Source organism: Podarcis vaucheri (assembly GCF_965113315.1).
Source record: "Podarcis vaucheri genome assembly, chromosome: 4".
NCBI classification, from domain to species: Eukaryota; Metazoa; Chordata; class Lepidosauria; order Squamata; family Lacertidae; genus Podarcis; species Podarcis vaucheri.
The window spans coordinates 23,626,383-23,770,000 of record NC_138762.1 but is presented as its reverse complement, the minus strand read 5'-3'; the positions used below and the strand labels follow the sequence as shown (position 1 = coordinate 23,770,000).

At 45.3% G+C, this 143,618-nt stretch overlaps 3 protein-coding genes across 3 annotated transcripts; 2 read left to right on the top strand and 1 right to left on the bottom strand.

Moving 5' to 3' along the window:
• The first annotated feature begins 23,006 nt into the window (after positions 1-23,006).
• Positions 23,007-125,082, top strand: LOC309531575 (uncharacterized protein). The gene is made up of 7 exons (XM_082221166.1): positions 23,007-23,312; positions 109,717-109,921; positions 112,787-112,884; positions 114,583-114,855; positions 121,619-121,799; positions 123,892-123,989; positions 124,650-125,082. Exons 1-7 carry the CDS (start codon positions 23,161-23,163, stop codon positions 124,939-124,941), a joined length of 1,299 nt encoding a protein of 432 aa, XP_082077292.1. The 5' UTR covers positions 23,007-23,160; the 3' UTR covers positions 124,942-125,082.
• Positions 24,306-37,223, top strand: LOC309530581 (vitelline membrane outer layer protein 1-like). The gene is made up of 3 exons (XM_082219650.1): positions 24,306-24,646; positions 36,085-36,185; positions 36,563-37,223. Exons 1-3 carry the CDS (start codon positions 24,476-24,478, stop codon positions 36,849-36,851), a joined length of 561 nt encoding a protein of 186 aa, XP_082075776.1. The 5' UTR covers positions 24,306-24,475; the 3' UTR covers positions 36,852-37,223.
• On the bottom strand, positions 79,630-84,871 carry LOC309530578 (vitelline membrane outer layer protein 1-like). Its single transcript, XM_082219647.1, has 4 exons — positions 84,646-84,871; positions 82,617-82,717; positions 81,452-82,238; positions 79,630-79,669 (listed from the first exon to the last, which is right to left on the bottom strand). The coding sequence occupies exons 1-3, from the start codon at positions 84,814-84,816 to the stop codon at positions 81,947-81,949; spliced, it is 564 nt and encodes a 187-aa protein (XP_082075773.1). The 5' UTR covers positions 84,817-84,871; the 3' UTR covers positions 79,630-79,669; positions 81,452-81,946.
• Positions 125,083-143,618: the final 18,536 nt, after the last annotated feature.

The following is a 143,618-nucleotide window of genomic DNA, read 5'->3' as shown; positions in this document are numbered from 1 at the left end:
GTCTAGAGATCATCATCATCATTCATATCTCTCCATTTTCGGCTATTTTTCAAATTTGAAACTAATATTGTCCATCCTTATTGTCAATCTCATCAGTTGTTGTTTCTGTGGCTCACGTCTTCTGTCGCAAAGGTTTTGTATTGTTAACCCACAGGAGGTACTTTTTTATTCATTTTGTTCTCTGTCCATTTATTTTGGTGTTCAGTCCTCTTACCTCTCCTTTGTTTGTCAAGTTCTCATTAAAGGCACTGGGCTTTGTTCCAAAAGTAAAGTTTATAAACGGCAAGTCAACAAGTTCTCTCGGATGTCTCTTAATGACCAGATGTCCGTATATGTCTGTATATAATGCTGTATTGTGGGGCAGACTTCCCAGCTGTGTATTATGTGGAAATTATTTAAATTCCTCCAAGAACAAAAGGACCCTCCCCAGATGTATTCAAGTCTCCAAGGCCAGATGAACTGCATCCAAGAGTATTAAAAGAACTGGCAGATGTGATCTCAGAACCACTGGCAGTCATCTTTGAGAATTCCTGGAGAACAGGCGAAGTCTCGGCAGACTGGAGGAGGGCAAATGTTGTCCCTGTTTTCGAAAAGGGGAAAAGAGAGGACCCAAATAATTACCGCCCAGTCAGTCTGACATCAATACCAGGGAAGATTCTGGAGCAGATCATTAAGCAAACAGTCTGTGAGCACCTAGAAAGGAATGCTGTGATAACCAATAGTCAGCATGGATTTCTGAAAAATAAGTCATGTCAGACTAACCTGATCTCGTTTTTTGACAGAATTACAAGCCTGGTAGATGAAGGGAATGCAGTGGATGTAGCCTACCTTGATTTCAGCAAGGCATTTGACAAGGTGCCCCATGATATTCTTGTAAAGAAGCTGGTAAAATGTGGTCTTGACTATGCTACCACTCAGTGGATTTGTAACTGGCTGACTGACCGAACCCAAAGGGTGGTTCCTCTTCATCCTGGAGAAGAGTGACTAGTGGGGTGCCACAGGGTTCTGTCTTGGGCCCGGTCTTATTCAACATCTTTATCAACGACTTGGATGATGGACTCAAGGGCATCCTGATCAAATTTGCAGATGACACCAAATTGGGAGGGGTGGCTAACACCCCAGAGGACAGGATCACACTTCAAAACGACCTTGACAGATTAGAGAACTGGGCAAAAACAAACAAGATGAATTTTAACAGGGAGAAATGTAAAGTATTGCACTTGGACAAAAAAAAATGAGAGGCACAAATACAAGATGGGTGACACTTGGCTTGAGTGCAGTACATGTGAAAAGGATCTAGGAGTCTTGGTTGACCACAAACTTGACATGAGCCAACAGTGTGACGTCGCAGCTAAAAAAGCCAATGCAATTCTGGGCTGCATCAATAGGAGTATAGCATCTAGATCAAGGGAAGTAATAGTGCCACTGTATTCTGCTCTGGTCAGACCTCACCTGGAGTACTGTGTCCAGTTCTGGGCAAGGGATGCAACATGGCCAGAATTACAGAGGCCTGATCGGTAGCCAGTAACCAGTGGCTAGATAACTAAGCTAGATAACCAATAGCCTGACTTAGAATAAGGCAATTTCCTGTGTTCCTGATGTCGGAGGCACTTAGTCCGAGATGAATACTTTTTTTTTTTGTAGGCAAAAATGGCTATTATAAAGAGTTCTGCAGAAGAAATATATCTACTCCCTCTGTGTTGTCTATCCCTCTCCCACCAACACCTGCCTTTAGTAAGACCAGCAGAATACTGGTGCCTGCAGAAGCTCACTGGTTTTCCTCACTGTGCCCTGCAAAGCTGTGGGAAAGAGGGCCGGTTCATCTCTTAGGAACAGTTTCCAACTGTTTTTCAAACTGGTGCTTTGGTGTGGAATTAATAATGCTGTGAGTTTCCTACCCTAAGTTCCAAGATGCTTAAGGATGGGTTGACTACAGGGTACCTTTTCCCTGTAGAGTTGGTGGGAAGGTGATTGGCTCTGCTAAGAGCCTAAGGCATTAGTCAGAGACAGAAGTAAGGAAAACTCACCCACCTTCAGTTAAGCACAAGTCTTAGGCTTCTGCACACATTACACTGGGCAGAGGTGTATCCTTTCTCTACACTTATACTAGTACTTATGTCAAAGAGTGTACACTGATTGATTTGTGCACCTCAGCTACAGTGCACACAGGTACACAGAATTAATTGTAAATAATGTGGTTATGGAAGAATTTAAAATAGAAAAAGGGACACGACAGGGGTGCCCAATCTCCCCATTGCTTTTTATATCGGTCCTGGAGGTTTTGCTGAACATGATCAGAAGGGACCAGCTGGTTAAAGGGGTACAGGTCGGAGTTAAACAGTACAAATTGAGGGCATTTGCAGATGACTTGGTACTTACTTTTTTATATAAATATTTTATTAAGTTTTCACAATAAAAAAGCATACATAGACACGGAAATTACAAAATCACAAAAAACAATACAATACAAAAATACAAACATTAAATACATCAAAAGAAAAAGAAAAAAGAGCTAAAAACACATATAGTAACAAAAAACAAAAATTCCCTCTTTCTTAATTTCTCATCTTCAATTAACTTATTTTCCCGACTTCCTCACGTCTCCCGTTCTTGTATCCCTTTTTTAAAAATTAATTCAGCAAATTCATATCCTATTAATTTATCTGTTGTTAATCCAATCTTACATTTTACTTTGTTGCTAAAGCCCCTGCGATTCATTTCAATGTCCTTAACATTCATAAATTTTACAGTATTTCTGCAAATAAAATTTAAATTTCTTCCAATCTTCCTCCACCGTCTCCTCTCCCTGGTCTCGGATTCTGCCAGTCATTTCCGCCATCTCCATATAGTCCATTAGCTGCATCTGCCAATCTTCCAAGGTGGGTAGATCTTGTGTCTTCCAATGCTTTGCGATGAGAATTCTTGCTGCTGCTGTAGCATACATAAAAAAAGTTCTATCCTTCTTTAACACCGATTGGTCCACTATGCCCAGGAGGAAGGCCTCTGGTTTCTTCGGGAAAGTATATTTAAATACCTTTTTCAGTTCATTATATATCATTTCCCAGAAGGCCTTGATCCTTGGGCACGTCCACCAAAGGTGAAAGAATGTACCTTCAGTCTCTTTGCATTTCCAACATTTGTTATTGGGCGAATGATATATTTTTGCAAGCTTGACTGGGGTCATGTACCACCTATACATCATTTTCATAATATTCTCTCTTAAGGCATTACATGCCGTAAATTTAATCCCGGTGGTCCACAACTTCTCCCAGTCAGCAAACATAATGTTATGGCCTATGTCTTGTGCCCATTTTATCATTGCCGATTTTACTGTTTCTTCCTCAGTATTCCATTTCAACAGCAGATTATACATTCTCGAAAGTGTCTTTACATTGGGTTCTAACAGTTCTGTTTCCAACTTTGATTTTTCCACCTGGAAACCATTTTTTTTGTCCAAATTATAAACCTCTCTTATTTGAAAATAGTGTAACTAGTCTCGCACCTTCTCTTTGAGTTTGTCATAACTCTGCAATTTCAATTTATCACCTTCCTGTTCTAAAATTTCCCAGTATGACTTGGTACTTACTTTACACTGGTACTAAAAGAGTTTTAGAACTAATTCAAGAGTTTGGTCAAGTTGCAGGATTCAAACTGAATAAACTAAAAACTAAGGTATTAGAGAAAAATTTAACAGCTACTGAAAGAGAGAGGTTCCAGAATGAAACAGGTTTAACTGTGGCCAAGAAAGTGAAATACTTGGGGATTAACATGACAGCTAAAAATGTGAATTTATTTAAAGATAATTATGAGAAATGCTGGGCAGAAGTAAAAAAAAAAAAGATTTAGAAATATGGTCAAATTTGAAGCTTTCGTTGCTAGGCCGCATTGCTGTGATTAAAATGAATGTATTGCCTAGAATGTTGTTTCTATTTCAAACATTGCAAATTGTGGACAAGATGGACTGTTTCAAGAAGTGGCAGAGAGACATTTCCAGATTTGTCTGGCAGAGCAAGAAACCTAGAATAAAATTTAAGATATTAACTGATGCAAAGGAAAGAGGTGGATTTGCCCTGCCAGACCTAAAACTTTACTACAAATCAGCAGCTTTCAGTGGCTACTTCTTGAGAATACAGACATTTTGGATTTAGAAGGTTTTAACAATGTATTTGGATGGCATGCATACTTATGGTATGATAAGGTCAAAGCACATAAAGCATTTAAAAATCATATTGCAAGGAAAGCATTGTTTAATGTTTGGATAAGATATAAGGATTTATTGGAAAATAAAACCCCAAGGTGGTTATCACCGATGGAAGCGAAAGCTTTGAAAAAGCTTAATATGGAGGCCAAATGGCCGAAATATTGGGAAATTCTGGAACAAGAAGGAGACAAATTGAAATTGCAGAGTTTTGAAAAATTGAAAGATAAAGTGAGAGATTGGCTCCAATACTATCAGATAATGGAGGTTTTTAAATTGGACAGGAAAATTGGCTTCCAGGTGGAAAAGTCAAAATTAGAAACAGAGTTGTTGGAATCCAAAACTAAGAATCTGTCAAAAATGTATAACTTGCTGTTGAAATGGAATACACAAGATGAAACAGTGAAAACAGCTATGATAAAGTGGGCACAAGATATTGGTCATAACATTATGTTTGCTGACTGGGAACAGTTGTGGACCACCGGTATGAAATTTACGGCATGTAATGCCTTAAAGGAAAATATTATGAAAATGATTTATAGGTGGTACATGACTCCAGTCAAGCTTGCAAAAATTTACCACTTGTCTGATAATAAATGTTGGAAATGTAAAGAAACTGAAGGTACTTTTTTTTCACCTTTGGTGGACATGCCCAAAGATTAAGGCTTTCTGGGAAATGATATATAATGAAATGAAAAAGGTATTTAAATATACCTTCCTTAAGAAACCAGAGGCCTTTCTCTTGGGCATTGTCGGCCAATTGGTGCCAAAGAAAGACAGAACATTCTTTATGTATGCTACAACAGCAGCAAGAATACTCATCGCAAAGTATTGGAAGACACAAGATCTACCCACCTTGGAAGAATGGCAGATGAAGGTGATAGACTATATGGGTTTGGCAGAAATGACTGGCAGAATCCGAGACCAGGGGAAAAAGACGGCGGAAGAAGATTGGAAGAAATTTAAGAACTATCTTAAGAAACATTGTATGCATGACCATGCATTAAAAAGGGACTCAAAAATAACTTAAACAAGGTTTTAATAAGGAAAACAAATACTCCATTTACACTAGATACATCAACAAACCAGACCCAACCACCAACCCATCCCCCAGGGAAATGGGAGAGCTAGATGCTGCTCCTTTACTATACAGCGGAAAGGAACAGCCAAGCATACTAGGACTCAATTTCTTGACTTTAAGAAAGCCGACTTCATAAAACTTAGGGAAGTGCTGGGTGAGATCTCATGGACAGCAATACTAAAAGGAAAGGGAGTTCATGATGGCTGGGAGTTTGTTAAGAGGGAGATAGTAAAAGCACAACGTCAGGCAATACCAATGAGACGGAAACATGGAAGTGCCTAAAGAAGCCAGGGTGGCTATCTAAAGAACTTTTAACTGAATTAAGATTAAAAAAGGATGTGTACAAAAAATGGAAAAGGGGGGAAACCACCAAAGAGGAATTCAAACAACTAGCCAGCACGTGTAGACACAAAGTCAGAAAAGCTAAAGTGCAGAATGAACTCAGGCTTGCTAGAGAGGTTAAAAGCAACAAAAAAGGCTTTTATGGGTATGTTCGTAGCAAAAGGAAGAACAAAGAAACAGTGGGGTCACTCAGAGGAGAAGATGGTGAAATGCAAACAGGGGACACAGAAAGGGCTGAACTCCTCAATGCCTTCTTTGCCTCAGTCTTCTCCGATAAAGAAAACAATGCCCGACCTGAAGAATTTGGAGCAAATGATTCAGCAAAGCAAACACAGCCCAGAATAACTAAGGAGATAGTACAAGAATATTTGGCTAGTTTAGATGTATTCAAGTCTCCAGGGCCAGAGGAACTGCATCCAAGAGTATTAAAAGAACTGGCAGATGCGAAGTCCCGGCAGACTGGAGGAGGGCAAATGTTGTCCCTATTTTCAAAAAGGGGAAAAGAGAGGACCCAAATAATTACCGCCCAGTCAGTCTGACATCAATACCAGGGAAGATTCTGGAGCAGATCATTAAGCAAACAGTCTGTGAGCACCTAGAAAGGAATGCTGTGATCACCAATAGTCAGCATGGATTTCTGAAAAATAAGTCATGTCAGACTAACCTGATCTCGTTTTTTGACAGAATTACAAGCCTGGTAGATGAAGGGAACGCAGTGGATGTAGCCTACCTTGATTTCAGCAAGGCATTTGACAAGGTGCCCCATGATATTCTTGTAAAGAAGCTGGTAAAATGCGGTCTTGACTATGCTACCACTCAGTGGATTTGTAACTGGCTGACTGACCGAACCCAAAGGGTGCTCATCAATGGTTCCTCTTCATCCTGGAGAAGAGTGACTAGTGGGGTGCCACAGGGTTCTGCCTTGGGCCCGGTCTTATTCAACATCTTTATCAACGACTTGGATGATGGACTCAAGGGCATCCTGATCAAATTTGCAGATGACACCAAACTGGGAGGGGTGGCTAACACCCCAGAGGACAGGATCACACTTCAAAACGACCTTGACAGATTAGAGAACTGGGCAAAAAAAACAAGATGAATTTTAACAGGGAGAAATGTAAAGTATTGCACTTGGGCAAAAAAAAAAAAAAAAATGAGAGGCAGAAATACAAGATGGGAGACACCTGGCTTGAGAGCAGTACATGTGAAAAGGATCTAGGAGTCTTGGTTGACCACAAACTTGACATGAGCCAACAGTGTGACGCGGCAGCTAAAAAAGCCAATGCAATTCTGGGCTGCATCAATAGGAGTATAGCATCTAGATCAAGGGAAGTAATAGTGCCACTGTATTCTGCTCTGGTCAGACCACACCTGGAGTACTGTGTCCAGTTCTGGGCACCACAATTCAAGAAGGACACTGACAAACTGGAACGTGTCCAGAGGAGGGCAACCAAAATGGTCAAAGGCCTGGAAACGATGCCTTATGAGGAACGGTTAAGGGAGCTGGGCATGTTTAGCCTGGAGAAGAGGAGGTTAAGGGGTGATATGATAGCCATGTTCAAATATATAAAAGGATGTCACATGGAGGAGGGAGAAAGGTTGTTTTCTGCTGCTCCGGAGAAGCGGACACGGAGCAATGGATCCAAACTACAAGAAAGAAGATTCCACCTAAACATTAGGAAGAACTTCCTGACAGTAAGAGCTGTTCGACAGTGGAATTTGCTGCCAAGGAGTGTGGTGGAGTCTCCTACTTTGGAGGTCTTTAAGCAGAGGCTTGACAACCATATGTCAGGAGTGCTCTGATGGTGTTTCCTGCTTGGCAGGGGGTTGGACTCGATGGCCCTTGTGGTCTCTTCCAACTCTATGATTCTATGATTCTATGATTCCTTATATACTACACCCAATTGCTGACACAGATTAATCAATACAACTCAGCAGCACCTGCTATGTTTCACAGCTGTAAAGCTGGGTCTCGTTAGTTTGCTCTGGCCCTTTAAAGACATACACATCAGGTGGAAAAATGATGAACCTTTACATTTAAAGAAACCATTCAACATATGTCTTGTTTCTTTTTTTTTTGGGCCTGGTCTTACTTGTAATTTTGTACTTTTATTTTTCAAGAAAGAATATAAAACAGAGTCCTAGCTTGCAAAAACAGCTTTATTGCAGTCTCTTTCTCTCATTTGCACCAGACACAGAGATACCAAGGATTGAGTGGTGATGATACTTCCCTCAATGGCATCCGTCTCCATTGCAGCAGTGGTGCAGTTGTACAATATTCCGAAGGACCGTAAGCATCTTCTTGATTTTTCTCTTTGTTGCTTGGAAAGTGATGCTGTGGGGGGCTGGCTGAAATCTATTATGTTTCAGCACCAGGACAGGATAATGTCAGGGTCTGTCATCCTCATTCTTAGCTCTCAGACTCTAAGGATACCAACTCTAGGTTGCCTTCCAAATTTCAGAGGAACCCAAGCCCCACATAACAAAGAGAAAAGAGGCTGCAACAACAGAGTACAAAGGAAAGGAAAAGCAGAGTTTCTTCCTGAGGACCACACATGCCAAGGAAAGAGAGAGCAAGAGGAAAGCACCATCTATCCTGAGAGTGGGGAACCTCAAGCCCAGGGGTCAAATGTGGTCCCCCAGGCTTCTCTGTCTGGTCCTCATGAATATCTGTGATTGTCAGGGGTCAGGACCTCAGGCAGGAAGGAGAGGCAGGCTGAGTATGAAAAGGCCAAGACCTTCCTAACCAGTGGCTGTGCCTTCCTGAGAGAAAGTAGGCACAATACTGCAGCTCTCCTTCCTGGCGGATGCACTGGCCTAAAAAGATCAATGCCTCTACTCAACAGCTTTTTAGCAGAGACCTTGATCCTGTGAGGTGCAGGTGCTGCTTTGCCCGTGGCTTTCTTGCAGGAAAGTCGTTACCACTTAAGTGAGTGAACCGCATCCTGCATGGTGCTGGTCACTGGACTGCATGAAGAAGCAGCAGCACCACACAGAATCAGGTCGTTCTGCTTAATATCTGATAGGCAAGAGCAACAAATACTACATGGCATCAAGGCACCCTGACCTTGTGGTGTGGGTGGCCCCTGGGTGGCACAGGGCAAATCCACCTACTCCAGGGGTCACAACACACAGCCCTACTTAGAAGTTGAGGTTTGGTAGACATGCTATACCTGATGAGGTCTACAAAAGACACATTTTAAAAATCTAAAGAGGCAACTACCCTCTTGACTTTCATGTTGGAAAGCAAATTATTCCAATTTGGCTTGTATTTCCAGAGAGGCAGACATTACCATATTGTCTCTTTTTTTTTGCAGGTTTGGAGTGTGGACAGAGGTTAAGAAATGCCTCACTCTGAAGGTGGAAGCCCCACAAGGGCTAGCTGATGATACAGCAGCCAACAACATCCAGTTCAAATGTGGAGATGGGACTGTACTGGAGGGCGACTCCACCAACTTCGGTACTTATGGCCACTGGAGCAAGTGCTGCCCCACTGGTGCCATCTGCGGGATCCAAACAAAGGTGAAGGATCAAGGTCTAGAGGATAACACAGCACTTAATGATGTCAAATTCTTTTGCTGTGACTGAATCACCTGGGCTTCATCCTGCTACAACACAGCTGCCTGTGTTCTAATGGTTTGTTGGCATGAAACTTAACCAACAATAAATCTTAACCAAAGAGTTATGTGTATCGTTTGTAGCTTTGTCCCTTCCTGATCTCAATTCTTTAACCCTGACTGACTTGGTTTTGGATGGGAGGACAATGCAATATGAAAGAGGGTACCATCCTAGACCCATAGTGTGCTATCTTTAGCCCATTGATCTTGCCAGGCCCACCAGCCTCTCAGTTTGTGCCATGAGGTTGCTTTGAACAAATTGCACCCACTTGCCAATCACCAGCCATCTTAGGCACACAGATCTCTTATGTCTGATCTAAGCACCATGCGGTAATATTTGAGGATTTGAAGGAATCTGGGCACCAAGCATAGCAGCCAACTCCTGGGGGCCGAGGTCTGTTATAGGATGTGTCCAAGGAAACGGAGGCAATTGGCCAGCCCCCAGCTGGCTTCAGCCCACCAGCTGTCAGCTGGGCGAGCTCCAGTACTTGGATCAGCATGTAATTAGAACTCAAGCCTCAGAAACCTTCAGAACGTTGAGCACGCTAGCCAGCGGAGAATAAAACTCTTCACAACAGAAGGGCAGAGAGAGGCTGTGTAAAGCATATTTAGAGTAGTTTATTTAGCCTACATCAGGACAAAGAAAACATGTCTGCTCTCCTTCATGTCCAAAGCAAGAAGCATAAGCAAAACTATACACAAAACGGAAGTTCCCAGCAAGCTGTGCTGGAATGTAAACAGGCATGTGACACACAACAGCCTGTTCCTCTTAAGGTGGAACAGAATATATCAGCACACTCCCCCCCACAAGTTGATGGGCATTGCCATTCAAAAGATGTGCATCATGTGATCAATTATGTGGGGCGGAGCTTACCTGCCTCTCCCCATATTGTATTCAAGTCGGCACCCTTGGCACCAAGCATCACCAAGAGCTCAAAGTGCTAAGCTCAGAGATAAGCCTCGGGCTGTTATTTGAGAGTAAAGGTAAAGGGACCCCTGACAATTAGGTCCAGCCGTGACCAACTCTGGGGTTGTGGCGCTCATCTCGCTTTATTGGCGGAGGGAGCTGGCGTACAGCTTCTGGGTCATGTGGCCAGCATGACTAAGCCGCTTCTGGAGAACCAGAGCAGCGCACGGAAACACCGTTTATCTTGCTGCCAGAGCGGTACCTATTTACAGTATCTACTTGCACTTTAACGTGCTTTCGAACTGCTAGGTTGGCAGGAACAGGGACAGAGCAATGGGAACTCACCCCGTCGCAGGGATTCGAACCGTCAACCTTCTGATCGGCAAGTCCTAGCCTCTGCGGTTTAACCCACAGCGCCAAAGGCCACATTTGCACATTTTCCTACTCCAGGAGTGTGGTGGAGGAGGTTGCAAATGCCTTTACTCTTAAAGTGCAGGCAGCATTTCACCTTCAATCTTTGCATAATGCTGAAACCAGAGAAAAGACTCTGCTTGGTCTTGGAGAGTAAAAAGCTGTTTTTTATTCTTAAAGGTTAGGGAAAAGGATCTCTGGCTTTCTGAATGTGTGTATGTATACTTGTCTGCCTGCCTCTTTCTCTCTCTATGTGTGTGCCTGTGGATTTTATTTATTTTCTATTTATTTATTTGGATTTTTATTCTGCTTTTGGCCCCATCCATCCATGGAAGATTGGCCACATTCCAATTTACCCCTTGGGGCGGAATCGCTTCCCTGCTCCTGCCATATAGGGATTGATGAATGGATATGTTATTTTCTTCTGACTCCTGAAGGACAGCAATCAAAACTATGGTTAGAGAGCAGTGGAGTAGTGGATCCATGATCACATCAGTGGTCCCAAATGCTCAGGTGGCTAGAATAGAAGTTTTCCCCTCTTCCGTTTGCTGCACTGGTAAACGGCTGTTGTAGCTGAGTGACCTAGACTGCCACCCTCTTGGCAGAGTGTGTCCCTTCTTATCAGCTGTGAGAGGAGCAGGAAGAGGAGATACAGGCAGCATGTGTGTCAGAGTGTGTGTGAGCATACTAGGGGTGACAAGGTGAGACATTCACTCTTGTGGTCGTGGCAGACAGAAGTGGGTTAGGAGGAGCTGCTTCCCATAGTGCTCAGCCCTAGGAAGATGCAGAGGTCACCTGGCTAAGAGGAGGAAAAGGCCTCAGAATGCAGAAAGCCGGAAGTGTGCACAACAGCTTACTAAAGTGAAATGAAGAGGTGGGGGAAGAGATGTTGCCAAAAGAGAACCAGGACATGGTGAATTCCCCACTTCATAGGCCCCTGGGATGCCCTCTAAGAAACATAGGATTGCTCCCTAAATTACACTAATGGCTGATTGTAAGTCACTTTGTATTGCTCTGGGCAAACACATTTAATCAATAAAATATATCTCAATAGAAGCAGCCCCCACATTCCAGCATTAAAAAGCAACAGTTTCAATAGCAAAGCATAAGACAATATGAAGATGAATATACAACATCACTAAAAAATATACAGCACACATCTAAAACCCTATGAATACAAAGGTTCAGTTTTAAAACTTCGGACAATAAAGACCACAAAGATGGCACCAGGTGGGCCTTTCCGGGAAGGCATTTCATAACTAGGCTGTCACCACCTATAAGACCCTGTATCCAGGAGCACTGGAAGAGAGCCTCTGATGATGATATTGGGGTCCAGGTAAGTAGACCTGGGAGGAGGTGATCCTTGAATTAAGCTGCTCCCAGGCCATTTAAGGAGTAGACAATAAATCACTAGTGCAATATAGTGAAATTGTCCACAAGCCCTTTAATAGCCTTGATACCTCATGTAGAACTTTCTATACTGTTTTCAAAGTCACCCCACGTATAACTCACTTCAGTTAATCTAACAGGAAGATCATGGATAATGGACACAAGACTACCTCCAGCCCTGTAAGGTTATAGTGTATCAGATTAAGCTGATAAAAATTCATTTCAATGAATGATTCATTTCAGCAAAAAATAAATAAATGGTGAAATGGACAGTTCAGCAATTTGTTTCAGTGCTTGCCTTCAAGCAGCAGTTAGTTTCAGCAGTTAGCTTTGGTATTTGGATTAGCCAGTTTTCTAGAGTCAATAATCTGTTTTAGAAATTAAAGGTCATGGATGTACTCGAGTGGAGAGTAGCTTCGAGAACACTATCCAACCATCTCATTCTCTGTCGTCCCCTTCTCCTTGTGCCCTTGAGCAATGGGACTTCCTTTCCTCCCTTTGCATCCCCTGCAGAACCTCAAAAGGTGCTCCAAAGTGTTGGGGAACCCTCCAGAGCAGATTTTTAGGGGTGGATGAGGAGCTGGCAGAGGAAGAAAAGAAACGAAAAGTCCCATTGCACAAACAGATTTCTGATGTCCATGTGAATGGATCATTGTTTCATTATTTTCCACCTTTGTTTTTAAATCCCAAACTTTGGTTCCAGAATGTCCATCCATATATTCATATGCTTCTGTTTAGACATCAATTGCAGAGACATTTCTTCCTTCAAAGCATTCACTAAAGCTGTTGCAGCCAGTGTGGTGTAGTGGTTAAGAGCGGTAGTCTCATAATCTGGTGAACCAGGTTCGCGTCTCCGCTCCTCCACATGCAGCTGCTGGGTGACCTTGGGCCAGTCACGCTTCTTTGAAGTCTCTCCGCCCCACTCACCTCACAGAGTATTTGTTGTGAGGGAGGAAGGGAAAGGAGAGTTAGCCGCTTTGAGACTCCTTAAAAGGGAGTGAAAGGCGGGATATCAAATCCAAACTCCTCCTCCTCCTCCTCCTCCTATTCTTATTCTTATTCTTATTCTTATTCTTATTCTTATTCTTATTCTTATTCTTATTCTTCTCTTGCTGTTGTTCTGTTGGAGTGCTTTTCATCCTGAGTAGGAACCATGTTTTTCAGGTCTGCTTCCTTGTCTGGATGTGTCCGTAACTGCCTTCCATTCAAACAAAAGTGCTGCTGCTGTTGTTTAGTCGTGTCCGACTTTTCGTGACCCCATGGACCAGAGCTCACCAGGCCCTCCTGTCTTCCACTGCCTGCTGCAGTTTGGTCAGCTCATGTTAGTAGCTTCGAGAACACTATCCAACCATCTCATTCTCTGTCGTCCCCTTCTCCTTGTGCCCTCCATCTTTGCCAACATCAGGGTCTTTTCCAGGGAGTCTTCTCTTCTCATGAGGTGGCCAAAGTATTGGAGCCTCAGCTTCAGGATCTGTCCTTCCAGTGAGCACTCAGGGCTGATTTCCTTCAGAATGGAGAGGTTTGATCTTCTTGCAGTCCATGGGACTCTCAAGAGTCTCCTCCAGCACCATAATTCAAAAGCATCAATTCTTCGGCAATCAGCCTTGTTTGTGGTCCAGCTCTCACTTCCATACATCACTACTAGGAAAACCATAGCTTTAACTATACGGACCTTTGTTGATGTCTCTAAGTGTCCCTAAGTGCCTTCCATTCAAACAAAAGTAGTGGGCAATATTGCTTTCATTCGCTGAAGTGGTGCTTGCTGATCTTCAAAACCTAAAGGCACCAAGTGTGGTATATCTTGGCCCATTTTTATGGCTCGTAGGGATAGTCATTGCTGTATGCGGATAGGAAGCACTTGCCTCATGCCACCATCTCCCCACTCCTCATAAACAAAGACTTTACAGCTCTGCATTGGCCTTTCTTTTTCATGATTGTTTGTATCCTCCAACAGGTCTTTGCAGGTCTCTAACAGACCTCACAGTTTGGCTTCCTGTAAAATTCTGAAGGGTACTATGAAGCTGAGGGTGAACTTCGGCAGTTCTGGTATTCTGTGGATATATTTACACTACAAAGTTATATTAGATTTCTACCAAGTGAACTGTCATGGCTTCACCCTGAATGCTTTTGTGAACAGCAGATTCATGGGAGAACTGTAACTCTCCCTTTGAGAAAACTAATCCACACATACAGTGGAGCTACAGTTATCAAGATACAAGACACCTTCTTTTCCCTCTCTCTGACACCCTCTTCTGTATGTGTCGCCCTCCCTCCCCATTTCCTCCATGCCTAGTGGTTTCCCATGAGAAGGAAACATCACTTTTGGTGGAAGTCTGAACTCCCTGCTTGAGGACTTGTGGCAATTAGGCGGAGGACCCGCATGTGGCTCAAGAGTGACAGTTTGCCAAACCCTGTTCTAAAGCAAATTGTACGGTCCTGGTCTTTGGTCTTGAAATGATGTCCTCACCCTTCTGATAGCTCTCTCCACTCCTCCTGGCAAATCGCTTCTGCTTGTGCAGGAACTTCCTAAAAGCCACTGGTAATAGAGGTGAGGAAAGCACAGGACCAGGAAGACTTCATAGTCCTCTCCGCCTTCTCTGCTCCATGATGGATCAGTGGAGCATGGGAGGTGTTGCTCAGGACAGAGAGTTCCTGCACTTCATTGTCCTGAACCCTTTAAATTCCCTGCTTTAAATTCCCCGCATTACTCAGTTTATGGACTCTCTCCTTCTGCACGTAGAGTAATTGGCAACTGAGAGACGGTAAGCAGAACTCCAAGTGAGGGCAAAGAAAGGTAAGAGTTGCAATGTAGCCAGAATGATGTAGGCCTGTTCAACTGTCAGACTTGAGTGAAGTAGAGCTGGGTGGCATTAGGCCCTATTGTGAAAAGTGTACCCCACTTTCCACACAAGTTTTCAGGGTATTTAAATATGCATTTCTTTTGAAGGGTTGCAAGTCTATAAAACAGAAATGGAGGGAGTTTGCATAGGAGAGACATTTTAGCAAGGGCAAAGGGTGGGTAAGAAATGCACATCTTAGTTAGTTTTTTAAAGTAATATTTTTATTACTTTTCAATTACAATCCAATAATAACTTCTGCTTCTTAATGGCGGCATTGGAGGGTTTTCAGCAGGCAAAGTGCTTTTGCACTCAGAACCTGGGTAAAGAGACGAACTGTGAGTGAAGCCTATTTCTCCCTGTCCCTGGGGGGAATTTGCAAGGATAATTACCCTCAATTATCTTTGTTTTTCCTTTGCCAACAATTTTCTGCTATCGTGGGGTCTGCTTCCATTAAGGCAGAACAGAACCGGAAGCTGCACATTTTAATTAGTTAGCTTACATCAGCGGTTACCAATGTGGCACAATTCTTGCCATCTTGCCTTGCCTTTCTGTTTGAGGAATTGATCTAGCCCCAATGTCCAGCAACTCTGAGTTGTCTATTGAAATCAGAAGTGTAGTCAGAAAAGCCATTAATTGGTTTTACTCATCAACCAGAAGTAATCACACTTCCCTCCAGGGGGAAACACAAGATTCAGGAACCTTTTGAACAGAGGAGAGAGAACCACACTTTCTGGGGAATAAATTCTCAAGGCTGTTATTCTTCCACTCAGTTTTTGCAGTTTGATCTGGTGCAGTCCACCTGCCATGGATCTCTCTACCAGTGTTGTGGTCTTCTTGTTCCTCACCTACCACCTCTGTGAGGCAGGAGATTGAAGCTGAAATATACTCAGAGTCGCAACTTGTGCAGGTGCTGGGTCAGGGCCTGTTTCCGGTAGTGGTAGCCTGCTGCAGTTTGGATCCTATTGAACTCAGTACATAACACCCCTCCCCTCTAAGTTCCAGTCCTGCCCGGGAGGTCGCATTCATAATCCTCGAGGTACGCCGGCGGCCTACGTGTTCGTTGCGGCCTGGGGTGTTCCCTGGTCCGGGCTCCAGGTTCTGGCTCGTGTTCCAAGGATGCTGGCTGTGATGGGGCTGTTTGGTCTGGTGCAACTGGCTCGCTCAGTCGTGGTTCTGGTTCCGGTGTCCTTTTGGCCTCACGGGTCCTCTCTGTATTTACTGATTCTGCCTCTCCTGCTGGCCCCTCCTGCTCTATGGGCCTCACTGCCCCGCTGTTCCCTTGGAACTCCTCTGACCTGTCCTCCTCCTGGTTTTCTCCCAGAAATCGTCGCCGTATCTGGTCGCAGTGGCGGCGCCAGCATTGCCCCCCATCCGTTAGCACCTCGTACGACACTGGGCCAGTGACCCTGGTGACTGTGGCGGGTACCCATGCTGGGCCTGCCCCAAAATTCTTTGCGTACACTGGGTCCTGGGCCTCGAAGGTCCGGGGGTTCCTGCCTTCCCCCACCACTACCTCATCCTGAGCTCTATCGGGGTGAAGGCGGTCCAATCTGATTGCAAGGCGCCGACCCATTAGTAGTTCAGCGGGGCTCCGGCCAGTCGTTGAGCTGGGGGTGCTGTGCTGTGCTAGAAGGAATGTGGCAAGGCGGTACTCCCAGTCCCCTTGCGTCATGCGGCGAAGGGTGTCCTTGGTGGTCCGCACCATGCGTTCTGCTTGGCCATTGGTGGCAGGGTGGAACGGCGCCGAACGGATGTGGCGGATGGCGTTCGGCGCTGTGAAGGTTTGGAATTCTCCTGACGTAAATGCAGTCCCGTTGTCTGAGACAAGAGTGTCAGGGAGCCCGTGGGTTGCAAACAGCCTGCGTAGTACCCGGATGGCTGCGGACGTGGAAGTGGACGGTACCAGTGCGACTTCCAGCCATTTGGTGTAGGAGTCCACCACTATGAAGAATGTTTTCCCCTGGAAGGGGCCAGCGAAATCCACATGCAGGCGTGACCATGGTGCTCGGGCGGACTCCCAGGACTGGACTGGGGCCCTTGGGGGATCTGGGCGGGATTCTTGGCAGGCCTGGCAGTGTTTGACCCAGGCCTCTATGTCTCCATCGATCCCCGGCCACCACACATAACTCCTGGCCAGGGCCTTCATTCTTACTACCCCTGGATGTGTCTCGTGTAGGGCTGTGAGGACCCTTTTGCGGAGGGGCTGGGGAACAACGACTCTGCTTCCCCATAACAGGCACCCCTTGTGGGCCGACAGTTCATGTTTGTGGGTTGTGTAGCCGGCGAATTCTGGCCCGGGGCTGCTGCTGGGCCATCCCCTCCACACCCAGTCCAGGACCCGGGAGATGACCCTATCTTTCTTGGAATAGTGTGCAACTTCTTGTGCCTGAATGGGGCGGTCGGGAAGCAGCTCCAGGCTCATAACCTCTTGTGCAGGTGCTGGGTCAGGGCCTGTTTCCGGTAGTGGTAGCCTGCTGAGGGCGTCCGCATGGCCCATCGCCTTCCCAGGTCGGTGAATCAGTGCGTATGCTGGCAAGGAAAATTGACCACCTGAGGACGCGAGGAGACAGCACTTGGGGGGTCTGCTTTTCGGGGGCGAACAAGCCAAGCAACGGCTTGTGGTCAGTCACCACGGTGAAGGGCCGCCCGTACAAGAAATCATGGAATTTTTTTACTCCCTTCACGATTGCCAGACCCTCCTTGTCGATTTGCGAGTAGTTCCGCTCGGTTGCGTTGAGTGTCTGGGAAAAGTACGCCACCGGTACCTCTCTTCCATCTGGGAGTTGGTGCCCCAGGACAGCGCCAATGCCATAGGGTGAGGCGTCGCATGCTAGCACCACCGGCAGCCTCTTGTCAAAGTGTGCCAAGACTGAGTTTGAGACAAGCAAGTCCTTGACTGCCTGGAATGCGGCCTCCTGGCGCTGGCCCCACACCCAAGGGGCCCGCTTGTCCAGGAGTCTGTGTAGGGGCTCTGCTACTGCCGCCTTGTGGGGAAGGAAGGAATGGTAAAAGTTCAATAGTCCCAAGAAGGCCTGAAGTTCAGTCTTGCTCTTGGGCGCTGGGGCATCACAAATGGCCCGTACCTTGTCCCCGGTCGGGTGGACCCCTTCTGCGTCCACCATAAATCCCAGAAAGTCCACCTGAGGCACTCCTAGTAGACATTTTTCCCACTTTACCTTGAGACCCGCCGTCTGGAAACGGTGCAGAACGGTGCGGAGGCGGTCCTCAAACTCCTCTGGTGTGGGCCCGGCAATCAACACATCATCGAAGAAGGGGGTGACGCCAGGAATCCCTTTAAGGAGTGAGTCCATTAGATTCTGGAATATGCCTGGTGCCACACTGACACCGAATTGCAGCCGCTTTACCCTGAACGCTCCTCTGTGCGTCACAATCGTCTGTGCCTCTGCTGTGGCCTCATCTACTGGCAGCTGTTGATATGCTTGGGCCAAGTCCAGCTTGCCAAAAATTTTCAACCCAGCCAGGGTGGCAAGGACATGGCTGACCACTGGCACTGGGTATGCGTGGGCCGTGAGGGCCTTGTTTATGGTACATTTGTAGTCTGCGCAGATGCGGACCGAACCATTAGGCTTGACGGGTGTGACGATTGGGGTTTCCCAGGGGGCATTAGGCACCGGCTCCAGCACTCCTTGCTCCACAAGTCAATGGTTCCTCAATGGTTCCTCTTCATCCTGGAGAAGAGTGACTAGTGGGGTGCCACAGGGTTCTGTCTTGGGCCCGGTCTTATTCAACATCTTTATCAACGACTTGGATGATGGACTCAAGGGCATCCTGATCAAATTTGCAGATGACACCAAACTGGGAGGGGTGGCTAACACCCCAGAGGACAGGATCACACTTCAAAACGACCTTGACAGATTAGAAAACTGGGCAAAAACAAACAAGATGAATTTTAACAGGGAGAAATGTAAAGTATTGCACTTGGGCAAAAAAAATGAGAGGTACAAATACAAGATGGGTGACACCTGGCTTGAGTGCAGTACATGTGAAAAGGATCTAGGAGTCTTGGTTAACCACAAACTTGACATGAGCCAACAGTGTGACGCGGCAGCTAAAAAAGCCAATGCAATTCTGGGCCTCATCAATAGGAGTATAGCATCTAGATCAAGGGAAGTAATAGTGCCACTGTATTCTGCTCTGGTCAGACCACACCTGGAGTACTGTGTCCAGTTCTGGGCACCACAGTTCAAGAAGGACACTGACAAACTGGAACATGTCCAGAGGAGGGCAACCAAAATGGTCAAAGGCCTGGAAACGATGCCTTATGAGGAACGGCTAAGGGAGCTGGGCATGTTTAGCCTGGAGAAGAGGAGGTTAAGGGGTGATATGATAGCCATGTTCAAATATATAAAAGGATGTCACATAGAGGAGGGAGAAAGGTTGTTTTCTGCTGCTCCAGAGAAGCGGGCACAGAGCAATGGATCCAAACTACAAGAAAGAAGATTCCACCTAAACATTAGGAAGAACTTCCTGACAGTAAGAGCTGTTCGACAGTGGAATTTGCTGCCAAGGAGTGTGGTGGAGTCTCCTACTTTGGAGGTCTTTAAGCAGAGGCTTGACAACCATATGTCAGGAGTGCTCTGATGGTGTTTCCTGCTTGGCAGGGGGTTGGACTCGATGGCCCTTGTGGTCTCTTCCAACTCTATGATTCTATGATTCTATGATTCTAAGTCGGTCCAATTCCTCGTCTATACGGGGTTTCAAGGCGAATGGGACCCGGCGGGCCTTGAGCCTCACCGGTCGTACTGCGGGGTCAAGCTGTAGCGCAATGGGGGCCCCCGTATACTGTCCCAATTTCCCATCGAAAACCCCTGGAAATTCCTTGCAGATGGCGTCCACGTCCACTTGTAAGGTAATGTGGTTCACCCCGGTGACAGCTAGCCCCAGTGGTCCAAACCATGCCAATCCCAGTAAACTAATGTAGGAGCCCTTGACCACAAGCAAGTCCAGTTGCCGCGTCCGCCCTCGGTATTGCACCCTGAAGGTCCCCACCCCCATTGTGGGGACCTTACGTTTCTGGAAGTCCCGTAGGGTGAATGGGGCCGGCCTGAGTTTGGGACCCCCAGTAGGACACAGTTTCCTTAAGGTCCTTGCCGAGATTATGGATAGAGTTGAACCCGTGTCAAGCTCCATGCGGCAAGGGGCCCCCTCTATCTGTACCTCTACATAAATTTTCTCTACGTTGGGGTGGGGCAACTGGTATACCTGGAAGTCCGTGAGCTCCGTCGAGTTGCCTTGGTGCGTTGGGCCCCGGTACCTGGGGCTCTTGGATTGGTCATCTGCTGCCTGGCGTCGGGTGGGCCAAGCCCGACACACCCGGGCGATGTGTCCCAATTTTCTGCACTGCCTGCACTCTGCGTTGCGGAAACGGCAGGTCCTCCTCTCGTGACTCTCCCCGCAGCTTGCGCAGTTCCCTCCTTCTCGTTGAGGCAGCTGTGGTCTGTGCGCTGCTTGAGTGCGCTGCTGTACTCGGTGCACCTCCTCCCTGTCGGATCCTGAGTTGTCGGTGAGGTCTTCATGGTGGACCCTCGGTTGGGATGGCAGGCTCGGCCGTGCCTCTTGTGTCGACCTCTCAGCAGCTTCCGTTGCCAGGGCCTCCTCCAGAGTGACCTGGAACGTTAGGTCCTTCTTAGCGTAGAGGCGTCGTTGCAGCTTCTCATCCTTCAGGCCACCGACGAGGCGGTCACGAAGCATGTTCTCCAGCTCTGAGAAGTTGCAGAACCGGGCGGCTTGGCGGAGAGAGGTCACAAACCCAGTCATGGTTTCCCCAGGGGCTTGCCGCTTTGCGTAGAAGGCATTTCGACGAGCCACCACTGAGGGCTGCGGCGAAAAGTGCCCCTTCAGCTGTTCCATTATTGTTTTGTATGGAACAGTAGCGACGTCTTCAGGCGCAAGGAGAGCCCGGGCGATTTCAAATGACTCCTCTCCACAGACGCTGAAGAATATCGCCCTCTTCTTGGCGTCTTCTTCGTTGGTGACCCCCTTGGCTTCTAGGAGGAAGGTGAAACGGGAGGTGTATGCTTCCCAGTCTCCAGATGCTGGGTTGAATGGCGAGAAGCTGCTGTTGGCTACCATTCTGAGTTCTTTGTGTCCCGGAGCTGAAGCCTGGATACACGGTGCGAGGCAGCGGTGCGGCAGGTGGCGGTGCTGCGGTGCTGTGTGTGGCAGTCAGCTCAGCGGGATCCCATCCTCGTCGCCAGTGAAATATACTCAGAGTCGCAAAGTGATTTCATGCTCTTTATTCAGCTCATAGTGGTGAGGAGGAATGAATGAATGTCCCCTCACAGTATCTGCTTTATATACATTATTTACACAATAGGCTGCCCATGATTGGCTAATTCCGGAATTCTACTGTAAGCCAATCAGGTTGTGGATTCACTTCTATCTGGAGCAGGATTGGGTGGTTCCTGCCAACCAATCATACTGCTGCATTGTTCTAGGACCAATCAGACTGCTGCATTCTGAATCCTATTGTTCTAGGACCAATCAGACTGCTGCCTTTTGGATCCTATTGTTCTAGGACCAATCAGCCTGCTGCAGTTTGGATCCTATTGAACTCAGTACATAACAGAAGCTATAATTCAGTCCTCATGGTGGCCCATGGCGGGGAGTGGGGAGAATGGGGAAAAATTGAATCCTGTCCCAAAGGACATGCATACGGATTCTCATTGAAGGTAAAGGCTTATCTATATCTTCTTTTTGATACCCCGATCCCAAGGAATAATCACAATAATGTAATATATATATATATATATTTTAAGTTGCTTCCCATCTTTCTTTCTGAACCCATTACCTGTATATTGCTGCCTGCAAGGTGCTTTGAAGTGTTGACTGCAATTCTTAAAGATTTAATAGCTCCCAAAAATCTCCATGCCACTTTGTCAATCCACACTGGAGAGGCTTAGAGTGAATTGCATTTTACATAAAAGAAAACTGGATGGACTGGAGGAAAAAAGGGACAAGGATACAGAAACGTTTGGAGTGCAATGAGCTGGCAATATTGTGGTCAGTTTTATCTTCCTGAAAAGTGAGCCCCCAACTGGAAAATACAGACTAAACTGTTAGTGTGGAAGCAACCCAGGTAAGTTCTGGTGTTTTCTAGGAGGGTTGCCATACGTCCAGATTTTCCCTGAAACGTCCAGGATTTCAACAACTCCCCCCCCCCCCGAAAGCTTAACAACTTTTTGTGTTTGGATTCTTACTTCTTGAAATAATATGGCAACCCTAACTTCACAAACTGGAGGAAACCTGCTGTAGGAGACGTAAGAGAGCGATTGAGGATGCCTTAGGCAGCCATTAGCAAGATCATTTTTTCCCTATCAAGTTTGCTTACTTGGGGCCCATTGGACTGGTTGCACCAAAAAGCTACTGTCTTTTGATGCAGCTGGGAATGTAAATCTCAATCTAGAACCAGTAATACTTGTACACAATTAGGGACATGTAATTATGAACAGATAACTGCTTATTCATGTTGCAAGCTACTACTTTGGAAAATTCAGACTAGTGCAAGAACATCAGTGCAAGTAGATAAACAGGTACCACTGTGGGAGGAAGGTAAAACTTTGTGCACATACGTTATTTAGGAATAATGAGAATAATAATAGAATAAGGATGTAGGGCTCAAGCCCATGACCCTGAGATTAAGAGTCTCATGCTACCCTCTAAGCCAGGCATCAGGATCCAAATCAGCTGCGTGGCTCCTGTTGACAAGGCGGAAGAGAGATCGCACGCTGTTTTGGGGGTGTGGGTATGTTATGTACTAAGCTTAGATGCAAGAACAATAGGCAGGTAGGATCCTAGAATGCAACAACAGATTGGCCTGCAGGAGGAGACACATCAGGCTCCAGGAGGGAAGCAGAATCAGCCAATCAGACGGGACTCATTGTGTAAATAATGTATATAAAGGCCAGAGGCAGGACTCCAAGTATATTTCAGGGTAGGATAAGTTTTGCACAGGACAGCTCCGCAGCCCAACTGGTTTGGGGGGGGGAGAGAGAGAGCTGCTGGGGGAGGGAGGGAGAGAGAGAAAGGGCTGGCTGTGGGGGGGGGGGGGAAGACACCCTGCACCCACCCCTGCCACCCACCCTGCACCCACCCACCCCTGCCTGCCCACCCTGCACCCATCCCTGGGTGGTAGATCACTCCCTATTTTTGATAATGGATCATAGAGCAGTGAGTTGCCGAAACCTGTTCTAAAGCACAGTGCACAGTACTGGTCTTTGGCACTGACATGATGTCCTCACCCTTCTGACAGCCCTCCCCACTCTCACAGGCAAATGGGTTCTGGTTGTGGAGGCATTTCCTAAAGGCACTGGTAATGGGGGGGGGAGGACAAAGAAGATTTCACAGCCTTCCCAATGCTCTGCTTTGTGATGGCTCAGAGGAGGTGTTGCTCAGGACAGAGAGTTCCTACACTTCATTGTCCCGCCCCCTATAAATCCCCTCCTCACATTCATATTTCCTCACTTGGCTTAAGGACGCTTTCATTCTGCCTGGCAGCTGAGAGAAAGTAAGAAGAATTACATTGCTCTGCTCTAAGAAGTTTGGTAAGGGAAGACAAGGGTTGCAACATGGCCAGAATTACAGAGGCCTGATCGGTGCCTGCAGAAGCTCACTGGTTTACCCCACTGTGCCCTGCAAAGCTGTGGGAAAGAGGACCGGTTCATCTCTTAGGAACAGTTTCCAACTGTTTTTCAAACTGGTGCTCTGGTGTGGAATTAATAATGCTGTGAGTTTGCTACAATAAGTTCCAAGATGCTTAAGGATGGGTTGACTACAGGGTACCTTTTCCCTGTAGAGTTGGTGGGAAGGTGATTGGCTCTGCTAAGAGCCTAAGGCATTAATCAGAGACAGAAGTAAGGAAAGCTCACCCAGTTTTCATTTTACTTTATTGAGCTATTTGGGGCTGATAGGAAGTATGTGTTTATTTCAAGTTATTTCAAGTTAAATGACAAGTTATTTCAAGTTATTTCAAGTTTAATGACAATTTGTATTTCCATCCCTAGGTGTGAAAATTTCTCCCTTCTATCTTACACCTGAGACTGGTTTGTGTGTGTGTGTGTGTGTGAGAGAGAGAGAGAGAGAGAGAGAGAGAGCGCGAAATCCCTTAAGAAAAAGAGAAACAAAAATTGGAGGGGGAGTTTTAATAGGAAGGCCAAATTGCCAAGACATAGGAAATACAACAACTTGGTTGTTGAATGCCTTGCGACCCGAACGTTTTGGCTCCTGAACGCTGCAAACCTGGAAGTGAGTGTTCTGGTTTGCAAATGTTCTTTGGAACCCAAACATCCGACGGGGTTTCCGTGGCCTCCTATTGAGTGCAAGAAGCTCCTACAGCCAATCAGAAGCCATGTCTTGGTTTTTAACGTTTTTGGAAGTTGAACGGGCTTCTGGAACAGATTCTGTTCAAGAACCAAGGTACGGCTGTACATTTTGGCAAGGGCGAAGGGTGGGTAAGAAATTCACGTTTTAGTTAGTTAGAAATCAAAAGGTGTAGTCAGAAAAGCCATCAACTGATTTTACTATATCAAACAAAAGTAACCACACTTCCCTCCAGAGGAAAATGCAAATTTGGGACCAGAGGAAAGAGCCAATATTCCTAAGGAATAAATTCTCAAGGCTGTTATTCATCCAATTCATTTTTGCAGCTAGGTGTGGTGCAGATCACTTTCCATGGAGCTCCCTCTCAGCGCTGTGGTCTTCCTCTTCTTCTCCTACCATCTCTGTGATGCAGAAGACCGAAAACATAATGCAGTCCTCACTGTGTCCAATGGAGGGAACGATGGCATATGGGGAAAACCTGAATTCTGTCCCACGGGATATGCAAATGGATTCCAAATGAAGGTAAATGCCTATCTATAGTCTGAATTTTGACACCCTGATGCTAAGGCGTGGTCACAATATTATACAGACGTATAATTCCACTGTCGAACAGCTCTTACTGTCAGGAAGTTCTTCCTAATGTTTAGGTGGAATCTTCTTTCTTGTAGTTTGGATCCATTGCTCCGTGCCCGCTTCTCTGGAGCAGCAGAAAACAACCTTTCTCCCTCCTCCATGTGACATCCTTTTATATATTTGAACATGGCTATCATATCACCCCTTAACCTCCTCTTCTCCAGGCTAAACATGCCCAGCTCCCTTAGCCGTTCCTCATAAGGCATCGTTTCCAGGCCTTTGACCATTTTGGTTGCCCTCCTCTGGACACGTTCCAGTTTGTCAGTGTCCTTCTTGAACTGTGGTGCCCAGAACTGGACACAGTACTCCAGGTGAGGTCTGACCAGAGCAGAATACAGTGGGACTATTACTTCCCTTGATCTAGATCCTATACTCCTATTGATGCAGCCCAGAATTGCATTGGCTTTTTTAGCTGCCACGTCACACTGTTGGCTCATGTCAAGTTTGTGGTCAACCAAGACTCCTAGATCCTTTTCACATGTACTGCTCTCAAGCCAGGTGTCCCCCATCTTGTATTTGTGCCTCTCATTTTTTTTTGCCCAAGTGCAATACTTTACATTTCTCCCTGTTAGAATTCATCTTGTTTGTTTTTGCCCAGTTCTCTAATCTGTCAAGGTCGTTTTGAAGTGTGATCCTGTCCTCTGGGGTGTTAGCCACCCCTCCCAATTTGGTGTCATCTGCAAATTTGATCAAGATGCCCTTGAGTCCATCATCCAAGTCGTTGATAAAGATGTTGAATAAGACCGGGCCCAAGACAGAACCCTGTGGCACCCCGTAAGTCACTCTACTCCAGGATGAAGAGGAACCATTGATGAGCACCCTTTGGGTTCGGTCAGCCAGCCAGTTACAAATCCACTGAGTGGTAGCATAGTCAAGACCGCATTTTACCAGCTTCTTTACAAGAATATCATGGGGCACCTTGTCAAATGCCTTGCTGAAATCAAGGTAGGCTACATCCACTGCGTTCCCTTCATCTACCAGGCTTGTAATTCTATCAAAAAACGAGATCAGGTTAGTCTGACATGACTTATTTTTCAGAAATCCATGCTGACTATTGGTGATCACAGCATTCCTTTCTAGGTGCTCACAGACTGTTTGCTTAATGATCTGCTCCAGAATCTTCCCTGGTATTGATGTCAGACTGACTGGGCGGTAATTATTTGGGTCCTCTCTTTTCCCCTTTTTGAAAATAGGGACAACATTTGCCCTCCTCCAGTCTGCCGGGACTTCGCCTGTTCTCCAGGAATTCTCAAAGATGACTGCCAGTGGTTCTGAGATCACACCTGCCAGTTCCTTTAATACTCTTGGATGCAGTTCATCTGGCCCTGGAGACTTGAATACATCTAAACTAGCCAAGTATTCTTGTACTATCTCCTTAGTTATTCTGGGCTGTGTTTCCTCTGCTGAATCATTTGCTCCAAATTCTTCAGGTCGGGCATTGTTTTCTTTATCGGAGAAGACTGAGGCAAAGAAGGCATTGAGGAGTTCAGCCGTTTCTGTGTCCCCTGTTTGCATTTCACCATCTTCTCCTCTGAGTGACCCCACTGTTTCTTTGTTCTTCCTTTTGCTACGAACATACCCATAGAAGCCTTTTTTGTTGCTTTTAACCTCTCTAGCAAGCCTGAGTTCATTCTGTGCTTTAGCTTTTCTGACTTTGTATCTACACGTGCTGGGTATTTGTTTGAATTCCTCTTTGGTGGTTTCCCCCATTTTCCATTTTTTGTACACATCCTTTTTTAATCTTAACTCAGTTAAAAGTTCTTTAGATAGCCACCCTGGCTTCTTTTTTTTTATAATAATTTTTATTGCATTTTTTCCAAATTACAGAAAGAACAAAAGAATAGACAAAATAGAAAGAAAAAAAGAAAAAAAGAACAGAAAATCACAACCATTTCAACAACTTATTTCAAATTTCCATTGGACTTCCCCACATCTCCCACATAATGCATTCTTGATAATAAAATTATCAGCAAATTATACCCTTATTTCGTGTGTTTCTTTATATTTTCAGTTGCAATTTAAGTTTAAATCTCTTATTCTCCATTTGCTCTAAAAATGTAACATAATATCGTTTTTACCCATTTAAACTTTGATTCTTTCATGAATGTTATCAATTTCATAGATAATAAATTTCGTTGCTGGGGCTAACGTTCCAAATCATACGGCGTCTTATGTTTCATACAACTTATAATACTTTTGCAGATAGTCTTTAAATTTTTTCCAGTCCTCCTCCATTGCCTCTTCTCCCAAGTCTCGGATCCTTGCAGTCATCTCGGCTAATTCCATGTAGTTCATCAATTGCGTCTGCCAATCCTCCAGTGTGGGCAAATCTTGGGTCTTCCAGTGCTTAGCGATAAGGATTCTTGCTGCTGTTGTAGCATACATAAAGAAAGTTCTATCCTTTTTTAACACCTTCTGGCCGACAATGCCCAGAAGGAAGGCCTCTGGTTTCTTGGGGAAGGTGTACTTGAACACCTTTTTTAACTCGTTATAGATCATTTCCCAAAAGGCCTTCAATCTTGGACAAGTCCACCAGAGGTGAAAGAATGTCCCTTCAGCCTCCTTGCATTTCCAACATTTATTATCAGACAAATGGTATATCTTAGCGAGCTTGACTGGGGTCATGTACCACCTGTATACCATTTTCATAATGTTTTCTTTCAAGGCATTGCATGCCGTAAACTTCATACCGGTGGTCCATAACCTTTCCCAGTCCTCAGACATAATATTGTAACCAATGTCTTGAGCCCATTTTATCATGGCTGATTTAACTGTCTCATCCTGAGTATTCCATTTAAGCAGCAAGTTGTACATTCTCGATAATACCTTGGTCTTTGGTTCTAACAACTCTGTCTCAAGTTTCGATTTTTCCACCTGGAATCCTGTTTTTTTTATCTAGCTTAAAAACCTCATTAATTTGGGCATAGTGTAGCCAATTTTGCACCTTATCCTTTAATTTTTCAAAGCTCTGCAACCTCCAATTACCTCCAATGTTTTCTATTATTTCCCAATATTTCGGCCAGTATGCCTCCATATTGGGTGTTTTCCGAGCTTTGGCCTCTATTGGTGAAATCCACCTCGGAGTTTTACTTTCCAATAAGTCTTTGTATTTTTTCCAGACCGTATATATTGCTTTTCTGACAATATGGTTTTTAAACATTCCATGTGTTTTCCCCTTGTCATACCACAAATACGCATGCCAACCTAACGAATTATTGAAGCCTTCCAGATCTAGGACATCAGTGTTTTCCAATAAAATCCAATCTTTCATCCAGCAGAAGGCCGCAGCTTCATAATATAACCTTAAGTCTGGCAGGGCAAACCCCCCTCTCTCCTTTGCATCGGTTAGTATTTTAAACTTTATTCGGGGCTTTTTGCCCTGCCAGACAAACCTAGAAATATCCCTCTGCCACTTTCCAAAACATTCCACTCTGTCCACGATCTGCAAGGCTTGAAACAAAAACAACATCTTTGGCAAAACGTTCATTTTTATAGCTGCAATTCGGCCTAACAAGGATAGTTTCAATCTTGACCAAATTTCTAGATCTTTTTTGACTTCTGACCAACATTTTTCATAGTTATCTTTAAATAGATTCAAATTCTTAGAAGACAGATTGACCCCCAGGTATTTCACTTTTTTAACAATGTTTAGTTCTGTTTCCTTCTGAAACCCCTCTGTTTCAGTAACTGTCAAGTTTTTCCCTAACACCTTAGTTTTTTGTTTGTTCAGCTTAAAACCCGCCACCCGACCAAATTTCTGAATCAATTCCAAAACTCTTTTTGTACTAGGTTCTGGCTCCTGTAATGTTAAAACCAAGTCATCTGCAAATGCTTTCAGTTTATATTGTTTCGCTCCGACCCGTATTCCTTGTACCTGCCGATCCTCCCTTATCATATTCAGCAAAACCTCCAGGACTGAAATAAACAATAAAGGGGATAGGGGGCACCCCTGGCGTGTTCCTTTTTCAATATGAAGTTCTTCTGTCACCACATTGTTCACTATCAACTTAGCTTTTTGTTCTGAATAGATTGCCTCTATTCCATTCTCAAACCCCCTTCCCACTCCCATCCCTTCCAAGTTTTTCTTCATAAATTTCCAAGAAATGTTGTCAAAGGCCTTCTCCACATCAATAAAAATTAACACTGCTTTGGTGTTAATATTTGTTTGTAAAAGTTCCAGAATATCAATAATATTCCTGGTGTTATCAAACAAATGTCTACCTGGGAGAAAGCCTGCTTGGTCCTTATGGATTACTTCATTTAATACTTTTTTAAATCTGTTAGCCAAAACATCCGCAAATATTTTGTAATCCACGTTTAGGAGTGAGATGGGGCGGTAGTTCTTAAGTTGAGTCTTTTCAGTTTCCACTTTAGGTATCAGTGTGATGAATGCTTCTTTCCACGTATCTGGTGCCCTCCCTCCCCCCATAATCTGGTTGCAAACCTCCATTAATGGTTGTATCAAATAGTCTTTTAACATCCTGTAGTACTTGGAGGTGAGTCCATCAGGGCCTGGAGATTTGCCTAGTTGCATATTCTGAATGGCATCCTCGATTTCCTGTTGTGTTATTTTACAATTCAAGATTGATCTCTTCTCTTGAGATAGTTTTGGTAGGCCGTTGTCTTTCAAAAATTGTTCTATCTCAGTTGCTTCCTCGGATTCTTGTGTATACAGTTTTTTAAAATATTTCTGGAAACACTTTCTAATTTCTCCCGGTTTCTGAATGTTTTTCCCTTCAACTTCTAAGTTGGTGACATAATTTAATTTTTGTCTCTTTTTCAACTGCCAAGCTAGCAGTTTCCCACATTTATTCGCAGATTCAAAAGATATTTGTTTCATTTGTTTGATTTTCCATTCCACTTCTTGGTTAATCAATTTCGCATATTGTGACTGGTGAAATTTGATTTCTCTTAAAGTCTCTTTTGATTTTGGATTCAATCTTAATTTTTTCTCTCCATCTCTTATCTTCTCCAATATCTTGTCCTTTTTACCATTCCAAAGTTTTTTCTTGATCGTATTCTGTTGTATCAGGAACCCTCTCATGACAGCTTTGCTTGCGTCCCAGATTATTCTCTTTTCCACCGAGGTATTCAAGTTGATTTCAAAATAGTCCTTTAAGGCTTTTTGGGCCTTCTTTACAATCTCTTGATCTCTTAACAGGTTGTCATTCATTTTCCATCTAAAGGAGTCGGCAGTAGTAAATCTCATTTCCATTTTCAAAGCGTTGTGGTCGGAGCAAGTCTTTGGGCAGATTTCTATTTTAGTAGTCTTAGGTGCCAGCCCTCTAGTTGCCCAGATTTGGTCGATTCTTGTCCATGACAGGTGGGCCTCAGAAAAGAAAGTTCCTTCTTTACCTAGGGGGTTTCTCGTCCTCCATAAATCAATTAAATCCATATTGTCAGTTAGTTCAAAGAAAGTTTTTGGTAGTCTTCCATCTTTGGTCAAATTCTGATTCTGTGACTTATCCATAAAAGTGGAGACAACCCCATTCATATCTCCCATCATAATGATGTTGGAATAGTCCAGGTAGTCCAGTAGTGTCTCATGCAGCTTCTTATAAAATTCTGATTTCCCCTCATTTGGTGCATAAATTCCTAATATCAAAACTTTCTCTCCTTGAGTCGATATTTCAATAGCCAGGATTCTTCCTTGTTCGTCTTTGAACAAAAATTTTGGTGATAAATTCTCCTTGGCGTAGATCACCACGCCTCTCTTCTTAACTCTATCTGATGAGATGAATTCTTGGCCTAATCTTTTATTTATTAACACCTTCCTGTGTATCCTGGTCACATGGGTTTCTTGCAAACAAATTATGTCCAAATTTTCTTTCTTTAGAATATGGAAAATCCTTTTGCGTTTTTCCGGGGAATTCGCGCCATTAATGTTCCAACTATACAGCTGCAGAGACATCCTGTATCAACCTGTTGTTACTCTTATTGGGCGTCTTCTTTTTTGTCCAAGTCCGAGGATGGTAGCTCTTTTCCAGACTCTGGTGGTGGCCAAATAGCTGCCGCTCCTTTCTGCAAGTCTTCTCCGTTGTCGTGTAGGTACTTCTGGCTGTCCTCTTTCGTTTTGATTTTTATCTTCTTTCCTTTGTATTTGAATGAAAGGCCTTGTGGAAACTCCCACCTGTATGGTATTCCGTTACCTCTCAAAAGTCCAACTAGGTCAGTGTAGTTAGATCTGAGATCCAGTAATTGTTTAGGAATATCCTTGTAGATTTGTACTCTTCTGTCCTGGATCTCAAGTGCTTTGTTAAAATGTAGGTCAAGTAGCTTGTCTCTCTCCTGCTTAGTCCTTAAGATAATCAGACAGTCTCTAGGCCTGTCCTTCCCAGCAATCCGTCCCAATCTGAATGCAGTTGTTATTTTGAAATCTGTATCTTCGTTTATACCCCAGAATTTAGAGAATTCTGCTGTTAAAAAGCCAATCAAGTCCTCTTTCTCAATCTCTGGGATAGAGCGTAATCTCAAATTATTTTCCCTGTTTCGCAATTCCACCAAAGACAGGTAGGCCTGCTGGTCAGTAATATGTTTATGGAGCGGCCTTACCTCTCCTTTCAGTTCCTCCACTTCTTTAGTTGCTGCTTCTGCTTTTTCATTCGCAGCCTCGGCCAATTTTCGATTTTCAGATACAGCGTCCTTTAGATTTCCAATATCTTGTGAATGCTTAGCCACCTGTTCGGAAAGTTTGGTGATTGAAGATGTGGCTAAGTCAATTTTTGCAGTTTGATCGTCCACTTTTTTATTCAAAATTGCAAATTGTTGTAACATTTCCTCTAAAAGAGTGTTAGATCCCCCAGCTGCCATATCTTCACTTGTTAACTGTTCAGCTTCTTCAGCTGGGGTTGTTGGTGATGGTACAGCCTGTAGAACAGCAGGGACTGAAGATCTACGAGCCTGGGAAGCCAAAGTTGTTTGTACCAATTTGCCTTTCCCTGCTTTCGACGCAGCTCTTGTTTTTACTTGGTCGCTCATTCCACACCTGTCTTTGGATTCAAGGTCAAATTATCAAAAGTTCCATGGGAAGGGCTGGCCTCAGAGCAAATAACCAAACCACAGAGAGACAAAACAAAGTTGGTTCTCAGGAAATTGTAAATCCCAAACTCCACTAGAGGGAGTATTGTTCAGTTCAGGAAAGAAGAAACAAAGTTTCAGTCGCCATTAAAGTTCCTGCAGTTAAGTAAATTAACCATAGTCTTTAGAGAAGACCTTTTCCCTCTGGCAGAGCCCTCTCTATGTTGCCACAATAGTTTCTTAAAAGGTGCAAAATGCAGTTGCTTAATTGTATCCACCAGTAATGCCACTAAGTATCCGTTTCAACTTTGTAAGTGTATCCGCAAAACAGCCTTTTGCCCCGCTGCAAGTCCGGGACTGGGGGTTTTCAAGTCTTTAAAGATTTTAAAGGTCCAGCAGAGGAGAAGATCCCCAAACAAAATAAACACAATAGCAAGAAAATAAAGGTAACTTGCCTTTCCCTTCAGTTTCCGACTTCTCCAGACGTATGCTGTCTCTCATTTAAAAGCCCTTTTGTACTGCTTCCAGCTTGTCAGTTCCTTTGCCTTTGATCACTAAGCACCACCGGGAGACGGACTTCCTTTTTCTCGTCTCCCGCTTTCAGCCAAATTCATAAATTTGTAATCCAATCTCAAGTGAATCTTACTCACGAGTAGTTGATTTGTAATCCAATGTAAAGGAAGAAAGGTCGGCGCTCATCCGTAACAGCCGCGCGGCTTCACTCCCGCAGAAAGAGCGATGAATCCACAGCACCGCTTCCCCTCCGCGCTTCCGGAGCCCCTTACGGGGTCCCTTCTTCGTTTTGGGGGTCGCTCTGGGTGCCCGCCGGATCCCACGGCCACGAGCTCACTCTGCTCGTGGTTTAACTTAATGGGTCGTCGCTTTGCCGTAGCGAACGACCCTTTTCTGCGGAGCCCCTCTTCGCTGCGCAAAGAGGACCGCCATTACTCGTTTCGCGCCGCCTCCGGAAGTTCAGCCACCCTGGCTTCTTTAGGCACCTTCCATGTTTCCGTCTCACTGGTATTGCCTGACGTTGTGCTTTTAGTATCTCCCTCTTAACAAACTCCCAGCCATCATGAACTCCCTTTCCTTTTAGTATTACTGTCCATGGGATCTCACCCAGCACTTCCCTAAGTTTTATGAAGTCGGCTTTCTTAAAGTCAAGAAATTGAGTCCTAGTATGCTTGGCTGCTCCTTTCCGCTGTATAGTAAACTTCAGAAGAGCATGATCACTCGTGCCTAATGATCCTTCCACTTCTACCCCACTAACCAGGTCATCAACATTGGTTAGGACCAGATCTAAAATGGCTGTTCCTCTTGTTGCTTCTCCCACTTTCTGGACAATGAAGTTGTCTGCAAGGCCAGTGAGGAATCTGTTTGACCTTATGCTCTTGGCTGAGTTTGACATCCAACAAATATCCGGGTAATTGAAGTCCCCCATTACTACTATCTCCCTTCCTTTTGCATGCTTGGCCATCTGTTCCAGGAAGGCATCATCTATGTCCTCCGTTTGGCTTGGGGATCTATAGTAAACTCCCACAATGAGGTCCCTGTTATTCTTCTCTCCCTTAATTTTGACCCAAATGCTCTCACTTTGGCTTTGAGGTTCTAAATCTTGGATCTCTTCACAGGTATACACATCCCTGACATATAACGCCACTCCTCCTCCTTTCGTGTCTGGTCTGTTTCTCTGAAATAGATTGTATCCCCCCATTATTACATTCCAATCGTGGGACTTATCCCACCAGGTTTCAGTGATGCCTATTATGTCATATTTAGTTTGCTGTACCAAGAGCTCAAGCTCATCTTGTTTATTTCCCATGCTTTGCGCATTAGTGTACAGACATTGAAGTCCATTAATCATTCCCCCGTGTCTCTTATTTAAGGATTTTTTCCTCCCACCACTAGGTCTGCGTGCTGTTTGTTCCATTTGGTCTATGACATTTGGATGATCATCTTCATCAATCGATAGGCTCCTACCTTCAGGAGCACTGTCTCCCTCCCCCACATTAGTCGGTTTAAAGCCCTCCTGATGAGGTTTCTGAGATTTTTGGCAAAAACATTTCTCCCAACCGTTGTGAGGTGCAGCCCATCGCTTGCCAGAAGTCCATCTTCAAGAAACTGCAGTCTGTGATCTAAGAATCCAAACCGTTCCTGTTTACACCATCTACGAAGCCAGCTGTTCACTTCCACTATTTTTTCCTCTCTCCCTGGGCCACGTCGTTCAACTGGGAGGACTGATGAGATGACAATTTGTGCATTTAGTTGCTTCAATTTCCTGCCGAGAGTGTGGTGGAGTCTCCTTCTTTGGAGGTCTTTAAGCAGAGGCTTGACAACCATATGTCAGGAGTGCTCTGATGGTGTTTCCTGCTTGGCAGGGGGTTGGACTCGATGGCCCTTGTGGTCTCTTCCAACTCTATGATTCTATGATTCTATGTTAGGTTTCTGTGTGTTGCCACTGTGCAGTGCTTGGAGTCACAAGACTCTGTTTTGCATTCCAGAGATTCCAGGCTGTTGGAAGTCTCACAGAAGATGGGAGATGGATGTAATGTTACTGGTTTCCTGTTCCTTTGTTTTCCAGTTGCTCTCTGCTTTCACAGAGAGAGGATGTATGCTTTTCTGTCTGTGTAACTAGAAATCAAACTCTTTGCAATGTAGCTCATATTTCTCGTCCTTCCCTGCTGCTGGATACTCTTCGTAATGAGGGAACATGCCTGGAGCCTTATCAGAGGCTCAGGTCATTAATCATCGTCGGAGGCGATTCCAAAGGACTCGACTGGAGGATGAGCTTTTCCAGCTCGGTCGTAGCAGAGGCTCCGACACCTCTGAGAATAGCTTTTCATTAAATTTGCATATGCTTTTTGTAGTATGCAAATATTGTCCTCTTTTGAGGGTGGAGTAGAGTGTCCCAAAATAAAACAGTGACCACAAATATAATAAAAAGTCTCACAGACAGAATACAAACAGGTAAAGCTTTTTCCCATCATTGTATTTCCATACTAGAGAAGGAATAACCTGCTGAATTTCTGTCTCTGACACAGCTGGGAAAAGCACAAAAACCCTACTTTCCCTCAAGGCCAACCCTAAATCAAAGCAAGAACTGCAATATTGTATCCATGTATTTGGGAGTAAGCCCCATTAAACAAAGAAAGACTTCTGAATAGACATATTAAGTTAATTATACAGGGAATTCTTCAGACATGCCTAAGCCTCCTTGCAAAGTACAGTTGCTGTGTCTGTGGAGGGGATGATTTCACACCCGCTTGCAATTATCCTGCAGTAGGAACTGCAGAAAATAACTTCCAGGTAGTACCCGATTTCAGATGAGCCAAGCACAAGAAAGACGCATCCTGGTCATTGGGAAGAGAGGAAGGGCAAATTGTGGAGATTCCAAGAACCAGAAAAAGAGGCAGAAGCAGGAGAGGAAAAGAACAGCTCTAGACCTCCAGAGAATCTTCTCACCTGGCACCTAAACAGCTCATGCAACAATGACAACTTTGAGTTGTGAAAGGAGGGGAGTGGGTAGGTAGAAGGGACCACATCTCAGTGGCAGAATATATGCTTTTCATATGGAAGGTCTCCGGTTAAAACCCTGGGAAAGGGTTTGCTTTGGGATCCTGTTGAGCTATTCCTGGTCAGAGTAGACAGAAATGGTCTAGAAGACCAAATGGTCTGACATACTATAACTAGGGGACGGATTTTCTCCTTTCTCTTAAATAATAAAGAGACGTAAGAACATGCTTGTGTGGGTTTCATTCTGAGAGCTGTTACATTTCTCATAATGTTTGTTCATCTGGATTGCACAGAACTGGATGCAGGTTTTCTATGTCAGCAATTAGCAGGGACAGATTTAGGGGAGCGTGGCTGGTTTGGGTGCACTGCGTGAAGAGTTCTGGGGGTGCCTCAGAGTGTGCCACAACTATTATTTAGACTGGAAGTCAGGAAGTGGAGGGGTGCCAAATTTTGGCATTGTACAGGGCGCTACTGAAATTTGGGACCCCAAGGTCTGCCACTGCTGAATAGAAAGTCTGATTCCCCACCCCACATTTGTTCATCTCCATCCTACTGATGGAAATGTTTTCGTTCTTTGAGGTGAATGTAAATCCTCATCTATGTCCAGTACCTGCGGGCAATTGTGTGCACATGACATGAGCTAGTACTGCTCATTGCTGATCTAGCTAGGTCATTGCAAGCCCTTGCAGATAGAAATTTGCACTGAAAAAATGTTGTTTTGCTCACAAATAAATGTTGCCAGTACTGCAGATGCAGATTGAAGCACCAGTCTCCCCCCCCCCCCCGTTCTCCACCAGTATCGCAGAGATGTAAACGAAGCCTATAGAACAGATTTCACTCTGAAGGGCATCCGTCTCCACTGCACTGATGGAAAAACAGTAGAGTCTAAAAGTGGAAAGTGAGTAGCTTTTTGAATTTCTCTTCCTTTATTAACTTGTTGCTTGGAGGTTTGGGGTAGGAGCGGGAGGGGTAGATTGAAATATTTCATGCTAGATTAAAGGCAAATGGTAATCTGGACACACTCTGAGTTTAACAGCCCCAAAATATACATGCTTGCACAAAGTCCTGTGGAACTTACTTCTAGGGATGGAGGCAAAATTCAAATTGGTTCACATTGAAGGCAAATCTGTTCTATACATCCTTTCTGAAATAAAGCTTTTTGCTCTAATTTGGAATTATATCTCTGGAGAGACTTTAAAAATAAAAGTTCATTGACAAAGTTGTGGTATATAAATATCTATTTAGACATTGCCATCCTTGTCCTTTTCTTTACAGGCTCGGGGAATGGATTGCAGTTCAGAAATGCCCCCAAGGCAACATGGTGTCCTTTTCTTTGACTATTGAATTACCACAAGGACTTCCTCATGCAGTCAGTAACCTTGAGGTCCTCTGCAGTGGTGGGGCTAAATTGAAGAAAGATATCTTTGAACCGATGGAAGAGGGCAAAATGAGCAAGCGCTGCCCTAGTGGCTTCATATGTGGCATCCAAACAAGGGTGGCGAATGAGCATGAAGTGCTTGCTAAAGTAGAACTTCGTGATGTGAAGATGTTCTGTTGTGACTGATCCACCACCCTGCTGCACAGCCCTCTTCCACTGGCAACAGAGGATGACAGGGTGGAGTGGTGGTGCTTATCTGGCCTCCTGACAGCTGAACTGCTGCTGCTTGCTGGAAGGGAGAGAGGCAAGTCATTGGGGAGCTTGGTGTGGTGCAAACACACTGGCAGAGCCAATCCAGTACTCCTGCTGGTGTGTTTGCACTGTGCCGACTGCTTCTCTTTCTGTCCTTCCTTGTAAGCAGCAGTGACTCATCTGTTGGAGGGGTCACCAATTCCCCACCCCCTGAATGAGATAAAGGGATTGTATTTAGACAGAATATAGCATGATTATGGAAATCTCTGGGGTCTCTTTCAACTTTCAAGTATATTTAGGCTGCTTTTTTAAAAAAAATCAAGCTTGCTTATAATGTAGTAGTCATGCACCAGATCATAAAAACCAGCTAAGTGATTCTCTTGTTTCAATTAAGTCTTAAAATATTACACACGCTAACCCTCATGTTATGTTTGGGGGAAATGTTTGGTTCATTCTCTGTATCATTTGAGATACATTTCGTTATATTTCACTCTTTTGCTGTTACAGTAAAACTATTGAAAATATTAATAAAAAAGACATTCACCAGACAAATATATTGAACGCCGGAATGACGTTCATTTATGAATCACCGGAATACTAAATTTTCTGACAGCATAGACTATATATGTTATTTTCTCTTACTGAATTACTTTTAATTATTTCTCTCATACGCAAGTACAGGAGAGACATCTTTCTATAATATCATTGATTGCCTGTTCTGTTCTTTCACCAATAAAAATGAAATGAAATGAAGAGTAAGCGTGTCCCTTCTTATCAGCTGTGAGAGGAGCAGGAAGAGGAGATACAGGCAGCATGTGTGTCAGAGTGTGTGCGAGCAAACTAGGGGTGACAAGGTGAAACATTCACCTCTTGTGGTCGTGGCAGACAGAAGTGGGTTAGGAGCAGTGGTGTAGCATGGGGGCGCAGGGGGGCCCGGCCGCACCGGGCGCAATATCGGGGGGGGGGGCACGCTCGCACTCGCAGCCCTACCTGGCTCAACGGGTTAGGGGGCGCAAATTACTTGCCTTGCCCCGGGTGCTGACAACCCACGCTACGCCACTGGTTAGGAGGAGCTGCTTCCCATAGTGCTCAGCCCTAGGAAGATGCAAAGGTCACCTGGCTAAGAGGAGGAAAAGGCCTCAGAATGCTGAAAGCTGGAAGTGTGCTCAACTGCTTCCTAAAGTGAAATGAAGAGGTGGGGGAAGAGATGTTGCCAAAAGAGAACTGGGATATGGCGATGCCCTCCCTAAAATGCACAAATGGCTCGTTGTAAGTCACTTTGTGTTGTTCTGTGCAAACACATTTAATTAACTAAAAAATAAATCTCAATAGAAGCAGCCCCCGCACTCCAGCTTTAAAAAGCAAGTTTCAATAGCACAATATTAAGATGAATATGCAACATCACAAAAAATATACACAGCACACATCTAAAACCCTGTGAATTCTAAGGTTCAGTTTTAAAACTTCGGACAATAAAGACCACAAAGATGGCACCAGGTGGGCCTTTCCAGGGAAGGCATTTCATAACCAGGCTGACACCATCTATAAGACCCTTAAAGAAAATGTAATGAAAATGATGTGTACATGGTACATTACACCAGTGAAGTTAGCAAAAATGTATAAAGTAAATAACCAATGTTGGAAAGGTAAAGGAAAAGAAGGTACTTTCTACCACATGTGGTGGACTTTTAAGGAGGTAAAGGTAAAGGCTTTCTGGGAGATGATATACAATGAAATTTTGAAAATGTTGAAATAAACATTTGTAAAAAAAACCCAGAAGCCTTCTTAATTGGTATTGTGGGTAGTGAAATACATAGACAAGAAACTGTTTTTATATGCAACAGCCACAGCAAGAATATTATTAGCCCAAAGATGGAAGCAGCAAGAAAAAAACTCACTCACAGAAAAAGACAAGTGAGGGAGCAACACCAGGGGACAGGAAGGGCTCAAGACAGGAGTCAGAATTTAAAGGGGATATATTGAAAATGTTTGCTGAAATTAAAAAGGACATAAAACAAACTGAAAAAAATATAGAATCCAAATTAGAACAGGTGGATAAAAAAATAGGACAAATGGATAAAAAAATAGAAGTGACGGTGAATGAATTGAAGGGACAAATAAAGGAGGTTACTAAAAGGACACAAAGCTTGGAAGAAGGGTTGAAAAGAACAAAGTTAGAAGTGTCTTTCCTTGTAAGCAGACTCATCTGTTGGAAGGGTCACTGATTCCCCTCCCGCTGAATCAGATAAGGCAATTGTATTTAGACAGAATATAGCATGATTTTGGAAATCCCTGGGGTCTCTTTCAATTTTCAACTGTTACAAGCATATGTGGACTGCTTTTTTTTAAACAACAACAACAACAACAACAACAACAACAACACAAGCTTACTTATAATGAAGTAGACATGCACCAGATCATTAAAAAAGCTAAGTGATTCTCTTGTTTCAATTAAGTCTTAAAATATTACACATGCTAACCCTCATGTTACATTTGGGGAAAATGTTTGGTTAACTCTCTGTGTCATTTGATACTTTGTTACAGTTCACATCTTTTTTATATATTAAAACTCAGTGAAAATATTATAAAAAAGACATTCACCAGACAAATTTATTAAAAGATGGAATGAAGTTCATTTATGAATCATTGGAATACCAAATTTTGTGACAACAGAAACTATCTAGGTTATTTCCTCTTACAGAAATCCTTTTGATTATTTCTCTCATACAGAAAAACACACAAGAGACATCTTTCTATAATACATTCGTTGACCGCCTGTTCTGTTCTTTCACTGTTAAAAAAGAAATAAAATAAACTGAAGCATATGTTTATCTCTTACACATCCTATGGAGTAAATGTAGGTCTGTGGACTGTAACAAGTGTTTCCTGTAAAAATAAAATCTGTCTTGGGACTTGTCCTCAATTGAGCTGTAACTCACTAGGAATCCACGTTTTATCGCTTTGAATTTGCCCTCATTAGTCCACACAGTCAGGTATTTGGAGTTGAGGACCCAGTCAGTGAATGTGTGTCTGTGTTGTCAACCATTTCCATTGTTTTTTGGTCCCTCTGAGTTTTTGTGTTCCTGCCTCCACAGGTTAAAAAGGCAGCACTGCTCTTTTTGCCCTCATATCTTCCTACCTCCACTTGAGAATGTCCATGATACTCCCTTAAAAAAAAAAAAAATCCTGAACAAATTTGTGCACATAAGTTATTTAGGAATAGTGAAAATAATAACAGAATCATAGAGTAATAGAGTTGGAAAGGACTATGAGAGTCATCTAGTCCCATTCCCTGCAATGCATGGTGTAGGGTTCAAACCCACAACCCTGAGATTAAGAGCCTCATGCTACCCTCTAAGCCAGGCATGTAACAACATGTCAATCATGAGACTCCCAGTCAACCGTGGGGTTGTTTGTGGTCAGTCGCAGGGCCTTTCTCTGCAACATCAGATGCAGAAGTGCAGGCGCAGGAGGCGGGCTTAGCGTGGTTTTCCCAACGGAGAAGGGGGTGGCTGCTGGAGACAGAGGGAGGCACGAGGAGGAGCCACGTGGGAAGGCTCCCTTTGACAGGGGGGGAAGGAGGGAGGGAGAGGGCAGGCGCTATCGGGATCCAAATCAGCTGTGTGGCTCCTGTTGACAAGGGGGAAGAGAGACCGCACGATGTTTGGGGTGTGTGGGTATGTTATGTACTAAGCTTGGATCCTAGAACAATAGGCAGGTAGGATCCTAGAATGCAACAACTGATTGGCCTGCAGGAGAAGACCCATCAGGCTCCAGGAGGGAAGCAGAATCAGCCAATCAGACGGGATTCATTGTGTAAATAATGTATATAAAGGCCCGAGGGTTCTTTTTTTTGGGGGGGGGATTCAATCACTGTTTTACAAGCAGCAATAAAGAGCACGAAATCACTGCAGGACTCCAAGTATATTTCAGGCTAGGAGAAGTTTCGCACAGGACAGCTCCGAAAGCCCAACTGGTTTGGGGGGGGGAGAGAGAGAGCTGCTGGGGGGGGGGGAGGGAGGGAGAGAGAGAAAGGGCTGGCTGTGGGGGGGGAGACACCCTGCACCCACCCCTGCCTGCCCACCCTGCACCCATCCCTGGGTGGTAGATCACTCCCTGTTTTTGATAATGGATCATAGAGCAGTGAGTTGCCGAATCCTGTTCTAAAGCACAGTGCACAGTACTGGTCTTTGGCACTGACATGATGTCCTCACCCTTCTGACAGCCCTCCTCACTCTCACAGGCAAATGGGTTCTGGTTGTGGAGGCATTTCCTAAAGGCACTGGTAATGGGGGGGGCAAAGAAGATTTCATAGCCTTCCCAATGCTCTGCTTTGTGATGGCTCAGAGGAGGTGTTGCTCAGGACAGAGAGTTCCTACACTTCATTGTCCCGCCCCCTATAAATCCCCTCCTCACATTCATATTTCCTCACTTGGCTTCAGGGCGCTTTCATTCTGCCTCGCAGCTGAGAGACAGTAAGTAGAACTACCTTGCTCTGCTCTAAGAAGTTTGGTAAGGGAAGACAAGGGTTGCAACATGGCCAGAATTACAGAGGCCTGATCAGTAGCCAGTAACCAGTGGGGATTCAGTCAAGCATTCTTGTTAGTGGTATTAGGCCCTATGTTTTGTGAAAAGTGTACCCCGCTTTTCACAAAAGATTTCAGGGTATTTAACAATGCATTCCTTTGGAAGTGTTGCAAATCTATGGCAGCATCCCCCGACCTTGTGATCTCTAGATGTTCTGGACTACAATTCCCATCAACTGGAACCAGCACTGTGTTTGCTGGCTGGGGATGATGGGAGTTGCAGTCCAGCACATATGGAATTTACCAGGGTGGGGAAGGTTGGCCTAAGGGGCGCTGCAAGGCTATGCCCTTTCCATGTAAAAATTTGTAGATCAGTGTTGCGGGAGGTCCCAGGTATATCCTCCAGCATCTCCTAGTAGGGCTGGGAAGTCCCCTGTCTGAAACTTTGTGGAGTAGCTCTACTGTAGACAGAACTAAGCTAGATAACCAATGGCCTGACTTAGAATAAGGCAATTTCCTGTGTTCCTAGAGCGAAGCCCCTGCTAAAGTGTGTATCTCTGATGTTGGAGGCACTTAGTCCAAGCTGAAGTAATCATACTTCTCTCCCGGGGGAAACACAAGATTCAGGAAGATTTTGAGCAGAGGAGAGAGAACCACACTTTCTGGGGAATAAATTCTCAAGGCTGTTATTCTTCCACTCAGTTTTTGCAGTTTGATCTGGTGCAGTCCACCTGCAATGGATCTCTCTACCAGTGTTGTGGTCTTCTTGTTCCTCACCTACCACCTCTGTGAGGCAGGAGATCGAAGCTATAATTCAGTCCTCATGGTGTCCAATGGCGGGGAGTGGGGAGAATGGGGAAAAATTGAAATCTGTCTTACAGGACATGCATACGGATTCTCACTGAAGGTAAAGGCTTATCTATATCTTCTTTTTGATACCCTGATCCCAAACGAATAGTCACAATAATGTTATATATATATATATATATATATATATATATATATATATATATGCAGGTTTTGGTGTCTTCGGGTGTCTTCCCGTGTAAGAGTCGGGGTGTCTGTGCGACGTTTCGACGAGGTCTCACTCGTCATCTTCAGGCTGGTGCTTTCGGCTTCTTGTTACTGGAACAGAGCAGAGTCTGGTGTTTGAGTTCCTATAAATACTGTTGAGGGGTGTGGTGTATAGCCTCCAACGTTCTGGGCAGAGAGGAAGTTCCTAGATTAGTGTGCCTTTTCTTCTTTTGTTCCTTAATTACTTGAGGGATATCTTGGGTGATTTCATGAGTGATATTCTGAATACCACTGGGTGGGTCATTAAGTGTAGATTAGTTGCTAAAGCTTTCGTGTCTTGACCTCTTGAGCTTGTGAAGAGTTTTTCTGAGAAGATGGCTGTGCTGCATTTAGTTGTGCTCTGGCTTGGCTTCGTGTATAGGGGCGAGCTGTGGTTTTGTGCCTTGTGCCAGCCAGATCTGTGTAGGGATTGCAGGGGGGTGCAGCATCCGGAGGTGCCACTATAGTTTGGCTACTGGATGGAGTCTGTAATATGTCTGTGGAGAGGGTCTGGGTTTGGGTCTGGTGTGGTTGATTGGTGACGGCGTTCTGTGTGCCTCTGGTTCTGGTGTCGGTTTTTGTGGGGAGGGCTAATTTCCAGATGTCTGGCAGGCGGGACGTGTCGTCACGCTTGTTCATGTTGTGAGGGTGTTTCTCTATCTCGATGGCTTCCATGATTATTCTCTTGTGGTGATGTTCCATGTTAAAGAGCAATTTGGAATCTGCAAAATTAATTTCGTGTCCTGTTTCTTTCATGTGTTGGAAAAGAGAGGAAGTTTTTTCTTCTTTTTTGACGGCATTCTTGTGTTCTGCGATACGTGCATTTATTCGTCTGTTTGTTTGTCCAATGTACGTGGCTGGGCAGACTTTGCAGGGTATTTCATAGACCCCTTGGTTTTCCAGCTGGATTTTGTCTTTTGGGTTTCTGAGGATATTGGCTATTTTTTGGTTGGTGCAGAAGGCTGTTTTGATATTGTGTTTATGGAGGATTTTGCTGATTTTGTCTGTAGTGCCCTTGATATAAGGAAGGAGGGCCATGCCATTGTTTTCTTCTGTGTCTTGGTTTTTGGGGGGTGTTTCTTTTTGGATTAGCTTCGTAACCCTGTTTTTCTGGTATCCATTGGTGATTAACACATTTGAGAGATTCTGTAACTCAGTTGTCAAGTGGTCTTTGTCAGCCAGGCGTTTGGTTCTGGAGATGAGAGTCTTGGCTACGGAGTTTATTTGTGCAGGGTGGTGGTGTGATTGTGCATGTAAGTAGCGGTTGGTGTGTGTTTTTTTCCGGTAGATAGTGTGTCCTAGGGAGCCATCAGGTTTTTTGTAGATTAGGACGTCAAGAAAGGGGAGTTGGTTGTTGTCTTCTATTTCCATAGTGAATTGTATTTTGGGGTGTAGGCTGTTGAGATGTGTGAGGAAGCTATCTAGTTTTTCTTTCCCGTGTGGCCAAATTACAAAGGTGTCGTCAACATATCTGAGCCAAAGTTTGGGTTTGTGTTCTGACTTGTCTAAAGCATTGGTTTCAAAGTGTTCCATGTACAAATTTGCGATGACCGGTGAGAGGGGTGATCCCATAGGTGCTCCTTCTATCTGTTTGTATCTTTGTCCATTGTGGATGAAGTACGTGTTGGTTAGGCAGTGGTTGGTCAGGTCCAGGATGTATTTGGGGGGGTTGTATTTGTTTTGAATGGCTGTCAAGGCTTCATTAATGGGCACTTGAGTGAAGAGAGATACAACATCGAAGCTCACAACTAGGTCATCGGGATGTAGGTATTGTTTCTTTATTGTTTCTATGAACTGGAAGGAGTTAGTAACGTGTGAAGCGATGGATTCTGCATAGGGCTGAAGTTGCTTAGCGAGAAATTTAGCGAGATTTTGTAGAGGTGAGCCTATGGAGCTGACTATTGGTCTGAGTGGTGTTCCTTCTTTGTGTATCTTGGGGAGACCGTAGAGTTTGGGGCATCTGGATGATTTTTCTCTGGGGATGATTCTTAGCTGGATTTCTTCACTGATAGGAGAGGCTTTTATTTTGGATTTGGTGGTTTTTTCCAGATAGGTGGTGGGATCTGTTTTTATAGGTTGGTAGGTAGGGTCTTGGAGTAGATTTGATAGTTTTGCTTGGTAGTCCGATGTGTTCATCACAACAGTGGCGTTGCCTTTGTCTGCTGGGAGAATGATTATGTTGTTGTCTTTCCTCAGGTTGGTGAGTGCTTTCTGTTCTTCTTTGTGTAAATTGCTTCTGGGTGGTTTTGTGCCTTGTGCCAGCCAGATCTGTGTAGGGATTGCAGGGGGGTGCAGCATCCGGAGGTGCCACTATAGTTTGGCTACTGGATGGAGTCTGTAATATGTCTGTGGAGAGGGTCTGGGTTTGGGTCTGGTGTGGTTGATTGGTGACGGCGTTCTTTGTGCCTCTGGTTCTGGTGTCGGTTTTTGTGGGGAGGGCTAATTTCCAGATGTCTGGCAGGCGGGACGTGTCGTCACGCTTGTTCATGTTGTGAGGGTGTCGAAACGTCGCACAGACACAGAAGCCGAAAGCACCAGCCTGAAGATGACGAGTGAGACCTCGTCGAAACGTCGCACAGACACCCCGACTCTTACACGGGAAGACACCCGAAGACACCAAAACCTGCATTCCTGTACCCGTGAAAATCTACGAAAGCAAATATATATATATATATATATATATATATATATATATATATATATATAGTTGCTTTCCATCTTTCTTTCTGAACCCATTGCCTGTATATTGCTGCCTGCAAGGTGCTTTGAAGTTTTGACTGCCATGGTTAAAGATTTAATAGCTCTAAAAAGTCTCCATGCCACTTTGTCAATCCACACTGGAGAGGCTTAGAGTGAATTGCATTTTATATAAAAGAAAACTACCATGAATCTGGATGGACTGGAGGAAAAAAGGGACAAGGATACAGAAAAGTTTGGAGTGCAATGAGCTGGCAATATTGTGGTCAGGTTTATCTTCCCGAAAAGTGAGCACCCAACTGGAAAATACAGACTAAACTGTTAGTGTGGAAGTAACCCAGGTAAGTTCTGGTGTTTTCTAGGAGGGTTGCCATAAATCCAGATTTACCCTGACATGTCCAGGATTTCAACAACTCCCCCCCCCCGAAAGCTTAACAACTTTTTGTGTTTGGATTCTTACTTCTTGAAATAATATGGCAATCCTAACTTCACAAACTGGAGGAAACCTGCTGTAGCATATGCAGACATAAGAGAGGGATTGAGGATGCCTTAGGCAGCCATTAGCAAGATCATTTTTTTCCTATTAAGTTTGCTTACTTGGGGCCCATTGGACTGGTTGCACCAAAAGTCTTTTGATGCAGCTCAGAATGTAAATCTCAATCCACAACCAGTAATACTTGTACACAATTAGGGACACGTAATCATGAACAGATAACTGCTTACTCAGGTTGCAAGCTAGTACTTTGGAAAGTTCAGACTGCAGACACAGCTGAGCTGTTTTTTCTGCTCCTAGGAGCCGTTCAAGTCCACCTTCTGCCTCGTCCTCTACCGCCCCAGAGCTGAAATCACTAGCGAGACCACGGTCTCAGGGGAGCTGAAATCACTAGGTCGGGGAGGTCTGCTGGCAGAGCGAAGGTCGGACGAAGCGAGCGGCGGCGCTGGAATTTTTCTCATTTTCTTGTTTCCCGAGTATCTGTGTGCGCGAACCTTTCCCTCCCAGGGACGGCACCTACCTTTGTTCCCATGCAGTCGCAGGAGGACTGGGCAGCTGAACAACCATCCTACGGGAGTGTCAGGTGTGCAGTCAAGGCGCAAGAGTGGTAAAGTACCCGGGGGGAGCGCCCCTGCTCTCAGCTCGCACCCTTCCCTTCCTTCCCCTCGCGGTTTACGGGATTCCACTCCCGCCAGTCCTTCCCCGCCGTCCTCGCTGCTTTCCTTCAGTGCGCGCAGGGGGAGCCCGCATTGGTTAGCATCTGGTCTCTGATACCGCCTTCCCTCAGCAGATCGTAGGGTCTGTCTCTGCCTTCTCCACGGACTCTTTCCTGCGGCTTTCTATCTCCTAGCTATTAGGCTCCATCTGTGACCTGCCGTTTCTGCTCCTCAATTCTGCCTCCTTTTCATCCTCCGCCAGCTGCTCTCCTTTCTCCCTTGAGCGCGTAGCAGGTTACCGTGGTTGTGGCAGCCGCCTGCCCGCTTCCGGCGTTCATTTTGAAGCCGGGGTTCACATCTCTGTGAAGGGTGGCATAAGCGCATATCGTTAACGCCATCCTTGCGGGACGGGAGCACGTGTGAGGGCACAGTCAGCCATTTTGGTTAAGGCTCAAGATAAGGGTGGATAGCGGCCGCCATCTTGGGAAGGGCCATGTGGGCAGACCCGGCGACCACTTTGTGTGTGGCGTGCGGAGGCAGGAATACATTTTAAAACGGCATACCCTCTCTAGGAAAAGAGGTAGGGGTTATTTGCATCAAGGATTGGTATAACCGCTAGATATTTTTTGGTACCTATAGCAACTCCGAAGGTCTGTGATAGGTTTTTTCATTGACTCGCTAATTGTCTGGTCGCTGTTTCGGGTGCTTTGAGGGTGCCAAATAAAGAGGGCAAAGGGCCCCCCCTTGCCTTTCCGGCTTCATCCGCCTATCTAACTCATTGCTGGCTTAGGAGAACAACGCAATAAAATTTATTGGCAATAATTAAATACTAAAGGGGGAATCAATAATTACTTCTTTATTGTATGTTAGTCAAAGTTAAAGCCAATAGCCTTTCTTGGTTGCTGTGGCTGTCGACCTCTGCATTCACCTATCCGTAGTCGTGTTGAATTAATAAATAAATCAAGGGAGTAAATATATAAGTAGAAGTAAATTTATAAGTAGAATCTTTAGAAAAAAAGTTAACTGCAATTAGCTCATTAGAGGGCTAGAGGGCCTTAAGCAGTGTAGACAACATTGAACTAGGTGGATCCCTTTGTCGGCATTCCCACTTGCGTGTGTGCTTTTAAGTGGTGTAGACAGTGCTGAACTATCTAGAGACCGGTTGGTCTACGGTGTGGTGCCGAGTCAGCGCAGACAATACTGAACTGGGTGCAGCTTTAGGTGGCATTGCTAATTGCTGGCAGTGGCTGGAGGTGACATTTCAGTCAGCTTACGGAATACTGTACTAGGTGGAGTGCACCGCACACCCAGGTGGACAACACCATATCCTTGTGGCAGATAATTTTAGAAGCAATTGTTGACTATTCTGTGTAAGTAATGGCTTCCGGTGGGGACCAGCAGCCACCCACCTCAGGTACTCAGATGGCACCCCCCACAGGCAATGGGGGCGCTCAGATGCCAGCCATGCCATGTGACCCTCAAGCTTTTGCCCAATTTTTCATGGCTTTTGAAACTTTTTACAAACAGTGCAGGTCCAAGGGGACTTTGGCCCTTCCGGCCCCAGAACCCTCACAGGACGTGATACCGGATACTCCTCCCATCTGTCAGGGTCAGCAGGGCGTCTCAGTCGGGGGTGCGGCTAGCACCCAGTTGGACGCGGCGATCGTAGGTCGCCCTAATACCCGTGCGCAAGCAGCCATGGCTAAGAAAACCAACCAAGGCAGTGGCAAAGGAAAGGCTCCAGCAAGAGGTCCAGGTAAGGGGAAGGAAGCGGCCAAGGGTGCCAGTTCAAACACTGCCTCACAGATAGTAGACATTCCTAGTGTGTTTCAGGAGCAGCAGCCCCAGCACAGTGCTACTGAAGACAGCGCGGGTTCCGCTTTGGAGGAAGAGCGTGCGGAATATCAAGGTGCTCAGTCTGCTACCAGTGCAATCGCAGCCAGCGTCGAGGTGCAACAAGGAAAAAGGAAGTCCAAAAAGAAGCACACATCTTCTAAGAAGAAAAGAAGTAGGCAATCAGAGACGGAGGACGACTCAGGTACGTCATCCTCGGATTTGGATAGTGAGGGCCCCTTGGATGGCTATTGGGGCTTGGGGGAAGGGAATCATGGGATCCCACTTTGGGCACATGAAAGGAGGGCCAATTCCCATCGTAAAACCTTTAATGGTGTGCTAGAATGGAAGGATGGTGCATTAGTGGAGGACGTGAAAGTCACCACTAATCAACCCACTGATTATATATTGGGGAACCATTTGTCACAGCGGAAGAGGAATAAGATCCTCAACGGTGACTATGTGGACATGTTTACCCTTCTCCCCCGACTAAGATAACGGGAAAAGGTGAGAAGAGGTGCTCCTACGGTAGGCGGAGGTAGGGCAGAGCGCACCTTTGAGAACTGGCTGGATGGGTACCAGGTTTTTATGGGAGTTGTTTGTGCGGCTTATCCGTGGCGCTCCATGGACTTGGTTGCTTACCTGGCTCACGTGAGGAGGGCCCACGCGCTCGCGGGGGAAAATGCCGCTCTAACGTATGATGAGAATTTCCGTAGAAACGCTTCTCTCCTGCCTTCCACGCGATGGGATCTAACGGATTCTAATTACTGGGGGGAGGACGTCAACCCTTACATCGGGAAGAAAAACCAAGACTCAGCCAAGGCGGGTAAGACAGAGGCTAATCGGCGCCGCCATTGCTGGGAATACAACAGGGGTGTATGCTCGCGACCCTCCTGTAAGTATATTCACGAATGTGAGCGGTGCTGGGGCAACCACCCTGCCTCTGCTTGCTTCAAGAACAAGCAGCAGCCCTTTCGTGGAGGCCGGGGGTTCTCACACAGTAATAACAGGGGTGCCCCCGGATCCTCCCACCAAGAGCCAGGTGGCCGCCAGTAACTTGCATCTCGGCTTAGGATCCCTGTGTCTTTTCCCCCTAACACTGGGGACCCACAAAATCAGAAATCAGTCAGGGAAAGGCCAGAGATAGTTAGGAAAAAGATAGAGAAGGAAATCAGTGCAGGTAGGGTAGCAGGTCCCTTTGTGGAGCCCCCAGTGGAAGGACTCCATCTATCCCCCTTGGGCATAGTTCCAAAAAAGACCCCAGGGGAATTCCGCATGATCCACAACCTCTCTTACCCAAGAGGGGGCTCGGTCAATGACGCGATTCCCCAGGAGCTTTGTACAGTGAAATACGCCTCCTTCGACCATGCAGTAAAAATGATCCGCAAATTTGGGCGAGGGGCACTCCTTGCCAAATGTGACATGGAGTCGGCATTTCGCCTTCTTCCCGTCCACCCAGCGGACTTCCGTTGGCTGGGCTTTATATTCGAGGGGGCGTATTTCATTGACAAGGCAATGCCTATGGGTTGCTCCGTGGCTTGCTCAGCTTTTGAGTCGTTTAGTACATTTTTGGATTGGGCCCTACGCCTTAGGACAGGGTCGTCGGGTGTATTGAATTACCTCGATGATTTTATTTTGGTGGCAGATAGCAGACAGCGGTGCTCTGCCCTCCTGGAGGCCTTCACTGCCCTGGCAGGCGAACTGGGGGTGCCACTAGCCGCAGAGAAAAAAGAGGGTCCATCTACTTCATTGGTTTATCTAGGCATTGAGTTAGACACCGTAGCCCAAACGTCCAGACTGCTGCGGGAAAAATTGTTAGCCCTGAAGGAATTGATACAACAGCTTTTGCCGCTAAAGAAGGTCACCCTGAGGCAGATTCAATCCCTGCTGGGGCATTTAAATTTTGCTTGTAGGGTAGTGGCACCGGGCCGGCCTTTCTGTGGCCGGCTGGCCAGACTATCGGCAGGTCTCAGGGCACCGCAGCATAGGGTTCGCCTGTCTAAAGAGGTCAAGGCAGATTTGGAAGTATGGCTGCAATTCCTTGATAAGTATAATGGCATATCCCTATGGCAGGACTCCATGGCACTCAATGCTGACTTCCAAGTCCAGTCAGATGCAGCAGGGTCCCTGGGTTTCAGAGTCTACTTCAGGGGCCAGTGGTGTGCAAAGAAGTGGCCAGAAGACTGGCAGGGCCAGCCCATTTCTCGGGACCTCACGTTTTTGGAATTTTTCCCTATCCTAGTGGCAGTGCATCTCTGAGCAGAGCAGTTTCGCAATCATAGGGTATGTTTCAACACGGATAACCAGGCAGTGGTAGCGGTTCTATCCAGACAGTCTACGCGCTCCGCTAGGGTGGGAAACTTGTGGGTCCCTTGTCCTCCTGTGTCTCGAGAACAATATATACTTCTCAGCCAAATTTGTACCCGGCATTAATAATGACATCGCGGATGCTCTGTCTCGCTTTCAGATGGAGCGCCTCCGCTTGTTAGCGCCGGATGCGGAACAGTCATTGATGCCTTTCCCGGAGCATCTCTGGAGTCTTGGGAGGAAGAAGTGATGAAGGGAGTATTTGGTGCAGTCGCCCCTTCCACAATGAGATCTTACAGGAAAGCATGGGGCGACTTCCTAAAGTTCCGCAATAAGTTTCCCAATGCAAAACGCAGCTCTGTTCCCTCAGCTAGGGAGGTCCTCCACTATCTAGCTCACCTGAGGGAACTCGGCAGGGCTCCTAAGACTCTCAATATTCAGTCCGCAGGAATTTCATATTTTTGCAAAACATTTTTCGACACCGACCCGTGTGCCAAATTTATAGTGCGTAAGACTTTAGAAGGGTGGCGATGGCAGCAACCATCTAGTTCCGACAGGAGGAGGCCCATAACTTTTGACATTTTGACACAAATACACAAAAAATTACGTGCTATATGCTGGTCAAAATATGAAGCTCGCCTATTCTCAGCGGCTTACTCCATAGCCTTCTTTGGGGCTCTTCGCATAGGGGAGGTGGTTTGTGACGGAGGGGCTTTCCATGCCCGGAGGGGTATCCTCTTAAGTGATCTGACCCTGACATCAAACGAGCTTATAGTCCAAGTTCGGAGCTCCAAGACCGACCAGCAGGGGAGGGGGGCCTTGTTAAGGTTACCAGCAGTGCAAGGTACTGGCCCCTGTCCAGTTAGGGATACGAGGCATTTCCTCTACCTAAGGCCCAGTAGCCCAGGCCCCCTCTTAATTCATGCCGATGGCTCACCTTTAGCCAGGCACCAGTTTACACGGGTGTTGTGCAGGGCGGTGGCTGCATGCGGGCTGCCCGCGGGTGAATTTGCGGCTCACTCTTTTCGGATCGGTGCGGCAACTACTGCTGTGCATCTCGGGCTCTCCGCAGAGAGGATAAAGGATTTGGGCCGGTGGAAATCAAATGCATTCAGAGCTTACGTAAGGGGGAATTTGTGACTAGTGGGTGCATGCCTGTTTATTTCCCTGTTTATTTCCTTTTCAGAATGCCAAAGGGTACGGATCTGGCTGGTCGGCCACAGTATTGTGCATTGGGCCAGGCAGCGGGCAATGAGTACCGGGCTGGGTAAAAACTTGAACTTACCAGCGGGTGTCCAGCTGACCTGGATGGCGAGAAGAGGCATGCGTTGGTGTGAATTTAAGCCAGCCGTGATGGCGAGAGCTGCCTCCGAGGGCCCACCTGACGCCCTGGTTATCCAGTTGGGGGAAAATGACCTAGCGTACCGCAAAGCTATTGACTTGAGATGGAACATTTTTGACGATTTTGCTGAGTTGATGGCGGTTTACCCAAACATGACTATTTTGTGGTCCTCGTTGCTTGAGAGGAGGACATGGAGGGATTGTGTGAGCCCGGTTGGAATTAATAAAGCAAGAAAGGTCTTGCAGCGGGCTGTTGAACGGAGAGTGGCGGCTCTGGGCGGGTGTGTCATCGGCCACCCTGGCATCCAGTATAGCAACGAGGCCCTCTACAGATGCGATGGCGTGCATCTTTCTGATGTTGGAAACGATATCTGGTTGGGGGACATCATAGCAGGGATTAGGAATTGGTTACAGGCTTGAAGGTATTGGCGGTGAGCTTTGCTCGAGTAGCGGTTAGGCATTGGCAGGGATCAATTGTTATGCAAATGAAGGGGGGAAGGAAACGCCATCACCTTCCCCAAAAGAAAAGGGTAGTCCGGTAGAGGACTCCGGGGGGCATTGCCTTGTCCGAAACCTAGGGAGGTAAGGGCCTCCGGCACGCCCCAGAGTGGTGACACCCGTTGGGATCCTAGTTGGCGTACTTCAACAGGACTCCCATGGCTTGTGGACAACCCTTCCCGGTCCCCATGCCGGGTAGTCGTTAGGAGCCAATGCCTAAGGCCAATACCTTCCAATTCTGTAATCAATAAAGTTGTGGCCTTTTTATGCCCATTAACCTTAAATACTGTGTCCAGTGTCTTCATTTCACATGGGGGAGGGGACTTGCCACGCAAAGCCATTTCCGACCTGGGAGGAGAGGGGGTTGCGGGCAGAAATCCCTCCCACATCCCACGCGGGGGCTGGCCTTTGCCCCCGCGAGATTAGGGAATCCCCGGGCATGTCGGCGACCCGGCCTGCCAATCGGCGGACCGGGGAGGCGGGGCCTAGCCTATTTAAGGCTAGGCACACCCGGGGACCGCCCTCTTTGCCCCTTTCCAGCTGAGCGGTTTTTAAGGTTAAGGTTAAGGTTGTTAACAGAGAACAACTTAAGGTTTATGTACAAAGGTTGCAATTGGGTTGAACCACAGGTACTACAGGTTACACGGAAAGGGGGAGGATGTTAGGATATTTCCATTCCACCTTAAAAGGGAGCAGGCTTTGTGAGTCACAGAGTCTGCGCATGTCCTGTTCACAGGATGTTTATGTTTTCTGTTGCTTTTGTTCTTCTCTCTCTGTGGAAGACACTGACGCAGAACGGTCATGTCTTTCTTTGTTCTGATCAACACTGAATAAAGTCTGTAAATAATGCTCTCCTGGGTGCGACTTTTGCTGTGCATTATCTGCTGATAAGAGTGTGCATGATCCCTGGAATGTGGCAAGGTATTTCCAGGAAACTCGTGTCGCTAAAAGCTCATACTGCGTGACTACGGGAGATCGATGGATCGTCCGGCAGCCGGCTTGGGGCCATGATGGACTTTATCTCCCTGGCAGTATCCCAACACCAATTGCCCCCGTTTCCTTGGACACATCCCAACAACAGACCTCGGCCCCCAGGAGTTGGTTGCTATGCTTGGTGCCTAAGATGGCTGGTGATTGGCAAGTGGGTGTAATTTGTTCAAAGCAACCTCATGGGACAAACGGAGAGGCTGGTGGGCCTGGCAAGATCAATGGGCTAAAGATAGCACACTACGGGTCTAGGATCGAACCCTCTTTTATATTGCATTGGCCTCCCATCCAAAACCAAGTCACGCAGGGTTAAGGAATTGAGATCAGGAAGGGACAAAGCTACAAACGATACACACAACTCTATGGTTAAGATTTATTGTTGGTTAAGTTTCATGCCAACAAACCATTAGAACACAGGCAGAATGAAGCCCAGGTGATTCAGTCACAGCAGAAGAACTTGACATCATTAAGTGCTGTGTTATCACCTAGAGCTCGATCCATCACCTTTGTTTGGATCCCACAGATGGCGCCAGCGGTGCAGTGCTGGCTCCAGTGGCCATAAGTACCGAAGTCAGTGGACTCGCCCTCCAGTATAGTCCCATCTCCACATTGGAACTGGATGTTGTTGGCTGCCGTATCATCAGCTAGCCCTTGTGGGGCTTCCACCTTCAGAGTGAAGGCAACCAGGTAGCCCTCGGGGCATTCCTTAACCTCTGTCCACTCTCCCCACCTGCAAAAAAGAGAAGACAATGTGGTAATGTCTGTCTCTCTGGAAAGACGACCCAAATTGGAATGATTTGCTTTGCACCACGAAAGTCAAGAGGGTAGTTCTCTCTTTAGATTTTTAAAATGTGTCTTTTGTAGACCTCATCAGGTATAGTGTGTCTACCAAACCTCAACTTCTAAGTAGGGCTGTGTGTTGTAACCCCTGGAGTAGGTGGATCTGCCCTGTGCCACCCGGGGTCCACCCACACCACACCCTCCCAATTTCCCCCTGGAAGATGGAGCTAGAGAATCTTTAAAGGGGTTTTGAACCCCAATCTTCTGTTAAGAATGAGGTTGTTTTGTAAGGTCAGGGTGCATCAGTGCCACATAGGATTTGCTGCTCTTGCCTAACAGATGTTAAGCAGAACGACCTGATTCTGTGTGGTGCTGCTGCTTCTTCGTGAAGACCAATGACCAGCACCATGCAGGATGGGATTCACTCACTTAAGTGGTGACGACTTTCCTACAAGAAAGCCATGGGCAAGGCAGCATCTGCACCCCACAGGATCAAGGTCTCGGCTAAACAGCTGTGGAGCAGAGGCATTGATCTTTTAAGCCAGTGCATACGCCAGGAAGGAGAGCTGCAGTATTGTGCCTACTTTCTCTCAGGAAGACACAGCCACTGGTTAGGTAGGTCTTGGCCTTTTCATACTCAGCCTGCCCCTCCTTCCTGCCTGAGGTCCTGACCCCTGACAATCACAGATATTCATGAGGACCAGACAGAGAAGCCTGGGGGACCACATTTGACCCCTGGGCTTGAGGTTCCCCACTCTCAGGATAGAGAGATTGCTCTCTCTTTCCTTGGCATGTGTGGTCCTCAGGAAGAAACTCTGCTTTTCCTTTCCTTTGTACTCTGTTGTTGCAGTCTCTTTTCTCTTTGTTATGTGGGGCTTGGGTTCCTCTGAAATTTGGAAGGCAACTTAGAGTTGGTATCCTTAGAGTCTGATAGCAAAGAATGAGGATGACAGACCCTGACATTATCCTGCCCTGGTGCTGAAACGAAATAGATTTCAGCCAGCCCCTCACATCATCACTTTCCAAGCAACAAAGAGAAAAATCAAGAAGATGCTTACGGTCCAACAGTGGATTGTACAACTTCACCACTACTGCAATAGAGACGGATGCCATTGAGGCCAGTATCATCACCAATCATTCCTTGGTATCTTTCTGTCTGGTGCAAATGAGAGAAAGAGAGTGCAATAAAGCTGTTTTTGCAAGCTAGGACTCTGTTTTATGTTCTTTCTTGAAAAATAAAAGTTCAAAATTACAAGTACACAAAGTAAGACCAGGCCCCAAAAAACAAGAAACAAGAAATAGTACCCATGCAGAAAACAAAACAGAAAAAAGATATTGTGTATGTTACGGGGGGGGGGGGTTTATTATTGTAGTTAATCAAACTAATCTGAATTTTCCAAAGTAGTAGCTTGCAACATGAATAAGCAGTTATCTGTTCATGATTACATGTCCCTAATTGTGTACAAGTATTACTGGTTCTGGATTGAGATTTACATTCCCAGCTGCATCAAAAGAAAGTAGCTTTTGGTGCAACCAGTCCAATGGGCCCCAAGTAAGCAAACTTAATAGGGAAAAATTGATCTTGCTAATGGCTGCCTAAGGCACCCTCAATCCCTCTCTTATGTCTTCATATGCTACAGCAGGTTTCCTCCAGTTTGTGAAGTTAGGGTGGCTATATTATTACAAGAAGTAAGAATCCAAACACTAGAAGTTGTTGAGCTTTTTAGGGGAAAGTTGTTGAAATCCTGGACATGTCAGGGAAAATCTGGATTTATGGCAACCCTCCTAGAAAGTACCAGAACTTACCAGAGTTGCTTCCACACTAACAGTTTAGTCTGTATTTTCCAGTTGGGTCCTCACTTTTCAGGAAGATAAACCTGACCACAATATTGCCAGCTCATTGCACTCCAAACTTTTCTGTATCCTTGTCCCTTTTTCCTCCAGTCCATCCAGTTTTCTTTTATGTAAAATGCAATTCACTCTAAGCCTCTCCAGTGTGGATTGACAAAGTGGCATGGAGACTTTTTAGAGGTATTAAATCTTTAAGCATGGCAGTCAACACTTCAAAGCACCTTGCAATAAGTAATATGCAGGCAATGGGTTCAGAAACAAAGATGGAAAGCAACTTGAAATATATATATATATATATATATATATATATATATATATATTTGCTTTCGTAGATTTTCACGGGTACAGGAATGCAGGTTTTGGTGTCTTCGGGTGTCTTCCCGTGTAAGAGTCGGGGTGTCTGTGCGACGTTTCGACGAGGTCTCACTCGTCATCTTCAGGCTGGTGCTTTCGGCTTCTTGTTACTGGAACGTCGCACAGACACCCCGACTCTTACACGGGAAGACACCCGAAGACACCAAAACCTGCATATATATATATATATATATAACATTATTGTGACTACTCGATTGGGATCAGGGTATCAAAAAGAAGATATAGATAAGCCTTTACCTTCAGTGAGAATCCGTATGCATGTCCTTTGGGACAGGATTCAATTTGTCCCCATTCTCCCCACTCCCCGCCATTGGACACCATGAGGACTGAATTATAGCTTCGATGTTCTGCCTCACAGAGGTGGTAGGTGAGGAACAAGAAGACCACAACACTGGTAGAGAGATCCATGGCAGGTGGACTGCACCAGATCAAGCTGCAAAAACTGAGTGGAAGAATAACAGCCTTGAGAATTTATTCCCCAGAAAGTGTGGTTCTCTCTCCTCTGCTCAAAATCTTCCTGAATCTTGCGTGTCCCCCCGGAGGGAGGTGTGATTACTTCTGGTTGATGAGTAAAACCAATTAATGGCTTTTCTGACTACACTTCTGATTTCAAAAGACAACTCAGAGTTGCTGGACATTGGGGCTAGATCAATTCCTCAAACAGAAAGGCAAGGCAGGATGGCAGGAATTGGCTGATGTAAGCTAACTAACTAATATGTGCAGCTTCCAGTTCCCTTCAGCCTTTCTGGAAGCAGACCCCATGGCAGTGGGAGACTGTTGGCAAAGGAAAAACAAAGATGGTTGAGGGTAATTTTCCTTGCAAATTCCTCCTAGGGACAGAGGGGAATAGGTTTCACTTGCAGTTCGACTCAGTACCTGGCTCTCACTCCGGCATAGCAGGGAGGTGCTGAGTGCAAAAGCACTTTGCCTGCTGAAAACCCTCCAATGCCTCCATTAAGAAGCAGAGGTTCTCATGTTAATTAGAGCTTAATTGGACTAAAGTTACAGGCGCACGCTAGAAGAGATGGGATCACAAACTGTAGAACAAAAGCAACTGCAACAACTTTAAGGTTAAAACTTGAGAGAAGACTTCATCTGGTGCAAAATATGTTGTGGGGGGAGGGGGGCCTACGGCTTCGTTATTTAAAGTTTTCTTCTCTACATTTATGATTCATCAACCCTCCTCTGAGTGTTAGTTCAAATTATATTTGTTCAAGCGAGGATGGAAGAAATTGGATTATAGATATGGAATATAACATTAGATGGAACTGGGGGGGGGGAGGAGAAAGGGAGGGAAGCTCTATTTTGCAAAAGGTTTACGATGGAAACATATAGAGCTAATTCTTCCCCATCCTTTATTATTTACAGAGTGAAGTGAATAACTGAAGGACTTGGAGTTTAACTTAATTGGAAGTGTAATTGCTCATATATCTTCAGTTGGAAGTGAGGATGAAAGGAGTCTGTGAACTTGCCAAGGAACTGATAAGGTTCATTACTGAGTCATCTGCAGTTCAACAGACCACGCTTCTACCCAGGCTGAGAGGAAAAATGGTAAAGATGGGTTATTTATTGGGACAGAGTGACTTTTGCAGCTGTTGCAAAACAATGAAGCATGGGACAGAGCAATAGAGAAATTTCTAGAACAACAATGAGATATCAGTTCTGCTCAAGGCATGATGGATAACAGCAACAACCGGGTGAAAGAAAGACATAATATCTTACAAGGACAGGAAGAAAAACCACGGACAGAATAATTGCCACACACAGGAAGAACAAAGATATAGTTTAAGTTTTTCACTTGTACATTTATAAATCATTTAATGTGTCAACAACAAATAGAAATTATTAATATTGCAGTTGTTATATAAGGGATTATTGTTATTATGACCGGAATGCAATGAAAATTAATAAGATTTTGGAATGGAGAAATAAAGTAAACAATCAAGCCATCAATTCTAGCACGTGTGGGGCCACTTTAACTAAATTACAATCATACCTCGGGTTACAGACGCTTCAGGTTGCGTGATTTTGGGATACAGACGTGCCAAAACCCGGAAGTACCAGAAACACTAGATTGTGCTTTGCGCATGCTCAGAAGCACCTAATCGCAACCTGCGCGTGCGGAGATGAGGCGCTGCGGGTTGCGAACATGCCTCCCACACAGATCACATTCACAACCCAAGAGTCCACTGTAATTCGATATTTAAATTATTGATATCAATAATTGTATTATAAACTGGTATTGTTATAATGAGGCTATTATTGGACTGTAAATGAAAACTAATAAAAATATTATTGGGGGGGCCCCCTAAAATGTGCATTTCTTACCCACCCTTTGCCCATGTTAAAATGTCTCTCCTATGCAAACTACCTCCATTTCTGTTTTATAGACTTGAAACCCTTCAAAAGAAATGCATATTTAAATACCCTGAAAGGTTTTGCGAAAAGTGAGGTACATTTTCACAAAAAGGGCCTAATACCAAGAGCAAGAATACTTGGCTGAATCCCCCACCCAGCTCTACTTCACCCAAGTTTGACTGTTGACCAGGCCTACATCATTCTGGCTACATTGCAACCCTTACCTTTCTTTGCCCGCACTTGGAGTTCTGCTTACCGTCTCTCAGCTGCCAGTTACTCTACGGGCAGAAAGGAGAGAGTCCATAAACTGAGTAATGAAACATGGATGTGAGCAGGGAATTTAAAGGGTTCAGGACAATGAAATATAGGCACTCTCTGTCCTGAGCAACACGTCCCATGCTCCACTGATCCATCATGGAGCAGAGCAAGCGGAGAGGACGATGAAGTCTTCCTGGTCCTGTGCTTACCTCACCCCCATTACCAGTGGCTTTTAGGAAGTTCCTGCACAAGCAGAAGCCATTTGCAAGGGGGAGTGAGGAGAGCTATCGGAAGGGTGAGGACATCATTTCAGGGACAAAGACCAGGACTGTACAATTGGCTTTAGAACAGGGTTGGGCAAACTGCTACTCTTGAGCCACATGCGGGTCCTCAGCCTAATTGCCACAAGTCCTCAAGCAGGAAGTTCAGACTTCCAGTAAAAGTGATGTTTCCTTCTCATGGGAAACCACTAAGCATGGAGGAAATGGGGGGGGGGGGGCAACACATACAGAAGAGGGTGTCAGAGAGAGGGAAAAGAAGGTGTCTTGTATCTTGATAACTGTAGCTCCACTGTGTGTATACTAGTTTTCTCAAAGGGAGAGCTAGTTCCCTCATCAATCTGCTGTTCCCAAAACCATTCAGGTGAAGCCATGACAGTTCACCTGATAGAAATGTGATATAACTTTGTGGTGTAGATACTGTATGTCCACAGATAACTAGAACAGCAGAATTTCACCCTCAGCTTCATAGTACCCTTCAGACTTTTACAGCAAGCCTCATACTGTGAGGTCTATTAGAGACCTGCAAAGACCTGTTGGAGGACACAAACAATCATGAGAAAGAAAGGCTAATGCAGAGCTGCCAAGTCTTTGTTTATGAGGAGTGGGGAAATGGTGGCATGAGGCAAGTGCTTCCTATCCGCATACAGCAATGACTATCCCTATGAGCCATAAAAATGGGCCAAGATATACCACACTTGGTGCCTTTAGGTTTGGAAATCAGCAAGCACCACTTCAGCGAATGAAAGCAATATTGCCCACTACTTTTGTTTGAATGGAAGGCACTTAGGGACACTTAGAGACATCAACAAAGGTCCGTATAGTTAAAGCTATGGTTTTCCCACTAGTGATGTATGGAAGTGAGAGCTGGACCACAAACAAGGCTGATCGCCGAAGAATGGATGCTTTTGAATTATGGTGCTGGAGGAAGCCGGCTCCTTTAGATGGAAAATGAATGACAACCTGTTAAGAGACCAAGAGATTGTAAAGAAGGCCCAAAAAGCTTTAAAGGATTATTTTGAAATTAACTTGAACACTTCGGTGGAAAAAAGAACAATCTGGGACGCAAGTAAAGCCGTAATGAGAGGGTTTCTGATACAACAGAATACGATCAAGAAAAAACTCTGGAATGGAAGAAAGGATAAGATACTAGAGAAGATAAGAGATGGAGAGAAAAAGTTAAGATTGAATCCAAAATCAAAAGAGATTTTAAGAGAAATTAAATTCCACCAGTCACAATATACGAAACTGATAAACCAAGAAGTGGAATGGAAAATTAAACAAATGAAACAAAGATCCTTTGAATCTGCGAACAAATGTGGAAAACTGCTAGCTTGGCAGTTGAAAAGGAGACAAAAATTAAATTATGTTACTAACCTAGAAGTCGAAGGGAAAAACATTCAGAAACCGGGAGAAATTAGAAAGTGTTTCCAGAAATACTTAAAAAAATTATATACCCAAGGGCCTGAGGAAGTGACTGAGATAGATCAATTTTTGAAAGACAATGGTCTACCAGAACTATCTCAGGAGAAGAGATCAATCTTGAATCACAAAATAACACAACAGGAAATTGAGGATGCCATTCAGAACATGCAGCTAGGCAAATCTCCAGGCCCTGATGGACTTACCTCCAAGTATTATAGGACGTTAAAAAACTACCTGATACAACCATTAATGGAGGTTTGCAACCAGATTATGGGGGGAGGGAGGGCACCAGAAACGTGGAAAGAAGCATTCATCACACTGATACCCAAAGTGGAAACTGAAAAGACTCAACTTAAGAACTACCGTCCCATCTCACTCCTAAACGTGGATTACAAAATATTTGCAGACATTTTGGCAAATAGATTTTAAAAAGTACTAAATGAAGTAATTCACAAGGACCAAGCAGGCTTTCTCCCAGGCAGGCATTTGTTTGACAATACCAGGAATATTATTGATATTTTGGAACTTTTGCAAACAAATATTAACACCAAAGCAGTGTTAATATTTATTGATGCAGAGAAGGCCTTTGATAACATTTCTTGGAAGTTTATGAAGAAAAACTTGGAAGGGATGGGAGTGGGACGGGGGTTTGAAAATGGAATAGAAGCAATTTATTCAGAATAAAAAGCTAAGTTGATAGTGAACAATGTGGTGACAGAAGAGTTTCATATTGAAAAAGGAACACGGCAGGGGTGCCCCCTATCCCCTTTATTATTTATCTCAGTCCTGGAGGTGTTGCTGAATATGATTAGGAAGGACCGGCAGGTACAAGGAATATGGGTCGGAGCGAAACAATATAAACTGAAAGCTTTTGCAGATGACTTGGTTTTAACATTACAGGAGCCAGAATCTAGTACAAAAAGAGTTTTGGAATTGATTCAAGAATTTGGTCGGGTGGCGGGATTTAAGTTGAATAAACAAAAAACTAAGGTACTAGGAAAGAATTTGACACCTTCTGAAACAGATGGGTTTCAGAAGGAAACAGACTTAAATGTTGTTAAAAAAGTGAAATACCTGGGGGTTAACTTGTCTTCCAAAAATTTGAACTTATTTAAAGACAACTATGAAAAATGTTGGTCAGAAGTTAAAAAAGATCTAGAAATCTGGTCAAGATTGAAACTATCCTTGTTAGGCCGAATTGCAGCTATAAAGATGAACGTTTTGCCAAAAATGTTGTTTCTGTTTCAAGCCTTGCAGATCGTGGACAGAGTGGAATGTTTTGGAAAGTGGCAGAAGGATATTTCGAAGTTTGTTTGGCAGGGCAAAAAGCCCCGAATAAAGTTTAAAATATTAACTGATGCAAAAGAAAGAGGGGGGTTTGCCCTGCCAGACTTAAGGTTATACTACGAAGCTGCAGCCTTCTGCTGGATGAAAGATTGGATTTTGCTAGAAAACACTGATGTCCTAGATCTGGAAGGCTTTAATAATTCGCTAGGTTGGCATGCGTATTTGTGGTATGACAAGGCAAAAACACATGGAATGTTCAAAAACCATATTGTCAGAATAGTAATATTTATGGTCTGGATAAAATATAAAGACTTACTTGAAAGTAAGACCCCGAGGTGGCTATCACCAATAGAGGCCAAGGCTCGGAAAAAACCCAATATGGAGGCCGGCTGGCCGAAATATTGGGAAATAATAGAAAACATTGGAGATAATTGGAGGTTGCAGAGCTTTGAAAAATTAAAGGATAAGGTGCAAGATTGGTTTCATTATGCCCAAATTAATGAGGTTTTCAAGTTGGACAAAAAAACAGGATTCCAGGTGGAAAAATCGAAACTTGAGACAGAGCTGTTAGAACCAAAGACCAAGGTACTATCGAGAATGTATAACTTGCTGCTTAAATGGAACACTCAGGATGAGACGGTTAAATCAGCCATGATAAAGTGGGCTCAAGACATTGGGTACAATATTATGTTTGAAGACTGGGAAAGGTTATGGACCACCGGTATGAAATTTACGGCATGCAATGCCCTGAAAGAAAACATTATGAAAATGATATACAGGTGGTACATGACCCCAGTCAAGCTTGCTAAGATATACCATTTGTCTGATAATAAATGTTGGAAGTGCAAGGAGGCTGATGGGACATTCTTTCACCTTTGGTGGACTTGTCCAAAAGTGAAGGCCTTCTGGGAAATGATCTACAATGAGTTAAAAAAGGTGTTTAAGTACACCTTTCCTAAGAAACCGGAGGCCTTCCTCTTGGGCATTGTCGGCCAAAAGGTGTTAAAGAAGGATAGAACGTTTTTTATGTATGCAACTACAGCAGCAAGAATTCTTATCGCCAAATATTGGAAGATTCAAGATTTGCCCACACTGGAAGAGTGGCAAACGCAATTGATGGACTATATGGAGTTGGCCGAGATGACTGCCAGGATCCGAGATTTGGGAGAAGAAGCAATGGAGGAGGACTGGAAAAAATTTAAGGACTATTTGCAAAAATTTTATAAGTTATATGAACTATAGGATTTCGCATGATTTGGAATGTTAGCCTCAGCAACGAGAGTGGAATATATATGAAATTAGATAATATTAATGAAAGAATCAATGTTTAAATGGTCAAAAATGAGGATATGTTTGCTTATAGAGTAAATGGATAATAAGGGATTTAAACTTAAATTGCAATTGAAAGTACAAAAGAAACATATGAAACAAGGTTATAATTTGCTGATAAATTTATTGTCAAGATTGCACTGTGCGGGAGACGCGGGGAAGTTCGATAGAAAGTTGAAATAAGTTGTTGAAATGGTTGGTTTTCTTTCTCTTCTTTTCTTTTCTTTTTCTTTCTTTGTTTGTTCTATACTGTATATCTTTATCTGGAAAAAATGCAATAAAAATTATTTTTTTAAAAAATGAATTATGGTGCTGGAGGAGACTCTTGAGAGTCCCATGGACTGCAAGAAGATCAAACCTATCCATTCTTAAGGAAATTAGCACTGAGTGCTCACTGGAAGGACAGATCCTGAAGCTGAGGCTCCAATACTTTGGCCACCTCATGAGAAAAGAAGACTCCCTGGAAAAGACCCTGATGTTGGGAAAGGTGGAGGGCACAAGGAGAAGGGGACGACAGAGGAGAAGATGGTTGGACAGTGTTCTCGAAGCTACTAACATGAGTTGACCAAACTCTAGGAGGCAGTGGAAGACAGGAGGGCCTGGCGTGCTCTGGTCCATGGGGTCACGAAGAGTCGGACATGACTAAACGACCAAACAACAACAACAACAGCAGCACTTTTTTTTGAATGGAAGGCAGGTACGGACACATCCAGACAAGGAAGCAGACCTGAAAAACATTGTGCCTACTCGGGATGAAAAGCACTCCAACGGAACAACAGCAAGAGCTGCAACAGCTTTAGTGAATGCTTTGAAGGCAGAAATGCCTCTGCAACTGATGTCTAAACAGGAGCATATGAATATATGGATGGACATTCTGGAAGCAAAGTTTGGGATTTAAAAACAAAGATGGAGGATAATGAAACAATGATCCATTCACATGGACATCAGAAATCTGTTTGTACAATGGGACTTTTCGTTTCTTTTCTTCCTCTGCCAGCTCCTCATCCACCCCGAAAAATCTGCTCTGGAGGGTTCCCCAACCCTTTGGAGCACCTTTTGAGGTTCTGCAGGGGATGCAAAGGGAGGAAAGGAAGTCCCATTGCTCAAGGGAGTGTTCTCCACTCGAATACATCCATGACCTTTAATTTCTAAAACAGATTATTGACTCTAGAAAACTGGCTAATCCAAATACCAAAGCTAACTGCTGAAACTAACTGCTGCTTGAAGGCAAGCACTGAAACAAATTGCTGAACTGTCCATTTCACCATTTTTTTGCTGAAATGAAACATTCATTGAAATGAATTTTTATCAGCTTAATCTGATACACTATAACCTTACAGGGCTGGAGGTAGTCTTGTGTCCATTATCCATGATCTTCCTGTTAGATTAACTGAAGTGAGTTATGCGTGTGGTGACTTCGAAAACAGTACAGAAAGTTCCGCATGGGGTATCAAGGCTCTTAAAGGGCTTGTGGACAATTTCACTATATTGCACTAGTGATTACTGTCTACTCCTTAAATGGCTTGGGAGCAGCTTACCTCAAGGATCACCTCCTCCCAGGTCTACTTACCTGGACCCCGATATCGTCATCAGAGGCTCTCTTCCAGTGCTCCTGGATACAGGGTCTTATAGGTGGTGTCAGCCTAGTTATGAAATGCCTTCCCTGGAAAGGCCGACCTGGTGCCATCTTTGTTATTTTTACTGTCCGAAGTTTTAAAAATGAAACTTTGAATTCACAGGGTTTTAGATGTGTGCTGTATATTTTTTAGTGATGTTGTATATTCATCTTCATATTGTCTTATGCTTTGCTATTGAAACTGTTGCTTTTTAATGCTGGAATGTGAGATATATTTTATTGATTAAATGTGTTTGCCCAGAGCAACACAAAGTGACTTACAACCAGCCATTAGTGTATTTTAGGGGGCAATCCTATGTTTCTTAGAGGACATCCCAGGGGCCTATGAAGTGGGGAACTCACCACGCCCTGGTTCTCTTTTGGCAACATCTCTTCCCCCACCTCTTCATTTCACTTTAGGAAGCAGTTGTGCACACTTCCGGCTTTCTGCATTCTGAGGCATTTTCCTCCTCTTAGCCAGGTGACCTCTGCATCTTCCTAGGGCTGAGCACCATGGGAAGCAGCTCCTCCTAACCCACTTCTGTCTGCCATTCATCAATCCCTATATGACAGGAGCAGGGAAGCAGTTTCAGCCAAGGGGTAGATTGGAATGTGGAATGTGGATGGGGCCAAATGCAGAATAAAAATCCCGCCAAAAAATGGAATTAGAAAATGAATAAAATCCACAGGCACACACATAGAGAGAGAAAGAGGCAGGCAGACAAGTATACATACACACATTCAGAAAGCCAGAGATCCCTTTCCCTAACCTTTAAGAATAAAAAACAGCTTTTTACTCTCCAAGAGCAAGCAGAGTCTTTTCTCTGTTTCAGCATTGTGCAAAGATTGAAGGTAAGTGAAATGCTGCCTGCATTTAAGAGTAAAGGCATTTGCAACCTCCTCCACCACACTCCTGGAGTAGGAATATGTGCAAATGTGACCTTCGGCGCTGTGGCTAGGACTTGCCAATCGGAAGGTTGGTGGTTCGAATCCCCGTTACGGAATAAGCTCCCGTTGCTCGGTCCCTGCTCCTGCCAACCTAGCAATTTGAAAGCTCATCAAAGTGCAAGTAGATAAATAGGTACCGCTCCGGCAGGAAGGTAAACGGCGTTTCCATGTGCTGCTCTGGTTTGCCAGAAGTGGCTTAGTCATGCTGGCCACATGACCTGGAAAGCTGTACGCCAGCTCCCTCCGCCAATAAAGCGAGATGAGTGCCACAACCCCAGAGTTGGTCACGGCTGGACCTAATGGTCAGGGGTCCCTTTACCTTTACTCTCAAATAACAGCCCGAGGCTTATCTCTGAGCTTAGCACTTCGAGCTCTTGGTGATGCTTGGTGCCAAGGGTGCCGACTTGAATACAATATGGGGGGAGGCAGGTAAGCTCTGCCCCACATAATTGATCACATGATGCACACCATTTGAATGGCAATGCCCATCAACTTGGGGAGGGGGAGTGTGCTGATATATTCTGTTCCACCTTAAGAGGAACAGGCTGTTGTGTGTCACATGCCTGTTTACATTCCAGCACAGCTTGCTGGGAACTTCCGTTTTGTGTATAGTTTTGTTTATGCTTCTTGCTTTGGACATGAAGGTGAGCAGACATCTTTTCTTTGTCCTGATGTAGGCTAAATAAACTACTCTAAATATGCTTTACACAGCTTCTCACTGCCCTTCTGTTGTGAAGAGTTTTATTCTCTGCTGGCTTGCGTGCTCAACCTTCTGAAGGTTTCTGAGGCTTGAGTTGCAATTACATGCTGATCCAAGTACTGGAGCTCGCCCAGCTGACAGCTGGTGAGCTGGAGCCAGCTGGGGGCTTGCCAATTGCCCCCATTTCCTTGGACACAGACCTCGGCCCCCAGGAGTTGGCTGCTATGCTTGGTGCCCAGATTCCTTCAAATCCTCAAATCTTACCGCATGGTGCTTAGATCAGACATAAGAGATCTCTGTGCCTAAGATGGCTGGTGATTGGCAAGTTGGTGCAATTTGTTCAAAGCAACCTCATGGGACAAACTGAGAGGCTGGTGGGCCTGGCAAGATCAATGGGCTAAAGATAGCACACTACGGGTCTAGGATGGTACCCTCTTTTATATTGCATTGGCCTCCCATCCAAAACCAAGTCACGCAGGGTTAAGGAATTGAGATCAGGAAGGGACAAAGCTACAAACGATACACACAACTCTTTGCTTAAGATTTATTGTTGGTTAAGTTTCATGCCAACAAACCATTAGAACACAGGCAGCTGTGTTGTAGCAGAAGATTCCACCTAAACATTAGGAAGAACTTCCTGACAGTAAGAGCTGTTCGACAGTGGAATTTGCTGCCAAGGAGTGTGGTGGAGTCTCCTTCTTTGGAGGTCTTTAAGCAGAGGCTTGACAACCATATGTCAGGAGTGCTCTGATGGTGTTTCCTGCTTGGCAGGGGGTTGGACTCGATGGCCCTTGTGGTCTCTTCCAACTCTATGATTCTATGATTCTAGGATGAAGCCCAGGTGATTCAGTCACAGCAGAAGAACTTGACATCATTAAGTGCAGTGATATCAACTGAAGTTATACCCTCCACCTTTGTTTGGATCCCGCAGATGGCACCAGCGGTGCAGCGCTTGCTCCACTGGCCATAAGTACCGAAGTCGGTGGACTCGCCCTCCAGTACAGTCCCATCTCCACATGTGAACTGGATGTTGTTGGCTGCTGTATCATCAGCTAGCCCTTGTGGGGTTCCACCTTCAGAGTGAAGGCAACCAGGTAGCCCTTGGGGCATTTCTTAACCTCTAACCACACTCCAAACCTGCAAAAAAAAAAAGAGACAATATGGTAATGTCTGCCTCTCTGGAAATACAACCCAAATTGGAATGATTTGCTTTCCAACATGAAAGTCAAGAGGGCAGTTGCCTCCTTAGATTTTTAAAATGTGCCTTTTGTAGACCTCATCAGGTATAGCGTGTCTACCAAACCTCAACTTCTAAGTAGGGCTGTGTGTTGTGACCCCTGGAGTAGGTGGATTTGCCCTGTGCCACCCAGGGGCCACCCACACCACAAGGTCAGGGTGCCTTGATGCCATGTAGTATTTGTTGCTCTTGCCTATCAGATGTTAAGCAGAACGACCTGATTCTGTGTGGTGCTGCTGCTCCTTCATGCAGTCCAGTGACCAGCACCATGCAGGATGGGATTCACTCACCTAAGTGGTAGCGACTTTCCTGCAAGAAAGCCACGGGCAAAGCAGCACCTGCACCTCACAGGATCAAGGTCTCTGCTAAACAGCTGTTGAGTAGAGGTATTGATCTTTTTAGGCCAGTGCATCTGCCAGGAAGGAGAGCAGCAGTATTGTGCCTACTTTCTCTCAGGAAGGCACAGCCACTGGTTAGGTAGGTCTTGGCCTTTTCATACTCAGCCTGCCTCTCCTTCCTGCATGAGGTCCTGACCCCTGACAATCAAAGATATTCATGAGGACCAGACAGAGAAGCCTGGGGGACCACATTTGACCCCTGGGCTTGAGGTTCCCCACTCTCAGGATAGATGGTGCTTTCCTCTTGCTCTCTCTTTCCTTGGCATGTGTGGTCCTCAGGAAGAAACTCTGCTTTTCCTTTCCTTTGTACTCTGTTGTTGCAGTCTCTTTTCTCTTTGTTATGTTGGGCTGGGGTTCCTCTGAAATTTGGAAGGCAACCTAGAGTTGGTATCGTTAGACTCAAATAGCTAAGAATGAGGCTGATGGACCCTGATATTAATCTATCCTGGTGCTGAGACATAATAGATTTCAGCCAGACCCTCACATCATCACTTTCCAAGCAACAAAGAGAAAAATCAAGAAGATGCTTACGGTCCAACAGTGGATTGTACAACTGCACCACTACTGCAATGGAGACGGATGCCATTGAGGCCAGTATCATCAGTTTCAAGTCCTTCTGAAAACGTCTTTGTCTGGTGCAAATGAGAGAAAGAGACCGCAATAAAGCTGTTTTTGCAAGCTAGGACTCTGTTTTATATTCTTTATTGAAAAATGAAAAGTACAAAATTACAAGTGCACAGAGTAAGACCAGGCCCAAAAAACCAAGAAACAAGACATATGTTGAATGGTTTCTTTAAATGTAAAGGTTCATCATTTTTCCACCTGATGTGTATGTCTTTAAGGGGCCAGAGCAAACTAACGAGACCCAGCTTTACAGCTGTGAAACATAGCAGGTGCTGCTGAGTTGTATTGATTAAGCTGTGTCAGCAATTGGGTGTAGTATATAAGGAGCAGCATCTAGCTCTCCCATTTCCCTGGGGGATGGGTTGGTGGTTGGGTCTGGTTTGTTGATGTATCTAGTGTAAATGGAGTATTTGTTTTCCTTATTAAAACCTTGTTTAAGTTATTTTTTAGTCCCTTTTTAATGCATGGTCTCCCCAGCAAGCCCTCTGCAGCGCTACCTGTTGTGTATTGAGTCAAAGGATTTTATATCTGTATTATTATTGTCTGTATGTGCATTAGGGTAAAGTAACTGCCTTTTGGTTCCAGAGGGTACAGCTACTATTGGTTCATTTAAGCTGCTGTATTTAGTCTTATTGGTTCCCTCCAAAAGGCAGGACTGTGATTGCCTGATATTGTTCCCTCCAAAATGTATCCTTTCTTGCTAGTTCCCTGTCCCTATAAATGTAGCTTTCCTCTCCCCAGTCTTTAGTCTTGTTGCTTTAATAAAGAAGTGTTACTAGAGAACTGTCTCCAGCATGTTATATCAAGAGAGCTGAAATCACAAACCCCACGTCACAACAACTGGCGACGAGGATGGGATCCGGAATGCTGAGGAGCGGTTAAACACAGCCCTGCCTCAGAGTCCGGATTGCAGCTAAGAACAAGACTCACTGGCCAGCTGAGAAGACGACACTGCCACAGGACAATGGAGAGTCCAAGGGTATTGGATCCCTTCCAGCCATCAGAGCCCCACACGTGGGAAGACTACGTCGAACGCTTCGAGTTCTTCGCAGAGGTTCAAGGGATCACCGATGCCAGCAAAAGAAGGGCCACATTCCTGAGCTACTGTGGGCCTGAGACCTTCAAGCTGGCCAAGGCATTGCTTGCTCCAGCGAAGCTAAGTGAGACATCTCTCAAAGATATTCTTGCCTGCCTAACAAGCCACTTGGCGCCTACTGAGACCAAGATGGCTCAGCGGATGGAGTTTCATAAGAGGCAGCAGCATGCTGGGGATCCTGTATCTGCATTTCTGGCTGAACTGCGGAAGCTCGCTCAGCACTGCGACTTCCAAAATCTGGAAGAGACTCTCCTGGATCGGTTTATCGGTGGTCTGAGCAGCAAGAAAGCCAGAAGACGCCTCGTGGCTAAAGAAGAGGTTACCCTTGCTTCAGCCTTGAAGGAGGCCACCGCCATGGAGAATTATGAAAGAGAGGAGCTTGATGCCAGTCGCAAGGCCCCTAAGCCACAGATAGAAGTTGCGCATGCCATGGACGAGCTAGAGGCTACTCCGAGCCAGAGCCCAGTCCGTGGGGTCGAGTCAGTGCGTCAGGCCTGCACAGTGCACAAAGATCACCGAGGCAGGTGCCCAGGTTGTGGCAGAAACCATGAGCGGAAGAGTTGTCGTTTCCGGGATGCTATGCGCCGGACGTGCGGGAAGACAGGTCACATCGCCAGGGTCTGTAGATCGGCGGCGTTGGGAGCGACAGGAGCACCTAGACCGGAGCATCGCAGACCGCCCACAGCAACCCATTTTCTAAAGGACTGCCACTACGTAACGGAGATCAACGGGAGGGTCGTGCAGTTCCCAGCGCAAGGCAAGGCACACGTCAAGGTGAAGATTGAGGGGCAGCAGTGCGACATGGAGGTGGACTCAGGATCTGGATTCACTATCGTGTCAGACCAGACCGCGAGGACATTCTTCCCCAGGGGTAAGTTGCCCCCTCTGGAGCCCTTCCCGGCAACCTTGCAGTCATACTTAGCGGGCCGCATCCATGTTATGGGAATGTGTGCCGTGAGAGTACAGTTCCGGGACAAACAGGCTGTACTCAAACTGGTTATTGCGAAGGGCAGTCGCCCCAGTCTCCTGGGCACTGACTGGTTCCCCGCCCTGGGACTGAGTATATCAGGGCTTAATTCAATCCAAACCTGCCCTGAGATGAGCGAGGCATTATGTAAAGAATTTGCTGGTCTCTTTAATGGAAAACTGGGTTGTTATAAAGGGCCCCCAGTTGACTTCGAGTTGGACCCTGGGGTGGCCCCAATCCGACTCAAACCAAGGCGAGTGCCATTTGCACTGCAACCCAAAATCGAAGCAGAGCTGGATAAATTGGTCAAGCAGGGAGTTCTCTCACCCGTGGACTCTGCTAAGTGGGAGACTCCAATCGTCACGCCCCTTAAAGCAAATGGGGAAGTCAGGATCTGTGCAGATTACAAATGCACTATCAATAAGGCACTCAGGGGAAACTCATACCCCATTCCAGTCGTATCACATCTGTTGGCTAAACTGGCTGGGGGCAAGGTGTTCGCCAAAATTGACCTGGCACAAGCTTACCAACAGCTGCCAGTAACCCCACAATCAGCGGAAGCACAGACTATTGTCACACATAAAGGGGCGTTCAGAGTTAACAGATTAAAATTTGGAGTTTGTGTGGCCCCAGGGATTTTTCAAGGGCTCATGGAACGCCTGTTAAGAGGTCTGCCGGGGGTCTTGCCATTTTTTGATGACGTTTTGATTGCTGGAAAAGACCCACAGGAACTGGTTGCGCGTGTTCGTGCAGTGTTGCTCAAGTTCAAGGAGGTGGGGTTGCAACTGAAAAAGGAAAAATGCAGTTTTGGGGTGCCAACTGTGGATTTCTTGGGGTTTAAAATTGATGCATCAGGCATCCACCCCACAGATGCTAAGATTAAGGCCATCATCGAGGCGCCACGACCACAGAACAAGACGGAGTTGCAGTCATTCCTGGGACTTATTAACTTTTATCATTCGTTCTTACCCCAGAAAGCTTCGGTAGCTGAACCATTACATAGACTGTTGCAGAAAAAGAATGTGTGGCGATGGGGGCAGGGGCAGCAGAAGGCTTTTGACTCCTTGCGAGGAATGCTGAGTAGCAGGAGCGTCCTTGCTCATTATGACGAGTCAAAGCCTCTGGTCCTGGCATGTGATGCCTCTCAATATGGCTTGGGGGCGGTGCTAAGTCATAGGGAACTGGATGTGTCGGAAAAGCCCATCTCTTTCTATTCCCATACGTTGTCGCCCACGGAGCGCAACTATGCTCAAATTGACAAAGAGGCGCTTGCAATGGTGGCAGGAATCAAAAAGTTCCATGATTATGTGTACGGTCGCCATTTCTACATTGAAACGGACCACAAGCCACTGTTAGGGTTGTTCAACCCGAACAAACAAACGCCACAAATTCTCTCCACCAGAATGTTACGTTGGTCTATATTCCTGAACGGGTTCCAGTACACCTTGACCCATGTGCCGGGGAAACGGTTGTGCCACGCTGATGCACTGAGTCGATTGCCCCTTCCTGGCGGGAGCACTGAGGATCCTGCTCCAGCGGAGCACATAATGATGCTGGAAACACTTCCGGGGGCTCCTGTAACGGCTACTGATATAGCTGAGAAAACGAGGAAAGATGCTGTTCTCTCCCGTGTGCTCACTTGGGTGGGGAGGGGGTGGCCAGGTGGTCCGCATGAAGACAAATTCAGGCCTTATGCGACTAGGCAGCACGAGTTGTCCATGCATAAGGGTTGTCTCCTGTGGAGAGATAGGGTGATCATCCCAGCACCACTGAGAAACAGGGTTCTTGAGACGCTTCACATGGGACACCCGGGAATGGTCAGGATGAAGTCGCTAGCCCGATGTTATGTGTGGTGGCCTGGAATGGACCAGAACATAGAACAATGGGTACGAACATGCAAGGCATGCCAAGAGGTGCGGCCAGAAGTGGCCAGAGCACCAGTCCACTGGTGGGAGCAGTCCAGATCTCCCTGGAGCCGGCTGCACTTAGATTTTGCTGGGCCATTCCAAGGAAAGGTCTTTTTGGTTATCGTTGATGCATATTCCAAATGGTTAGAAGTGGCGATGGTCCCTAGCATGGCATCAGCTGCCGTAATCAAGGTGTTGAGGCAGCTGTTTGCAACCCACGGGTTACCTGAGACCATTGTATCAGATAATGGGGTAGCTTTTGTATCCCAAGAATTCAGGGCATTCTTGGCTGATAACTTCATAAGAGGGGTCACATCCGCGCCCTTTCACCCATCCTCCAATGGGCAGGCTGAGCGCATGGTAAGAACAGCCAAAGAATCCATTGCGCACTTAATGGAGGGTAACTGGCCAGCTCGCATCGCGCGAATGCTATTTTTGCAGCATGCGACGCCGTGTACCACGACGGGCAAGTCGCCAGCTGAGCTGCTCTTGGGTAGGAGACTGGTAACGGTGCTGGATTATGTCCACCCGGATAAAATGCCAAACCATAATTCAAGAGCAACCCCCCAGGCTGAGACTGACACAAGAAGGTATCTTGCCCCTGAAGATCTGGTCTGGGTGAGGAACTATTCACGAGGTTCACGGTGGGTGGCTGGTGTGGTCACCAGGGCTAGTGGACCTGTGTCCTATTATGTGACCTTGGAAAATGGGCAAGTGTGGAAGAGACATATAGATCAGCTGAGGCGCCGGGCGCTCAGCAGGGAGGAGCCAGATAATTCATCCCTGGCTAACGACGCAGAGCTGCAAGACCAGAGTGAAAATGGCCCAGAGGTGCAGTCACCAGGGGCTTTAACAAATGAACCAGGGTCTGCTAGTCCTCACGATGACGAGGTACAGATAGGGGACCCTGAGATGTTTGGGACTCCATCTGTTCCTGACGAAACCCCTAGAGCAGCCCCTCTACCACAGGTAACACCCAATCCAGAACCTGCAACACCTGTTGTCAGGAGATCAAGTAGAAGTTGTAGGACCCCACAGTACCTGAGAGATTACGTCTGCTGTGCTCACTAGGGGGGGAGGGGTGTTGTGTATTGAGTCAAAGGATTTTATATCTGTATTATTATTGTCTGTATGTGCATTAGGGTAAAGTAACTGCCTTTTGGTTCCAGAGGGTACAGCTACTATTGGTTCATTTAAGCTGCTGTATTTAGATCCTCTGTCTTATTGGTTCCCTCCAAAAGGCAGGACTGTGATTGCCTGATATTGTTCCCTCCAAAATGTATCCTTTCTTGCTAGTTCCCTGTCCCTATAAATGTAGCTTTCCTCTCCCCAGTCTTTAGTCTTGTTGCTTTAATAAAGAAGTGTTACTAGAGAACTGTCTCCAGCATGTTATATCAAGAGAGCTGAAATCACAAACCCCACGTCACAACACTACCATACTGCAAATAGCCAACAATAGTACCCATGTAGAAAAGAAAACGGAAAATAGCTATTGTGTGTTTTACAAAGGGGGAGGGGTTGCTGTTGTAGTTAACCAAACTAGGACTCTGACGACACTCACATTCAGACTGTGTCTGCAGCCTGAACTTTCCAAAGTACTAGCTTGCAACCTGAATAAGCAGTTATCTGTTCATGATTACGTGTCCCTAATTGTGTACAAGTATTACTGGTTCTGGATTGAGATTTACATTCTGAGCTGCATCAAAAGACAGTAGCTTTTTGATGCAACCAGTCCAATGGGCCCCAAGTAAGCAAACTTAATAGGAAAAAAATGATCTTGCTAATGGCTGCCTAAGGCATCCTCAAGCCCTCTCTTATGTCTTCATGTGCTACAGCGGGTTTTCTCCAGTTTGTGAACTTAGGGTTGCCATATTATTTCAAGAAGTAAGAATCCAAACACAAAAAGTTGTTGAGCTTTTTGGAGGAAAGTTGTTGAAATCCTGGACATGTCAGGGAAAATCTGGATTTATGGCAACCCTCCTAGAAAGTACCAGAACTTACCAGAGTTGCTTCCACACTAACAGTTTAGTCTGTATTTTCCAGTTGGGTCCTCACTTTTCAGGAAGATAAACCTGACCACAATATTGCCAGCTCATTGCACTCCAAACTTTTCTGTATCCTTCTCCCTTTTTCCTCCAGTCCATCCAGTTTTCTTTTATGTAAAATGCAATTCACTCTAAGCCTCTCCAGTGTGGATTGACAAAGTGGCATGGAGACTTTTTAGAGGTATTAAATCTTTAAGCATGGCAGTCAACACTTCAAAGCACCTTGCAGGCAGCAATATACAGGCAAAGGGTTCAGAAAGAAAGATGGGAAGCAACTTAATATATATATATATTACATCATTGTGACTACTTGATTGGGATCAGAGTATCAAAAAGAAGATATAGATAAGCCTTTACCTTCAGTGAGAATCCGTATGCATGTCCTTTGGGACAGGATTCAATTTTTCCCCATTCTCCTCACTCCCCGCCATTGGACACCATGAGGACTGAATTATAGCTTCGATCTCCTGCCTCACAGAGGTGGTAGGTGAGGAACAAGAAGACCACAACACTGGTAGAGAGATCCATGGCAGGTGGACTGCACCAGATCAAACTGCAAAAACTGAGTGGAAGAATAACAGCCTTGAGAATTTATTCCCCAGAAAGTGTGGTTCTCTCTCCTCTGCTCAAAATCTTCCTGAATCTTGTGTTTCCCCCTGTAGAGAAGTGTGATTACTTCAGCTTGGACTAAATGCCTCCAACATCAGAGATACACACTTTAGCAGGGGCTTCGCTCTAGGAACACAGGAAATTGCAATAATAATAATAATAATAATAATAATAATAATAATAATAATAATAATAAATTTTATTTATATCCCGCCCTCCCCAGCCAAAGCCGGGCTCAGGGCGGCTAACAACACTAAAATAGTGCAACATTATAAAAACATCAAAGAATTAATTAAAATCAAAATTGATGGCAACCATAAACTAAAGTATTGTAAAGATTGCCCAAGGAGGGAGTCAGGCTGCGCCCTGGCCAAAGGCCTGGTGGAACAGCTCTGTCTTGCAGGCCCTGCGGAAAGATGTCAAGTCCTGCAGGGCCCTTGTCTCTTGTGACAGAGCGTTCCACCAGGTTGGAGCCGCAGCCGAAAAAGCCCTGGCTCTAGTTGAGGCCAGCCTAACCTCTCTGAGGCCTGGGACCTTCAAGATGTTTTTATTTGAAGACCGTAAGTTCCTCTGTGGGGCATACCAGGAGAGGCGGTCCCGTAGATACGAGGGTCCTAGGCCGTATAGGGCTTTGAAGGTTAAAACCAGCACCTTAAACCTGATCCTGTACTCCACCGGGAGCCAGTGCAGCTGGTATAGCACCGGATGAATGTGATCCCGCAGCGAAGACCCCGTAAGGAGTCTCGCTGTGGCATTCTGCACCCGCTGGAGTTTCTGGGTCAGTCTCAGGGGCAGCCCCACGTAGAGCGAGTTACAACAATCCAGTCTGGAGGTGACCGTCGCGTGGATCACAGTGGCTAGGTCAGGGCGAGAGAGGTAAGGAGCCAACTGCTTAGCTTGGCGGAGATGAAAAAATGCCGCCTTTGTTATAGCTGCAATCTGCGCCTCCATGGAGAGGGAGGTATCGAAGATTACACCCAAACTCTTAACGGACGGTGCTGGCACTAATTGCACCCCCGCAAGAGATGGGAATTGCCCCCTCAATCCCATATCGTCCCGTCCCAGCCAGAGGACCTCTGTCTTCGAAGGATTTAACTTCAACCGGCTCCCACGTAACCATCCAGCCACAGCCTCCAAGCATCTGATCAGTGTGTCTGGGGCTGAGTCAGGATGGCCATCCATCAGCAGATAGAGTTGGGTGTCATCAGCATACTGATGGCAGCCCAGCCCAAAACTCCGGACAAGCTGGGCGAGGGGGCGCATAAAGATGTTAAAAAGCATCGGGGAGAGTATCGCACCCTTGGGCACTCCACACACCAAGGAGTGGCGGGATGACAGTTCCCCCCCAAGCGCCACCCTCTGTCCCCGACCAGAGAGAAACGAGCGCAGCCATTGAAGGACTGTGCCCTGGATCCCCACGTCGGCAAGGCGGTGGTCCAGGAGTTCGTGATCGACCATGTCGAAGGCTGCTGACAGGTCTAGAAGAATCAGCAGCCCCGACCCGCCTCGATCCAGCTGCCTGCGGAGATCATCTGTTAGGGCGACCAGAGCCGTTTCAGTCCCATGACCAGCGCGGAAGCCGGACTGGAATGGATCCAGAGCCGATTCAAAGTCAGGCCATTGGTTATCTAGCTTAGTTCTGTCTACACTAGAGCTACTCTCCAAAGTTTCAGCCAGGGGACTTCCCAGCCCTACTAGGAGACGCTGGAGGATATACCTGGGACCTCCTGCAACACTGATCTACAAATTTTTACATGGAAAGGGCATAGCCTTGCAGCGCCCCTTAGGCCAACCTTCCTCACCCTGGTAAATTCCATATGCTCCGGACTGCAACTCCCATCATCCCCAGCCAGCAAACACAGTGCTGGTTCCAGCTGATGGGAATTGTAGTCCAGAACATCTAGAGATCACAAGGTCAGGGGATGCTGCCATAGATTTGCAACACTTCCAAAGGAATGCATTGTTAAATACCCTGAAATCTTTTGTGAAAAGCGGGGTACACTTTTCACAAAAAGTTGGGCCTAATACCACTAACAAGAATGCTTGACTGAATCCCCACTGGTTACTGGCTACTGATCAGGCCTCTGTAATTCTGGCCATGTTGCAACCCTTGTCTTCCCTTACCAAACTTCTTAGAGCAGAGCAAGGTAGTTCTACTTACTGTCTCTCAGCTACCAGGCAGAATGAAAGCGTCCTGAAGCCGAGTGAGGAAATATGAATGTGAGCAGGGGATTTAAAGGGGGCAGGACAATGAAGTGTAGGAACTTTCTGTCCTGAGCAACACCTCCTCTGAGCCATCACAAAGCAGAGCATTGGGAAGGCTATGAAATCTTCTTTGTCCTGCCCCCCCCATTACCAGTGCCTTTAGGAAATGCCTCCACAACCAGAACCCATTTGCCTGTGAGAGTGAGGAGGGCTGTCAGAAGGGTGAGGACATCATGTCAGTGCCAAAGACCAGTACTGTGCACTGTGCTTTTAGAACAGGATTCGGCAACTTGCTGCTCTATGATCCATTATCAAAAACAGGGAGTGATCTACCACCCAGGGATGGGTGCAGGGTGGGCAGGCAGGGGTGGGTGGGTGCAGAGTGGGTGGCAGGGGTGGGTGCAGGGTGGGCCGGCCCCTAGCTGTCCCCCCCCAAGCCAGCCCTTTCTCTCTCTCCCTCCCTCCCCCCCCAGCAGCTCTCTCTCCCCCCCCCCAAACCAGTTGGGCTTTCGGAGCTGTCCTGTGCGAAACTTCTCCTCCGCTGAAATATACTTGGAGTCCTGCAGTGATTTCATGCTCTTTATTGCTGCTTGTAAAACAGTGATTGAATCCCCCTCAAAAAAAAAACAAAAAAAAAACAACAACCCTCGGGCCTTTATATACATTATTTACACAATGAGTCCAGTCTGATTGGCTGATTCTGCTTCCCTCCTGGAGCCTGATTGGTCTTCTTCTGCAGGCCAATCAGTTGTTGCATTCTAGGATCCTACCTGCCTATTGTTCTAGGATCCAAGCTTAGTACATAACATACCCACACACCCCAAACATCGTGCGGTCTCTCTTCCCCCTTGTCAACAGGAGCCACACAGCTGATTTGGATCCCGATAGCGCCTGCCCTCTCCCTCCCTCCTTCCCCCCCTGTCAAAGGGAGCCTTCCCACGTGGCTCCTCCTCGTGCCTCCCTCTGTCTCCAGCAGCCACCCCCTTCTCCGTTGGGAAAACCACGCTAAGCCCGCCTCCTGCGCCTGCACTTCTGCATCTGATGTTGCAGAGAAAGGCCCTGCGACTGACCACAAACAACCCCACGGTTGACTGGGAGTCTCATGATTGACATGTTGTTACATGCCTGGCTTAGAGGGTAGCATGAGGCTCTTAATCTCAGGGTTGTGGGTTTGAACCCTACACCATGCATTGCAGGGAATGGGACTAGATGACTCTCATAGTCCTTTCCAACTCTATTACTCTATGATTCTATTATTATTTTCACTGTTCCTAAATAACTTATGTGCACAAATTTCTTCAGGAATTTTTTTTAAGGGAGGATCATGGACATTCTCAAGTGGAGGTAGGAAGATATGAGGGCAAAAAGAGCAGTGCTGCCTTTTTAACCTGTGGAGGCAGGAACACAAAAACTCAGAGGGACCAAAAAACAATGGAAATGGTTGACAACACAGACACACATTCACTGACTGGGTCCTCAACTCCAAATACCTGACTGTGTGGTCTAATGAGGGCAAATTCAAAGTGATAAAACGTGGATTCCTAGTGAGTTACAGCTCAAATGAGGACACTGAAGTGTATCTGAAGAAGTGTGCATGCACACAAAAGCTCATACCAAGAACTAACTTAGTTGGTCTTTAAGGTGCTACTGGAAGGAATTTTTTTATTTTGACTATGGCAGACCAACACCGCTACCTATCTACTACTGGATCCATAGGATGTGTAAGAGATAAACATATGCTTCAGCTTATTTTATTTCTTTTTAACAGTGAAAGAACAGAACAGGCGGTCAACGAATGTATTATAGAAAGATGTCTCTCGTGTGTTTTTCTGTATGAGAGAAATAATCAAAAGGATTTCTGTAAGAGGAAATAACCTAGATAGTTTCTGTTGTCACAAAATTTGGTATTCCAATGATTCATAAATGAACTTCATTCCATCTTTTAATAAATTTGTCTGGTGAATGTCTTTTTTATAATATTTTCACTGAGTTTTAATATAACAACAAAAAAGTGAACTGTAACAAAGTATCAAATGACACAGAGAGTTAACCAAACATTTTCCCCAAATCTAACATGAGGGTTAGGGTGTGTAATATTTTAAGACTTAATTGAAACAAGAGAATCACTTAGCTTTTTTAATGATCTGGTGCATGCCTACTTCATTATAAGTAAGCTTGTGTTGTTGTTGTTGTTGTTGTTTTTTAAAAAAGCAGTCCACATATGCTTGTAGCAGTTGAAAATTGAAAGAGACCCCAGAGATTTCCAAAATCATGCTATATTCTGTCTAAATACAATTGCCTTATCTGATTCAGCGGGAGGGGAATCAGTGACCCGTCCAACAGATGAGTCTGCTTACAAGGAAAGACACTTCTAACTTTGTTCTTTTCAACCCTTCTTCCAAGCTTTGTGTCCTTTTAGTAACCTCCTTTATTTGTCCCTTCAATTCATTCACCGTCACTTCTATTTTTTTATCCATTTGTCCTATTTTTTTATCCACCTGTTCTAATTTGGATTCTATATTTTTTTCAGTTTGTTTTATGTCCTTTTTAATTTCAGCAAACATTTTCAATATATCCCCTTTAAGTTCTGACTCCTGTCTTGAGCCCTTCCTGTCCCCTGATGTTGCTCCCTCACTTGTCTTTTTCTGTGAGTGAGTTTTTTTCTTGCTGCTTCCATCTTTGGGCTAATAATATTCTTGCTGTGGCTGTTGCATATAAAAACAGTTTCTTGTCTATGTATTTCACTACCCACAATACCAATTAAGAAGGCTTCTGGGTTTTTTTTACAAATGTTTATTTCAACATTTTCAAAATTTCATTGTATATCATCTCCCAGAAAGCCTTTACCTTTACCTCCTTAAAAGTCCACCACATGTGGTAGAAAGTACCTTCTTTTCCTTTACCTTTCCAACATTGGTTATTTACTTTATACATTTTTGCTAACTTCACTGGTGTAATGTACCATGTACACATCATTTTCATTACATTTTCTTTAAGGGTCTTATAGGTGGTGTCAGGCTGGTTATGAAATGCCTTCCCTGGAAAGGCCCACCTGGTGCCATCTTTGTGGTCTTTATTGTCCGAAGTTTTAAAACTGAACCTTTGAATTCACAGGGTTTTAGATGTGTGCTGTGTATATTTTTTGTGATGTTGTATATTCATCTTAATATTGTGTTATTGAAACTGTTGCTTTTTAAAACTAGAGTGCGGGGGCTGCTTCTATTGAGATTTATTTTTTAATTAATTAAATGTGTTTGCCCAGAACAACACAAAGAGACTTACAACGAGCCATTTGTGCATTTTAGGGAGGGCATCGCCATATCCCAGTTCCCTTTTGGCAACATCTCTTCCCCCACCTCTTCATTTCACTTTAGGAAGCAGTTGAGCACACTTCCAGCTTTCTGCATTCTGAGACCTTTTCCTTCTCTTAGCCAGGTGACCTTTGCATCTTCCTAGGGCTGAGCACTATGGGAAGCAGCTCCTCCTAACCAGTGGCGTAGCATGGGTTGTCAGCACCTGGGGCAAGACAAGTAATTTGCTACCCCTAACCCGTGGAGCCAGGTAGGGCTGCGAGTGCGAGCGCGCCCGCCCCCCCGATATTGTGCCCGGTGCGGCCGGGCCCCCCTGCGCCCCCACGCTAAGCCACTGCTCCTAACCCACTTCTGTCTGCCACGACCACAAGAGGTGAATGTTTCACCTTGTCACCCCTAGTTTGCTCGCACACACTCTGACACACATGCTGCCTGTATCTCCTCTTCCTGCTCCTCTCACAGCTGATAAGAAGGGACACACTTACTCTTCATTTCATTTCATTTTTATTGGTGAAATAACAGAACAGGCAATCCATCAACATAACATGAGGGTTAGCGTGTGTAATATTTTAAGACTTAATTGAAACAAGAGAATCAATTAGCTGGTTTTTATGATCTGGTGCATGACTACTACATTATAAGCAAGCTTGATTTTATTTTTTTAAGCAGCCTAAATATAATTGAAAGTTGAAAGAGACCCCAGAGATTTCCATAATCATGCTATATTCTGTCTAAATACAATCCCTTTATCTCATTCAGGGGGTGGGGAATCGGTGACCCCACCAACAGATGAGTCACTGCTGCTTACAAGGAAGGACAGAAAGAGAAGCAGTCGGCACAGTGCAAACACACCAGCAGGAGTACTGGATTGGCTCTGCCAGTGTGTTTGCACCACACCAAGCTCCCCAATGACTTGCCTCTCTCCCTTCCAGCAAGCAGCAGCAGTTCAGCTGTCAGGAGGCCAGGTAAGCACCACCACTCCACCCTGTCATCCTCTGTTGCCAGTGGAAGAGGGCTGTGCAGCAGGGTGGTGGATCAGTCACAACAGAACATCTTCACGTCACGAAGTTCTACTTTACCAAGCATTTGATTCTCATTCGCCACCCTTGTTTGGATGCCACATATGAAGCCACTAGGGCAGCGCTTGCTCATTTTGCCCTCTTCCATCCGTTGAAAGATATCTTTCTTCACTTTAGCCCCACCACTGCAGAGGACCTCAAGGTTACTGACTGCATGAGGAACTAGCGGTTGTGGTAATTCAATAGTCAAAGAAAAGGACACCATGTTGCCTCGGGGGCATTTCTGAACCGCAACCCATTCCCCGAGCCTGTAAAGAAAAGGACAAGGATGGCAATGTCTAAATAGAAATTTATATACCACAACTTTGCCAATGAATTTTTATTTTTAAAGTCTCTCCAGAGATATAATTCCAAATTAGAGCAAAAAGATTTATTTCAGAAAGGATGTATAGAACAGATTCGCCTTCAAATGTGAACCAATTTGAATTTTGCCTCCATCCCTAGAAGTAAGTTTCACAGGACTTTGTGCAAGCCTGTATATTTTGGGGCTGTTAAATTCAGAGTGTGTCCAGATTACCATTTGCCTTTAATCTAGCATGAAATATTTCAATCTACCCCTCCCGCTCCTACCCCAAACCTCCAAGCAACAAGTTAATAAAGGAAGAGAAATTCAAAAAGCTACTCACTTTCCACTTTTAGACTCTACTGTTTTTCCATCAGTGCAGTGGAGACGGATGCCCTTCAGAGTGAAATCTGTTCTATAGGCTTCGTTTACATCTCTGCGAAACTGGTGGAGAACGGGGGGGGGGGGAGAGAGACTGGTGCTTCAATCTTCATCTGCAGTACTGGCAACATTTATTTGTGAGCAAAACAACATTTTTTCAGTGCAAATTTCTATGTGCAAGGGCTTGCAATGACCTAGCTAGATCAGCAATGAGCAGTACTAGCTCATGTCATGTGCACACAATTGCCCACAGGTACTGGACATAGATGAGGATTTACATTCACCTCAAAGAACAAAAACATTTCCATCTGAAGGATGGAGATGAACAAATGTGGGGTGGGGAATCAGCCTTTCTATTCAGCAGTGGCAGACCTTGGGGTCTCAAATTTCAGTAGCGCCCTGTACAATGCCAAAATTTGGCACCCCTCCACTTCCTGATTTCCAGTCTAAATAATAGTTGTGGCACACTCTGAGGCACCCCCAGAACTCTTCACGCAGTGCAACCAAACCAGCCACGCTCCCCTAAATCTGTCCCTGCTAATTGCTGACATAGAAAACCTGCATCCAGTTCTGTGCAATCCAGATGAGCAAACATTATGAGAAATGTAACAGCTCTCAGAATGAAACCGACACAGGCCTGTTCTTACGTCTCTTTATTATTTGAGAGAAAGGAGAAAATCCGTCCCCTAGTTATAGTATGTCAGACCATTTGGTCTTCTAGACCATTTCTGTCTGCTCTGACCAGGAATAGCTCAACAGGATCCCAAAGCAAACCCTTTCCCAGGGTTTTAACCAGAGACCTTCCATATGAAAAGCATATATTCTGCCACTGAGATGTGGTCCCTTCTACCTACCCACTCCCCTCCTTTCACAACTCAAAGTTGTCATTGTTGCATGAGCTGTTTGGGTGCCAGGTGAGAAGATTCTCTGGATGTCTAGAGCTGTTCTTTTCCTCTCCTGCTTCTGCCTCTTTTTCTGGTTCTTGGAATCTCCACAGTTTGCCCTTCCTTTCTTCCCAACGACCAGGATGCGTCTTTCTTGTGGTTGGCTCATCTGAAATTCGGGTACTACCTGGAAGTTATTTTCTGCAGTTCCTACTGCAGGATAATTGTGAGCGGGTGTGAAATCATCCCCTCCACACACACAGCAACTGTACTTTGCAAGGAGGCTTAGGCATGTCTGAAGAATTCTCTGTATAATTAACTTAATATGTCTATTCAGAAGTCTTTCTTTGTTTAATGGGGCTTACTCCCAAATACATAGGTACAATATTGCAGTCCTTGCTTTGGTTTAGGGTTGGCCTTGAGGGAAAGTAGGGGTTTTGTGCCTTTCCCAGCTGTGTCAGAGACAGAAATTCAGCAGGCATTCAGAGGTGTCGGAGCCTCTGCTACGACCGAGCTGGAAAAGCTCATCCTCCAGTCGAGTCCTTCGGAATCGCCTCCAACGATGATTAACGACCTTAGCCTCTGATAAGGCTCCAGGCACGTTTCCTCATTACGCAGAGTATCCAGCAGCAGGGAAGGACGAGAAATATGAGCTACATTGCAGAGAGTTTGATTTCTGGTTACGCAGACAGAAAAGCATACATCCGCTCTCTGTGAAAGCAGAGAGCAACTGGAAAACAAAGGAACACGAAACCAATAACATCACATCTGTCTCCCATCTTCCGTGAGACTTCCAATAGCCTTGACTCTCTGGAATGTAAACAGAGTCCTGTGACTCCAAGCACTGCACAGTGGCAACACACAGAAACCTAACATGAGGACCCAGGCCATATACTGTGTGTTGGGGACAGAAAATCCTGTTGGCATGCCTGGGATTCAGTAATTAGTAAACTGAACTGTATATTAGATGCTACAGACTTGGCATCTTGGTGTTTCTGGGACCCTGCGTGGGTTCTGTGATAGAGGCTGCATTTTTCATTCTGTCTGCTGCTTTCCCTGCCCTTCTTTCTAAATAAAGGTGTTTGTTTGTTATAGATAGGCATTTACCTTCATTTGGAATCCGTTTGCATATCCCGTGGGACAGAATTCAGGTTTTCCCCATATACCATCGTTCCCTCCATTGGACACAGTGAGGACTGCATTATGTTTTCGGTCTTCTGCATCACAGAGATGGTAGGAGAAGAAGAGGAAGACCACAGCGCTGAGAGGGAGCTCCATAGAAAGTGATCTGCACCAGACCTAGCTGGAAAAATGAATTGGATGAATAACAGCCTTGAGAATTTATTCCTTAGGAATAGTGGCTCTTTCCTCTGGTCCCAAATTTGCATTTTCCTCTGTAGGGAAGTGTGGTTACTTTTGGTTGATGAAGTAAAATCAATTGATTGCTTTTCTGACTACACCTTTTGATTTCTAACTAACTAAAACGTGAATTTCTTACCCACCCTTCACACTTGCCAAAATGTACAGCCGTACCTTGGTTCTTGAACAGAATCCGTTCCAGAAACCCGTTCAACTTCCAAAAACGTTAAAAACCAAGACATGGCTTCTGATTGGCTGTAGGAGCTTCTTGCACTCAATAGGAAGCCACGGAAACCCCGTCGGATGTTTGGGTTCCAAAGAACATTTGCAAACCAGAACACTCACTTCCAGGTTTGCAGCGTTCAGGAGCCAAAACGTTCGGGTCGCAAGGCATTCAACAACCAAGTTGTTGTATTTCCTATGTCTTGGCAATTTGGCCTTCCTATTAAAACTCCCCCTCCAATTTTTGTTTCTCTTTTTCTTAAGGGATTTCGCTCTCTCTCTCTCTCTCTCTCTCTCTCTCTCTCTCTCACACACACACACACACACACACACAAAAACCAGTCTCAGGTGTAAGATAGAAGGGAGAAATTTTCACACCTAGGGATGGAAATACAAATTGTCATTAAACTTGAAATAACTTGTCATTTAACTTGAAATAACTTGAAATAAACACATACTTCCTATCAGCCCCAAATAGCTCAATAAAGTAAAATGAAAACTGGGTGGGCTTTCCTTACTTCTGTCTCTGATTAATGCCTTAGGCTCTTAGCAGAGCCAATCACCTTCCCACCAACTCTACAGGGAAAAGGTACCCTGCAGTCAACCCATCCTTAAGCATCTTGGAACTTATTGTAGCAAACTCACAGCATTATTAATTCCACACCAGAGCACCAGTTTGAAAAACAGTTGGAAACTGTTCCTAAGAGATGAACTGGTCCTCTTTCCCACAGCTTTGCAGGGCACAGTGGGGTAAACCAGTGAGCTTCTGCAGGCACCGATCAGGCCTCTGTAATTCTGGCCATGTTGCAACCCTTGTCTTCCCTTACCAAACTTCTTAGAGCAGAGCAATGTAATTCTTCTTACTGTCTCTCAGCTGCCAGGCAGAATGAAAGCATCCTTAAGACAAGTGAGGAAATATGAATGTGAGGAGGGGATTTATAGGGGGCGGGACAATGAAGTGTAGGAACTCTCTGTCCTGAGCAACACCTCCTCTGAGCCATCACAAAGCAGAGCATTGGGAAGGCTATGAAATCTTCTTTGCCCCCCCCATTACCAGTGCCTTTAGGAAATGCCTCCACAACCAGAACCCATTTGCCTGTGAGAGTGGGAAGGGCTGTCAGAAGGGTGAGGACATCATGTCAGTGCCAAAGACCAGTACTGTGCACTGTGCTTTAGAACAGGATTCGGCAACTCACTGCTCTATGATCCGTTATCAAAAATAGGGAGTGATCCAGGGATGGGTGCAGGGTGGGCAGGCAGGGGTGGGTGGGTGCAGGGTGGGTGGCAGGGGTGGGTGCAGGGTGTCTCCCCCTACCACAGCCAGCCCTTTCTCTCTCTCCCTCCCTCCCCCAGCAGCTCTCTCTCTCTCCCCCCCAAACCAGTTGGGCTGCGGAGCTGTCCTGTGCGAAACTTCTCCTACCCTGAAATATACTTGGAGTCCTGCCTCTGGCCTTTATATACATTATTTACACAATGAGTCCCGTCTGATTGGCTGATTCTGCTTCCCCCCTGGAGCCTGATGGGTCTTCTCCTGCAAGCCAATCTGTTGTTGCATTCTACGATCCTACCTGCCTATTGTTCTTGCATCCAAGCTTAGTACATAACATACCCACACCCCCAAAACAGCGTGCGATCTCTCTTCCGCCTTGTCAACAGGAGCCACGCAGCTGATTTGGATCCTGATGCCTGGCTTAGAGGGTAGCATGAGACTCTTAATCTCAGGGTCATGGGCTTGAGCCCTACATCCTTATTCTATTATTATTCTCATTATTCCTAAATAACGTATGTGCACAAAGTTTTACCTTCCTCCCACAGTGGTACCTGTTTATCTACTTGCACTGATGTTCTTGCACTAGTCTGAATTTTCCAAAGTAGCAGCTTGCAACATGAATAAGCAGTTATCTGTTCATAATTACATGTCCCTAATTGTGTACAAGTATTATTGGTTCTAGATTGAGATTTACATTCCCAGCTGCATCAAAAGACAGTAGCTTTTTGGTGCAACCAGTTCAATGGGCCCCAAGTAAGCAAACTTGATAGGGAAAAATTAATCTTGCTGATGGCTGCCTAAGGCATCCTCAATCCCTCTCTTATGTCTTCGTGTGCTACAGCAGGTTTCCTCCAGTTTGTGAAATTAGGGTTGCCATATTATTTCAAAAAGTAAGAATCCAAACACAAAAAGTTGTTAAGATTTCGGGGGGGAAGTTGTTGAAATCCTGGACGTGTCAGGGAAAATCTGGACGTATGGCAACCCTCCTAGAAAACACCAGAATTTACCTGGGTTGCTTCCACACTAACCGTTTAGTCTGTATTTTCCAGTTGGGCGCTCACTTTTCAGGAAGATAAACCTGACCACAATATTGCCAGCTCATTGCACTCCAAACTTTTCTGTATCCTTGTCCCTTTTTTCCTCCAGTCCATCCAGTTTTCTTTTATGTAAAAAGCAATTCACTCTAAGCCTCTTCAGTGTGGATTGACAAAGTGGCATGGAGACTTTTTAGAGCTATTAAATCTTTAAGCATGGCAGTCAAAACTTCAAAGCACCTTGCAGGCAGCAATATACAGGCAAAGGGTTCAGAAAGAAAGATGGGAAGCAACTATATATATATATATATATATATATATATATATATATATGCAGGTTTTGGTGTCTTCGGGTGTCTTCCCGTGTAAGAGTCGGGGTGTCTGTGCGACGTTTCGACGAGGTCTCACTCGTCATCTTCAGGCTGGTGCTTTCGGCTTCTTGTTACTGGAACAGATAATATATATATATATATATATATATATATATATATATGCAGGTTTTGGTGTCTTCGGGTGTCTTCCCGTGTAAGAGTCGGGGTGTCTGGGCGACGTTTCGACGAGGTCTCACTCGTCATCTTCAGGCTGGAGCTTTCGGCTTCTTGTTACTGGAACAGAGCAGAATCTGGTGTTTGAGTTCCTATAAATACTGTTGAGGGGTGTGGTGTATAGCCTCCAACGTTCTGGGCAGAGAGGAAGTTCCTAGATTAGTGTGCCTTTTCTTCTTTTGTTCCTTAATTACTTGAGGGATATCTTGAGTGATTTCATGAGTGATATTCTGAATACCACTGGGTGGGTCATTAAGTGTAGATTAGTGGTAAAGCTTTCGTGTCTTGACCTCTTGAGCTTGTGAAGAGTTTTTCTGAGAAGATGGCTGTGCTGCATTTAGTTGTTCACCAAAACCTGCATTCCTGTACCCGTGAAAATCTACGAAAGCATATATATATATATATATATATTACATTATTGTGACTATTCCTTGGGATCAGGGTATCAAAAAGAAGATATAGATAAGCCTTTACCTTCAGTGAGAATCTGTATGCATGTCCTTTGGGACAGAATTCAATTTTTCCCCATTCTCCCCACTCCCCGCCATGGGCCACCATGAGGACTGAATTATAGCTTCGATCTCCTGCCTCACAGAGGTGGTAGGTGAGGAACAAGAAGACCACAACACTGGTAGAGAGATCCATGGCAGGTGGACTGCACCAGATCAAACTGCAAAAACTGAATGGAAGAATAACAGCCTTGAGAATTTATTCCCCTGAAAGTGTGGTTCTCTCTCCTCTGTTCAAAAGGTTCCTGAATCTTGTGTTTCCCCCTGGAGGGAAGTGTGATTACTTCTGGTTGATGAGTAAAACCAATTAATGGCTTTTCTGACTACACTTCTGATTTCAATAGACAACTCAGAGTTGCTGGGCATTGGGGCTAGATCAATTCCTCAAACAGAAAGGCAAGGCAAGATGGCAAGAATTGTGCCACATTGGTAACCGCCGATGTAAGCTAACTAATTAAAATGTCCAGCTTCCGGTTCTTTTCTGCCTTAATGGAGGCAGACCCCACGATAGCAGAAAATTGTTGGCGAAGGAAAAACAAAGATAATTGAGGGTAATTATCCTTGCAAATTCCCCCCAGGGACAGGGAGAAATAGGCTTCACTCACAGTTCGTCTCTTTACCCAGGTTCTCACCAGGGAGGTGCTGGGTGCAAAAGCACTTTGCCTGCTGAAAACCCTCCAATGCCGCCATTAAGAAGCAGAGGTTATTATTGGATTGTAATTGAAAAGTAATAAAAATATTATTTTAAAAAACTAACTAAGATGTGCATTTCTTACCCACCCTTTGCCCTTGCTAAAATGTCTCTCCTATGCAAACTCCCTCCATTTCTGTTTTATAGACTTGCAACCCTTCAAAAGAAATGCATATTTAAATACCCTGAAAACTTGTGTGGAAAGTGGGGTACACTTTTCACAATAGGGCCTAATGCCACCCAGCTCTACTTCACTCAAGTCTGGACTCAGAAGAAAATAACATATCCATTCATCAATCCCTATATGGCAGGAGCAGGGAAGCGATTCTACCCCAAGAGGTAAATTGGAATGTGGCCAATCTTCCATGGGTGGATGGGGCCAAAAGCAGGATAAAAATCCAAATAAATAAATAGAAGTAGAAAATAAATAAAATCCACAGGCACACACATAGAGAGAGAAAGAGGCAGGCGGACAAGTATACATGCACACATTCAGAAAGCCAGAGATCCCTTTCCCTAACCTTTAAGAATAAAAATCAGCTTTTTACTCTCCAAGAGAAAGCAGAGTCTTTTTTCTGGCTTCAGCATTGTGCAAAGATTGAAGGTAAGTGAAATGCTGCCTGCACTTTAAAACTCAAGGCATTTGCAACCTCCTCCACCACACTCCTGGAGTAGGAATATGTGCAAATGTGGCCTTCGGCGCTGTGGGTTAAACCACAGAGGCTAGGACTTGCCGATCGGAAGGTTGGGGGTTCGAATCCCCGTGACAGAGTGAGCTCCCGTTGCTCGGTCCCTGCTCCTGCCAACCTAGCAGTTCAAAAGCACGTCAAAGTACAAGTAGATAAATAGGTACCGCTCTGGCAGCAAGGTAAACGCTGTTTCCGTGCGCTGCTCTGGTTCGCCAGAAGCGGCTTAGTCATGCTGGCCACATGACCCAGAAGCTGTACGCCAGCTCCCTCCGCCAATAAAGCGAGATGAGTGCCACAACCCCAGAGTTGGTCACAGCTGGACCTAATGGTCAGGGGTCCCTTTACCTTTACTCTCAAATAACAGCCCGAGGCTTATATCAGAGCTTAGCACTTTGAGCTCTTGGTGGTGCTTGGTGCCAGGGGTGCCGACTTGAATACAATATGGGGGGAGGCAGGTAAGCTCCGCCCCACATAATTGATCACATGATGCACACCATTTGAATGGCAATGCCCATCAACTTGGGGGGGGGGAGTGTGTTGATATATTCTGTTCCACCTTAAGAGGAACAGGCTGTTGTGTGTCACATGCCTGTTTACATTCCAGCACAGCTTGCTGGAAACTTCCATTTTAACGGTTTGCAGGGCATCAGTTGAAGAAGGAGCAAAAAGGGTTTTCTTGTGTGTGTGTGTTTCTTTGTGGCTCATTAGCTGTTTTCCTTGTGTAAAGGTCAGAGGGGGCAGGGTTTCTGTTGAGGCAGGGGATTAGCTGTGGGAGGAGCTTATCAGAGTTTGCAGGGCATCAGTTGAAGAAGGAGCAAAAAGGGTTTTCTTGTGTGTGTGTGTGTGTTTCTTTGTGGCTCATTAGCTGTTTTCCCTGTGTAAAGGTCAGAGGGGGCAGGGTTTCTGTTGAGGCAGGGGATTAGCTGTGGGAGGAGCTTATCAGAGTTTGCAGGGCATCAGTTGAAGAAGGAGCAAAAAGGGTTTTCTTGTGTGTGTGTGTTTCTTTGTGGCTCATTAGCTGTTTTCCCTGTGTAAAGGTCAGAGGGGGCAGGGTTTCTGTTGAGGCAGGGGATTAGCTGTGGGAGGAGCTTATCAGAGTTTGCAGGGCATCAGTTGAAGAAGGAGCAAAAAGGGTTTTCTTGTGTGTGTGTGTTTCTTTGTGGCTCATTAGCTGTTTTCCCTGTGTAAAGGTCAGAGGGGGCAGGGTTTCTGTTGAGGCAGGGGATTAGCTGTGGGAGGAGCTTATCAGAGTTTGCAGGGCATCAGTTGAAGAAGGAGCAAAAAGGGTTTTCTTGTGTGTGTGTGTGTGTTTCTTTGTGGCTCATTAGCTGTTTTCCCTGTGTAAAGGTCAGAGGGGGCAGGGTTTCTGTTGAGGCAGGGGATTAGCTGTGGGAGGAGCTTATCAGAGTTTGCAGGGCATCAGTTGAAGAAGGAGCAAAAAGGGTTTTCTTGTGTGTGTGTGTGTGTTTCTTTGTGGCTCATTAGCTGTTTTCCCTGTGTAAAGGTCAGAGGGGGCAGGGTTTCTGTTGAGGCAGGGGATTAGCTGTGGGAGGAGCTTATCAGAGTTTGCAGGGCATCAGTTGAAGAAGGAGCAAAAAGGGTTTTCTTGTGTGTGTGTGTGTGTGTTTCTTTGTGGCTCATTAGCTCTTTTCCCTGTGTAAAGGTCAGAGGGGGCAGGGTTTCTGTTGAGGCAGGGGATTAGCTGTGGGAGGAGCTTATCAGAGTTTGCAGGGCATCAGTTGAAGAAGGAGCAAAAAGGGTTTTCTTGTGTGTGTGTGTGTGTGTGTTTCTTTGTGGCTCATTAGCTGTTTTCCCTGTGTAAAGGTCAGAGGGGGCAGGGTTTCTGTTGAGGCAGGGGATTAGCTGTGGGAGGAGCTTATCAGAGTTTGCAGGGCATCAGTTGAAGAAGGAGCAAAAAGGGTTTTCTTGTGTGTGTGTGTGTGTTTCTTTGTGGCTGGTTAGCTGTTTTCCCTGTGTAAAGGTCAGAGGGGGCAGGGTTTCTGTTGAGGCAGGGGATTAGCTGTGGGAGGAGCTTATCAGAGTTTGCAGGGCAGCGGCGCGCGCAGTTAGATCCATCTTTTAGATTTAGGGGAGCTAGTCTCAAACGTTTGTGGGGGGAGATCTAGGTGTTTTTTTGTGTGGGGGAAGTTATTTGTCCTGTCTTCAAGCTTTTTATGATGGAGGACCTCTGTAGCCAACCCCAACGACACGATCTCAAGATGGAAGGGGAGGGAACAGCTGCAGTCGCCTGCGATTCCTGCGCAATGTTTGCCATCTTGCCAAAGGTTGCAGGCAGCTTTACCTGCAGCAATTGCATGTTGATTGCTCTCTTAAAAGACAAAGTCCAGCAACTGGAGGAACGTGTAGCTACGCTCCAAAGAATTAGAGAGCTGGAGCTCTTCTTGGAAGCAACAGAGCACACCGTCTCCACCAAGGAGGAGACAGGGGACTCCCCTGAGAAGGAGTCTAGTTCACCAACACAGGAGCCAGATATATGGAGAAACGTGACTCAAAGAAGTAGGAGGCCCAGGGTTCACTCTGATTGCTTAGAAATACACAATCGCTTTGAGGTCCTCTCCCCTAGCATGGAAGACGAAGAGCAGACTCCATTTGAGGATCTCTCCCTCATTACAGTCGATCAGGTATATGAAGACGAGCAGCAAAGTCAGTCCTCAGGGAATGTGCAGGCGACCTTGGAACGGACAGCTCACGGAAGAACCCCGACCAAACCCAAGAGGAGGCGTGTAGTGGTGATAGGGGATTCCCTACTGAGGGGAACAGAAGCAGTGATCTGTGGGCCTGACAAGATGTCTCGGGAAGTGTGCTGTCTCCCCGGGGCTAAGATCCAAGATGTAACTGAACGACTGCAAGGAATCATAAAACCCACTGACAAATACCCCTTCCTCTTGGTTCATGTGGGAACCAATGACACTGCAAGCAATAGCCTCCAGAAGATCAAAAGAGACTACGAGGCTCTCGGCAGGAAATTGAAGCAACTAAATGCACAAATTGTCATCTCATCTGTCCTCCCAGTTGAACGACGTGGCCCAGGGAGAGAGGGGAAAATAGTGGAAGTGAACAGCTGGCTTCGCAAATGGTGTAAACAGGAACGGTTTGGATTCTTAGATCACAGACTGCAGTTTCTTGAAGATGGACTTCTGGCAAGTGATGGGCTGCACCTCACAACGGTTGGGAGAAATGTTTTTGCCAAAAATCTCAGAAACCTCATCAGGAGGGCTTTAAACTGACTAATATGGGGGAGGGAGACAGTGCTCCTGAAGGTAGGAGCCTATCAATTAATGAAGATGATCATCCAAATGTCATAGACCAAATGGAGAAAACAGCACACGGACCTAGTGGTGGGAGGAAAAAATCCTTAAATAAGAGACACGGGGGAATGATTAATGGACTTCAATGTCTGTACACTAATGCGCAAAGCATGGGAAATAAACAAGATGAGCTTGAGCTCTTGGTACAGCAAACTAAATATGACATAATAGGCATCACTGAAACCTGGTGGGATAAGTCCCACGATTGGAATGTAATAATGGGGGGATACAATCTATTTCAGAGAAACAGACCAGACAAGAAAGGAGGAGGAGTGGCGTTATATGTCAGGGATGTGTATACCTGTGAAGAGATCCAAGATTTAGATCCTCAAAGCCAAAGTGAGAGCATTTGGGTCAAAATTAAGGGAGAGAAGAATAAAAGAGACCTCATTGTGGGAGTTTACTATAGATCCCCAAGCCAAACGGAGGACATAGATGATGCCTTCCTGGAACAGATGGCCAAGCATGCAAAAGGAAGGGAGATAGTAGTAATGGGGGACTTCAATTACCCGGATATTTGTTGGACGTCAAACTCAGCCAAGAGCATAAGGTCAAACAGATTCCTCACTGGCCTTGCAGACAACTTCATTGTCCAGAAAGTGGGAGAAGCAACAAGAGGAACAGCCATTTTAGATCTGGTCCTAACCAATGTTGATGACCTGGTTAGTGGGGTAGAAGTGGAAGGATCATTAGGCGCGAGTGATCATGCTCTTCTGAAGTTTACTATACAGCGGAAAGGAGCAGCCAAGCATACTAGGACTCAATTTCTTGACTTTAAGAAAGCCGACTTCATAAAACTTAGGGAAGTGCTGGGTGAGATCCCATGGACAACAATACTAAAAGGAAAGGGAGTTCATGATGGCTGGGAGTTTGTTAAGAGGGAGATACTAAAAGCACAACGTCAGGCAATACCAATGAGACGGAAACATGGAAGGTGCCTAAAGAAGCCAGGGTGGCTATCTAAAGAACTTTTAACTGAATTAAGATTAAAAAAGGATGTGTACAAAAAATGGAAAAGGGGGGAAACCACCAAAGAGGAATTCAAACAAATAGCCAGCACATGTAGACACAAAGTCAGAAAAGCTAAAGCACAGAATGAACTCAGGCTTGCTAGAGAGGTTAAAAGCAACAAAAAAGGCTTTTATGGGTATGTTCGTAGCAAAAGGAAGAACAAAGAAACTGTGGGGTCACTCAGAGGAGAAGATGGTGAAATGCAAACAGGGAACACAGAAAGGGCTGAACTACTCAATGCCTTCTTTGCCTCAGTCTTCTCCGATAAAGAAAACAATGCCCGACCTGAAGAATTTGGAGCAAATGATTCAGCAAAGGAAACACAGCCCAGAATAACTAAGGAGATAGTACAAGAATATTTGGCTAGTTTAGATGTATTCAAGTCTCCAGGGCCAGATGAACTGCATCCAAGAGTATTAAAAGAACTGGCAGATGTGATCTCAGAACCACTGGCAGTCATCTTTGAGAATTCCTGGAGAACAGGCGAAGTCCCGGCAGACTGGAGGAGGGCAAATGTTGTCCCTATTTTCAAAAAGGGGAAAAGAGAGGACCCAAATAATTACCGCCCAGTCAGTCTGACATCAATAGCAGGGAAGATTCTGGAGCAGATCATTAAGCAAACAGTCTGTGAGCACCTAGAAAGGAATGCTGTGATCACCAATAGTCAGCATGGATTTCTGAAAAATAAGTCATGTCAGACTAACCTGATCTCGTTTTTTGACAGAATTACAAGCCTGGTAGATGAAGGGAACGCAGTGGATGTAGCCTACCTTGATTTCAGCAAGGCATTTGACAAGGTGCCCCATGATATTCTTGTAAAGAAGCTGGTAAAATGCGGTCTTGACTATGCTACCACTCAGTGGATTTGTAACTGGCTGACTGACCAAACCCAAAGGGTGCTCATCAATGGTTCCTCTTCATCCTGGAGAAGAGTGACTAGTGGGGTGCCACAGGGTTCTGTCTTGGGCCCGGTCTTATTCAACATCTTTATCAACGACTTGGATGATGGACTCAAGGGCATCCTGATCAAATTTGCAGATGACACCAAACTGGGAGGGGTGGCTAACACCCCAGAGGACAGGATCACACTTCAAAACGACCTTGACAGATTAGAGAACTGGGCAAAAATAAACAAGATGAATTTTAACAGGGAGAAATGTAAAGTATTGCACTTGGGCAAAAAAAATGAGAGGCACAAATAGAAGATGGGTGACACCTGGCTTGAGAGCAGTACATGTGAAAAGGATCTAGGAGTCTTGGTTGACCACAAACTTGACATGAGCCAACAGTGTGACGCGGCAGCTAAAAAAGCCAATGCAATTCTGGGCTGCATCAATAGGAGTATAGCATCTAGATCAAGGGAAGTAATAGTGCCACTGTATTCTGCTCTGGTCAGACCACACCTGGAGTACTGTGTCCAGTTCTCGGCACCACAATTCAAGAAGGACACTGACAAACTGGAACGTGTCCAGAGGAGGGCAACCAAAATGGTCAAAGGCCTGGAAACGATGCCTGATGAGGAACGGCTAAGGGAGCTGGGCATGTTTAGCCTGGAGAAGAGGAGGTTAAGGGGTGATATGATAGCCATGTTCAAATATATAAAAGGATGTCACATAGAGGAGGGAGAAAGGTTGTTCTCTGCTGCTCCGGAGAAGCGGACACGGAGCAATGGATCCAAACTACAAGAAAGAAGATTCCACCTAAACATTAGGAAGAACTTCCTGACAGTAAGAGCTGTTCGACAGTGGAATTTGCTGCCAAGGAGTGTGGTGGTGGAGTCTCCTACTTTGGAGGTCTTTAAGCAGAGGCTTGACAACCATATGTCAGGAGTGCTCTGATGGTGTTTCCTGCTTGGCAGGGGGTTGGACTCGATGGCCCTTGTGGTCTCTTCCAACTCTATGATTCTATGATTCTATGTATAATTTTGCATATGCTTCTTGCTTTGGACATGAAGGTGAGCAGACATGTTTTCTTTGTCCTGATGTAGGCTAAATAAACTACTCTAAATATGCTTTACACAGCCTCTCTCTGCCCTTCTGTTGTGAAGAGTTTTATTCTCTGCTGGCTTGCGTGCTCAACCTTCTGAAGGTTTCTGAGGCTTGAGTTGCAATTACATGCTAATCCAAGGACTGGAGATCGCCCAGCTGACAGCTGGTGGCCTGGAGCCAGCTGGGGGCCTGCCAATTGTTAGGATATTTCCGTTCCACCTTAAAAGGGAGCAGGCTTTGTGAGTCACAGAGTCTGCGCATGTCCTGTTCACAGGATGTTTATGTTTTCTGTTGCTTTCATTCTTCTCTCTCTGTGGAAGACACTGACGCAGAACGGTCATGTCTTTCTTTGTTCTGATCAACGCTGAATAAAGTCTGTAAATAATGCTCTCCGAGTGCGACTTTTGCTGTGCATTATCTGCTGATAAGAGTGTGCATGATCCCTGGAATGTGGCAAGGTATTTCCAGGAAACTCGTGTCGCTAAAAGCTCATACTGCGTGACTAGCAGCCGGCTTGGGGCCATGATGGACTTTATCTCCCTGGCAGTATCCCAACAACAGGTTTCGGGCCCAGATTCACGGCACTTACAGGAGAGTAAGACTGCGACACACTGCGTTGAAAGGTATGTGGAGGAAAAGCAAAAGTATGGCTTTCCTGATGCCGCGGAAGAGTCTTTGAACTCCGGCAGACTAATGGGTCTGGGAGCTGTGCCAGAGAGTTTGAGATTTATGGCTGCTGAGATAAGGAGTCTCTGAACTGAAAAAGACTCACGGCTAAAGTGAAAACCTGGAAATGGAGTTTTTCCAAGCTTCTCAAGCTTCTGAGGGCCCTAAGCTAAATAGGCACAATTATAAAACCTGGGCTGTGTGGTGTGAGAGTTTGCTGCGACAGTTTGGAGTGTGGCATACTGTGTGTGAAGCCCCTCCAGTTCCTCTGACAGAGAAATGGAAAGGCCAGAATTCAAGGGCCATTGACATACTAGTCTTGTCCGTCTCTCTGGAGGAAATTAAAACGTTGGCTGGCCACGTGACTGCATGTAAGATGTGGAATGCTTTGAAGATAGCCCATCAGCCAGTCATCCCAGCCCAGAGTTTGACTGCATTGAAGGTCCTGGCTGTTTCCCAGGATGCGAGTGAATGCAGGGATGCTGAGGGCACCGATTGCAAGCTGCAGGGGGAGCTGACTGTCACGTCATCCCAGGCAGCATTCCAGCCTCCAGGGGGAGCCAAGGAGTCGGCAGCTGAGAGCTCAGTTTCTCATGGGAACCAAGGTCATCGCCTTTGCAGAGGCCGGAAGGCTAGAGGTAAACAGAGGCAGACGCCTGCAGGTGGCCAGAAGCAGAGGGAGGGTGAAGAGCCCATGCCAGTGGAAAACAAGTTTTTGTTTGCTGGCACAGCTTCACCAAAGGCTAAAGGCACGTCTGATGGCCAGGAGCAGGGGGGCAAGTTGCAAAAGCCCACGCCAGTGGAAAACAAGGGTTTGCTTGCTGTAAAGACTGCTCCAAAAGCCAAAGGCAGGTTTGTTGTGGATTCAGGCGCCAGCCGCCATGTCACGAAAGACCGCCACCTATTTATCTCCTTCAAACCTCAATAAGGTGAGAACCACCTGGCTGACGGAAAGGCGTTGCAAATCGCAGGAGAAGGGACTGTGAGACTGGCAAGTCTGTGCACAACCATCAAAGATGTACTTTATGTTCCGGGAGCTGCAAGCAACTTGCTCAGTGTCCCACAGCTTACTGGGCGTGGTTTTGGGATTTCCTTCAAGAGGAGCGTCTGTGTCATCAGAAAAGGCAAAGAGGACATTTTGCATGCAAAGTTTATGGATGGTTGGTTCTATATAACTTATGACGACAGTGGTGCTGTTGATTCTTGTTGTGTTGCAAAAACTAACAAAGTTCTTCGTGCAGGATGCATTCACGATGCACACAGAAGGTTTTGTCACCTCTCTTGGAAGGCACTGGCCAAGATGCCAGAGGTGGTTGAGGGTTTGAACATCAAACCCTGTAAGTTTCACATAAAGTGTGTATCTTGTGCAGAGAACAAGGTGAAGGTTGCTCCAAAAGGCAAGGAGTCTAGCAGGCAGGCTTCCAAACCCTACCAGCTAGTGCATGCAGACCTGGTAGGTCCACTTGCGCCCTCTCTGGGAGGAGCAAGGTACTTCATGGTTCTAATTGATTCTTTTTCCAGGTACATTCATGTGTTTATGCTCGAGCAGAAATCGCAAGCGTTTCCGAAGTTCAAGGCATTCTGTGCTTGGTTGGAGAATGTTCACGGTAAACGTATTGGCTGTCTCTTTACTGATCGGGGCGGGGAGTTCACTTCTCAGCAGTTTGAAGCTTTCCTGACTGAGAAGGGAATCCAGCATGACTTGTCAACGCCTAGATCGCCATGGATGAATGGGCTTGCAGAGCGAGCAAATCAAACGTTGCTGCAAGGAATGAAAACCTTGTTGCATGATGCCAATCTCCCTGATAAGTTTTGGGGGGAGGCTCTGTCGAATTTTGCTTACACTTTTAATCGCAGATTGTCATCACCTATTGGTTGTACCCCCTATGAGAAGATGTTTGGTAAGAAACCCAACATCAAGCACATGAGAATCTTTGGTTCTGACATGTGGGTACACACCCCACAAAGCAACAAGCTTGGGAAGCGTGGGGCACATGGTTTGTTCATGAGGTACGAAAAAGGAGCATACAGGGTATGGATGACTAACTCTAAGTCTATTAAGTTCACAAGGAGTGTTGAGTACAATCCTAAGTGGGGGGGGGGAAATGTGGGAATTTTCCAGAGTTACCCAGAGGAGGATGAAGGTGATGTCAAGCAAGCAGCTAAAGCTGAGGAAGCTGCTGAGGATGAGGATGAGGATGAGGATGATGATCAGAGTTCGGATTCCAGTTCAGTGGGCGGCGCTGCTGCTGGTGTCAGTGACAGTGATGACACAGCAGACTACAAGAGCGCAAAGGCCTCAGTCAGACCATCTGATGCGTCTGACAATGAACTGGAAGAACCACTGTTCACCATTGGTCACTTTTCTCCTAAGAAAGAGGAGATGAGTCAAGAAGATTTGCGTCTAGTACGCAGATCTGAGAGAGCCACGAAGGGCAGACCTCCAAAGAGATTTGCTGATGAGTTTGCTAAGACAGCAACTGCTGTTCTTAGTAGCTCAGAAAAGGTGTGGGAACCTTCAAGCTTCAAAGAGGTTCAGGAGTTAACCTCTAAAGATGCTGAGCCTTGGCTTAATGCCATGAAGGCTGAAGTTGATTCCTTGAACAGGAACCAAACTTGGGAACTGGTACCGGTAGTCCCAGGAATGAGACTGGTTGGCAGCAAATGGGTCTTCAAGGCCAAGACAGACCAGAATGGCAAGGTTGTCAGACACAAAGCCAGATTGGTTGCCAGAGGTTTTTCACAGGTACCAGGACAGGATTACCACGAGACCTACTCACCCACCGTCAAATATGAGAGCATTCAGCTGATGCTCAAGATCGCTGCGGAGGAGAAACTGCATGTTTCCCATCATGACATTAATACAGCTTTTTTGTACGGGATTTTGGGGGAGGAGCTGTTTATGCTTCCACCTGACGGGATGCAGTCTGTAAACTGCGGAAATCCTTATATGGTCTCAAGCAGAGTGCCAGGTGTTGGAACACAAAACTCACTGAGACATTGCTTTCTCTAGGTTTTCACCAGGGCAAGGCTGATCTGTGTGTGTTTGTCAAGGAGGAGGGGCAAAACAAACTGTATTGTTTATGTTTTGTTGATGATCTTCTGATGTTTTGGAAGAATCAGGCTTTCTACCAAAGCACCCTGGCTCAGCTGAAGGAGCACTTTGACATGAAGGATCTTGGTGAGGTATCTGCAGGTGGAGAGGGACCAAGCAGGTAATTTTCTGGTACACCAAACACAGAAAATTGCTGATGTATTAACCAGGTTGAATTTGGTTGATGCAAACCCAGCAGACACACCGATGGTGACAGGTTACCAGGTAGACAGTACTGCTGAAGCGTTTTCTGACACAACACTGTACAGATGCATTCTAGGCAAGTTGAATTTCATTGCTAGATGCTCAAGACCTGACATAGCTGTAAGCTGTAACCTGCTTAGCAGACATGCCAACAATCCTACTGTTCAGGATTGGAAAGCTCTGAAGCGCATAGCCCGCTATTTGAAAGGGACTATGCACTACAGGCTGAGGTTCACCAGTCAGAAGACTGGAGGTCTTGAAATCTTTGCAGATGCAAGTTTTGGAAGTGACGACACAGATGGTACAAGCACTTCTGGAGTATGCTACATGTACAACTACTGCCTGTTTGACTGGTTGTGCAAGAAGCAGACAACAGTGAGCCTAAGTTCCTGTGAAGCAGAACTCAATGCTCTGTCATTTTCACTCATGGATTGTGATTGGTTGTTGCAACTGTTTAAGGACATCAGAGTGTCTGTGAAATGTCCTGTACAAGTGTATCAAGACAATAGATCGTGTTTGGCTTTGCTGAACTCAGAGAGTTGCAAGCAAAGAACCAAGTACTTGCAGATTAAGCTACATTGTGCAAGAGAGTGTATTCAGAAAGGACTCATTCAGGTGTCCTACACGCCAGGAAATGAAATTCCTGCTGATCTGTTGTCTAAGGTTGTTAACAGAGAACAACTTAAGGTTTATGTACAAAGGTTGCAATTGGGTTGAACCACAGGTACTACAGGTTACACGGAAAGGGGGAGGATGTTAGGATATTTCCGTTCCACCTTAAAAGGGAGCAGGCTTTGTGAGTCACAGAGTGTGTGCATGTCCTGTTCACAGGATGTTTAGGTTTGCTGTTGCTTTCGATTTCTCTCTCGGTCGGAGAAGACTGACGCAGACAGTCATGCTTTTCTTTTGTTCTGATCAATGCTGAATAAAGTCTGTAAATATGCTCTCCTGCTGTGCATCTTCTGCTGTGTGCATAATCTGCTGATAAAGAGTGCACGAGCCCTGGAATGTGGCAAGGTATTTCCAGGAAACTCGTGTCGCTAAAAGCACAGACTGCGTGACTACAGGGATCGATGGATCGTCCGGCAGCCGGCTTGGGGCCATGATGGACTATATCTCCCTGGCAGTATCCCAACAACATTCTTAGCTCTCTGAGTCTAACGATCCCAACCTCATTCTTAGCTCTCTGAGTCTAACGATACCAACTCTAGGTTGCCTTCCAAATTTCAGAGGAACCCCAGCCCAACATAACAAAGAGAGAAGAGACTGCAACAACAGAGTACAAAGGAAAGGAAAAGCAGAGTTTCTTCCTGAGGACCACACATGCCAAGGAAAGAGAGAGCAAGAGGAAAGCACCATCTATCCTGAGAGTGGGGAACCTCAAGCCCAGGGGTCAAATGTGGTCCCCCAGGCTTCTCTGCCTGGCCCTCATGAATATCTGTGATTGTCAGGGGTCAGGAAGAAGGGGCAGGCTGAGTATGAAAAGGCCAAGACCTACCTAACCAGTGGCTGTGCCTTCCTGAGAGAAAGTAGGCACAATATTGCAGCTCTCCTTCCTGGCGGATGCACTGGCCTAAAAAGATCAATACCTCTACTCAACAGCTGTTTAGCAGAGACCTTGATCCTGTGAGGTGCTGGTGCTGCTTTGCCCGTGGCTTTCTTGCAGGAAAGTCGCTACCACTTAAGTGAGTGAATCCCATCCTGCATGGTGCTGGTCACTGGACTGCATGAAGGAGCAGCAGGACCACACAGAATCAGGTCGTTCTGCTTAACATCTGATAGGCAAGAGCAACAAATACTACATGGCATCAAGGCACCCTGACCTTGTGGTGTGGGTGGCCCCTGGGTGGCACAGGGCAAATCCACCTACTCCAGGGGTCACAACACACAGCCCTACTTAGAAGTTGAGGTTTGGTAGACACGCTATACCTGATGAGGTCTACAAAAGACGCATTTTAAAAATCTAAGGAGGCAACTGCCTTCTTGACTTTCATGTTGGGAAAGGGATCTTAAAGGTTAGGGAAAGGTGGATCTGGCTGGCCATCTCACCACTAGAATTAAGACCACTACTGGAGTCAAACAGGGATGCATTTTGGCACCTTTCCTGTTCAATTTTTATATTAATGACATGGTTAAAGAACTGGAGGGCCTACAGTTTGCCCCTGTCACAATTCTCGACCAAAAACTCTCAGTTTTAATGTATGCTGATGACCTAGTACTTGTATCTAGAACCCAGGTGGGCCTGAGACGGCTGCTTGCAAAATGAAGTTCATATTGCACGAGGAATGCTTTATCTATAAACTATGATAAGACGCAGGTCATTGTATTTGCGAAGCGTTCTAAAAAGCATGTTTGGCACCTGGATGAACACATCATAAACCAAGTAAATACGTTTAAATATCTGGGATTGATTTATTCAGAAATGGCCTCTTGTAATACACAGCTATCCAATATTAAATTGCAAGCCTTTAAATCAGCAAAAGCCATTCTGAAATTTGCTGCATGTAAAGGTGGAAATCTGGTCAACCCAGCTCTATCTGTGTATAAAGCAAAAACAATGGCCCAGATTTTGTATGGTGCAGAGGTTTGGGGTACCTCAAAGGTCTCCGGTCTGGAACCCCCACAGAATTATTTTTTAAGAGTTCTTTTAGGTTTACCCAAAGATGTGCAATCTGCCCTGTTCAGGTTGGAAACTCGCATGTTGAGCATAGAGAGCCAAATAGATAAAAGAATTCTCTGTTACTGGTTTAGAGTTCAACAGATGGACAACACTAGGCTACCAAAAAAATGCCTGAGTGAGCTCTCAAATGGATTACCCTTTAAAAACTGGGTACATCATGCTGCCGAACTGATGGGCAAATATGACCTCTCAGTGACTGACATTAAAGAACTCCCCTTATATTCACAGAAAAATATTTTTAAACGAACCATAAGGGCAGTGGCAACTAAAAACGATCTAAACTCTATGTGCACATCTACATGCACCCCATTGTATTTTAAACTTAGAGAGGTCTATGAACACATATCTTATTTTAATGAATTGACTTTTGCACAGCTTCAAAAAGCTTTTACAGAGCTACGACTAAATACAATAAGCTCTGCTTATAGAGATGGGAGACATAGAGGCATACCAAAAAACGAACGTGTTTGCATTAGGGGATGTTCTGAAGTAGAGGACCTTATGCATTTTATCTTGCACTGTCCGTTATATAATGATGCAAGAAAAAGATTTTTGGTACCTATAATGACAGGGTCCCCTGGCCAGAACCCCCTTGATATGATGTTATATCTCCTTGCAGACACAGATAAGTATGTGACCTGGCGGGTAGCACTTTTTGCAACTGCTGCTAGGAAAATTAGAGCAAATTATATAGCCAAGGTAGCCATTAACTGTAAAGGAGATGAATTTATTTGATCCTATCTATCTACCTCAGGCTATGCTCTATCTTTGTCACCAAACTCTGAGTATAAATTGCACACTGTATTAATTGATATTGTTTTTAACATTAGTGACCATGTGATGATTTTAGCTTATGAATTTTATTCTTTAATGTTTTTATTTGTACATTGGGGTACTTTTATAGCTTTGTTTAGAGGATGTAATGTTTTAATAATATAAATGTTTAAGTCTTTTTTTTACCAATTCAGTATATTTTCTTTTAATTGTCAAATAATTCTGTGTACATTGCGGCAGTCTTTGGCTATGTGCAATAAAACTGACTGAGACTGAGACTCTGCTTTCTCTTGGAGAGTAAAAAGCTGTTTTTTATTCTTAAAAGTTAGGGAAAGGGATCTCTGGCTTTCTGAATGTGTGTATGTATACTTGTCTGCCTGCCACTCTCTCTATGTGTGTGCCTGTGGATTTTATTTATTTTCTAATTCCATTTTTTTTTTGGGGGGGTTATTCTGCTTTTGACCCCATCCACCCATGGAAGAATGGCCACATTCCAATCTACACCTTGGGGCAAAATTGCTTCCCTGCTCCTGTCATATAGGGATTGATGAATGGATATGTTATGTTACGTTATTTTCTTCTGAGTCCTGAAGGACAGCAATCAAAACTATGGTTAGAGAGCAGTGGAGTAGTGGATTCATGATCACATCAGTGGTCCCAAATGCTCAGGTGGCTAGAATAGAAGTTTTCCCCTCTTCCGTTTGCTGCACTGGTGAACGGCTGTTGTAGCTGAGTGACCTAGACTGCCACCCTCTTGGCAGAGTGTGTCCCTTCTTATCAGCTGTGAGAGGAGCAGGAAGAGGAGATACAGGCAGCATGTGTGTCAGAGTGTGTGTGAGCAAACTAGGGGTGACAAGGCGAGACATTCACCTCTTGTGGTCGTGGCAGACAGAAGTGGGTTAGGAGGAGCTGCATCCCATAGTGCTCAGCCCTAGGAAGATACAGAGGTCACCTGGCTAAGAGGAGGAAAAGGCCTCAGAATGCAGAAAGCCAGAAGTGTGCACAACAGCTTACTAAAGTGAAATGAAGAGGTGGGGGAAGAGATGTTGCCAAAAGAGAACCAGAGCATGGTGAATTCCCCACTTCATAGGCCCCTGGGATGCCCTCTAAGAAACATAGGATTGCTCCCGATAATACACTAATGGCTGGTTGTAAGTCACTTTGTGTCGCTCTGGGCAAACACATTTAATCAATAAAATATATCTCAATAGAAGCAGCCCTCACATTCTAGCATTAAAAAGCAACAGTTTCAATAGCAAAGCATAAGACAATATGAAGATGAATATACAACATCACTAAAAAATATACAGCACAGATCTAAAACCCTGTGAATTCAAAGTTTCATTTTTAAAACTTCGGACAGTAAACATCACAAAGATGGCACCAGGTCGGCCTTTCCAGGGAAGGCATTTCATAACTAGGCTGACATCACCTATAAGACCCTGTATCCAGGAGCACTGGAAGAGAGCCTCTGATGACTATATCGGGGTCCAGGTAAGTAGACCTGGGAGGAGGTGATCCTTGAGTTAAACTGCTCCCAGGCCATTTAAGGAGTAGACAGTAATCACTAGTGCAATATAGTGAAATTGTCCACAAGCCCTTTAATAGCCTTGATACCCCATGCAGAACTTTCTGTACTGTTTTCAAAGTCACTCCATGCATAACTCACTTCAGTTAATCTAACAGGAAGATCATGGATAATGGACACAAGACTACCTCCAGCCCTGTAAGGTTATAGTGTATCAGATTAAGCTGATAAAAATTCATTTCAATGAATGTTTCATTTCAGCAAAAAAATGGTGAAATGGACAGTTCAGCAATTTGTTTCAGTGCTTGCCTTCAAGCAGCAGTTAGTTTCAGTAGTTAGCTTTAGTATTTGGATTAGCCAGTTTTCTAGAGTCAATAATCTGTTTTAGAAATTAAAGGTCATGGATGTACTCGAGTGGAGAACACTCCCTTGAGCAATGGGACTTCCTTTCCTCCCTTTGCATTCCCTGCAGAACCTCAAAAGGTGCTACAAAGGGTTGGCGAACTGTCCAGAGCAGATTTTTAGGGGGGGATGAGGAGCTGGCAGAGGAAGAAAAGAAACGAAAAGTCCCATTGCACAAACAGATTTCTGATGTCCATGTGAATGGATCATTGTTTCATTATCCCCCATCTTTGTTTTTAAATCCCAAACTTTGCTTCCAGAATGTCCATCCATATATTCATATGCTCCTGTTTAGACATCAGTTGCAGAGACATTTCTTCCTTCAAAGCATTCACTAAAGCTGTTGTAGCTCTTGCTGTTGTTCCATTGGAGTGCTTTTCATCCCGAGTAGGCACCATGTTTTTCAGGTCTGCTTCCTTGTCTGGATGTGTCCGTATCTGCCTTCCATTCAAACAAAAGTGCTGCTGCTGCTGTTGTTGTTTAGTCGTGTCCGACTCTTCGTGACCCCATGGACCAGAGCACGCCAGGCCCTCCTGTCTTCCACTGCCTCCTGATGTTTGGTCAACTCATGTTAGTAGCTTGGAGAACACTGTCCAACCATCTCCTCCTCTGTCATCCCCTTCTCCTTGTGCCCTCCATCTTTCCCAACATCAGGGTCTTTTCTAGGGAGTCTTCTCTTCTCAAGAGGTGGCCAAAGTATTGGAGCCTCAGCTTCAGGATCTGTCCTTCCAGTGAGCATTGAGGGCTGATTTCCTTCAGAATGGATAGGTTTGATCTTCTTGCAGTCCATGGGACTCTCAAGAGTCTCCTCCAGCACCATAATTCAAAAGCATCAATTCTTCGGCGATCAGCCTTGTTTGTGGTATAGCTCTCACTTCCATACATCACTAGTGGGAAAACCATAGCTTTAACTATACGGACCTTTGTTGCCAAGGTGATGTCTCTTAGTGTCCCTAAGTGCCTTCCATTCAAACAAAAGTAGTGGGCAGTATTGCTTTCATTCGCTGAAGTGGTGCTTGCTGATCTTCCAAACCTAAAGGCACCAAGTGTGGTATATCTTGGCCCATTTTTATGGCTCGTAGGGATAGTCATTGCTGTATGCGGATAGGAAGCACTTGCCTCATGCCACCATTTCCCCACTCCTCATAAACAAAGACTTGGCAGCTCTGCATTAGCCTTTCTTTCTCATGATTGTTTGTGTCCTCCAACAGGTTTTTGCAGGTCTCTAATAGACCTCACAGTATGAGGCTTGCTGTAAAAGTCTGAAGGGTACTATGAAGCTGAGGGTGAAATTCTGCTGTTCTAGTTATCTGTGGACATACGGTATCTACACCACAAAGTTATATCACATTTCTATCAGGTGAACTGTCATGGCTTCACCTGAATGGTTTTGGGAACAGCAGATTGATGAGGGAACTAGCTCTCCCTTTGAGAAAACTAGTATACACACAGTGGAGCTACAGTTATCAAGATACAAGACACCTTCTTTTCCCTCTCTCTGACACCCTCTTCTGTATGTGTTGCCCCCCCCCATTTCCTCCATGCTTAGTGGTTTCCCATGAGAAGGAAACATCACTTTTACTGGAAGTCTGAACTTCCTGCTTGAGGACTTGTGGCAATTAGGCTGAGGACCCGCATGTGGCTCAAGAGTAGCAGTTTGCCCAACCCTGTTCTAAAGCCAATTGTACAGTCCTGGTCTTTGGTCTTGAAATGATGTCCTCACCCTTCCGATAGCTCTCCTCACTCCCCCTTGCAAATGGCTTCTGCTTGTGCAGGAACTTCCTAAAAGCCACTGGTAATGGGGGTGAGGTAAGCACAGGACCAGGAAGACTTCATCGTCCTCTCCGCCTGCTCTGCTCCATGATGGATCAGTGGAGCATGGGAGGTGTTGCTCAGGACAGAGAGTTCCTACATTTCATTGTCCTGAACCCTTTAAATTCCCTGCTCACATCCATGTTTCATTACCCAGTTTATGGACTCTCTCCTTTCTGCCCGTAGAGTAACTGGCAGCTGAGAGACGGTAAGCAGAACTCCAAGTGCGGGCAAAGAAAGGTAAGGGTTGCAATGTAGCCAGAATGATGTAGGCCTGGTCAACAGTCAAACTTGGGTGAAGTAGAGGTGGGTGGGGGATTCAGCCAAGTATTCTTGCTCTTGGTATTAGGCCCTTTTTGTGAAAATGTACCTCACTTTTCGCAAAACCTTTCAGGGTATTTAAATATGCATTTCTTTTGAAGGGTTTCAAGTCTATAAAACAGAAATGGAGGTAGTTTGCATAGGAGAGACATTTTAACATGGGCAAAGAGTGGGTAAGAAATGCACATTTTAGGGCCCCCCCCAATAATATTTTTATTAGTTTTCATTTACAATCCAATAATAGCCTCATTATAACAATACCAGTTTATAATACAATTATTGATATCAATAATTTAGATATTGAATTACAGTGGACTCTTGGGTTGTGAATGTGATCTGTGTGGGAGGCATGTTCGCAACCCGCAGCGCCTCGTCTCCGCACGCGCAGGTTGCGATTAGGTGCTTCTGAGCATGCGCAAAGCACAATCTAGTGTTTCTGGTACTTCCGGGTTTTGGCGTGTCTGTATCCCGAAATCACACAACCTGAAGCATCTGTAACCCGAGGTATGATTGTAATTTAGTTAAAGTGGCCCCACACGTGCTAGAATTGATGGCTTGATTGTTTACTTTATTTCTCCATTCCAAAATCTTATTAATTTTCATTGCATTCCGGTCATAATAACAATAATCCCTTATATAACAACTGCAATATTAATAATTTTTATTTGTTGTTGACACATTAAATGATTTATAAATGTACAAGTGAAAAACTTAAACTATATCTTTGTTCTTCCTGTGTGTGGCAATTATTCTGTCCGTGGTTTTTCTTCCTGTCCTTGTAAGATATTATGTCTTTCCTTCCCCCGGTTGTTGCTGTTATCCATCATGCCTTGAGCAGAACTGATATCTCATTGTTGTTCTAGAAATTTCTCTGTTGCTCTGTCCCATGCTTCATTGTTTTGCAACAGCTGCAAAAGTCACTCTGTCCCAATAAATAACCCATCTTTACCATTTTTCCTCTCAGCCTGGGTAGAAGCGTGGTCTGTTGAACTGCAGATGACTCAGTAATGAACCTTATCAGTTCCTTGGCAAGTTCACAGACTCCTTTCATCTTCCCTTCCAACTGAAGATATATGAGCAATTACACTTCCAATTAAGTTAAACTCCAAGTCCTTCAGTTATTCACTTCACTCTGTAAATAATAAAGGATGGGGAAGAATTAGCTCTATATGTTTCCATCGTAAACCTTTTGCAAAATAGAGCTTCCCTCCCTTTCTCCCCCCCCCCCAGTTCCATCTAATGTTATATTCCATATCTATAATCCAATTTCTTCCATCCTCGCTTGAACAGATATAATTTGAACTAACACTCAGAGGAGGGTTGATGAATCATAAATGTAGAGAAAAAAACTTTAAATAACGAAGCCGTAGGCCCCCCTCCCCCCACAACATATTTTGCACCAGATGAAGTCTTCTCTCAAGTTTTAACCTTAAAGTTGTTGCAGTTGGTTTTGTTCTACAGTTTGTGATCCCATCTCTTCTAGCATGCGCCTGTAACTTTAGTTCAATTAAGCTCTAATTAACATGATAACCTCTGCTTCTTAATGGAGGCATTGGAGGGTTTTCAGCAGGCAAAGTGCTTTTGCACTCAGCACCTCCCTGCTATGCGAGAGCCAGGTACTGAGTCGAACTGCAAGTGAAGCCTATTCCCCTCTGTCCCTAGGAGGAATTTGCAAGGATAATTACCCTCAACCATCTTTGTTTTTCCTTTGCCAACAGTCTCCCACTGCCATGGGGTCTGCTTCCAGAAAGGCTGTAGGGAACTGGAAGCTGCACATATTAGTTAGTTAGCTTACATCAGCCAATTCCTGCCATCCTGCCTTGCCTTTCTGTTTGAGGAATTGATCTAGCCCCAATGTCCAGCAACTCTGAGTTGTCTTTTGAAATTAGAAGTGTAGTCAGAAAAGCCATTAATTGGTTTTACTCATCAACCAGAAGTAATCACACCTCCCTCCGGGGGGACACGCAAGATTCAGGAAGATTTTGAGCAGAGGAGAGAGAACCACACTTTCTGGGGAATAAATTCTCAAGGCTGTTATTCTTCCACTCAGTTTTTGCAGCTTGATCTGGTGCAGTCCACCTGCCATGGATCTCTCTACCAGTGTTGTGGTCTTCTTGTTCCTCACCTACCACCTCTGTGAGGCAGGACATCGAAGCTATAATTCAGTCCTCATGGTGTCCAATGGCGGGGAGTGGGGAGAATGGGGACAAATTGAATCCTGCCCCAAAGGACATGCATATGGATTCTCACTGAAGGTAAAGGCTTATCTATATCTTCTTTTTGATACCCTGATCACAATCGAGTAGTCACAATAATGTAATATATATATATATATATATATATATATATGCAGGTTTTGGTGTCTTCGGGTGTCTTCCCGTGTAAGAGTCGGGGTGTCTGTGCGACGTTTCGACGAGGTCTCACTCGTCATCTTCAGGCTGGTGCTTTCGGCTTCTTGTTACTGGAACAGAGCAGAGTCTGGTGTTTGAGTTCCTATAAATACTGTTGAGGGGTGTGGTGTATAGCCTCCAACGTTCTGGGCAGAGAGGAAGTTCCTAGATTAGTGTGCCTTTTCTTCTTTTGTTCCTTAATTACTTGAGGGATATCTTGGGTGATTTCATGAGTGATATTCTGAATACCACTGGGTGGGTCATTAAGTGTAGATTAGTTGCTAAAGCTTTCGTGTCTTGACCTCTTGAGCTTGTGAAGAGTTTTTCTGAGAAGATGGCTGTGCTGCATTTAGTTGTGCTCTGGCTTGGCTTCGTGTATAGGGGCGAGCTGTGGTTTTGTGCCTTATGCCAGCCAGATCTGTGTAGGGATTGCAGGGGGGTGCAGCATCCGGAGGTGCCACTATAGTTTGGCTACTGGATGGAGTCTGTAATATGTCTGTGGAGAGGAGATAGAGAAACACCCTCACAACATGAACAAGCGTGACGACACGTCCCGCCTGCCAGACATCTGGAAATTAGCCCTCCCCACAAAAACCGACACCAGAACCAGAGGCACACAGAACGCCGTCACCAATCAACCACACCAGACCCAAACCCAGACCCTCTCCACAGACATATTACAGACTCCATCCAGTAGCCAAACTATAGTGGCACCTCCGGATGCTGCACCCCCCTGCAATCCCTACACAGATCTGGCTGGCATAAGGCACAAAACCACAGCTCGCCCCTATACACGAAGCCAAGCCAGAGCACAACTAAATGCAGCACAGCCATCTTCTCAGAAAAACTCTTCACAAGCTCAAGAGGTCAAGACACGAAAGCTTTAGCAACTAATCTACACTTAATGACCCACCCAGTGGTATTCAGAATATCACTCATGAAATCACCCAAGATATCCCTCAAGTAATTAAGGAACAAAAGAAGAAAAGGCACACTAATCTAGGAACTTCCTCTCTGCCCAGAACGTTGGAGGCTATACATCACACCCCTCAACAGTATTTATAGGAACTCAAACACCAGACTCTGCTCTGTTCCAGTAACAAGAAGCCGAAAGCACCAGCCTGAAGATGACGAGTGAGACCTCGTCGAAACGTCGCACAGACACCCCGACTCTTACACGGGAAGACACCCGAAGACACCAGAACCTGCATATATATATATATATATATATATATATATATATATATATATATATATTTCAAGTTCCTTTCCATCTTTCTTTCTGAACCCATTGCCTGCATATTACTTATTGCAAGGTGCTTTGAAGTGTTGACTGCCATGCTTAAAGATTTAATAGCTCTAAAAAGTCTCCATGCCACTTTGTCAATCCACACTGGAAAGGCTTAGAGTGAATTGCATTTTACATAAAAGAAAACTTCCATGAATCTGGCCTGGAGGAGAAAAGGGACAAGGATACAGAAAAGTTTGGAGTGCAGTGAGCTGGCAATATTGTGGTCAGGTTTATCTTCCTGAAAAGTGAGCCCCCAACTGGAAAATACAGACTAAACGGTTAGTGTGGAAGCAACCCAGGTGAGTTCTGGTGCTTTCTAGGAGGGTTGCCATAAATCCAGATTTTTCCTGACATGTCCAGGACTTCAACAACTTTCCCCTAAAAAGCTCAACAACTTCTAGTGTTTGGATTCTTACCTCTTGTAATAATATAGCCACCCTAACTTCACAAACTGGAGGAAACCTGCAGTAGCATATGAAGACATAAGAGAGGGATTGAGGGTGCCTTAGCCAGTCATTAGCAAGATCATTTCCCCCCTATTATTATTATTATTATTATTATTATTATTTTGCGGGAGGCAGTGGAAGACAGAAGTGCCTGGCTTGTCTGGTCCATGGGGTCACGAAGAGTCGGACACGACTAAACAACAACAACTTGGGGCCCATTGGACTGGTTGCATCGAAAAGCTACTGTATTTTGATGCAGTGGGGAATGTAAATCTCAATCCATAACCAGTAATACATGTACACAAGTAAAGGTAAAGGGACCCCTGACCATTAGGTCCAGTCATGGCTGACTCTGGGGTTGTGGTGCTCATCTCTCTTTATTGGCCTAGGGAGCCGGTGTACAGCTTCCGGGTCATGTGGCCAGCATGACTAAACCGCTTCTGGTGAACCAGAGCGGTGAACGGAAACGCCGTTTACCTTCCCGCCAGAGCGGTATCTATTTATCTACTTGCACTTTGAGGTGCTTTTGAACTGCTAGGTTGGCAGGAGCAGGGACCGAGCAACGGAAGCTCATCCCATTGCGGGGATTCGAACCACCTACCTACTGATTAGCAAGTCCTAGGCTCTGTAGTTTAACCCACAGGGCGACCCGCGTCCCAACAATTAGGGACATGTAATTATGAACAGATAACTGCTTATTTAGGTTGCAAGCTAGTACTTTGGAAAATTCAGACTGCAGACGCAGTCTGAATGTGAGTGTTGTCAGAGTCCTAGTTTGGTTAACTACAGTTACAACCTCCCATTTTGTAACATACAGAATATCTTTTTTTTTCCTACATGGGTACTATTTCTTTTTTCTTTTTCTTTTTTGTGCCTGGTCTTACTCTGTGCACTTGTAATTTTGTACTTTTTCTTTTTCAATAAAGAATATAAAACAGAGTCCTAGCTTGGAAAAACAGCTTTATTGCAGTCTCTTTCTCTCATTTGCACCAGGTACAGGAAAAACAAGGATTGACTGATGATGATACTTCCCTCAATGGCATCCGTCTCCATTGCAGTACTGGTGGAGTTGTACAATCCACTGTTGGACCGTAAGCATCTTCTTGATTTTTCTCTTTGTTGCTTGGAAAGTGATGATGTGAGGGGCTGGCTGAAATCTATTATGTTTCAGCACCAGGACAGGATGATGTCAGGGTCTATCAGCCTCATTCTTAGCTCTCAGACTCTAAGGATACCAACTCTTGGTTGCCTTCCAAATTTTAGAGGAACCCAAGCCCCACATAACAAAGAGAAAAGAGACTGCAACAAAAGAGTACAAAGGAAAGGAAAAGCAGAGTTTCTTTCTGAGGACCACACATGCCAAGGAAAGAGAGAGCAAGAGGAAACCACCATCTATCCTAAGAGTGGGGAACCTTAAGCCCAGGGGTCAAATGTGGTCCACCAGGCTTCTCTGCCTGGTCCTTATGAATATCTGTGATTGTCAGGGGTCAGGACCTCAGGCAGGAAGGAGAGGCAGGCTGAGTATGAAAAGGCCAAGACCTACCTAACCAGTGGCTGTGCCTTCCTCAGAGAAAGTAGGCACAATATTGCAGCTCTCCTTCCTGGCGGATGCACTGGCTTAAAAGATCAATGCCTCTACTTCCACCTAAACATAAGGAAGAACTTCCTGACAGTAAGAGCTGTTCAACAGTGGAATTTGCTGCCAAGGAGTGTGGTGGAGTCTCCTTCTTTGGAGGTCTTTAAGCAGAGGCTTGACAACCATATGTCAGGAGTGCTCTGATGGTGTTTCCTGCTTGGCAGGGGGTTGGACTCGATGGCCCTTGTGGTCTCTTCCAACTCTATGATTCTATGATTCTATGATTCTACTCAACAGCTGTTTAGCAGAGACCTTGATGCTATGGGGTGCAGGTGCTGCCTTGCCCGTGGCTTTCTTGCAGGAAAGTTGTTACCACTTAACTTAGTGGATTCCTTCCTGCATGGTGCTAGTCACTGGACTGCATGAAGAAGCAGCAGCACCACACAGAATCAGGCCGTTCTGCTTAGCATCTATTAGGCAAGAGCAGCAAATGCTATGTGGCACTGATGTACCCTGACCTTACAAAACAACCTCATTCTTAACAGAAGATTGGGGTTTGAAACCCCTTTAAACATTCTTTAGCTCCATCTTCCAGGGCCAGATTGGGAGGGTGTGGTGGACCCTGGGTGGCACAGGGCAGATCCACCTACAGCCCTACTTAGAAGTTGAGGTTTGGTAGACACTCTATACCTGATGAAGTCTACAAAAGATGACTTTTAAAAATCTGAGGAGGCAACTGCCCTCTTGACTTTCGTGTTGGAAAGCAAATCATTCCAATTTGGGTCATATTTCCAGAGAGGCAGTATTGGCCTCTTGGCAAATTGCCCTGCCGTCCAGCCAGCGCTTCCCCTGGGCAGCTCTGCTCGGAAGCCTGAAGCTGACCTAGGCAGGGGGGCAGAGTGCATGCAGCGAGAAACTGTTGCTGTGCATGTGTGTAAACATAAATCAGGCAGCACGCACGGTGTCTTCCTTATCTTCTAAAAGTCTTTATTCGTGTAGTAAAACAGCTCTTAAATCTCTCCGGGCGACAACGCACACATCTTGCGTCCTCTCTCCGCAAAAGCGAAACCAGAACTGAACTCAGGAAACACTCCCCTCAGTATACTCAACCACGCCTCAGAATGTAAGACATCACACAGAACCTCTTAACCCTGTAGGTTCTGATTCTCTCCACAGGCAGACATTACCATATTGTCTTTTTTTCTTTTTCCAGGTTGGGAAAGTGGACAAAGATTAAGGAATGCCCCAAGGGCTACCTGGTTGCCTTCGCTCTGAATGTGGAAGCCCCACAAGGGGCAGCTGATGATACGGCAGCCAACAACATCCAGTTCACATGTGGAGATGGGACTGTACTGGAGGGCAGGTCCACCGACTTCGGTACTTATGGCCACTGGAGCAAGCGCTGCACCGCTGGTGCCATCTGTGGGATCCAAACAAAGGTGGAGGCTCCAGGTTTAGGTGATAACACAGCACTTAATGATGCTAGGTTCGTCTGCTGTGACTGAACCACCTGGGGTTCATCCTGCCTGTGTTCCAATGGTTTGTTGTCATGAAACGTAACCAACAATAAATCATAACCAAAGAGTTGTGTGTACCTTTTGGAGCTTTGTCCCTTCCTGATCTCAATTCCTTAAGCCTGCATGAATTGGTTTTGGATCGGAGGCCAATGCAATGTTAAAGAGGGAACCATCCTAGAGCCGTAGTGCGATATCTTTAGCCCATTGATCTTGCCAGGCCCACCAGCCTCTCAGTTTGTCCCATGAGGTTGCTTTGAACAAATCGCACCCACTTGCCAATCACCAGCCATCTTAGGCACAGAGATCTCTTATATCTGATCTAAGCACCATGCGGTAAGATTTGAGGATTTGAAGGAATCTGGGCACCAAGTATAGCAGCCAACTCCTGGGGGCCGAGGTCCCTTCACCTCTCCCATAAACTATTTAAGGAGGTCACTCCCCCCCCCCAAGTTGATGGGCACTGCCATTCTAATGGTGTGCATCATGTGATCAAATATGTGGGGTGGAGCTTACCTGCCTCCCCCCATATTGTATTCAAGTCGGCACCCCTGGCACCAAGCACCACCAAGAGCTCAAAGTGCAAGCAGATTCTTATCCCGAATTTTAGCACTCTGCCCAACAGTGCTAAGCTCAGAAATAAGCCTTGGGCTGTTATTTGAGAGTAGAAAGCAACATTTATACATATTCCTACTCCAGGAGTGTGGTGGAGGAGGTTGCAAATGCCTTTACTCTTAAAGTGCAGGCAGCATTTCACTTACCTTCAATCTATGCACAATGCTGAAACCAGAGAAAAGACTCTGCTTGCTCTTGAAGAGTAAAAAGCTGTTTTTTATTCTTAAAGGTTAGGGAAAGGGATCTCTGGCTTTCTGAATGTGTGTATGTATACTTGTTTGCCTGCCTCTTTCTCTCTCTATGTGTGTGCCTGTGGATTTTATTTATTTTCTATTTCTATTTATTTATTTGGATTTTTATTCTGCTTTTGGCCCCATCCACCCATGGAAGATTGGCCACATTCCAATCTACACCTTGGGGCAAAATTGCTTGCCTGCTCCTGCCATATAGGGGTTGACGAATGGATATGTTATGTTATTTTCTTCTGAGTCCTGAAGGACAGCAATCAAAACTATGGTTAGAGAGCAGTGGAGTAGTGGATTCATGATCACATCTGTGGTCCCAAATGCTCAGGTGGCTAGAATAGAAGTTTCCCCCTCTTCCGTTTGCTGCACTGGTGAACGGCTGTTGTAGCTGAGTGACCTTGACTGCCACCCTCTTGGCAGAGTGTGTCCCTTCTTATCAGCTGTGAGAGGAGCACGTGTGTCAGAGTGTGTGCGAGAAAACTAGGGGTGACAAGGCGAGACATTCACCTCTTGTGGTCATGGCAGACAGAAGTGGGTTAGGAGGAGCTGCTTCCCATAGTGCTCAGCCCTAGGAAGATGCAGAGATCACCTGGCTAAGAGGAGGAAAAGGCCTCAGAATGCAGCAAGCTGGAAGTTTGCACAACAGCTTACTAAAGTGAAATAAAGAGATGTTGCCAAAAGAGAACTGGGACATGGCGATGCCCTCTAAGAAACATAGGATTGCTTCCTAAGGTGCACTAATGGCTGGCTGGTTTTAAGCCACTTTGTGTTGCTCTGAGCAAACACATTTAATCAATAAAATATATCTCAATAGAAGCAGCCACCACATTCCAGCATTAAAAAGCAACAGTTTCAATAGCGAAGCATAAGACAATATAAAGATGAATATACAACATCACTAAAAAATATACAGCACACATCTAAAACCCTGTGAATACAAAGGTTCAGTTTTAAAACTTCGGACAATAAAGATCACAAAGATGGCACCAGGTGGGCCTTTCCAGGGAAGGCATTTCATAACTAGGCTGACACCACCTATAAGACCCTGTATCCAGGAGCACTGGAAGAGAGCCTCTGATGATGATATCGGGGTCCAGGTAAGTAGACCTGGGAGGAGGTGATCCTTGAGTTAAGCTGCTCCCAGGCCATTTAAGGAGTACACAATAAATCACTAGTACAATATATTAAAATTGCCCACAAGCCCTTTAAGAGCCTTGATACCCCACGCAGAACTTTCTGTACTGTTTTCAAAGTCACCCCACGCATAACTCACTTCAGTTAATCTAACAGGAAGATCATGGATAAGGGACACAAGACTACCTCCAGCCCTGTAAGGTTATAGTGTATCAGATTAAGCTGATAAAAATTCATTTCAATGAATGATTCATTTCAGGGGGAAAATGGTGAAATGGACAGTTCAGCAATTTGTTTTAGTGCTTGCCTTCAAGCAGCAGTTAGTTTCAGCAGTTAGCTTTGGTATTTGGATTAGCCAGTTTTCTAGAGTCAATAATCTGTTTTAGAAATTAAAGGTCATGGATGTACTTGAGTGGAGAACACTCCCTTGAGCAATGGGACTTCCTTTCCTCCCTTTGCATCCCCTGCAGAACCTCAAAAGGTGCTCCAAAGTGTTGGGGAACCCTCCAGAGCAGATTTTTAGGGGGGGGGTGAGGAACTGGCAGAGGAAGAAAAGAAACGAAAAGTCCCATTGCACAAACAGATTTCCGATGTCCATGTGAATGGTTCATTGTTTCATTATCCTCCACCTTTGTTTAAATATTCCCAGAATTTGCTTCCAGAATGTCCACCCATGTATTCATATGCTCCTGTTTAGACATCAATTGCAGAGACATTTCTTCCTTCAAAGCATTCACTAAAGCTGTTGTAGCTCTTGCTGTTGTTCCGTTGGAGTGCTTTTGATCCCGAGTAGGCACCATGTTTTTCAGGTCTGCTTCCTTGTCCGGATGTGTTCCAAGGTCCCTTCCATTCAAACAAAAGTAGTGGGCAATATTGTTTTCATTCATGAAGTGGTGCTTGCTGACTTTCCAAACCAAAAGGCACCAAGTGTGCTATGTCTTGGCCCATTTTTATGGCTCGTAGGGATAGTCATTTCTGCATCAGGATAGGAAGCGCTTGCCTCATGCCACCATCTCCCCACTCCTCATAAACGAAGACTTTACAGCTCTACATTGGCCTTTCTTCCGCATGATTGTTTGTATCCTCCAACAGGTCTTTGCAGGTCTCTAACAGACCTCACAGTGTGGCTTCCTGTTAAATTCTGAAGAGTACTATGAAGCTGAGGGTGAAGTTCAGCAGTTCTGGTATTCTGTGGATATATTTACACTACAAAATTAGATCAGATTTCTACCAAGTGAACTGTCATGGCTTCACCTGAATGCTTTTGTGAACAGCAGATTGATGAGGGAATTGTAACTCTCTCTTTGAGAAAGCTAAAATATACACACAGTGAAGCTACAGTTATCAAGATACAAGACACCATAGAATCATAGAATCATAGAGTTGGAAGAGACCACAAGGGCCATCGAGTCCAACCCCCTGCCAAGCAGGAAACACCATCAGAGCACTCCTGACATATGGTTGTCAAGCCTCTGCTTAAAGTCCCCCAAAGTAGGAGACTCCACCACACTCCTTGGCAGCAAATTCCACTGTCGAACAGCTCTTACTGTCAGGAAGTTCTTCCTAATGTTTAGGTGGAATCTTCTTTCTTGTAGTTTGGCTCCATTGCTCCGTGTCCGCTTCTCTGGAGCAGCAGAAAACAACCTTTCTCCCTCCTCTATGTGACATCCTTTTATATATTTGAACATGGCTATCATATCACCCCTTAACCTCCTCTTCTCCAGGCTAAACATGCCCAGCTCCCTTAGCCGTTCCTCATCAGGCATCGTTTCCAGGCCTTTGACCATTTTGGTTGCCCTCCTCTGGACACGTTCCAGTTTGTCAGTGTCCTTCTTGAATTGTGGTGCCCAGAACTGGACACAGTACTCCAGGTGAGGTCTGACCAGAGCAGAATACAGTGGCACTATTACTTCCCTTGATCTAGATGCTATACTCCTATTGATGCAGCCCAGAAGTGCATTGGCTTTTTTAGCTGCCGCGTCACACTGTTGGCTCATGTCAAGTTTGTGGTCAACCAAGACTCCTAGATCCTTTTCACATGTACTGCTCTCAAGCCAGGTGTCACCCATCTTGTATTTGTGCCTCTCATTTTTTTTGCCCAAGTGCAATACTTTACATTTCTCCCTGTTAAAATTCATCTTGTTTGTTTTGGCCCAGTTCTCTAATCTGTCAAGGTCGTTTTGAAGTGTGATCCTGTCCTCTGGGGTGTTAGCCACCCCTCCCAGTTTGGTGTCATCTGCAAATTTGATCAAGATGCTCTTGAGTCCATCATCCAAGTCGTTGATAAAGATGTTGAATAAGACCGGGCCCAAGACAGAACCCTGTGGCACCCCACTAGTCACTCTTCTCCAGGATGAAGAGGAACCATTGATGAGCACCCTTTGGGTTCGGTCAGTCAGCCAGTTACAAATCCACTGAGTGGTAGCACCTTCTTTTCCCTCTCTCTGACACCCTCTTCTGTATGTGTTGCCCTCCCTCCCCATTTCCTCCATGCCTTGTGGTTTCTCATGAGAAGGAAACATCACTTTTGCTGGAAGTCTGAACTCCAGGCTTGTGGCAATTAGGCTGAGGACCCGCATGTGGCTGAAGAGTGACAGTTTGCCAAACCCTGTTCTAAAGCAAATTGTACGGTCCTGGTCTTTGGCCTTGAAATGATGTCCTCACCCTTCCGATAGCTCTTTGCAGTCCTCCTGGCAAATGGTTTCTGCTTGTGCAGGAACTTCCTAAAAGCCACTGGTAATAGAGGTGAGGAAAGCACAGGACCAGGAAGACTTCATAGCCCTCTCCGCCTGCTCTGCTCCATGATGGATCAGTGAAGCATGGGAGGTGTTGCTCAGGACAGAGAGTTCCTACATTTCATTATGCTGTCCCCTTTAAATTCCCTGCTCATATCCATGTTTCATTACTCAGTTTATGGACTCTCTCTTTCTGCCCGTAGAGTAATTGGCAGCTGAGAGACGGTAAGCAGAACTCCAAGTGAGGGCAAAGAAAGGTAAGGGTTGCAATGTAGCCAGAATGTTGTAGGCCTGGTCAACTGTTAGACTTGAGTGAAGTAGAGCTGGGTGGGGGATTCAGCCAAGTATTCTTGCTCTTGGGATAAGGCCCTATTGTGAAAAGTGTACCCCACTTTCCACACAAGTTTTCAGGGTATTTAAATATGCATTTCTTTTGAAGGGTTGCAAGTCTATAAAACAGAAATGGAGGGAGTTTGCATAGGAGAGACATTTTTGCAAGGGCAAAGGGTGGGTAAGAAATGCACATCTTAGTTAGTTTTTTAAAATAATATTTTTATTAGTTTTCAATTACAATCCAATGATAACCTCTGCTTCTTAATGGCAGCATTGGAGGGTTTTCTGCAGGCAATGTGCTTTTGCACTCAGCACCTCCCTGGCGGGAGCCTGGGTAAAGAGATGAACTGTGAGTGAATCCTATTTCTCCCTGTCCCTGGGGGTAATTTGCAAGGATAATTACCCTCAATCATCTTTGTTTTTCCTTCACCAACAATCTTTTGCTGTCGTGGGATCTTCCTCCATTAATGCAGAACAGAACCAGAAGCTGCACATTTTAGTTAGTTAGCTTACATCAGCGGTTACCAATGTGGCACAATTCTTGCCATCCTGCCTTGCCTTTCTGTTTGAGGAATTGATCTAGCCCCAATGTCCAGCAACTCTGAGACGTCTACAGTGGTGTCCCGCAAGACGAATGCCTTGCAAGACGGAAAACTCGCTAGACGAAAGGGTTTTCCGTTTTTTTAGCTGCTTCGCAAGACGAATTTCCCTATGGGCTTGCTTCGCAAGACGAAAAACGAAAACGTCTTGCAAGTTTGTTTCCTTTTTCTTAACACCGTTAATACAGTTGCGACTTGACTTCGAGGAGCAACTCATAGAACGCGGTGTGGTAGCCTTTTTTGAGGTTTTTGAAGACTTTGGTGATTTTTGAAGCTTTTCCAAAACTTCTTTTAAACTTTTAAAACTTTTTTTTTGGGGGGGTTGGATTTTGGGTTGGGGTGTTTGGAATTCAAGGACTTGGTGTTGGGGAGGGGTTTGCAAGAATCTGGAAGCTTGTGTGTTTTTTTCCTGCATTTTTATGATTTTCTGTGACCATTGGGCCACTCTGCTGTTTTTTTAAAAAAATTCTGAATTTGAATTTCTGTGTGGTGGGTGGCTGGGGGAACAGTTGAGGAGGGGGTTCTTCAGCAAAAAGCAAAGCGTGGAAGAGGAACCTTCTTCAAGTTGTCCCCCAGAGTCTTAGAAAATGTACTGTACACTTTGTTGATTTTTAAATGTTTTTCTGTCATGTTTAGAAACTTAATTTATTGTTCATTCAATTTTTGAAATGCTCTTTACAGTATGTGTGACTTTAAAGAGCACTTAGTAAACTCTTGTTGTACCAAATTTGGCTTTGTTTGGACTTTTTTTGACCATAAGAATGCATTAATTGAATTTCAATGCATTCCTATGGGATTTCGTGCTTCGCAGACCGCAAAATTCGCTAGACGAAAAAACTCGCGGAACGAATTAATTACGTCTTGCGAGGCACCACTGTATTGAAATCAGAAGTGTAGTCAGAAAAGTCATTAATTGGTTTTACTCATCAACCAGAAGTAATCACACTTCTCTCCAGGGGGGAAAACAAGATTCAGGAAGATTTTGAGCAGAGAAGAGAGAACCACACTTTCTGGGGAATAAATTCTCAAGGCTGTTATTCTTCCACTCAGTTTTTGCAGCTTGATCTGGTGCAGTCCACCTCCCATGGAGCTCTCTACCAGTGTTGTGGTCTTCTTGTTCCTCACCTACCACCTCTGTGAGGCAGGACATCGAAGCTATAATTCAATCCTCATTGTGCCCAATGGCGGGGAGTGGGGAGAATGGGGAAAAATTGAATTCTGTCCCAAAGGACATGCATACGGATTCTCACTGAAGGTAAAGGCTTATCTATATCTTCTTTTTGATACCCCGATCCCAAGGAATAGTCACAATAATATAATATATATATATATTAAGTTACTTCCCATCTTTCTTTCTGAACCCATTGCCTGCATATTGCTGCCTGCAAGGTGCTTTGAAGTTTTGACTGCCATGCTTAAAGATTTAATAGCTCTAAAAAGTCTCCATGCCACTTTGTCAATCTACACTGGAGAGGCTTAGAGTGAATTGCATTTTACATAAAAGAAAACTACCATGAATCTGGATTGACTGGAGGAAAAAAGGGACAAGGATACAGAAAAGTTTGGAGTGCAATGAGCTGCCAATATTGTGGTCAGTTTTATCTTCCTGAAAAGTGAGAGCCCAACTGGAAAATACAGACTAAACTGTAAATGTGGAACCAGCCCAGGTCAGTTCTGGTGCTTTCTAGTAGGGTTGCCATAAATCCAGATTTTCCATGCCATGTCCAGGATTTCAACAACTTTCCTCCAAAAAGCTCAACAACTTTTTTTTGTTAGGATTCTTACTTCTTTAAATAATATGGCAACCCTAACTTCACATACTGGAGGAAACCCGCTGCAGCATATGCAGACATAAGAGAGTGATTAAGGATGCCTTAGGGCAGCCATTAGCAAGATCATTTTTTTCCTTTTAAGTTTGCTTACTTGGGGCCCATTGGACTGGTTGCCCCAAAAAGCTACTGTCTTTTGATGCAGCTCAGAATGTAAATCTCAATCCAGAACCAGTAATACTTGTTCACAATTAGGGACATGTAATTATGAACAGATAACTGCTTATTCATGTTGCAAGCTACTACTTTGGAAAATTCAGACTAGTTTGATTAACTACAATAACACCCACCCCTCTTTGTAACATACACAATAACTTTTTTCCGTTTTGTTTTCTGCATGGGTACTATTTCATAGAATCATAGAATCATAGAATCATAGAGTTGGAAGAGACCACAAGGGCCATCGAGTCCAACCCCCTGCCAAGCAGGAAACACACTCAGAGCACTCCTGACATATGGTTGTCAAGCCTCTGCTTAAAGACCTCCAAAGTAGGAGACTCCACCACACTCCTTGGCAGCAAATTCCACTGTCGAACAGCTCTTACTGTCAGGAAGTTCTTCCTAATGTTTAGGTGGAATCTTCTTTCTTGTAGTTTGGCTCCATTGCTCCGTGTCCGCTTCTCTGGAGCAGCAGAAAACAACCTTTCTCCCTCCTCTATGTGACATCCTTTTATATATTTGAACATGGCTATCATATCACCCCTTAACCTCCTCTTCTCCAGGCTAAACATGCCCAGCTCCCTTAGCCGTTCCTCATCAGGCATCGTTTCCAGGCCTTTGACCATTTTGGTTGCCCTCCTCTGGACACGTTCCAGTTTGTCAGTGTCCTTCTTGAATTGTGGTGCCCAGAACTGGACACAGTACTCCAGGTGAGGTCTGACCAGAGCAGAATACAGTGGCACTATTACTTCCCTTGATCTAGATGCTATACTCCTATTGATGCAGCCCAGAAGTGCATTGGCTTTTTTAGCTGCCGCGTCACACTGTTGGCTCATGTCAAGTTTGTGGTCAACCAAGACTCCTAGATCCTTTTCACATGTACTGCTCTCAAGCCAGGTGTCACCCATCTTGTATTTGTGCCTCTCATTTTTTTTGCCCAAGTGCAATACTTTACATTTCTCCCTGTTAAAATTCATCTTGTTTATTTTTGCCCAGTTCTCTAATCTGTCAAGGTCGTTTTGAAGTGTGATCCTGTCCTCTGGGGTGTTAGCCACCCCTCCCAGTTTGGTGTCATCTGCAAATTTGATCAGGATGCCCTTGAGTCCATCATCCAAGTCGTTGATAAAGATGTTGAATAAGACCGGGCCCAAGACAGAACCCTGTGGCACCCCACTAGTCCCTCTTCTCCAGGATGAAGAGGAACCATTGATGAGCATTTCTTGTTTCTTGTTTTTTTGGGCCTGGTCTTACTCTGTGCACTTGTAATTTTGTACTTTTATTTTTCAAGAAGGAATATAAAACAGAGTCCTAGCTTGCAAAAACAGCTTCATTGCAGTCTCTTTCTCTCATTTGCACCAGACAGAGAGAAAACAAGGAGTGATTGATGATGATACTTCCCTCAATGGCATCCGTCTCCATTGCAGTAGTGGTGGAGTTATACAATCCACTGTCGGACCGTAAGCATCTTCTTGATTTTTCTCTTTGTTGCTTGGAAAGGGCTGATGTGAGGGGTTGGGTGAAATCTATTATGTTTCAGCACCAGGGCAGGATAATGTCAGGGTCTATCATCCTCATTCTTAGCTCTCAGACTCTAAGGATACCAACTCTAGGTTGCCTTCCAAATTTCAGAGGAACCCAAGCCCCACATAACATAGAGAAAAGAGGCTGCAACAACAGAGTACAAAGGAAAGGAAAAGCATGAAGCAGCAGCAGCAGCAGCACACAGAATGAGGTTGTTCTGCTTTACATCTGTTAGGCAGGAGCAGCAATGCTACATGGCACCGATTCACCCTTACCTTAAAAAACAGTCCCATTCTTAACAGAAGATTTGGGTTCAAAACCCCTTTAAAGATTCTCCAGCTCCATCTTCCAGGGGCAGATTGGGAGGGTGTGGTGTGGGTGGACCCTGGGTGGCACAGGGCAGATCCACCTACTCCAGGGGGTCACAACACGCAGCCCTACTACCTCTATACCTGATGAGGTCTACAAAAGACGCCTTTTAAAAATCTAACGAGGCAACTGCCCTCTTGACTTTCGTGGTGGAAAGCAAATCATTCCAATTTGGGTCGTATTTCCAGAGAGGCAGACATTATCATATTGTCTTCTTTTTTCTGCAGGTGGGGAGAGTGGACAGAGGTTAAGGAATGCCCCAGGGAATACCTGGTTGCCTTCGCTCTGAATGTTGAATCCCCAAAAGGGCCAGCTGATGATACAGCAGCCAACAACATCCAGTTCAGCTGTGGAGATGGTGTTATACTGGAGGGCGAGTCCCCCACCTTTGGTACTTATGGCCAGTGGAGCAAGCGCTGCACCGCTGGTGCCATCTGTGGGATCCAAACAAAGGTGGAGGCTCCAGCTCCAGGTGATAGCACAGCACTTAATGATGTCAGGTTCTTCTGCTGTGACTGAATCACCTGGGCTTCATCCTGCCTGTGTTCTAATGGTTTGTTGGCATGGAACTTAACTAACAATAAATCATAACCAAAGAGTTGTGTGTACCTTTTAGAGCTTTGTCCCTTCCTGATCTCAGTTCCTTAAGACTGCATGAATTGGTTTTGGATGGGAGTGTTGGGATACTGCCAGGGAGACGAAGCCATCAGGCAGGCCTCCACATCGTCTCTGGACGATCTCCCCATCTCTCGTAGAACAGCACCAGTCAATTAGCGACACGAGCCTCAGACACATTCCAATACCAGTGCACACCTTTTCTGCAGAGTTTCCACAACTGAAGATTCAGCCAGGGGAGCATATTTACAGCTTTACTCAATGTAGATCAGAACAAAGGAGAAACATGACTGCTTGCATTCGTGTCCAGGAAAACAGCCGGAACAAAAGCTATATACAAAACGGAAGTTTCCAGAGAGAACAGTGCTGGGAGTAAACAGGCATGTGGCACACAACAATCATGCCTGACCATTTAAGGTGGAACGGAACTGTATCCTAACAGGGAGGCCAGTGCAATGTTAAAGAGGGTACCATCCTAGAGCCGTAGTGTGATATCTTTAGCCCACTGATCTTGCCAGGCCCACCAGCCTCTCAGTTTGTCCCATGAGGTTGCTTTGAACAAATCACACCCACTTGCCAATCACTAGCCATCTTAGGCACAGAGATCTCTTATGTCTGATCTAAGCACCATGCGGTAAGATTTGAGAATTTGAAGGAATCTGAGCACCACACATAACACCCAACTCCTGGGGGCTGCGGTCCCTTCGCCTCCCCTATAAGCTATTTGAGGGGGTCACTCCCCCCCCAAGTTGATGGGCATTGCCATTCTAATGGTGTGCATCATGTGATCAATTATGTGGGGCGGAGCTTACCTGCCTCCCCCCATATTGTATTCAAGTCGGCACCCCTGGCACCAAGCACCACCAGGAGCTCAAAGTGCAAGCAGAGTCTTATCCCGAATTTTAGCACTCTGCCCGACAGTGCTCAGCTCAGAGATAAGCCTCAGGCTGTTATTTGAGAGTAGAAGGCAATGTTTGCACATATTCCTACTCCAGGAGTGTGGTGGAGGAGGTTGGAAATGCCTTTACTCTTAAAGTGCAGGCAGCATTTCACTTACCTTCAATCTGTGCACAATGATACTCTAGTGCTGAAACCAGAGAAAAGACTTTGCTCGCTCCCGGGGAGTAAAAAGCTGGGGTTTTGTTGTTGTTGTTTTTACAGGGGTTGTTTGTTTTTTAATTACATGATCACGAAACAATACAGTCACCCTGACTGTACTCATTCATGCCTGATTGCACAATTCTATCAATTATAATACAAGAACAAGTACATATGTTAAGAACCATCCATGATCAAAAGTTTCCTGGCTGATGAGAAGGCTTTTTTGAAGTTGTTACAATATAATACATGCAAAAATAGAAAATTTAAAAACCAATCTCATCAGAGAGTCATTTCCATTTGTATGGTGAAATAAATAAGGCAGTAAAAAGCTGATTTTTATTCTGAAAGTTTAGGGAGAGGGATCTCTGGCTTTCTGAATGTGTATATGTATACTTGTCCGCCTGCCTCTTTCTCTCTCTATGTGTGTGCCTGTGGATTTTATTTATTTTCTATTTCTATTTATTTATTTGGATTTTTATTCTGCTTTTGGCCCCATCCACCCATGGAAGATTGGCCACATTCCAATTTACCCCTTGGGGCAAAATCGCTTCCCTGCTCCTGTCATATAGGGATTGATGAATGGATATGTTATTTTTTTCTGCGTCCCAAAGCACAGCGATCAAAACTATGGTTAGAGAGCAGTGGAGTAGTGGATTCATGATCACATCTGTGGTCCCAAATGCTCAGGTGGCCAGAATAGAAGTTTCCCCCTCTTCCGTTTGCTTCACTGGTAAACGGCTGTTGTAGCTGAGTGACCTAGACTGCCACCCTCTTGGCAGAATGTAGTTGCTTTGGATCTAGTAGATCATCGCCTCCTCTGCTCCACCCCAACCTCATTCCTTTAACATCTTGGACTTCATGCTTCCTACTGCTGGACATCTATACTCCTCCAAACAGCAAATATCAGAACTTAGGATTGCTCTTTCATTTATGATGCCACTGAACTGTATCCAACTCTGGATTTTTCTAAGTAGAGAAGGAATTAGAAATGTTTTTATTATATTTTTTTAAATGTCAGTTTTAAATTCAGACATTTACATTTTGATCATGAAAACTGAGTGCATGATCAAACCTACCCAAGCACTCAGATCAAAGTATCATGTTAGACTGGAATGCTTCATCCAGGGGTCTCTTCGGAAAACCATTAAAGTAAAACAAAAACAAAAACCGGAAGAGGACAAACAGGAAGAGGCACAGATGCAGAAAGCGAAAACAACAGATGGAGTGAGAACGAACGAACGAAAGAAAGAAAGAAAGAAAGAAAGAAAGGAAGGAAGGAAGGAAGGAAGAAAGAAAGAAAGAAAGAAAGAAAGAAAGAAAGAAAGAAAGAGAGATGGAAAATAAAGTTGGGAAATTGAGAAGGACGGGCTCAAGGGGCCAAGCAAAATAGAGGTTAATAAAAAAGACATTCACCAGACAAATTTATTGAAAGATGGAATGAAGTTCATTTATGAATCACCGGAATACCAGTTTTTGTAACAATATACATTATATATGTTATTTACTCTTTCAGAATTCCTTTTATTTCTCTCATACGCAAGTATCATACTTTCATTGATTGCCTGTTCTGTTCCTTCACCAATAAAAAATAAATGAAATGAAGAATAAGTGTGTCCTTTCTTATCAGCTGTGAGAGGAGCAGGAAGAGGAGATACAGGCAGCATGTGTGTCAGAGTGTGTGTGAGCAAACAAGGGGTGACAAGGTGAAACATTCACCTCTTGTGGTCATGGCAGACAGAAGTGGGTTAGGAGGAGCTGCTTCCCATAGTGCTCAGCCCTAGGAAGATACAGAGGTCACCTGGCTAAGGGGAGGAAAAGGCCTCAGAATGCAGAAAGCCAGAAGTTTGCACAACAGCTTCCTAAAGTGAAATGAAGAGGTGGGGGAAGAGATGTTGCCAAAAGAGAACTGGGACATGGCGATGCCCTCTAAGAAACATAGGATTTCTTCCTAAAGTGCACTAACGGCTGGCTGGTTGTAAGCCACTTTGTGTTGCTCTGAGCAAACACATTTAATCAATAAAATATATCTCAATAGAAGCAGCCACCACAGTCCAGTGTTAAATAGCAACAGTTTCAATAGTGAAGCATAAGACAATATAAAGATGAATATACAACATCACTAAAAAATATACAGCACGCATCAAAAACCCTATGAATACAAAGGTTCAGTTTTAAAACTTCGGACAATAAAGACCACAAAGATGGCACCAGGTGGGCCGTTCCAGGGAAGGCATTTCATAACTAGGCTGTCACCACCTATAAGACCCTGTATCCAGGAGCACTGGAAGAGAGCCTCTGATGATGATATTGGGGTCCAGGTAAGTAGACCTGGGAAGAGGTGATCCTTGAGGTAAGCTGTTCCTAGGCCATTTAAGGAGTAGACAATAAATCACTAGTGCAATATAGTGAAATTGTCCACAAACCCTTTATGAACCTTGATACCGCATGTCAATTTTTCTGTACTGTTTTCAAAGTCATCCCATGTATAACTCACTGCAGTTAATCTAACAGGAAGATCATGGATAATGGACACAAGACTACCTCCAGCCCTGTAAGGTTATAGTGTATCAGATTAAGCTGATAAAAATTCATTTCAATGAATGATTCATTTCAGCAAAAAAATGGTGAAATGGACAGTTCAGCAATTTGTTTTAGTGCTTGCCTTCAAGCAGCAGTTAGTTTCAGCAGTTAGCTTTGGTATTTGGATTAGCCAGTTTTCTAGAGTCAATAATCTGTTTTAGAAATTAAAGGTCATGGATGTACTCGAGTGGAGAACACTCCCTTGTGCAATGGGACTTCCTTTCCTCCCTTTGCATCCCCTGCAGAACCTCAAAAGGTGCTACAAAGGGTTGGGGAACCCTCCAGAGCAGATTTTTAGGGGTGGATGAGGAGCTGGCAGAGGAAGAAAAGAAACGAAAAGTCCCATTGCACAAACAGACATCAATTGCATAGACATTTCTTCCTTCAAAGCATTCACTAAAGCTGTTGCAGCTCTTGCTGTTGTTCCGTTGGAGTGCTTTTCATCCAGAGTAGGCACCATGTTTTTCAGGTCTGCTTCCTTGTCTCCTGTGTCCCTAAGTGCCTGTGTCCCTAAGTGCCTTCCATTCAAACAAAATTCAAACAAATGCTTGGCAGGGGGTTGGACTCGATGGCCCTTGTGGTCTCTTCCAACTCTATCATTCTATGATTCTATGATTCTATGAAAAGTGTTGTTGTTGTTGTTGTTGTTGTTGTTGCTGCTGCTGCTGCTGTTGTTTAGTCATTTAGTTGTGTCCAACTCTTCATGACCTCATGGACGAGAGCACACCAGGCACTCCTGTCTTCCACTGCCTCCTGCAGTTTGGTCAACTCATGTTACTAGCTTTGAGAACTCTGTCCAACCATCTCGTCCTCTGTCGTCCCCTTCTTCTTGTGCCCTAATCTTTCCCAACATCAGGGTCTTTTCCAGGGAGTCTTCTCTTCTCATGAGGTGGCCAAAGTATTGGAGCCTCAGCTTCAGGATCTGTCCTTCCAGTGAGCACTCAGGGCTGATTTCCTTCAGAATGGAGAGGTTTGATCTTCTTGCAGTCCATGGGACTCTCAAGAGTCTCTTCCAGCACCATAATTAAAAATCATCAATTCTTCGGCAATCAGACTTGTTTGTGGTCCAGCTCTCACTTCCATACATCACTACTGGGAAAACCATAGCTTTAACTATACGGACCTTTGTTGGCAAGGTGATGTCTCTAAGTCAGTGTTTCCCAACCTTTTTTGGGCAAAGGCACACTTGTTTCATGAAAAAAATCTCGAGGCACACCACCATTACAGCCCCGTGACGTCAGCGCGCAGCGTCACGCCGGGAGGGACATGAATTGCTAGCAAATTACATAATCACCTCCTTGAGGGCTGGCTCATCTTCTCCGAAGGCAGAACCCCATTAATTAACAGCACAGACTCACACCATAGCCAAGACGAGGGGGGAAAACCTCAGTCATGCACAGTCATGCACATGTGGGGGCTAAATGAGGACGAAGACCGGGCAGAGAGCAGGGTTCAAATCACCCCACCTGGCCAGGACAATCCCTGGGTGCTCCCTTGGGCCACTCGCCTGACCCACCTCGCAGGGCTGTTGTTGCGAGGGTAACACGGGGAGAACCACGCACGCCCCCGGGAGCTCCTTGGAGGAGAAAGCGGGCGATGAATGCAATGCACGAAATATATGAGAGGTGACCAGGTTTTGCAGGTGAGGGGCCCCCGCCAGCCTCCGCTTCCAACACCCGGCGCAACGACGCCGAAGTTTCCCCCCGGGCTCGGCTCGGGGAGCAGCGCTGCTCCCCCCGGCTCCCCTTCGCCCTCCCGGCTCTCTCTGTCACCCACTGGGGACCCCCCTCACCTGCCAAGTCCGGAGCGCCGGTGGAAGTTGCATGCATGCATGCAGGGCGCCGCGTTGCCATTGCATTGCACTGCACTCCATGCAACGCCTGCACGCATGCATTGCCTTGCACGCCCGCCAAGGGGTCTCCCCGCGGTCCGATGCGTCCCCTCCGGCGCGGATGCAGCATTGCAAAAATAAACCCCCCCCGACGCAGCCCTACCTGGGGGGCAGCCTCCGCCTCCGCCGCTCCGCCTCCGCGGGGATCCCCAGGCTCCATCCTGCTGCCCGATCTCCACGGGGGCGCAGGCAGGCTGCGCGGGGTCTGCGCGGAAGAGCCCCTGCCTGCCCGGCCGCCGCCGCTGCGTTCATTCCATGGCCGGGAGAAGAGCGCTTCAAACAAAACGCCAGGCCCGCCAGGCCACGCTGGGAAACGTAGTTCGCACACATCCCGCGCAGGCGCGGAGCCCAAGGGCGAGGGGACTACGGATCCCGGCAGCCCCCGCGCCAGGGACGGAGGGGGAGAGGCCGGGTGCAGGGATGGAGGGACGGGTGGGCGAGCGAGTGAGTGAGTGGCAGCCGCCAAGCCTTGGCCGAGAGCCAGGAAGGGCCTCCCCGGAGGAGGAGGAGGAGGAGGAGGGAGGCGCAGAGAGGGAACCCCAGGGGTCATCTAGTGACGGCGCCCCAATCGAAAATTTGACTTTTAAAAAAAATATCTTTCGAATTTTTTTATTTTTCCCGCGGCACACCAGGCAACATCTGTGGCACACTAGTGTGCCGCGGAACAGTGGTTGGGAAACACTGCTCTAAGTGTCCCTAAGTGCCTTCCATTCAAACAAAAGTTGTGGGCAGTATTGCTTTCATTCGCTGAAGTGGTGCTTGCTGATTTTCCAAACCTAAAGGCACCAAGTGTGGTATATCTTGGCCCATTTTTATGGCTCATAGGGATAGTCATTGCTGTATCTGGATAGGAAGCGCTTGCCGCATGCCACCATCTCCCCACTCCTCATAAACATTTTTAAAGACTTTGCAGCTCTACATTGGCCTTTCTTCCGCATGATTGTTTGTATCCTCCAACAGGTCTTTGCAGGTCTCTAACAGACCTCACAGTGTGGCTTCCTGTAAAATTCTGAAGGGTACTATGAAGCTGAGGGTGAACTTCGGCAGTTCTGGTATTCTGTGGATATATTTACACTACAAAGTTAGATCAAATTTCTACCAAGTGAACTGTCATGGCTTCACCTGAATGCTTTTTTGAACAACAGATTGATGAGGGAATTGTAACTCTCTCTTTGAGAAAGCTAAAATACACACACAGTGGAGCTACAGTTATCAAGGTACAGGACACCTTCTTTTCCCTCTCTCTGACACCCTCTTCTGTATGTGTCGCCCTCCCTCCCCATTTCCTTCATGCCTAGTGGTTTCCCATGAGAAGGAAACATCACTTTTGCTGGAAGTCTGAACTCCCTGCTTGAGGACTTGTGGCAATTAGGCTGAGGACCCGCATGTGGCAGAAGAGTGACAGTTTGCCAAACCCTGTTCTAAAGCAAATTGTATGGTCCTGGTCTTTGGTCTTGAAATGATGTCCTCACCCTTCCAATAGCTCTCCTCACTCCCCCTTGCAAATGGCTTCTGCTTGTGCAGGAACTTCCTAAAAGCCACTGGTAATGGGGGTGAGGAAAGCACAGGACCAGGAGGACTTCATAGTCCTCTCCGCCTGCTCTGCTCCATGATGGATCAGTGGAGCATGGGAGGTGTTGCTCAGGACAGAGAGTTCCTACATTTCATTGTCCTGAACCCTTTAAATTCCCTGCTCACATCCATGTTTCCTTACTCAGTTTATGGACTCTCTCCTTCTGCCCGTGGAGTAATTGGCAGCTGTGAGACGGTAAGCAGAACTCCAAGTGAGGGCAAAGAAAGGCAAGGGTTGCAATGTAGCCAGAATGATGTAGGCCTGGTCAACTGTCAGACTTGAGTGAAGTAGAGCTGGGTGGGGGGGATTCAGCCAAAGTATTCTTGCACGAGAGCCAGTGTGGTGTAGTGGTTAAGAGCGGTAGTCACGTAATCTGGGTAACCGGGTTCGCGTCTCCGCTCCTCCACATGCAGCTGCTGGGTGACCTTGGGCCAGTCACACTTCTGTGAAGTCTCTCAGCCCCACTCACCTCACAGAGTGTTTGTTGTGGGGGAGGAAGGGAAAGGAGAATGTTTGCCGCTTTGAGACTCCTGAAGGGGAGTGAAAGGCGGGATATCAAATCCAAACTCTTCCTCTTCTTCTTCTTCTTCTTCTCTTGGTATTAGGCCCTTTTTGTGAAAATGTACCTCACTTTTTGCAAAACTTTTCAGGGTATTTAAATATGCATTTCTTTTGAGGGGTTGCAAGTCTATAAAACAGAAATGGAGGTAGTTTGCATAGGAGAGACATTTTAGCATGGGCAAAGGGTGGGTAAGAAATGCACATTTTAGTCCCCCCCCCAATAATATTTTTATTAGTTTTCATTTACAATCCAATAATAGCCTCATTATAACAATACCAGTTTATAATACAATTATTGATATCAATAATTTAAATATCGAATTACAGTGGACTCTTGGGTTGTGAATGTGATCTGTGTGGGAGGCATGTTCGCAACCCGCAGCATCCGCAACCCGCACGCGCGGGTTGCGATTAGGTGCTTCTGAGCACGTGCAAAGCACAATCTAGTGTTTCTGGTACTTCCGGGTTTTGGCGTGTCTGTATCCCGAAATCACGCAACCTGAAGCATCTGTAACCCGAGGTATGATTGTAATTTAGTTAAAGTGGCCCCACACATTGTAATGGGTATGAGTTACTCGTGCGTAAACTGGTGCCTCTCTAGGCTAATTTTCCTTGTTAAACCTTTCTGACTGCACAGCCCTTGCTCATCGTGGCTGCCTCAATCGCTGGCAGAATCCGTCAGTGGGCGTTTCTTGAACCTCTTCCAACATAAAAGTTGTTTGATACCCAGTCTCCTCCTCCTCTCACTGTGTGGGAGCCTTCTGCACAGGGAGGACGTGGGCAGCGGAGGACCTGGGCTCTCCTCACTGATGTCCAGTGAAGAGTCCTGGAGCCCTATCTCCGATTCCCCCATATGCCCCCCTTTCTCCCTGGTGTTGCGCTGATTAGCTTCCCCCTTTACTGAGCTGTTTCCCCCCTGCTGCTGGGTCCTTCGCCAGCTTCATCTGGGAGCCTCCCCTTCGCCTCTCGCTCTGATGTCAGTTCCCTGACACACGTGCTAGAATTGATGGCTTGCTTGATTGTTTGCTTTATTTCTCCATTCCAAAATCATATTAATTTTCATTGCATAATAACAATAATCCCTTATAGAACAACTGCAATATTAATAATTTCTATTTGTGTTGACACATTAAATGATTTATAAATTTAAAAGTGAAAAACTTAAACTATATCTTTGTTCTCCCTGTGTGTGGCAATTATTCTGTCCGTGGTTTTTCTTCCTGTCCTTGTAAGATATTATGTCTTTCTTTCCCCCGGTTGTTGCTGTTATCCATCATGCCTTGAGCAGAACTGATATCTCATTGTTGTTCTTGAAATTTCTCTGTTGCTCTGTCCCATGCTTCATTGTTTTGCAACTTTAACAACAGCTGCAAAAGTCACTCTGTCCCAATAAATAACCCATCTTTACCATTTTTCCTCTCAGCCTGGGTAGAAGCGTGGTCTGTTGAACTGCAGATGACTCAGTAATGAACCTTATCAGTTCCTTGGCAAGTTCACAGACTCCTTTCATCCTCCCTTCCAACTGAAGATATATGAGCAATTACACTTCCAATTAAATTAAACTCCAAGTCCTTCAGTTATTCAGTTTACTTTGTAAATAATAAAGGATGGGGAAGAGTTAGCTCTATATGTTTCCATCGTAAACCTTTTGCAAAATAGAGCTTCCCTCCCTTTCTCCTCCCCCCCCAGTTCCATCTAATGTTATATTCCATATCTATAATCCAATTTCTTCCATCCTCGCTTGAACAAATATAATTTGAACTAACACTCAGAGGAGGGTTGATGAATCATAAATGTAGAGAAGAAAACTTTAAATAAAGAAGCAGGAGGCTCCCCTCCCCCCACACCATCTTTTGCACCAGATGAAGTCTTCTCTCAAGTTTTAACCTTAAAGTTGTTGCAGTTGGTTTTGTTCTACAGTTTGTGATCTCATCTCTTCTAGCGTGCGCCTGTAACTTTAGTCCAATTAAGCTCTAATTAACATGAGAACCTCTGCTTCTTAATGGACGCATTGGAGGGTTTTCAGCAGGCAAAGTGCTTTTGCACTCAGCACCTCCCTGCTATGCCGGAGCGAGAGCCAGGTACTGAGTCGAACTGCGAGTGAAGCCTATTCCCCTCTGTCCCTAGGAGGAATTTGCAAGGATAATGACCCTCAACCATCTTTGTTTTTCCTTTGCCAACAGTCTCCCACTGCCATGGGGTCTGCTTCCAGAAAGGCAGAAGGGAACTGGAAGCTGCACATATTAGTTAGTTAGCTTACATCAGCCAATTCCTGCCATCCTGCCTTGCCTTTCTGTTTGAGGAATTGATATAGCCCCAATGTCCAGCAACTCTGAGTTGTCTTTTGAAGTGTAGTCAGAAAAGTCATTAATTGGTTTTACTCAACAACCAGAATTAATCACACTTCCCTCCGGGGGGGGGGGGAGACAGGGACACAAGATTCAGGAACCTTTTGAGCAGAGGAGAGAGAACCACACTTTCTGAGGAATAAATTCTCAAGGCTGTTATTCTTCCATTCAGTTTTTGCAGCTTGATCTGGTGCAGTCCACCTGCCATGGATCTCTCTACCAGTGCTGTGGTCTTCTTGTTCCTCACCTACCACCTCTGACATTATGTCTTCACCCTTCTGACAGCCCTCCCCAGTGTCACAGGCAAATGGGTTCTGGTTGTGGAGGCATTTCCTAAAGGCACTGGTAATGGGGGTGGGGGCAGGACAAAGAAGATTTCATAGCCTTCCCAATGCTCTGCTTTGTGATGGCTCAGAGGAGGTGTTGCTCAGGACAGAGAGTTCCTACACTTCATTGTCCTGCCCCCTATAAATCCCCTGCTCACATTCATATTTCCTCACTTGGCTTAAGGACGCTTTCATTCTGCCTGGCAGCTGAGAGACAGTAAGAAGAACTACATTGCTCTGCTCTAAGAAGTTTGGTAAGGGAAGACAAGGCTTGCAACATGGTCAGAATTACAGAGGCCTGATCGGTAGCCAGTAACCAGTGGGGATCCAGTCAAGCATTCTTGTTAGTGGTCTTAGGCCCTACTTTTTGTGAAAAGTGTACCCTGCTTTTCACAAAAGATTTCAGGGTATTTAACAATGCATTCCTTTGGAAGTGTTGCAAATCTATGGCAGCATCCCCCGACCTTGTGATCTCTAGATGTTCTGGACTACAATTCCTATCAGCTGGAACCAGCACCGTGTTTTGCTGGCTGGGGATGATGGGAGTTTCAGTCCGGAGCATATGGAATTTACCAGGGTGAGGAAGGTTGGCCTAAGGGGCGCTGCAAGGCTATGCCCTTTCCATGTAAAAAATTGTAGATCAGTGTTGCAGGAGGTCCTAGGTATATCCCCCAGCATCTCCTAGTAGGGCTGGGAAGTCCCCTGTCTGAAACTTTGGAGAGTAGCTCTAGTGTAGACAGACAGAACTAAGCTAGATAACCAATAGCCTGGCTTTGAATAAGGTAATTTCCTGTGTTCCTAGAGCGAAACCCCTGCTAAAGTGTGTATCTCTGATGTTGGGGGCACTTAGTCCAAGCTGAAGTAATCACACTTCTCTCCAGGGGAAACACAAGATCCAGGAAGATTTTGAGCAGAGGAGAGAGAACCACGCTTTCTGCGGAATAAATTCTCAAGGCTGTTATTTTTCCATTCAGTTTTTGCAGCTCGATCTGTTGTAGTCCACCTGCCATGGATCTCTCTACCAGTGCTGTGGTCTTCTTGTTCCTCACCTACCACCTCTGTGAGGCAGGAGATCGAAACTATAATTCAATCCTCATTGTGCCCAATGGCGGGGAGTGGGGAGAATGGGGAAAAATTGAATCCTGTCCCAAAGGACATGCATACGGATTCTCACTGAAGGTAAAGGCTTATCTATATCTTCTTTTTGATACGCTGATCCCAAGGAATAGTCACAATAATGTAATATATATATTTTTAAGTTGCTTCCCATCTTTCTTTCTGAACCCATTACCTGTATATTGCTGCCTGCTAGGTGCTTTGAAGTGTTGACTGCCATGCTTAAAGATTTAATAGCTCTAAAAAGTCTCCATGCCACTTTGTGAATCCATACTGGAGAGGCTTAGAGTGAATTGTATTTTACATAAAAGAAAACTGGATGGACTGGAGGAAAAAGGGACAAGGATACAGAAAAGTTTGGAGTGCAATGAGCTGGCAATATTGTGGTCAGTTTTATCTTCCTGAAAAGTGAGCACCCAACTGGAAAATACAGACTAAACTGTAAATGTGGAACCAACCCAGGTCAGTTCTGGTGCTTTCTAGTAGGGTTGCCATAAATCCAGATTTCGCTGACATGTCCAGGATTTCAACAACTTTCCTCAAAAAAGCTCAACAACTTTTTGTGTTTGGATTCTTACTTCTTGAAATAATATGGCAACCCTAACTTCACAAACTGGAGGAAACCCGCTGCAGCATATGCAGACATAAGAGAACGATTGAGGATGCCTTAGGGCAGCCATTAGCAAGATCATTTTTTTCCTTTTAAGTTTGCTTACTTGGGGCCCATTGGACTGGTTGCACCAAAAAGCTCCTGTCTTTTGATGCAGCTCAGAATGTAAATCTCAATCTAGAACCAGTAATACTTGTTCACTATTAGGGACATGTAATTATGAACAGATAACTGCTTATTCATGTTGCAAGCTAGTACTTTGGAAAGTTCAGACTAGTTTGATTAACTACAATAACACCCCCCCCCCTTGTAACATACACAATATCTTTTTTCCGTTTTGTTTTCTGCATGGGTACTATTTCTTGTTTCTTCCTTTTTGTGCCTGATCTTACTCTGTGCACTTGTAATTTTGTTCTTTTTATTTTTCAAGAAAGAATATAAAACAGAGTCCTAGCTTGCAAAAACAGCTTCATTGCAGTCTCTTTCTCTCATTTGCACCAGACAGAGAGAGAACGAGGATTGACTGGTGATGATACTTCCCTCAATGGCATCCGTCTCCATTGCAGTAGTGGTGGAGTTGTACAATCCACTGTCGGACCGTAAGCATCTTCTTGATTTTTCTCTTTGTTGCTTGGAAAGTGATGCTGTGGGGGGGCTGGCTGAAATCTATTATGTTTCAGCACCAGAGCAGGATAATGTCAGGGTCTATCAGCCTCATTCTTAGCTCTCAGACTCTAAGGATACCAGCTCTAGGCTGCCTTCCAAATTTCAGAGGAACCCAAGCCCCACATAACAAAGAGAAAAGAGGCTGCAACGACAGAGTACAAAGGTAAGGAAAAGCATGAAGCAGTAGCAGCAGCAGCAGCAGCACACAGCAGCAAGAGCAGCAATGCTACATGGCACCGATTCACCCTTACCTTAAAAAACAGTCCCATTCTTAACAGAAGATTTGGGTTCAAAACCCCTTTAAAGATTCTATAGCTCCATCTTCCAGGGGCAGATTGGGAGAGTGTGGTGTGGGTGGACCCCGGGTGGCACAGGGCAGATCCACCTACTCCAGGGGGTTACAACACACAGCCCTACTTAGAAGTTGAGGTTTGGTAGACACACTATACCTGATGAGGTCTACAAAAGACGCCTTTTAAAAATCCAACGAGGCAACTGCCCTCTTGACTTTCGTGGTGGAAAGCAAATCATTCCAATTTGGGTTGTATTTCCAGAGAGGCAGACATTACCATATTGTCTTCTTTTTTTGCAGGTGGGGAGAGTGGACAGAGGTTAAGGAATGCCCCAGGGGCTACCTGGTTGCCTTCGCTCTGAATGTTGAATCCCCAAAAGGGCCAGCTGATGATACAGCAGCCAACAACATCCGGTTTAGCTGTGGAGATGGTCTTATACTGGAGGGCGAGTCCCCCACCTTTGGTACTTATGGCCAGTGGAGCAAGCGCTGCACCGCTGGTGCCATCTGTGGGATCCAAACAAAGGTGGAGGCTCCAGCTCGAGGTGATAGCACAGCACTTAATGATGTCAGGTTCTTCTGCTGTGACTGAATCACCTGGGCTTCATCCTGCCTGTGTTCTAATGGTTTGTTGGCATGAAACTTAACTAACAATAAATCTTAACCAGAGAGTTGTGTGTACCTTTTGGTGCTTTGTCCCTTCCTGATCGCAGTTCCTTAAGACTGCATGAATTGGTTTTGAATGGAAGTGTTGGGATACTGCCAGGGAGACGAAGCCATCAGGCAGGCCTCCATGTCATCTCTGGACGATGCCCCCGTCTCCCGTAGAACAGCACCATTCAATTGGCGACACGAGCCTCAGACACATTCCAAGACTAGTGCACACCCTTTCTGCAAAGTTTCCACAACTGAAGATTCAGCCAGGAGAGCATATTTACAGCTTTATTCAACGTAGATCAGAACAAAGAAAAAACATGACTGCTTGCATTCGTGTCCAGGAAAACAGCCGGAACAAAAGCTATTTAAGGTGGAACGGAACTGTATCCTAACAGGGAGGCCAATGCAATGTTAAAGAGGGTACCATCCTAGAGCCGTAGTGTGATATTTTTAGCCCATTGATCTTGCCAGGCCCACCAGCCTCTCAGTTTGTCCCATGAGGTTGCTTTGAACAAATTGCACCCACTTGCCAATCACCAGCCATCTCAGGCACAGAGATCTCTTATGTCTGATCTAAGCACCATGCGGTAAGATTTGAGGATTTGAAGGAATCTGAGCACCAAGCATAGCAGTCAGCTCCTAGGAACCAAGGTCCCTTCGCCTCCCCCATAAGCTATTTAAGGGGGACACTCCTCCCCCCAAGTTGATGGGCACTGCCATTCTAATGGTGTGCATCATGTGATCAAATATGTGGGGTGGAGCTTACCTGCTTCCCTCCATATGGTTGGTACCCCTGTCACTAAGCACCACCAAGAGCTCAAAGTGCAAGTAGAGTCTTATCCCGAATTTTAGCACTCTGCCCAACAGTGCTCAGCTCAGAAATAAGCCTCAGGCTGTTATTTGAGGGTAGAAGGCAACATTTGCACATATTCCTACTCCAGGAGTGTGGTGGAAGAGGATGCAAATGCCTTTACTCTTAAAAAGTGCAAGCAGCATTTCACTTACCTTCAATCTATGCACAATGCTGAAACCAGAGAAAAGACTCTGCTTGCTCTTGGAAAGTAAAAACTGGGGTTTTTTGTTTTTTATTTTTATGACAAGGGATGTTTGTTTTTTAATTAAAAGATCATGAAACACTACAGTCACCCTGACTGTACTCATTCAAGCCTGATTGCACAATTCTATAAATTATAATACAAGAACAAATACATATGTTAAGAACCATCCATGATCAAAAGTTCTCTGGCTGACTAGAAGGCTTTTTGAAGTTGTTACAATATAACACAGGTAAAAATAGAAAGTTTAAAAACCAATCTCATCAGAGAGTCATTTCCATTTGTATGGTGAAACAAATAAGGCAGTAAAAAGCTGTTTTTTATTCTTAAAGGTTAGGGAAAGGGATCTCTGGCTTTCTGAATGTGTGTATGTATACTTGTCTGCCTGCCTCTTTCTTTCTCTATGTGTGTGCCTGTGGATTTTATTTATTTTCTATTTCTATTTATTTATTTGGATTTTTATTCTGCTTTTGACCCCATCCACCCATGGAAGATTGGCCACATTCCAATCTACACCTTGGGGCAAAATTGCTTCCCTGCTCCTCTCATATACGGGTTGACGAATGGATATGTTATTTTCTTCTGAGTCCCGAAGCACAGCAATCAAAACCATGGTTAGAGAGCAGTAGAGTAGTAATGGTAAAAGGTAAATGACCCCTGGATGGTTAAGTCCAGTCAAAGGCGACTCTGGGGTTGCGACGCTCATCTTGCTTTTAGGCTGAGGGAGCCACTGTTTGTCCACAGACAGCTTTCCGGGTCATGTGGCGAGCATGACTCAACCACTTCTGGCGCAATGGAATACCATGACGGGAACCAGAGCCTGCGGAAACACTGCTTAACTTCCTGCCACAGCGGTACCTGTTTATCTACTTGCACTGGTGTGCTTTCAAACTGCTAGGTTGGCAGGAGCTGGAACAGAGCAACGGGAGCTCACTCCATTGCAGGAATTCAAATTCAAATAGTGGATCCATGATCACATCTGTGGTCCCAAATGCTCAGGTGGCCAGAATAGAAGTTTCCCCCTCTTCCGTAAACAGCTGTTGTAGCTGAGTGACCCAGACTGCCACCCTCTTGGCAGAATGTAGTAGCTTTGGATCTAGTAGATCATCGCCTGCTCTGCTCCACCCCAACCCCATTCCTGTAACATCTTGGACTTCCTGCTTCCTACTACCAGACACCTTTACTCCTCCAAACAGCAAATATCAGGAGTTAGCATTGCTCTTTCATTTATGATGCCACTGAACTGGATCCATCTCTGGATTTTTCTAAGTAGAGAAGGAAATTTAAAATGTTGTGCGTTTTTTAAATGTCAGTTTTAAATTCAGACAGTTGCATTTTGATCATGAAAACTGAGTGCATGATCAAACCTACCCACAGACCCAAGCACTCAGATCAAAGCATCATGTTAGACTGGAATGCTTCATCCAGGTCTCATGGGGAAACCATGAAAATATTTCTTTAAAAAACTGAAAGAGGACAAGCAGGAAGAGATACAGATGCAGAAAGGGAAGACAACAGAGGGAGGGAGAAGAAAGAAAGAAAGAAAGAAAGAAAGAAAGAAAGAAAGAAAGAAAGAGAGAGAGAGAGAGAGAGAAAGAAAGAAAGAAAGAAAGAAAGAAAGAAAGAAAGAAAGAAAGAAAAAAAAGCAAGGAGCCAAGCAAAATCTTGCTGTCTTGAAGAAAATGATGAAAATGAGATGATCTGCTTTATCTAGCTGTGGAGTGAGACTCCTGTTCCACGCATAAAAATATAAGTGAAGGCTGAGTCCTTTGTGAAGACTAGGGTTTGCCTTCCGAGAAAATTGTTTTTATGAGGAATCCATGACTTGCAGGCCAGATGTGGCCCACAGCCAGATTTCCTCTGACTCTCCCAGCCCATGAACTGTTTAGCACGGGAGCTGTTAAGAGGGAAAAGGGCGTAGATGCTTTGCAAAGCATGCAATTGCATTTCCTTCCTCTGCAAGCAGTTTTGATACAAGTCAGAACAGAAGGGGAAATGCCTTAGCCAAGAGATAGACTTGTGTGCCTTGCAAATATGCACAAGGACAAGGACCTGGAATGAGAGTCAGCAGCCTGTCCTGTGATTTGCCACAACTCCCATGGATAGAGAGAGAAAACAAACTGCTGTAGCAACTGGGGACCATGGGGGGGGGGGCAAAGGGCTATGGAAATAAAACAGTATTACTAATTTTCTATTACTTTTTAAGAAGCCTAACTTGGTGGGTGGTGCTGGGACGTGGGTGGCGCTGTGGGTTAAACCACAGAGCCTAGGACTTGCCGATCAGGAGGTCGGCGGTTCGAATCCCCGCAACAGGGTGAGCTCCCGTTGCTTGGTCCCTGCAGTTTGAAAGCACATCAAAGTGCAAGTAGATAAATAAGTGGGAAGGTAAACTGACTTTGGATGTTTCCAAGACACTCTTATGGTTTGCCTTGGTAGAGAAGACCATGTTCATGATTCAGAGGCTGTGATCTGAGCACAGCTCAAGAAGTCTTTGTCTGTTCTGCAAATACCACAGTAGCCTATGCAGTTGTCCCACTTGTGATGACCATTCCCAGCTCTGGCACTGAAATCTCCCAGCAGGAATAGGTGGGACCCTTTGGACAGCTTGGTCCAGTTCCTTTTTTTTTTTAAAATGATATTTATTAAACATTTTAAAATTACAGAAAAAACAAAAAGACAAAGAAGAAAAAAAACAAGGGAAAAACAAACAGCAATCAAACAATACAAATCGATAAAAATCAAAAGCAAAAAGCAAAACCAAAACACATAACACATCAAAATCAAAAAACAACAATAAGGAATTTTGAAATGATGTTTGGTTGAAAATAAGTGGTACTGGTAAAGAGATGCCTAAGAAAATGTAAATAGGGACTGATAATTGGAAATGGATATTTAAAATAATAGGTTAATATATGGAGTAAGGATAAATGTTAGAGGGTAAGTTAGAGGGTCTCAGCTCACAAAAGACCAACGCCAAGCTCTTCTTATATACAAGGATGTTTATTGCAGTTCATTATTAGTTCCACAGCCGAGGCGCGCAGCCCCGCGTCTCTTAGCCTAGACGTTTGAAGTCCCCTCTGACTCGGTCCCGCCTCTACACCAGTTTAAGAGGCTTGTGCTAGACCACCTCTTCCTGTCCTTTCTTTTTCGCAGGGTCTTTCTGCCCCCCTGGGTTCCTTCCCTCCTGCTCTCCCCTGACGCGGATCCCTCAGATGCCTGCTCCCCCCTCCTTCGTGCTTTGGGGCCAGGCTCCTCCTCCGGGCTCTCTGCATTTCCGCGCGCCTCCACATTTGAACTTGGCGCACGTTCGCTACCCCTGACCTTCCTTTTGACAGTTACACTACTCCCTGTACTACTCTCCGCCCCTTCCAGCAGGACGTCCTGCCCCAATCTCCTTCCCCTGTCTCCTTCCTGCTCTGCTCCGTGTGTCACACTGGGAACTCCACCCTTCTCACTCCGTTCCTCCTGGGAAGCCGACCCCGATCTCCCACTCCCACTCGGGGTTTCCCTGCTGCTTCCCTGCTCCTGGCAAGTCCCCCCTTTGACCCCCCTTGGCTTGACCAGGGGCGCCCCCTTCTGGGAATCCTCCCTCATGGAAGACCTCAAGTCATTGTCATCCTCTTCCTCACTGTCCTGGGTTTCTTCCCCATCGCTCTCCGTCTCCCCCCTCACCTGTGCCTCTGTCCCTGAACCCCTGACAAACTATTTTTCTACTGTGTATTTTTAATTTGTTTTGCTTTTGTAGTTTAAATGTTGGAATTGGTTTTTATTGTCTGTGAAACATTAATAAATATCATTTTTTTTA

Excerpts from the sequence above, each read along its gene's own strand:
- LOC309531575 (XM_082221166.1), top strand. The coding sequence starts at position 23,161 with ATGCTCTGCTTTGTGATGGCTCAGAGGAGGTGTTGCTCAGGACAGAGA. Across the intron at positions 114,856-121,618 it reads ACAGCACTTAATGATGCTAG|TCCACCTCCCATGGAGCTCT; the intron begins GTTCGTCTGCTG and ends GATCTGGTGCAG. Across the intron at positions 123,990-124,649 it reads ATACAATCCACTGTCGGACC|GTGGGGAGAGTGGACAGAGG; the intron begins GTAAGCATCTTC and ends TTTTTTCTGCAG.
- LOC309530581 (XM_082219650.1), top strand. The coding sequence starts at position 24,476 with ATGGAGCTCCCTCTCAGCGCTGTGGTCTTCCTCTTCTTCTCCTACCAT. Across the intron at positions 24,647-36,084 it reads CAAATGGATTCCAAATGAAG|TATCGCAGAGATGTAAACGA; the intron begins GTAAATGCCTAT and ends GTTCTCCACCAG. Across the intron at positions 36,186-36,562 it reads GTAGAGTCTAAAAGTGGAAA|GCTCGGGGAATGGATTGCAG; the intron begins GTGAGTAGCTTT and ends TTTTCTTTACAG.
- LOC309530578 (XM_082219647.1), bottom strand. The coding sequence starts at position 84,816 with ATGGAGCTCCCTCTCAGCGCTGTGGTCTTCCTCTTCTTCTCCTACCAT. Across the intron at positions 82,718-84,645 it reads CAAACGGATTCCAAATGAAG|TTTCGCAGAGATGTAAACGA; the intron begins GTAAATGCCTAT and ends GTTCTCCACCAG. Across the intron at positions 82,239-82,616 it reads GTAGAGTCTAAAAGTGGAAA|GCTCGGGGAATGGGTTGCGG; the intron begins GTGAGTAGCTTT and ends TTTTCTTTACAG.